The sequence below is a fragment of the Lepus europaeus genome, chromosome 22 (assembly GCF_033115175.1).
Source record: "Lepus europaeus isolate LE1 chromosome 22, mLepTim1.pri, whole genome shotgun sequence".
NCBI classification, from domain to species: domain Eukaryota; kingdom Metazoa; phylum Chordata; class Mammalia; order Lagomorpha; family Leporidae; genus Lepus; species Lepus europaeus.
The window spans coordinates 36,158,825-36,270,613 of record NC_084848.1 but is presented as its reverse complement, the minus strand read 5'-3'; the positions used below and the strand labels follow the sequence as shown (position 1 = coordinate 36,270,613).

The 111,789-nt window shown below is 51.6% G+C and overlaps 1 protein-coding gene across 1 annotated transcript; it reads left to right on the top strand.

The window, feature by feature from the left end:
• Positions 1 to 9,482: 9,482 nt before the first annotated feature.
• FNTB (farnesyltransferase, CAAX box, beta) lies at positions 9,483 to 101,850 on the top strand. Its single transcript, XM_062181381.1, has 12 exons — positions 9,483 to 9,741; positions 40,287 to 40,351; positions 53,728 to 53,800; positions 57,664 to 57,755; positions 69,002 to 69,148; positions 69,251 to 69,334; positions 71,800 to 71,886; positions 76,357 to 76,486; positions 79,403 to 79,535; positions 94,539 to 94,650; positions 95,245 to 95,359; positions 100,591 to 101,850. The coding sequence occupies exons 1-12, from the start codon at positions 9,598 to 9,600 to the stop codon at positions 100,726 to 100,728; spliced, it is 1,320 nt and encodes a 439-aa protein (XP_062037365.1). The 5' UTR covers positions 9,483 to 9,597; the 3' UTR covers positions 100,729 to 101,850.
• The last annotated feature ends 9,939 nt before the right edge of the window (positions 101,851 to 111,789 follow it).

Below are 111,789 nucleotides of genomic sequence, written 5' to 3'. Positions count from 1 at the left end.
CCACATAGGTGCAGGGGCCCAAGGACTTGGACCATCTTCCGCTGCTTTTCCAGGCACATTAGCAGAGAGCTGGGTCGGATTGGAGCAGCTGGGACTTGAACTGGTGCCCACATGGGCTCAGTGCTGCAGGTGGTGGTTTAATCTGCTGCACCACAGCAGCAGCCCATTTTACACTTTGGCAAACCTCCGTCATGTCTGGTTTAACACAGACAGCTAGAGTCTCCCATGCGCTGCTGTAGTCACTTGATCTCCATCAGGTAGCCTCTAGAGAACCTCCCTGTACACTCAGGAGAATGCAAGTGAAAAGCAAATGCTTTCTTTCTTTCTTAGATTTATTTGTTTGAAAGTCAGAATTAGAGAGAGAGAAGGAGAGGCAGAGAGAGAGAAAGAGAGATCTTTCATTTGCTGGTTCACTCCCCAAATGGCCACAATGGCCAGGGCTGGGCCAGGTGGAAGCCAGGAGCCAGGAGCTTCATCTGAGTCTCCCTTTTGGGTGCAGGGGCCCAAGGACTTGAGCCATCTTCCACTGCTTTCCTAGGCCATAACAGGGAACTGGGTTGGAAGTGGAGCAACCAGGACTCAAACTGGTACCAATGCGGGATGCCGGTGTTGTGGCTGGCACCTTTACCTCCTAAGACATAACTCCCACCAATGTCTTAGTTTTCTTATGAGCATAGTTTTGACCTTGGGGATGCATAGAAATGACTTTGGAGACCCCCATGGATCCAAAGAGCACACTTTGAGAACAAGCATCCTAGTTGAACAGAACTTTTTATAATCCTTTTTTTTTTTTTTTTTTTTTTGGACATGCAGAGTTAGACAGTGAGAGAGAGACAGAGAGAAAGGTCTTCATTCCCTTGGTTCACCCCCCAAATGGCCGCCACGGCCAGCGTGCTGCGCTGATCCGAAGCCAGGAGCCAGGTGCTTCCTCCTGGTCTCCCATGCGGGTGCAGGGCCCAAGCACTTGGGCCACAGCAGAGAGCTGGACTGGAAGAGGAGGAACTGGGACAGAATCCGGCACCCCAACTGGAACAAGAAGCTGGGGTGCCAGCGCTTTATAAGCCTCTTTTAAAATTCCCCTCTGAGAGCTAAGAGAGAAAACTTACCCAGCAAGCAACTCAGCCCATTCAGCCTCCTAAGTAGCACATTTGCAACCCATAACTGAAGGTGTCACTCACCTGCACGGTGCTCCCTGTGAACACGGAGCCAGTCGCACTGCTTTTGAAGGCTCTGGTTTGGTTCAGTCCTAGAAGTCCTTTATGATACTGCAGAGCAATCCGGGCTGTCACTCCAGAGCCAGTAGGGCTTCTGTCAACCTGCGCCAGAAGAAGCAAGCACATTCCAGGTCCCCATTACTTACCTCTTGTTCCTAACATCACAGTTTTAATACCTGTTCATCTGCAAACACACAGATGTTGGTGGTTGGGTCCTCGGTGTAAGCATCTTTTCCATCTGTTAATATAGTTCCATACAGGAAGGCAAGGTCTTCGCTATCGGGGTGATGAATTTTAAACTGAAAACAATCAAAAGAAACTATCAGCCACACATGAAACTGATTTTTTTTTAATTGAGAGACAGGAAGAAAGCGAGAGATCACCCTTCCTAAATGCCTGCTGCAGTGGGCTAGGATGGGATGGACCCAGGAGCTGGGAGCCTAATCCAGGTCTCCTGTGTGTGGCGGGGACTCAGTGACTTGAGCCATCACTTGCTGCTTCGTGGGGTCTGCATTAGCAGGTGGAGTCAGGATACAAACCTTGGCACTCTGATACGGGGTGCAGGGGTCTCAATCGGCATCTTAACCGCTAGGCCTAGTGCCCAATCCCAAACCAATACTTCGACTCAGAGGCTTGGAGCCCCTCCACGGAGCCGCCCTGTTCACAGGCTTCACTGAAGGAACCGCGCTATTTTACACACATCTCCAAAACACACGCTCTTAGGAGCACTGGCCCCGATGCCCAGGCCACAGGCTGCGGAGCGGAGGCCACTGTACTCTATCCTGCAGAGCCTGAAGGGGAGAACGTGGAGAATCAGGCGGGAGTGGCCAGAGCTGAAGGTGATACCAGCGATGGAGACAGGCGGTGAGAGGCCGTGAGCCGGAAGCTTACAAGAAAGCAGCAGCAGTCTGCAGCCGCAATCGGCCAAGTGGTTCTGCTGCCTGACCCATCCGTGATGCCTTTCCATCAAAGTCCACCGCCTTGGCCTTACCAGCTGTATGAGAAGTTCACGCTTTAATGAGAAGCTCAAAAGTGCTCCTTCGGCCGGCGCCGCGGCTCACTAGGCTAATCCTCCGCCTTGCGGCGCTGGCACCCCAGGTTCTAGTCCCGGTCGGGGCGCCAGATTCTGTCCCGGTTGCCCCTCTTCCAGGCCAGCTCTCTGCTGTGGCCCGGGAGGGCAGTGGAGGATGGCCCAAGTGCTTGGGCCCTGCACCCGCATGGGAGACCAGGATAAGCACCTGGCTCCTGGCTTCAGATCAGCGCGGTGCGCCGGCCGCAGCGCGCTACCGCGGCGGCCATTGGAGGGTGAACCAACGGCAAAAGGAAGACCTTTCTCTCTGTCTCTCTCTCACTATCCACTCTGCCTGTCAAAAGTAAAAAAAAAAAAAAAAAAAAAAAAAAAAAAAAAAAGTGCTCCTTCAATGAACAAAGCGATGTCTTTTCTCTTGATTGCACTAAAAATCAGGTGAAATTATTTTGTGCCACATGGTTAAATTATTAGGAATCGCCTTGGTGGAGCAGAAGATTGCTGTGTATTCAGAAGATGCTATGGTAAAGTACTTCCGCATGTTGGTACTGACACCCCCAGGAAAGGTGTGATTTAGAACAGTAATTGTACTATATATTTTCATTTTGTTATTTAAGTTATACATTGTGTTAGGTTAAACCCTCAAAAATGTTAAATTGTCCCTTAATAATTATTAGTGCGGTAATTAGCACAGTACAGTAATTGTTACCACTAATTTTCATGGTTTTTTTTTTTTTTTTGCTACTAACAGTAAAATTTTTATATGCCAAGGCACTCAAATACTGTGTGTGTTTTCTTTACAGGTCCTGATTCCAAACATCTTTTAATTCCAGTTTCCCTTTTGAAATACCGTCCTTAGTGGACATTGCTCTCACTGTCTCATCAGATAATCTTTTTTTTTTTTAAGATTTATTTATTTAGTTGAAAGAGTTACACAGAGAGAGGAGAGGCAGAGAGAGAGAGAGAGAGAGAGAGAGAGAGAGGTCTTCCATCTGATGGGTTACTCCCCAGTTGGCTACAACAGCTGGAGCTGCGCCGATCTGAAGCCAGGAGCCAGGAGCTTCTTCCAGGTCTCCCATGCGGTCTCTACTGCTTTCCCAGGATAGCAGAGAGCTAGATCAGAAGTGGAGCAGCTGGGTCTCGAACCGGTGCCTATGTGGGATGCTGGTACTGCAGGCGATGGCTTTACCCGCTATACCACAGCGCTGGCCCTAGATAATCTTTATGTACACATCTGTCTCTGGGCCAAATGTCCCCTTTCTAGAATGACACCGACCATACTGGAATAGAGCCTACCCTGATGAGCGCACATGACCTTTACTGCGTGAAGGACATATTTTGAAATAGTGTCAAACCCTAAGACCCCGAGGTTAGGACTTTAACAGGGGAACTTGGGGAGCGGTGGGGGTGGAGCAGGATACAACTCAACACATGCCGCTCAGTGAACCCAAGCAAAAGACAGCTTGTTCTCTTGATCTCAGCACCAGTGCCTTGCTTGTGCTGGTCACACAGAAGCTAGGACAGTTGGACATCTATCTGATTGGGAAATAAAGATAGGATCTAAAACTGAACATAGCGGCCTGAAACTTTTCAAGAATGGCAGGAACAGGAGATGTACAGGGCCTCCTCCTGAACTGTGTGGGAGCCCTGATGCTGCTTGTCTGGGGCTTGGAAGGCTGAAGTCTTGAAGTCTTGCCTGCAGGTGCACAGTCCTGTGTCCATCAGGGACTCTCAGATACAGACTCTACTGACCTTCTATTGGCAAAAACTCCTTGGCCATACATGTTAGACCAACCATCCCAAGGTAGTTTTCAAAATATTCCCTACTGAGAGTATTTCATTTTCTTTTTCTCTTTAAATGTTTAATCTCGGCACAGGCTCTGTAACCCTAAAGTGAGCAGCCCGTGTGTGGCAAAACCTTGTGTGCAAGTAAAAGGCAGGGTGAGTGTTCAGTGGAGAGAACGAATTCTGTTTACTCTTTTGGTTTTTGTAACTTTGTTTGCTGGGAATTATCCCGGCAGAGGTATTCATTCCCTCTATGGGTAAACACAGCAGCGTGCGGGATTTCTGGAAGAGCCTTGTTTCACAGCAGGCACTGGACCTGAAGATTAGGGAGCACTTTAGTCCCGTATGACATGAGAACCTTGTGATGTGCAATTTCTCACGAAAGCCACACTTCAACACAATATGTCACAGCATGTTATCTTGGTGAGAGGATTTTCTCTTTGCCAAACTGTGATTGTAACCTTTTCTCTCAGGTTGACTGAGCCCTCTCCCTTGTCTCAAGCTCCTAAAATAATATGTTGGATTGTTAACCAGACCAGCTGGCTGCCCAGTTAAGGGGGTAGGAGAGACATTGGAATGCTTTATTCTGGCTTTGCTTTCCTGCAAGTGACACATTTATCTTCTCTGGGATTTATGTTATCATTTTAGAAAATTACACGTATTCACACCTAAACATAGTTAAAGCAAGAAAAATGTATCCCTGTCACTTTTTTTTTTTTTCAACAGGCAGAGTGGACAGTGAGAGAGAGAGAGAGACAGAGAGAAAGGTCTTCCTTTACCATTGGTTCACCCTCCAATGGCCACTGCGGCCGGTGCACCGCGCTGATCCGATGGCAGGAGCCAGGTGCTTCTCCTGGTCTCCCATGGGGTGCAGGGCCCAAGCACTTGGGCCATCCTCCACTGCACTCCCGGGCCACAGCAGAGAGCTGGCCTGGAAGAGGGGCAACCGGGACAGAATCCAGAGCCCCAACCGGGACTAGAACCTGGGGTGCCGGCGCCGCAAGGCGGAGGATTAGCCTATTGAGCCTTGGCGCCCGCCTCCCTGTCACTTTTCACACATGTGTAACAGTGGTTCCAAATGACAGGATCACCCCTCTCCTGACTCACGCACGGAAGTTAGCTCTGCTGGAAGCCTCACCTTGTCAGGTTATAAACCCAGGCGAATTTGCAAGTGGAGTTTTCACAGTGCGTATCCCTGCTTAATGTGCAGGTAATTGTCCCCTGCTCGGGGCAGACCAACACTAGTGGTATTAGGGGACCGTGGCGCTGCCACACAAAACCCCATTGTCAAGTTTCAGGAATTCTGGGAACCAGTTACTAAATACAGACAGTGTTAATGACTAATGTATATTCCAGGGGCTGGTGTTGTGGTGCAGAGGGTTAGGCTGCCTCCTGCAATGCTGGCATCCATACAAGCTCTGGTTTAGTTCTGACTGCTCCACTTATGATCCATCTGCCCATGCACCCGGGAAAGCAGTGGAGGATGGCCCAGGTGCTAGGGCCCTGCCACCTACATGGGAGACCTGGACACAGTTCCAGGCTTGTGGCTTCAGTCTGGCCCAGTCCTGGCCGCCACAGCCATTTAGGGAGTGAATCAGTGGATGGAAAATCCCTTTCTCTGTCTCTTTCTCTCTCTGTAACTCTGCCTTTCAAATAAATAAATAGACTTAAAAATTAAAGCGAATTCCATATATTGAAAAGAAAGGTGATAAACAAATCACCACCTGTTAATTGTTGCTACATTTCACCATCATCTGTGTTTTTGAGGCTCCATCTGAATGGCAGGTGTTGTGCGTATCTCTTCCCAACTCCACATTCAAGGACATCGTGTTAGTCCTCCAAAATCCACCGTGGTGGGGTGTCTGTGTCCCAGCCCTTGCTGGCCTCTCATCCCCTTATGTTTGTGGTTAAATAGTCCCCTACCTGGTATGCAAGGCTCTGTATTTTTCTCCTGTGACTGCATTTTGCTGTTTGACTGTAGAAATAGAGCTCCACGGTATGCAACATTGTCTCAACTTGGCCAGAAGGAAAGGTGGCCACTAGATCATGGGCTGAGAAGAACCCAGATCCTTACTGGGTTTGGAAGCTGAGCATTTTCTCTCCAACAGGAAAGAAAAGCTTGGTGGTAGGTTTAGCGGGAGGTAGTGACTTTGAACCTGGACGAGAAGGAAGTCAGCCTGTGGCTGCTGTAGGTATCACCTGAGGCCTTTCTGCCATTCCAGTCTTGTCTTTGGAACCTTCCTGAGTGCTTCTCCCTGCTATCGGAGACGGAGAAACCAGAGTGGCAGCTGACTGTGAGATCCCATCAGCCTATGTCTTCAGCATTTCAGACATGTGACTTGGAATGGAGTGGGAGCAGAGGAAAATGAAAGGCCACACCAAACACCGGAGTAAGGAAAAGGTTTCTTGTCGGGTTGGGGGAAGCCGACAGGCTGTCTCCCTGCAAGAGAGAACAGCAGCAGCCTGTACCAGAACAGGTCTTACAGAGCTTTGCAGAGGGAAGGAAGTGGGAGCAGCAAATCCCGTTAGGGTGGGGTGACGCTGACGCTTGTGATTGGGCCATTTGGTCACCTGACTTCTAGTGAGCCAGGCTGGGCTTAGGAAGACGGTACTGTTTTACTAAGATGCTCTGATGTGTCTCCAGGTATACCCAGAATGTCTGTTACTATCTTATCTTCTCCAACCCCCACCCTCAACAAATTAACCTCAAGGCATTATAATCTTGGTGTAGTCATTTTGATGTCAACCTTGAGAATCAAAAGTCACTTCTACTACTTCCAAAGGTAATGGTGTTTGCCTACAACCACGACTTTAACACGGGTCCTATGGAGGTTTCTGTGATGAGTAAGCACACCCAGTAAGAACGCCTTTTCTTCTGAACTCCTTCAGATCCAGGGTCAGAATTAAGACAAGCACACACAGGCGTATGTGTGGCAGGTTCTTTCCAACTTGCTGCTCCCTCACCTCGGGGGCTTCACCCATGTCATTCACCTGGATGACTCCTCACGTACTCGGAGGGTGGGCCTGGCCAAGCAGTTAATTCGTCCCTCTCATAGACTGTTACTTTCCATCCTAGCATTCATTGCAAGTCTTCATATAGCAGGATATCTTAGAATGTTCTTTGAAAAATAGAATTTGAAAGTTTTTTTGATGCAAAAAAATTGAAGTGCATGCATATACTATAAGGCTGCCACAAAACACACCAAACACTGGAGTAAGGGAAAGGGTTTATTGGTGGGGAAACCCGTCAGACCAGAGGGAAGGGGCGAAGAAGGAAAAGAGGGAGAAGAATGGGGCTGGCTCTGTGGTGCAGTAGGTTAACCCTCCACCTGCAGTGCCACCGGCATCCCATGTGGGCACCAGTTCTAGTCCCAGCAGCTCCTCTTCCGATCCAGCTCTCTGCTATGGCCTGGGAAAGCAGTAGAAGATGGCCCAAGTCCTTGGGACCCTGCACCCGACCCGGAAGAAGCTCCTGGCTCCTGGTTTCGGATCAGCTCAGCTCTGGCCGTTGCAGTCAATTGGGGAGTGAACCGGTGGACGGAAGACCTTTCTCTCGGTCTCTTTCACTGTCTGTAATTTTACCTCTCAAATAAATAAATAAAATCTTAAAAAAAAAAAAAAGGAGAAGGAGAGTGAAAGAGAGAGATCAAGAGACAGAGTGAGAGAGAGCCACGTGTTCAGGAACAGGTCCCCTTAAAACTTTGCCAGGGGTGGGGACAGGCAGGGAAGTAGGAGCAGCGAATCCCATTAGGATGGGGTTGGAGCTGCCACCAGTGGTTGGGCCATGGGGTCACCTGGCTTTCAGCAATTGCGGCGGGGGTTAGAGCCTAGGATGGTGTCTGGGGGGGTGTAGATCGTGCCACAAATAAGACTGCCATTTTACTAACATATACAGTCTTCAAAAAGGCCATGGAAAAAGTCTATCATGAAAAATCTATAGGAATGGATTTCAACTTTTTTTAATCCAAATCTGCATTTTAATCCCATTTCCTTGAGCTTTTTGAAGTGCCCTCATCTGTATCATGATGTTCATTTCCTCAGTCCTGTCATCCCACTGAGATGTCAGTTTCCCAAAGGCAGGGATCTTGTTAGCTCTTCTCTAGGGTCTGGCACAATGCCTGGTATGCAGTAGGTGCTCAATGTCTGCTGACTGATCATTTCTTTGGTTGCTTCACTCACACTTGTTTCTTCTATTGCATTTTGGTTTCTGGTACTGCACAGAAACCACCAACGAGTAGGAGGAAATTATAACGCCCCTGCCCCCATCCCTGAACACTAAGATGGCAATTCGTTGAAAAGCTGCTGGCTTCTGGATGGAGCCAAGTGCCCAAATGATTCTATTAGCATTACGGGAAAACGGCGGCGGAGGACACATTATTACCTCGGTTCTTTGTCTCCTATGGAAGAAGAATTTCCAAGCGGACGAGCAGAGAGATTTAAAAAGCAAGATTTATTAGAGTCAAAGCCCTCCAGCCAGAGCAGAACGGAGGGAGGCTTCCAAAAGAGGGGAAAACCCCAAAGTGGTTTTTTGATTGACATTCAGTTACAAGACCCACCAAAAGACCTGATTTATAATTCTTTATCCTAGCTGGCTTGCTCATGGTAAAACAAAAAAATACATCCAGAAGGGTGGGATAGGTAACTGGTTTTCACAATAAACTGTGAGCCTGTAATGACCACTCCCTTGCTATTCTCATGGAAAATTTGGAGGCTCCCAAGTTGCGGGCAGGCAAGCACTTCTGACCTGGCTATGGATAATTTCTGGGGGGAAGCAAGCACTCTACACCCCAAATTCCCACTGGGATCACCCTGCCTGCCTATTAACCCATCTGACGCCTCACAGGGTCCAGGGTTGTGACGCAGTGGGTAAAGCTGCCACCTGCAATGCTGGCATCCCATACGGGTGCTGCTTCAAGTCCCAGCTGCTCCACTTCCGGTCCTGCTCCACTGCCTGGGAAAGCAGCAGAATGTGGCCCAAGTGCTTGGGCTCCTGCACCCACGTGGGAGACCCGGAAGAAGCTCCTGGCTCCTGGCTTCAGCCTGGCCAGCTGGGGAGTGAACCAGTGCGCCAGTGGATGGAAGACCTCTTTGTCTCTCTTTCTCTCTCTCCATGGCTCTAACTTTCAAACAACAAATAAATAAATATATAATTTTTAAAAATTCTGGTAGTAAAAAAATTTTTTTTTCAAAGCATGACTGAAGGCAATCAGGGGAGCTGTCAGAAACACTTTAAAAGTTACACTCATCGGGTTCTTGGGTTCCAGAAACTGCAAACCACTGCTTTGCAATTAAGTGAGAATTCGCAGAATGTTTAATTTGCATCCAGGACTGTCTCCTCTCTCCAGGCCTCTGGGAAGCTGAGCTCTTGCAGCAGCTCGGCTGCCCAAGGGGGGGGCGGCAGTATCCCAGTAACTCACTCCCAGGCGGTGTGTAGGTGGGAGGAGAGCCATTCGCGTTCAAAACCTTTTTGACTCTCCCCGCTCCCCGTAGCGCCTTAGCCCGCTCGAGTTTCAATGCGCGTTGTTGCCTGCCGAAGCGGAGTCCTATACACCGCCCGCCGCTCTTCTGACCATGGCTTCTCCGAGTTCCTTCACCTACTACTGCCCTCCATCTTCCAACCCTGCTTGGTCAGAGCCGCTGTACAGCCTGAGGCCGGAGCACGCGCGGGAGCGGTTGCAGGACGACTCGGTGGCAACAGTCACGTCCATAGAACAGGTGAGGTGGCAGGGCTGGGCGAGGCGGCCGCGCGGGGGCCTCTGGGAGCGGGAGTCCCGTCCGTCGGGCCGCCTGCGTGCGGAGCTCCCCGGGGAACTACGACTCCCACAGTGCACCGCGGCGCCTCCCCCCCTCCCCCGGTGGGGCGCTCCTGGCGCCGGGGCTCCGGAGTGGAGCGTTTGTGGGGCCGCGTTGGGGAGGGGTCGTGGTCCAGGAGGGCTTCGTGGAGAGGACGGTCCCCGGGTCTCCGGGGGCCTGGAGAGCGGAGGCGCTCTTGTCCGTGCCGGGGCCGGGGAAGCAGGCACTGCGGGTCAGCCAGCCCACTGCGCGCTGCCGGGCGGTCCTGCGGGGCGCGGCGCGCTTTCCCCGCCGGCTCGCGGGGCGGAGAGCAGGGCCAGGCCGCGGCCGAGCGGGGCCGCAGTGTCAGTCCGAGTGCGAGCTCCAGGGGCCGGGGTCGGGGCCCGCCGCGTGGGTGTGCGTGGTCGTCGTCCAGCCCTCTGAGCGGCCGCTGTGTGTGTGGGACGCGGAGCCGACGTTAACAACACAGAAATAAGGCGGACCCAGACCTCAGCACTGGCTGGGGAAGGCAGATGGGAAAGTGCCGTAATCAAAGTGTGAATGTCGCTGTCTTGTCCTCCTCCAAGGCCTAGGAGTGGGATCCGACCTGTCACTGGAAATGTCGGGGAGCTGAGCAGTGAACCGTGTGCTGTGCCTGTCTTGCCCAGTTGGCGTTGTTCCCGAGTTGTAGAACTCTTTACCCACCTGTCACTGGGAGTGGTCAGGGTGATTCTGTTTATCTCTGGCAAAGAAGCTGCTGGCCGCTTCCCAAAACAAGATCTCGTCCGTCAGTCTCCAGGCTTAACTTTGGAGGGACCTGCGGTGTCCACCATACATGAAATTGGAAGCCTCTGGGCAAAAGTAACTATATTGTAGAAGTATGCCACAAATATAATTATAGGTGTTATCCATTTATAACAAAAATCAGAGCTTGGATACATGGTTATACACACAGTAGCAAAGAAAAATATGTATATGTATATATACACAAATTGTATATATATAAAATTTGATAGAACATCCATCTGCTGGTCACTCTCCAAATGACCACAACAAAGCCAGGTTCCCTCCCCTCCCCCTGACTCTGGCTAGGAGCTGGAAACTCAGTCCGGGTCTCCCACTTGGGTGGCAGGAGCTCAATCACTTGAGCCATCATCTGTTGCCTCCCAGGGTGTCACTGGCCAGAAATTGGAATCTGGAGGCAGAACCAGGAATTGAACCTATGTACGCCATTGTGGGAGGCAGGCATCTCAGTTGCCAGGCTGAATGCCTGTTCCCAGAGAGTGTTTTAATTGGGGATTTATACTTTGTGGACTTTAGGGTAGCAAAGGAAACCCTTATCCTTTGAATCTGCCTCCCCAGTGTAGTCACCCACTGTGTGTCCTACAAGAAGCCTTTTGCAGAAGATCACAGAGAAATCCATCAAGGAGAACCCACAGGATCTTTGCAGATTCCTGAGTGGCGGATTGTTGCGGTGACTCAGGCCAAGCGTTTTTATCTGACTTTGGACATGGGGTTGTCTTTTCTTGTAGTAAACTGAATTGACTCAGCAGATCAGGGGTATAGGTATTGGAAGTTCTTCTTTGAATTTTGAAACTGGTACACAGACTGCCAAAGTTTGAAGCAAATCAAAAGCAGGAATATTACCAGGAGCTTTTCTGGTCTACTTCCTCTATATACTGCTTGCTTTCAGGGGAGTGTTGGAGCTTCTACCTGCTTAGCTCCTACTAGGAAAACATCAACGCTTATGTTCTGATTAGCTGGGCATAACGAGTGATGGGGATATAGTAGAGATACCACAGGTTCTTGTCTGAAAAATGGTAGACTATGGCCAGGGTTGGGAGTGGATACTAGGTTCTGATGTGGAACATTGATATTACAGAGAATCTTTCCAGTCGAAGCCCAAAAAGTAGGATAGATAGTAGAGTATCTTACATTTCTTTTCTGTGTTGTTATTCCAGCTCACACCAAAAATATATTTATTTGAAAGGCAGAGAGATGGGTCTGTGTGCCCTCTGCTGGCTCACTCCCCAAATCCCTGTAATAGCCAGGGCTGGGCCAGGCCAAAGCCCGGAGCCTGGAGCTTAACGTGGGTCTCAGGCAGGTGGCAGACGTCCAGCCATCCACTGCCTCCCAAGGTAACATTAGCAGGAAGCTGGAATTGGGAGCAGAGCCAGACTTAAACTCGGGCCCTTTGATATGAGATGTGGGTGTCCCAAGTGGTGTCTTAATTGCTACACAAAACACCCGCCCCCAACTCACATTTTAATTTTTTTTTTAAGATTTATTTATTTAAGTCAGAGATAGATCTACCATCCTCTAATTTACTCTCCAAGTGGTCACAACAGCCAGGGCTGGGCCAGGTTGAAGGCAGGAGCCTGGAACTCCACTTGGGTCTACCACGTGGGTGCCAGGGGCCCAAGCACTTGGGCCGTCTTCCACTGCCTTCCCAGGTGCATTAGCAGGGAGCTGGATGGGAAGCAGAGCAGCCGGGACTCAGAATGGTGCTCTCAGGGGATGCCGGTGTCACTGGTGGCAGCTTTACCTGCTGTGCCACATTTCATCATTCAGTCCTTGCGTAGTTCCCAGGGGAGACGATGGAGGCGTAGAGAAATACCAGGTTGGTAGGTTAGTGCTGGAACACTCGTTGGAAATAATAACCTTGCCAGGTGTTGTGTACGAGGATGCTGATGTTATTCTTTTGGTTTAGACTGAAACTTCTGTTTATGCCCAGGGTCTTGCTGACAACTCTTTTTTTTTTTTTTTTTTTTAAGATTTATTTATTTATTTGGAAGAATTACAGAAAGGGAGAGACAGAGACAGAGAGGTCTTCCATCCGCTGGTTCATTCCCTAAATAGCCACAACAGCCAGAGCTGTGCCGATCCAAAGCCAGAAGCCAGGAGCTTCTTCCAGGTCTTGGACGCAGGTGCAGGGGCCCAAGCAGTTGGGCCATCCTCTACTGCTTTCCCAGGTCACAGCAGAGAGCTGGATTGGAGATGGGACAGCCAGGCCTGGACCGGGATGCCGGCACTGCAGGCAGCTTTACCCGCTATGCCACAGCGCCGGCCCCAACAACTCACTTTTGTGTCGTTACCGATCAACACAAGTGCTTGTTACCTGTTTTTATCTGATTATCAGGAGACTTTTTTATTTGTTCAACAATACTTTGATGATAGGAGTTAAACCTAGAAACATTGGAAAGAACCGTTAAGTCCTGGGTCTTTCACTGACAATGTCAAAGACGTGTTAAGTCCTGGTCTTTCACTGACAATGTCAAAGACAGTGTTAAGTCCTGGTCTTTCATTGACAATGTCAAAGACAGTGTTAAGTCCTGGTCTTTCCTTGGTTCCACAAATGCGTGCGTACCTTCTTTGTGCCAGGCAGAGGTCAGTGAGCAAAGGAAGCCAGCTGGTGCCTTTGGGGACCTTTCGTTCCAGGTCAGGGAGGCGATCTGAAAAAAGAGAAGTATCACCATCTATCCCCAGCGTGCTAGAGAGCAGTGCTGTGGAGAAAAACAAAGCAGGAGGAGTGGGATTGGGTATGCCAGCAATGGGTGCGGGACGGGAGATTTCCTCTGCTGAACCTCTGATGAAGTGACGTTTGACCGGAGACCCGAAATAAATGAGGGAGCAAGCCATGCTTGGATTAACAGAAGAGCATTTGGGGCAGAGCAAGCAGCATGTACAAAGGGCCTGAAGCACGAGTGTGTCTGGTGAGTAGGGAGGTTAACAGGAGACTAGGAGGTGTGGTCAGGTTGTGGAGGGCCCTCCATAAGGACGTTGTAAGTACTTTAGAATGCCCCGAAAGAGCTGGGCAGCTTCAGTGGACCCCCCCCAGATTCCCTGGGCCCTCTTCCGCCCTGGTCTGTGGATGTGCCCCAGGGGGTGCACCTGCACTGATGGGCTCCCTCGCCTGCCTGGTGGCTGCTGGCTGTATTTGGCCATGGGAAATATTGTGAGGAGGTGAGAGAAGGAGAAGAATGAGGTTGGCTATCCTCTTCTCCCTGTGGGGGGCGGGGTTGTGTGTGGGTGGAGTTCCCCTAGGAGCAGGGTCACACCTTGCTCCCATCAGGCACCTTCTCCACAGAGCTCTGGTCTCCCCCTCCACTGCTCACCCCACTTTCAGGCCTGGGAGGGATCAGGGGCCCCTGGGTTAGCAGCCCCAGATGCGCATCTCCCTCGGGGTTTCCCACACTCGCCCCACACCTCTGTTCGGAGTGCCCTTTGGATCACACACTGGTACCATCTGTCTCCTGCCAAGACTCAGGCTGCTACATAGATCAGAGGGCCCTGAGCAGGGGCGTGGCATTAACAGCTCCTGTGCAGGCTGGGTGCAGGGAGACCAGGTAGGAGGCTGCTGTAGTAGCCTGGGTGGGAGGTGATCGTGGTGCCCATAATGAGGACGGCCAGCTTCTGGATAGTTTTTTTTTTTTTTTTTAAAGATTTATTTATTTACTTTGAAAGTCAGAGTTACACACACACACACACGGTGAGTTGGGGGGGGTTGTCTTCCATCTCTGGGTTCACTCCACAATTGGCCTCGACGGCCAGAGCTCTACCACTCTAAAGCCCCAGCCAGGAGCTTCTTCTAGGTCTCCCATTTGGCTGCAGGGGCCCCAAGACTTGGGCCATCCTCTACTGCTTTCCCAGGCCATAGCAGAGAGCTGGATCGGAAGTAGAGCAGCTGGATCTCAAACTGGTGCCCATATGGGATGCTGGCACTGGAGGCGGTGGCTTTACCCACTACGCCACAGCGCCAGCCCCCAGATAGTTTTTTTTTTTTTTTTTTTTTGACAGGCAGAGTGGACAGTGAGAGAGAGAGACAGAGAGAAAGGTCTTCCTTTTGCCGTTGGTTCACCCTCCAATGGCCGCCGCGGTAGCGCGCTGCGGCCGGCGCACCGCGCTGTTCCAATGGCAGGAGCCAGGTGCTTCTCCTGGTCTCCCATGGGGTGCAGGACCCAAGGACTTGGGCCATCCTCCACTGCACTCCCTAGCCACAGCAGAGAGCTGGCCTGGAAGAGGGGCAACCGGGACAGGATCGGTGCCCCGACCGGGACTAGAACCCGGTGTGCCTGCGCCGCAAGGCAGAGGATTAGCCTAGTGAGCCGCGGCGCCGGCCTTTTTTTTTTTTTTTTTAAATTAATTAACGTTGAAAGCTTGAGAGAGAGACAGACAGACACAGATCTCCTATTCACTGGTTCATTCCTCAGATGGCCTCAACAGCCAGGAGCTGGAACTCAATCCAGATGTCCCACATGGGTGGCAGGGACCCAACTACTTGAGCCAGTACCGCTGCCTCCCAGGGTGCCCACTAGCAGGAAGCCGGAGTGAGGAGCAGAGCTGGGACTCGAACCCTGGGCACTCCCGTATTGGCTGCCGGAGTCCCAAGCGGTGCCTTAACCACTGTGCCAAATGCCTGCCCCAGCTGGCGGGTAGTTTTTGACGGTCTCGAAGCTTATTGGCCACTGGCTGTGAGGCAGGGAGGGCCCCTCCTGACTGTAGAAAGCAGGGTCCGGTGGCAGCATACCTTCTGCTGCCGGAGCCACCACATCGCACGCACTCTGTGATTCAGGCCGGTAGGCTGATGGTGACAGTCTCAGAGGGAGTAGCCTCGCGAGAAACAGCGGTTTACAATGGGTTTTTCAGTCACCACCAATGGCTATGTCCCCCACATGGTCATCATTACTCTCAAAAGTTGTTGAGTTAACATGTCTGCCTTAAAGTGTAGCGATCTTGATGTGAAGAAAGCAAAAGCTTTACTTATCTTTTTGCTTTTTGAAGAGGTATTTCAGGTCTTTGATCAGCTCACAGGAATTGGCTGACTTCTCTTTCAAGTGCACCTGTGAAGACAGTCATCTCCAGGGGTTGTCAGTAATCTTCAGCAGAAAACTCAGGAGAGAGTGCGTGCACAGAGAGCGGGGCGGGCAAGAGAGAGCACTGCACAAGGGTTCTTTTTTTTTTTTTTTTAAGATTTATTTATTTATTTGAAAGTCAGAGTTACAGAGAGAGAGAGAGAGAGAGAGAGAGAGAGGTCTTCCATCCACTGGTTCACTCCCCAGATGGCCACAATGGCTGGAGCTATGCAAATCCAAAGCCAGGAGCAAGGAGCTTCTTCTGGGTCTCCCACATGGGTGCAGGGGCCCAAGGACTTGAGCCATCTTCTACTACCTTCCCAGGCTGCAGCAGAGAGCTGGATCAGAAGTGGAGCAGCCAGGACTCAAACTGGCGCACATATGGGATGCTGGCACTGCAGGCAGCGACTTTACCCACTACACCTGCATGAGTATTCTACTGCGTGAAAGAGGTAGCCAAGGGTCAAGTCGGGGCAGTTTCTTGGAGGACTTGGAACTGTATTGGACAATGAAGGGTAGAGTCGGAGAGCAGCCTTCCCAGTAGAAGGAGCTGCTAGGAGAGAATACCCAGGTGCCAAGTGACCTGTGGCAGTGGGGAAGACGCTTGCTGGGGTGGAGGTACAGTTGGAGGTGCAGAACCAGGGGACCATGCAAGGGGCTGGGGCACTGGGGTGTTGAGAGCCAGGCTGAGGGGCTGGCATCAAATGTTGGGCACAGGCCAGCCCACATCACCCAGGAGGGGCCAGCAGGATTCCCAGAGAGAGGGCTGGCTTGCCGCTGGTGACTCCTTTCTAGCTGTGGTCTCTGACAGCCTAGCAGGTGGAGGTGGAACAAGTCTTTCAGGATGACCACACTTCCTTGCTTTTTGTGCACTGGGTTATGTGGGGAGTGGCCTACCCATGTGAATTGATTTTATTTTATTGAAATTCAGCATATTCCATATTGCTCGACCATACGGCAACCCCAAATACTTCATTTTTCCTGTTAAAAAGCCCAAAAACTTTTTTTTGCCAAATTGGAAGTACGAGAGTACTTCAGAAAAGTTCATGGAAAAATGGAATTAAAAGAGAAGTTTATTTTGGTGCAAAAAAAGTTTGCAGGGGTGGATGTTGTAGCCAGTGGGTTGAGCTCCTACCTGGGATGCCCAAGTGGGTGTCGGGGGCCCCAGCACTGGAACCATCACTGCGGCTCACTTGGCTAATCCTCTACCTGCGGTGCTGGCACCCCTGGTTCTAGTCCCAGTTGGGGCGCCGGATTCTGTCCCGGTTGCTCCTCTTCCAGTCCAACTCTCTGCTGTGGCCCGGGAGTGCAGTGGAGGATGGCCCAAGTGCTTGGGCCCTGCATCCACATGGGAGACCAGGAGAAGCACCTGGCTCCTGGCTTCAGATTGGTGCAGCACGCCAGCCGCAGCGTGCCAGCCGTAGCGGCCATTTTGGGGGTGAACCAACGGAAAAGGAAAACCTTTCTCTCTCTCTCTCTCTCTCTCACTGTCTAACTCTGCCTGTCAAAAATTAAAAAAAAAAAAAAATCCATTAACAGGAAAGTGGGTCTGAGAAGCAGAGTAGCTGTTGTGGCCAGGGCTAGCTCACGACAAAGCCAGGAGCTCAGAACTCCATCTGGGTCTCCCATGTGGGTGGCAGGGACCCAAGATTCTGAACCATCATCTGCTGCCTCCTAGAATGTGCGTTAGCAGGAAGCTGGATTAGAAATGGGAACTTGGGGCTGGCACCTGCAGTGCCAGCATCCCATATGGGCACCGGTTCGAGTCCCGGCTATACCACTTCCGATCCAGCTCTCTCCTATGGCCTGGGAGAGCAGCAGAAGATGGCCCAAGTCCTTGGGCCTCTGCACCCATGTGGGGGACCTGGAAGAATCTCCTGGCTCCTGGCTTTGGATTGGGAGAGCTCTGGCCGTCAAGGCCAATTGGAGAATGAACCAGCAGATAGAAGACCCTCCCCCCTCTCTTTCTCTGCCTCTCCTCTGTGTAACTCTGACTTTCAACTAGATAAATAAATCTTAAAAAAAAAAAAGTAGAAGTGGGAACTTGAGCCAGGCACTTTGATATGGTATGCAGGTATCCCAAGTAGCATCTTAATCGCTTCACCAAAAGCCTCACCCTTAAAAAGATCTTTAAAAGGCTAATTTAAATGACAGTTTACACATGGAAGGGTGAGTTCCTATCCTTAGAAATAATTACTAATCTGTGTGTGTCATCTTATGCTGATACCACTGGATAAAACTGAACTCCGAGGTTGTTTTAGGCTACAATGTCAACCCAAATGGTACTTTGTATCCAAAACAGTTAACCCCCCCACATGAAGAGGAGTAGAACTGTAAGTATTTGGTTATGAAGTGACTTGTTCTTTCTGAGGGATAATTTTTTTTAAAGGAAGAATGTTGCCTTTTATTTACCATATTGATTCCTTTACTGCAGTTTCAGCCATAACCTGATTCTGAGCAGTAAACCTGCTTTCCTGGACGGTCGTCCTCTGGGAGAGGAGAGGAGAGGAGGAGAGAGGTGGGCAGAGGGAAGTGATACCCGGGATGTGAAGGGTGGCTGGGGCAGTGTTTGGCACAGTGGCTTAAGTCATTGTCAGCAGAGTGCCTGGTTCCAGTCCCAACCGCTCCGCTTTCGATCCAGCTTCCTGCCAGTGCCCATCTTGGCAGGCAGCAGATAATGGCTCAAGTACTTGGGTGTGCTACCCATGTGCTAGAAGAGCCCGATGGAGTTCCAGACTCCTGACCCAGTCCTAGCTGTTGTAGGCATTTGGGGAGTGAACCAGCGAATGGAAGATCTCTGTCTCTCGGTTTCTGTCTTTCAAATAAAGTAAAACAAGTAAATAAATTAGAAAATAATAGATAATTAAAAATAATAAAAATTTTTTTAAAGTTGGTGGATGCATAATGAGTTTGACTTTTGAAATTGAAAGCAAGGACCAAATCCATCAGTCTTTACCACTCACTGGTGAATGGAAAATACAGTACTGACTCCTTATTCAATTTCATTCTTTGCAGGTTCAGCCAACCACAGTCTGAAAATATTAAGTCAAAAACTTCAGAAGTAAGCACTTCATAAGTATTTTGTGCAGTGTTCTGAGTGGCGTGATGAGTCTCATGCTTTCCTGCCCTGTCCCTCCCAGGATGTGAATCATCTCTTTGTCCAGTGTATCCACTCTGTGTGTGCTACCCGCCCAGCAGTCATTTGGTACCGGGCAGCATGGCAGTGTTTACACTTAGGGTTCAGCACTATCTGCTTTGTCAGCTGCCCACTGGGAGTCTTGGGATGTTTCCCCAGTAGATAAAAGGAGACCCTTGTATTCTGTGTTTGTGTTGATTGGGTTTCTAGAAAACCCCATGAGATCTCTTGAAAGCAGAGAGCTGTTGAGAATGCAGGCAGATAGATTAAAGATTGATTGATTTTTTGATTGATTTGAAAGGCAGAGTTACAGAAAGGCAGAGAGAGAGAGAGAGGTCTTCCATCTGCTGGTTCACTTCCCAATTGGCTGCAACCGCCGGATCTGCACTGATCTGAAGCAAGGAGCTTCTTCTGGGTCTCCCACGCTGGTGCAGGGGCGCAAGGACTTGGGCCATCTTCTGCTGCTTTCCCAGGCCATAGTAGAGAGCTGGATTGGAAGTGGAGTAGCCAGGACTTGAACCAGTGCCAATATGGGTTGCTGGCACTGCAGGCAGTGGCTTTGCCTGCTATGCCACAGCACTGGCCCCTTGTGTCCCCTTTTTGCTGTATCCTAGGTTACCAGGTGTCTGGTGCCTGGAGAAAGGGAGAGAGGTACTGTCAAGACTTAACATTGGTTACCTTTTCCTCTTAGTAGGATTGGGAAGGCTGGCTTGGAACCTAACAGCTGTAGCGTTGTTTTGATGGGAAGGTGGATTAGGATCTAAACAACTGACTTTACCAGGCATCATTGAGATCAGGGCTTCTTTGTAGCTGGCGACCTGTGTAGGAGTGAGCACACAATTGAGCACCGTGGAATCCTTTTTCTCCCCACTAAGAACTTTGTAACTAACAAAAAATATAAACAGTGACATGATTAACAGCCATTTTCCTATGGCCTAGAATTAACAGTTGCCAACATCTTGTTTTTTTACTTCTGGCTATTTGTTTAGAGGAAAGAAAGGAATTAGGAAGCTAGCCAGAGTTTCCCTTAACCCCGCCTCCATTTCGGTCTGCCTGCCACCGCTGGAGAAGCTACCTTTGTCAGGAGGTGGGTGTGCCTCCTCTCAGCGTCCACTTTTAATCCATTTATGCCTCCATCAACAACTTTGTGTGTTTTTTTCTACAATGCACATAAGTTGTCACACTCTGTCATCTTGCCCTCTTTGGCACTGTATTTGATCTCTAATCAAAATGATCAATGTATAAATGCTGGTAAAGGTCATTTTCAGAAAAAAGGTAAAAATCATGACTCACACAGATAAAAATGAACATGTGTTAAAAATTTCATTCTACTGACATATGAGGGGCCCAGGCGGATGGTAGGGCCAGTTCAAAGGAAAAGTCAGCACAGGTTTGTGTGGAGCAAAGAAACTGCATTGCGAGTAGAGGCAGAAGTGGTTTCCCACTGTGGGAGGGGAAGTCAGTGGATTCAGAGCTCAGTGGGACAAGACAGAGTTAGCATACTGCAGGCAAGTTCAGACTTGCCCTCTGGAGGTCCAGTCACTGGGCCTCCTGGAATAAACTGGCAATAGGTTAACTAGGGAAAAGGCAAGCACATTTCCCAACGTGCCATCCAGAGGACCAGACTGTGAGGCCTCAGTACCCCTTTCCCTGCAGTGGAGTAGGGTGGGCAGATTTGGAGGGGTAGGAAATGATTTTTAGTGGGACTGAACTGGGCCCAAAGGACGGACACGGATGATTGTTCTCGGGGCGAGTGGGACTGAGGACAGACAATAGCTTGTGACAGCGTTCGCGTGGGTGTGGTGCCGTTTCTCAATATTCCTTCTTTGGACGTGAGTTTGATCTCTGGTTAGTAAAACTGCAAGCAGAGCGGAAGGCAATGGTGTTCCCTTTTGGCAGAAGTGCCTCTTAGGTAGATAAGAGAATTTCAGAGAAAAGCCTGCTCCAGCCTCTGCTGATTCCCAAGAGCCTTTCATTTAAAACACCGACATACCAGGGTGTCCTGTTTTGGGGTGACACTCCCCGGAATCCTTCAGTATCTGTCAGTAACCTACAGTGCACAACAAGGTGCAGAATTGTTTTAGACAAGAAATGGGGCCAGGATCAGACAGATGGAAGGGTGTGCTATGGGTGGTGCTGTTTTTTTTTATGTTTCTTTATGCTTTTGGCATGCCTAGTACATAGCAGGTGGACAGGACAATGTACGTGTCACACAGTGTAGTGCATTTTATCCCGTCTCTCCCTGGTGATGGGCATGTGGGTTGTGTGTTTTTTTTTTTTTTTTTTTTTTTTTAAACAGGCAGAGTGGATAGTGAGAGAGAGACAGAGAGAAAGGGCTTCCTTTTGCCGTTGGTTCACCCTCCAATGGCCGCTGCGGCCAGCGCATCTCGCTGATCCGAAGCCAGGAGCCAGGCGCTTCTCCTGGTCTCCCATGCGGGTGCAGGGCCCAAGCACTTGGGCCATCCTCCACTGCCTTCCCGGGCCATAGCAGAGAGCTGGCCTGGAAGAGGGGCAACCGGGATAGAATCCGGCGCCCCAACCGGGACTAGAACCCGCTGTGCCGGCGCCGCAAGGCGGAGGATTAGCCTGTTAAGCCACGGCGCCGGGCCTGTGGTTGTTTTTAACTAGTAGTTACAATACCGTGAAGGTGGACAAAAAAATAGCTCTTCCTTCTACCCTTCGCCCTGCCCCCCTTTTTAAAAGATTTTATTTATTTATTTGAGAGGTAGAGTTATAGATAGTGAGAGGGAGAGACAGAAAGGTCTTCCATCTGCTGGTTTACTCCCCAAATGGCTGCAATGACCAGAGCTGTGCTGATCCGAAGCCAGGAGCCAGGTGCCCCCTCCTGGTCTCCCACGTGGGTATAGGGTCCCAAGGACTTGGGCCATCTTCTGCTTTCCCAGGCCATAGCAGAGAGCTGGATCAGAAGAGGAGCAGCAGGGACTAGAACCGGCACCCATATGGGATGCTGGCACTGCAGGTGAAGGATTAACCTACTGCGCCATGGCACCGGCCCCCTTTGTCCCTTCTGCGATCTTGCCTGGGGCCCTTGGGACAAAAGGCGGTTTCACAAGAGAGAAGCCTACAGTTTTATTTAATGTAACTTTTCTGTGAGATGGGAGCCTTCACACAGAAGAAGGGGCTGGCAGTGGCGTTGAGACATGAGGCCAAGTCTGCCTGGCTGAATTGGAGCTGGGGAGCTGTGGCGAAGCGTGACGGGGCCTTCCCAGGGCCTGCTGGCCACATTCCACCCTGTGTCCCTTCCTCACCGAAGGGCCAGGTGCTCCTTTTCTGCGGACACAGAACAGGCACCTCTCCTGTGAGGGTTTTGGGACGGGCTTCAGGGGAAGGTCAGAAGGTCCCTCCTATACCCATTTCTCAGATTCCTTCCACTGAAGGGGCCTGTTTGGGGTTGGTGTGTGCGGATCCCCATCAGCTGCAGTGAGCGTCTTTGTACACCCCTCCTTGCGCACATGCGCACGAGCTTCTCCACGCGTATCCTGCGAGGTAGCATTGCCAGCCTGCAGGGTCCCTGCCCCTGCATTGTCCTTTAGAGTGGCTGCAGCAGCTGAAACGCCAAGCTGCAGCATATTCGAGTCGTTCTACCACGCTCTCTCCAAGATTTAATTTTCTCAGAAGTCTGAATTTGAGGAAAACATTTAGCTTTTACATCTGTTTCAGATAGCTTCTCCTAGGCTCCTGTTTGCCTTTAGCCTTGCTCACCTCTATGTTCTGATCTTTTCCCTTATGGTTTTGGCTTTTTCAAGAAAACTTTCCTATCCTAAAGATATTCTCCTATCTTTTTTTTTTTTTTTTTTTTTGAAAGGCAGAGCTACAGAGACAGGTCTTCCATCCACTGATTCACTCCCCAAATGACTGCAATGGCTGGAGCTGGGCCACTCTGAAGCCAGGTGGTTCTTCCGGGTCTCTCACATGGCTGACAAACACTTGGGTCGTCCTCCACTGCTTTTCCCAGGCACATTAGCAGGGAGCCGGATAGGAAGTGCAGCAGCTGGGTCTTGAACAGGAGCCCATATGAGATGCCAGTGTCACGGATAGCAGGTTTGTACCCACTGTGCCACAACACCGCCCTGATATAGATTTTATATTTACCAAGTTTGCATATATGCATAAGCCTTAGAAGCTTTCATGAGAAGTGCTTCTAGAAGATTCCTGAAACATAATAATGAGAAGCACCTGGCTTTTGAGTGAGGTGGGGTTAACATAAATTGTGGCTATATAGGCCATTTGGGAAACTCAGTATTCATTTTGGCTTATGATACAAACTTAGTTTCCTTTGAACAATAATTTTTAAGTATTTACTTTTATTTATTTGAAAGAGAGGAGACCATCTGTGGGTTCACAGCCCAAATGCCTGCAACAGCCAGGCCAAGCCAGGAGCCAAGAACTCCAGCCAGGTCTCCCATGTGGGTGGCAGGGACCCAAATACTTGATCTTTTACCTGCTTCGTCCCAGAGTGCACACCAGCAGTAAGCTGGAATGAGACACAGGGCCGGGACTCAAAACCAGGCGCTCTGAAATGGGATGCATGTGTGTTAACCACTGCGCACAACACCTGCCCCTAACCTTAGTTTTCTTTATTGCTTCTAGAAGCACCTGATGTTAGACAGTTGTTTTTAAAAAGGAACCTGGCAGTAAGGGCAGTGCTTTTCAAATCTGGCCACACACCTGGAGGGCTTTAAAAAAATACACCCCCAGGCTCCTGCTTTAACTGGCCTGGGGTGGGTAGGTTGGGTGTGTAGGTAGGCAGGCAGGCAGGCAGGCAGGCAGGCAGGCAGGGAGGCAGGGAGGCAGGGGCTGGGAGTGCTAAAGCTTCCCAGGTGAGTTTGTTTTGCAGCCAAGGTTAAGAGCTCCCGGGAACCTTCACTCCGGGTTTCAGCTGTAGCAGAGAGGATCATGGGCTGGGTAAGGAGAATGGGTTGGCTCCCGTTGAATCTTGGAATTGTAAGGGAGAGAGGCACATGGCTTAACAAGAGAAAAACAGGTTTGTCGACATGTGCTTGCCCACTTCACGTACAGGAGAGATAGCCTGAGGACTGAGTGGATCCCAGAGAGGTGGCTTGGTGTTCAGGCCTGACCACCACCTTCCCCCCCCCCCCCCGGAAGCCAGAAGCAGGTTGGAGAGGCCAGTCTTGGGGAGGTGGCCTGCAGGAGCCCACTGAGCAAGCGTGCAGTGTGTCACACAGACCTACCTCCTGCCTTCTCCACCGTCTCAGTGGTTTTAAGCTCTCTTTCTCTTCCCTGTGCAGAAAAAGACAAATGGGGACTTCCTTTCTAGATGTAATGTCCCCGACAAGAGGGCAGTTTCCACTCTGTTTCCGCAGAGACTCCAGTGTCTGGTGTTGCTTGGAATAATCAGCTCAGAATCCTTATGCCAAAGAGGCTTATTTTGGGGTGGCGTACCCTGGTGTCCTACAGTCCTATTTTTGGGGTGGCGTGTGCTGATCTCCCCCACACACCCAAAATGTTAGGCGATTTGTTCAGAGGAGTGTGTTGTCTGTTAAAACATTGAAAAAATGGTTGTTACCGTCGTTTACCCTGTGCTGGTCGAGGTGAAGGACAGGGTGGCGAGCAGTTGGGAATGGAGAAAGCTCTCTGCCGAGCTGCAGTTCAGTGGCTGTTCCCACTACCGGAGCCTTCCTTGATCTGTCAGATGGTAGCAGGCATGGGAATCCTCGGGGGGGGGGGGGGTGCTTTCTGAAAGACGTTGGGGGCGCCCGCCCCGGTGGTTTGTGTGTCTTTGTGTCTAAGCCCGAGCTCACCAGAGAATTCTAACAAGCATGGCTTGGTTTCTGGGGAACCTGCTTCCCGGCTACTGGTTTTCCAGCTGTGGTCGTGGGGGAGGAGTCTTCGCCTGCCTGCTCTTTAACAAGCTGTCTGTTTAAGGGCCATGGGTGAGCATGGAGCAGGCTTCTCCAGGAATCTTTGGCTCTTGTGTTTTGCAATGTATTCTAGACTCTAGAACACAGAAAAGATGAGGAAGTGCTAACCAAGAAACATTCCTTAAGCTCTCATGTGATAATAGTGTATTTGGGTTTTTGTTTTTTTTCCTAGTAGCTTTCAAACACAGCGAAATTGAATGACTTTTGTCATACCATTACACTCACCTTCTGGATTTTGTTTGACATTTTGTATACTTAAATCACACATTGGTTTATCTATTCATCTATTTTTTTTCACGAATATTCAAAATGCAGCTATCAATACACTTCTGCCTACATACTTCGATAGGCATGTCAACTAGAGTTCTTTGATTTTTTTTCAGGTTTAAAATTTGCACACAATAAAGTCTGTGTATCATAAGCAGGTGTTAACATTCACTGAGTTTTGGCAAGCGCACATACCTGCATAACCAAACCTCTACTGAGATACAGGACAATGTGGGTGGGTGTTTGGTACGGCAGTTGAGATGCCACTTGGGATGCCTGTGTACCACATCAGAGGGCCTGGTTAGAGTCCTCGCTCCACTTCCCAGGCTAGCTTCCTGCTAATGTGTGGCCTGGGAGGCAGGGCACAGTGGCTCGTCTGTGCCACTCCGGTGGGAACCTGGATTGAGTTCCTGCCTCTTGGCTTCAGCCTGGCTCAGCCCTGTCTATTGGACTTTTAGGGAGTGAACCCATGGGTGGGAGATCTGCCTCTCTCTCCTTTTCAAAGGAAGAGGGAAGGTGGGAGAGGAAGAAGTTTCTTCATGTTTCTTTCCAATCAGTCCCCATGCCTCTCCCCTTCCCCAAAGCAACCAATGTCTGATATTTTAACTTTTTTCAGATTTATTTTTATTTATTTGAAAGGCAGAGTTACAGAGAAGGAGAAAGAAATCAATTGATCTTTAATCCACTGGCTCATTCCCCAAATGGCCACCAATGGCTGGGGCTGGGCCAGGCCAAAGCCAGGAGCCAGAAGCTCCCTCCGGGTCTCCCACGCGGGTGCACATGAATTAAGAACTGTTAAGTTCTTAATTTCCTCCAACTTGTTATTAGAAAAAGATTTAAATTTACAGGAAAATTGACAGTATCTGTCTACCCTCCACCTAATCTACCCCAAATCAACTGTTAAAGGATACATTTCATTTGTGTTATCATTTTTATTTGAAAGGCAGGAAGATTGAGACAGACCTTCTATCAGCTGGTTAGCTCCTCAAATGCTCACAACAGCTGGGCCCAGGAGCCCCATACCTAATGCAGGTGGTCTCCCAAGTGGGTGGTAGTCACTCAGACACTTGGGCCATCACCTGCTGCCTCCCAGGATTTGTATTAGCAGGAAGCTGGAGTCAGAAGCAGGGCTGGGCCTCGGATTTAGAATGCAGGCTTCCTAACCAGTGTCTGTGCTGTGCCAAACACCCACTCTAGTGACACCTTGTAAAAGAGAATAACATCTTGACTCCTATGATATAAGATGAGCAGTGGCAAAGATTTTATTTAAATCATTAACTAATGAAGAGACCAGCAATATCCTACACTGAGTTCAAGAAAAGAACTCTAGAGTCTGTGTTAGTGGTGCAGTGGGTTAAGCTGCCACTTCAAACACCGGCATCCCATATGGGAGCTCTGGTTCAAGTCCTGGCTGCCCCGCTTCTAATCCAGCTCTCTGCTAATGTGCCTGGGAAGCAGCAAAAGATGATCCAAGGGCCGGCGCCATGGCTCACTAGGCTAATCCTGTGCCTGCGGCGCCGGCACCCTGGGTTCTATTCCCAGTTGGGGCTCCAGATTCTGTCCCGGTTGCTCCTCTTCCAGTCCAGCTCTCTGCTGTGGCCCAGGAGTGCAGTGTAGGATGGCCCAGGTGCTTGGGCCCTGCACCCACTTGGGAGACCAGGGGGAAGCACCTGGCTCCTGGCTTCGGATCGGTGCAGCACGCCGGCCGTAGCAGCCACTTAGGGGGTGAACCAAGGGAAAAAGGAAGACCTTTCTCTCTCTCTAACTAACTCTGACTGTCAAAAAACAAACAAACAAAAACAACAACAAAAAAACCAGAAGATGATCCAAGTACTTAGGTCCCTGCCACCCGTAAGGGAGACTGGAATGAGTTCTGGACTCCTGGTTTTGGCCTGTTGTGTCCATTTGGAGAGTGTTAACCAGCAAATGGAAGATCTCCCCCCTCCCCTGTTGCTCTACCTTTCAAATAAATGTTTTTTAAAAAAAAACAACTCAGATTCAAATACTTAGATAAGTAATGATGAGGTGAATTTATAAATGGATGCAAAACTGGCCATTTTTCTAAAGGATGATAATTAAGTGTATTTCACCAGGTAGCAGGTGCATTTCTGTGGACAGAAAGGATCTGTGTCACTGTCAGTTGTTTTTTGTTTTTGTTTTTGACAGGCAGAGTGGATAGTGAGAGAGAGACAGAGAGAAAGGTCTTCCTTTTTGCCGTTGGTTCACCCTCCAATGGCCGCTGCGGCCGGTGCATCTTGCTGATCCAAAGCCAGGAGCCAGGTGCTTCTCCTGGTCTCCCATGTGGGTGCAGGGCCCAAGCACTTGGGCCATCCTCCACTGCACTCCCGGGCCATAGCAGAGAGCTGGCCTGGAAGAGGGGCAACCGGGATAGAATCTGGCACCCCGACCGGGACTAGAACCTGGTGTGCTGGTGCCGCAAGGCGGAGGATTAGCCTGTTAAGCCACGGCGCCGGCCCACTGTCAGTTTTTTACAAGTTAACTTCTCCATCTACCTAGTTCTGAAATAGCCTGGTGAAGTGTAGAGATGGAAAACATCCAAAACGTGATCTAGCGAAGAGAGTTTTTTCTTTGATTTGTATGTGTGTTGCATGTATACAAATAAGTAATACACCAACGTATGTGTGATAATGAAAGCACTTCAGCCGGCACGTGGCTCAACAGGCTAATCCTCCGCCTTGTGGCGCCGGCACACCGGGTTCTAGTCCCGGTCGGGGCACCGGATTCTATCCTGGTTGCCCCTCTTCCAGGCCAGCTCTCTGCTGTGGCCAGGGAGTGCAGTGGAGATGGCCCAAGTGCTTGGGCCCTGCACCCCATGGGAGACCAGGAGAAGCACCTGGCTCCTGCCATCGGATCAGTGCGCTGCGTGGGTCGCAGTGCGCCAGCCACGGTGGCCATTGGAGGATGAACCAACGGCAAAAAAGGAAGACCTTTCTTTCTGTTTCTCTCTCTTTCTCTCTGTCCACTCTGCCTGTCAAAAATTAAAAAAAAAAAAAAAAGCACTTCAGACAGTTTATGAAAAATGGGATTAAAAGATAAGTTTATTTTGGTGCCAAGAAAATTTGAAATCTATGCATAGTTTTTGCTTAAGCATTTTCATAAAATGTTTGAAGGTTCCTTATAAACATGGATTCAAATTTTTTTTTTGCACCAAAGCTTATTTTTTGTTTCCTGTGAACTTTTTGTATGTGTGTCTATATGAAAATATTTGAATAACTTTCCTGAGTCTTTGAAAGGTGAAGATGTCATAATACTTAACCCCTACATAATAAAGCACACAACTCCCAAGGATCACTTTTTTTTTTTTTTTAAGATTTATTTATTTATTTGAAAGGCAGAGTTACACAGAGAGAGGAGAGGCAGAGAGAGAGAGAGTCTTCCATCCGCTAGTTCACTCCCTGATTGGCTGCAATGGTTGGACCTGTGCTGATCCGAAGCCAGGAGCTTCTTTCAAGTTTCCCACGCAGGTGCAGGGGCCCAAGGACTTGGGCCATCTTCTACTGCTTTCCCAGGCCATAGCAGAGAGCCGGATCAGAAGTGGAGCAGCCAGGACTGGAACTGGCGCCCATATGGGATGCCAGCACTACAGGCGATGGCTTTACCCACTATGCCACAGTGCCGGCCCCAAGAATGACATTCTATGTTAGTACAATAATATCACACCTAGGAAAATAGAAATGATTCCATAATACCATCTAATATGCAGTTTATTTTTAAATCTCCCCAGTTATCCAAAAATTTTAAAAATTGTGTATCTTTTGACAGGCATTGGGGGGAGGGAAGAGGAAAGGGAGGGAATGAGAAAGGGAGAAACTCACATCTGAGGGTTCACTTTTCATCTGGCCTTCTTGCCATGCCATGAACCAGGAACTCAATCTAGATCTCCCATGTAGGTGGCAAAGACCAAATACTTGAGCCATTACCTGCTGCCTCCCAAGATCTGCGTTAGCAGGAAGCTGAATTAGAAACCATGAGTCAAACCCAAGCACTTGATAAGGGATGCAGGCATCTTAACTGGTATCCTAACTGCTAGCCCTCTACCCTGTGATTTTTTTTTAAAGATTTACCTATTTATTTGAAAGTCAGAGTTACGCAGAGAGAGGGAGAGAGGTCTTCCATCTGCTGGTTCACTCCCCAGATGGCTGCAATGGCTGGAGCTGTGCCGACCCAAAGCCAGGAGTCAGGAGCTTCCTCTGTATCTCCCACGTGCGTGCAGGGGACCAAGCACTTGGGCCATCTTCCACTGCTTTCCCAGGCCACAGCAGAGAGCTGGATCAGAAGTGGAGCAGCCAGGACCTGAACCGGTGCCCATATGGGATGCTGGCATTGCAGGTGGCGGCCTTATCCAGTACGCCACAGCGCCAGCCTCTGTTTTTTAAGACTTACTTATTTACTTGAAACGCAGTTACAGAGAAAGATCTTCAGTCTTCTGCTTCACTCCCCAAACGGCCAAAATGGCTGGGGGTGGGCCAAGCTGAAGCCAGGAGCCAGGAACTTCTTCTGAGTCTCTCATATGAGTGGCAGGGGTCTGAGGACTTGGGCCATCTTCTGCTGCTTTCCCAGGCACATTAGCAGGGAGCTGGATTGGAAGTGGAGAAGCTGAGACTTGAACCAGCAGCCATATGGGATGCTAGTACTGCAGGCCGTGGCTTAACCCACTATACCACAATGCTAGGCCTCCCAAGTTTCTGTGTAAGTGTTGGATTGTTTGTTTTGGTGTGTGTGTTTAACCAGATCCAATCGAAGTTCCTTTCACTCAGGCCATATTTAAATTTTCAAGAGCAAATCTCTTGGGACTGCCTTGTGACTGTTGCTGGTGGCCCTTCTCATAACTTCATGCAGCAGCCTTTCTGAAACCCAGCAGGTGCTCGAGGCTGTCATTCCTTCTCCCAGGAGAATCCTATCCCTTCCATTAACATGGTTACGAACTGTGTGCCTTGGTCCCAAGGGAAAGGAACCTATGGGCCTTTGCTGTTTTATGCAAAAGAAAATTATCTGTTGCTATGGGACTGTTAAACAGCCTCTGAATTGTATGGGTAGGCAGCTGCCTTGCCCGAGGGGGCTCTTATGCAGACAGGAGAAATGAGATAGAACAGCCACTTCCTTTGGGATGGGAAGGAAGCTGGAGAGCCTAGGGAACGTGGAGGACCAGGGCCAGTGAACATGCTTTACATCTCCATGTTGAAGCTTGAGAGCCAGAGCGTGTTCAGAGATCTTCGTACTTACGCAAGTGAAAAAAAATTGTTAACCTTCGTTCCCCTGTATTTATTTAGTTATTGAAAAGCAGAGAGAGAGAGAGAGATCTTTTGTCCTCTGTTTGCCCACAGTAGCCAGGGCTAGGCTAAGCTGAAGCCAGGAGCCCAGAACCCAATTCACATCTCCCATGTGGGTGGCAGGGACCTAACTGCTTGAGCCATCACCACTGCCTCCCAAGGTGTGCATTAGCAGGAAGCCGGAGTTGGAGCCGACCTGGGACCGGAACCCAGGCCCTCCAATATGCTATGTGGTGTGTTACATAGAGATGTTGGGGGGCCTGGAGGTCCAGGTTCTTGCTGCTGATGCTGAGAAGACCTTAAGGATGGGGCACCAAGGTTTATGGACAGAGCATAATGACACACCCCGCAGGCAGGCTGGGAGGGGAGCAGCTGCCCCGCCCAGGGCTGCAGGTGGATTGGAGGCACCCTATACTGGCAGGAAGGTCCTTTGGGAGTTCTCAGTGGGGTCTTTGTTGGCTCAGGTGCTGTAACAGACATTGTATGTTTCGTTAGCATCTCAAGTCTCCTCCCAGGAGGGTGGTGTTTTACTATTAGGTTGGTCCGAGGTCAAGGTAGCTGCTGGATTTGGAAAAACCAGTTTTTGCTCATCTGCCCAGTGCAAGGAGGTGGCTGGGGTCCGGCTGCATATTGGTGAAAAGGGCCTGTTTCTTGTTTATAAATGTTTGCCGTGTGCCAGGTCGCCAGCCTAGGCCAAGTACTTGCCTGTCCTGTCTTCACCAAGGAAGCTCTCGATCCATCCTGCCTCAGGTATCCTAGCCGCTGTGCCAACCCACCTCCCTGCGTCCACATGTACAGTGAAGATTTTAAAAATTTTTAGGAAGGAATTTAAATATAGGCCTTGCAGTTGTTATGACTGCTCCCCCTAACTCTGTCCGAAGGCTAAATTTCCCTTTCTTTACCAGTGTTTTAGAGGCCCTAAGACCACCTGTAGGCTCAGTGACTCTCTACAAGAACTGTGGTTCTAAGATGTATTACAGTGAAAGGTTATAAAGCAGAACCAGCAGAGGGCAAAGGGGCGTGGGTAGAGCTGGAAAGGAGCGCAGAATCAAGCTGCCCGAGTCCACTCTCGGTGGGCTGTAGGGGAGGAGAGAGTCCCCTGACCCCCGCCTACCTGAGGTTCTCTGGGTGGGGCTGTGTCAGGTGGACTGGTCAGACTGGAGAAAGACAGGTGAGCGAGGGAAAGAGATGTGTTAGCGTGTGCACACAGGTACACCCGGGAGCCCCCAGGGGTGAGTAACCCAAAGGAATGGCTCCATCGCATCACAGCCTACATGGAGAAGAGGGTTTGGGACTTCTGAGCAGGGGAGCAAGTTATGGGGAGATAACCAAGAGAGGTGCTGTAATGGAGAGTCAGGGAGTGCGGTGTGGGAAGCAGTTACGTCGGCCCCTTCTCCATGGCTGAGAACAGTCGCCCTCTTCCTGGTTCACAGGAAAAAGGCACTTTTTATACACAGGGTTTTCCTTTGCAAATATAAATTTCCTTTACAAAATGAAAACCTTGTGCCTGGTTTTCCTGCATCTCCTGGTTCTCCATGGCGTTTAGCTTAAAATCCTCTGTATGACAAGTGGCGTATTCCGGAGTGGCCTATTGGGGCACCCTGCATTCCTCCGGCGTGGTACCGTGGTGGCGTGTGCACAGTGGTGTACTCGAGGGCAGCTCCTTGGAGACTTGGAGTCTGCAGTTTCACTGGGAGCTGGTCACACGGGCACCCTCTGCCTCACACATCTCAGAAGGGAGGCAGCTGGTTCAGCATGTTCCAGAACACCCCCAAAACTGATTGGAGGATTTGCTCAAGAACCCCCCAAAACTGAGTCCGCTTGTCCAGTGTGCAGCAGGCGGATCAGTAGGTATTTGTTGCAGAGTGGGGAGCCAGCTGTTGCTTAATTCCTGGGCTCCCCAAGGCGTCAGGGGTAAAGGTTCTTAGAGATTGACACTGGGGAGGAGAGGTGTGTGGTTCAGCTCAAGTCCGAGTTCCTGGTTGGTCTAGTGCTTGTGGCCCCTCCCTCAGTGAGACGTTGCTTGTGGGAATTTTGATGTTGGCAAGCTGGGCTCCAGTCAGTCTGGGGGCTACGCACAGGCTGTGGTTACTTTTTTGCTTGGGGCCAGAGGTTCCTGGGAAAGCAGCCCCTCCCGACAGGACCAAACATTGAGATGTTATCTGTCCGGGAGATAAATGACCTCAGGAATCTGGCGATTAGGGACTGGGTAAGACCTGGGGTACTACTCCCTGAATTCAAAATGTGGGCTAATTTTAGTAAGAGGTTGATTTGTGATCACAAAAGCAGGGAAGCTAGGGGCGGGAGACTGGGAGACCATGGGAGACCAGGGCCTGGTGGTGTCCCACCCGAGGCTCTGTGTGGGGGCTTGGTTTCTGGCGTAACCCACATGGTTTAGGCACAGTGAACCTTTCTTGTCAAGTAGGTGAGACCCTTTCTGGAGGCTTGCCAGTGGCCAGCTTGGGATCAGGCTTTTTGGCAAGGCTTTCTGTCTTTCTTTTTTTTTTTTTTTTTTTGATGGCAGAGTTAGAAAGAGAAATGTCTTCCTTCCGTTGGTTCACCCCCCAAATGGCTGCTATAGCCGGCGCACCGCGCTGATCCGAAGCCAGGAGCCAGGTGCTTCTCCTGGTCTCCCATGGGGTGCAGGGCCCAAGCACTTAGGCCATCCTCCACTGCCTTCCTGGGCCACAGCAGAGAGCTGGACTGGAAGAGGAGCAACCGGGACAGAATCCGGTGCCCCAACCGGGACTAGAACCTGGGGTGCCGGCGCCGCAGGCAGAGGATTAGCCAAGTGGGCCACGGTGCCGGCCCTAAGCAAGGCTTTCTAAGGACAGTGGCCAGTTAATTTGTTCTCTACGTGACTGCTGTTTTCTTCTCTTTGAGCCCTGCGAATCGGAACAGACTGTTTGCATCTTCCCAGCAGCACATTCGCTCAGATTTTATGCGGCATCAGCAAGCTTTGTGGGGCAGAGGGGACACAAAAGAGGATGTTGCCTATTTTGGGGATTGCTTTGGTCTCCTCATCCCCAGATGAATACTTTTTTAACTTCTTTATTAATCCGCAACTATTTGTTTAAAAAAATTGCAGGTGTATTACTAATTTTTTTAAGTTGTACTCTTAAAAAGTATACTATTCTGAGATGACCTTCTTCTATTTTTTTTTTTTTAATTTATTTGGGAGAGTTTACAGAGAGAGGTGGGGGGAGAGAGAGAGATCTTCTATCTGCTGGTTTACTCCCCAAATGGCTGTAATGGCTGGAGCTGGGCTAGTCTGAAGCCAGGATCCAGTAGCCTCTTCTGGGTCTCCTACATGGGTTCAGGGGCACAAGCACTTCAGCCATCTTCCACTGTTTTCCCATGCAAATCAGTGGGGAGCTGGATTGGAAGAGGAGCAGCCAGGACTTGAACCGGCTCCCACATGGGATGCCAGCATCGCAAGTGACAGCTTTACCTGCTGTGCCACAACGCTGCCCCCTTTCTCTGTTAAGCATACCAGTTCCGAAATTTTTGCAAATTGTTTATCTGATAAGGAACTTGTATCTAGACTATATAAATTACTATTACAATTCAGTAATTTTTAAAAATGAGCAAAGAATTTAACTAGCCATTGCTCCAAAAAAGTGAGCAAGTGTCCAATAAGCCCATGAAAAAGATGTCCAACATCGTTAGCTATGAGAGAGATGCAGATCAGAACCACAAGGAGTTACTGCTTCACACCCACCAGGATGACTGTCCTCAAAATCACAGATAATGACAGCTGTTGATGAAGAAAGTGGGACCCTTATACACCTGCTGGTGAGGTTATAAGTGGTACCACTGTCCGACCGTTCTTTGGAGTTAAACATTGTGGGGAAATTAGTTACATGAAGCAATTCAAAGATGGTGCCCAAAGGAAGTAAGGTGGGCGGAATCCAATGTTGTTTACCACTAAAACTAATTGGCTATGCAACATCAGGGGAGGTAACAAAACTAGTAACAAGTGTATAGACATATGGCTAGTCCTATAGAAATCACCCCGTAAAATGACCGTTTAAGTGATTGGTTGGTCTTTAGTCCTGCCCCAATGACTCTGCAGTTTTGTGCTCTGTTACGCACGAAGTAAACGAGTTCTTGCTAGACTTGGCTCCCTGCTGCGTCTGATTGTCTCCGGGAACAGGCGAGCGGCGCACTTACCTTTCCTCGGACCCAGTCCATCCTTGTACAGGTGGACTAAGACCCTGCAAAACATGGAATCAGCAAAGGATTGGCAGTGCCATTCCTAGAGATGGGGGTGGGGGGCATGTCCACCCCAAAACTTGTACCGGAGTAGTCTGTAGGTGGTATCTTTACTCACAAATCATAAGAGTTGTGGCTGACACTCCTGAAGCAAAATATAGGTGAACAAGAGAAAAACATACCACGTCTGTTTAATCAAAGTTTTATGTCGCATGGGAGCCCTGGGAAATAAAGACCCATGGCAGGTGTTTGGTGCCGTGGTTAAGATGCCATATTGGAGTATTTTGGTTCAAATCTCAGCCCCATTCCTGATTTCAACCTTCTGCTGATACTGCACCCACGGAGGAAGTGGTGGCTCAAGTAGTTGAGTGTCTGCCCTCCACGTGGGAGACCTGCATTGAGCTCCAGGATCTCCTGGCCTTGGCCGACCCAGCCCTGGCAATTGTGGGCATTTGGGAAATGAACCAAAAATAAAAGCTCTCTCTGTGTGGCTCGCTGTCTCTCGATAAATAAATAAATACAAATTTAAAAAAGGAAGTGACCCAGAGGAAATTGTCTATTCTTGTGCTCCGGGTCGATAAAGAATGGACAGCCTTGTAAAAATATGATTGGATTTTATGCATAATCTAATGGTTTAGACTGACGGGAACCCAGCAGGGCCTGTCTGTTCAGTCTTCTTGGCCTCCCTCTGTAGTGCCTTTCCTCCCAAGAATGGCACAGGATCCTTCTAGAATGAGAACGTAAAAGGAGAAGGGAGAGGTTTTATAGCTTACTTCAGGGGAGAAGAGTTCAAGTTTCTGTGACCTGCCTTGGTGAGAATAATTCTGATTTCTGTGACTCACTTTGGGAGAAACAGAAAGATGGGAGATGGTCAGAGACCTTGCTTTTGAAGCCCTTCCACTGTCCTTTAGTTTTGTTTTTTTCTTTTCTTTTCTTTTTTTTTTTTTTAGATTTATTTATTTGAAGGGCAAAGTTAGAGAAGCAGAGGCAGAAAGAGAGATGGGGAGAGAGAGGGAGGGAGGGAGAGAGGGAGGGAGGGAGAGAGAGAGGAAGGGAGAGAGAGAGGGAGGGAGAGAGAGAGAGAGAGAGAGGTTTTCCATCCCGATGGTTCACTCCCCAGATGGCCACAACCACTGGAGCTATGCCGATCTAAAGCCAGGAGCTTCCTCTGGGTCTCCCGTGTGGGTGCAGGGTCCCAAGGACTTGGACCATCTCCCACTGCTTTCCCAGGCCACAGCAGAGAGCTGGATCAGAAGTGGAGCAGCCGGAATGCGAACTGGTGCCCATATGGGATGCTGGCACTGCAGGCAGTGGCTTTACCCACTATGCCCGAGTGCTGGCCACTTTAAAATACTCAGCGGGGACAGGCATGTGATGCTGGGTTAAGGCACCACATGAACACCAAATCCCATATCAGAGTGACTGGGTTTGAGTCCTGGCTCTGCTTCTGATTCCGGCTTCCTGCTAACGAGTACCCTGGGAGGCAGGAGATAATGTTGGGAGAAGTGTTGGATACTTAGGAGTCGTGAGAGACCTGGATGGAGTTCCAGGCTCCTGGCTGCAGCCTGGCCCTGCTCTGGCTGTTGCAGACATCTGGGGAGTAACCCAGTGGATGGAAGATCTCTCAGTCGATCACTCTCACTCGCACTCTCACTTTTTGCTGCCTCTCTCTTGTTCTGAAAATAATAGAAAAATAATAAAAAGTAGTAGCCACGCCAAAGTGCCCTCCTGGGAGTTTCATGTTCATTTATAACAGAATGTATAACAGCCAAAAAATGGAACCTGCCTACCTGTCCATCAACTGATAATTTGATAGACAAAATGTGATGTGACTGTGCAATGGAATGTTGTTCAGCAAAGTCCTATATTAATATTAACAATATAGTATTAATAATATAGTAGAGTGTGGGTGCCTTGTGCAACATCGATGAGTCTGGAAGATGTCACACCAAGTGAACGACTCCAGGCATGAAGATCCACATGTTTGGCTCCATCTATGGGAAGTTCTACAATAGGCAGATCTGCAAGTGGTAGAAGGTGGATGAGTGGTTAACGGGAACTGGGGAGGAGGGGCGATTGGATTGATGGCCCAGAGGTGTGGGATTCCCTTTGGGGTGTTGAGAATGTTATGAATTGAGGTGGTGATGGATGCACCACTCTGTGAGTGGCTAAAAGACATCGGCCCAGACCTTTAAAGCACATCTGAATGTTTAAAAAAATTATTTCAATGGCAGAGGGGCAGCTCTCGGCTGCTGGTTCACTTCCCAGTTGCTTGCAAGGGCTGGGATTGGACGGAGGCCAGAGCAAGGAACCAGGAGCTTGATCCAGGTCTCCCCTGAGGGTGGTGGGAACCCAGCTACTTAAGCCATCACCACTGCCTCCCAGAGTGAGTGCTGGCAGGAAGCTGGAGTCAGAAACTAAAGCCAGGGGTCAAACCCAGTATTCTGATGTGAGATGTGGGCATCTTAACTGGTAGCCTAAACACTCGCTCCCCCGTGCATTTTAATGAATGAATTGAATGGTGTATGACTTGTGTCTCAGTAAAGCTGTTAACAGATACACCAGTTCTTTGGAGAAAATTATTTGGCCATTATGAACAGCTGTTGTACTTGGGTATTTTTTTTTTTTTTTTTAGAATTCAGACATGTCAGTTACTAAATATCTGTATGAACCTTGTTACTAACTGCATTGAAATAGACCCTGCTTTGGGGTTGACACTGTGGGGTAGCTGGTTAAGCTGCCACCTGCAACATTGGAACCCAATACAGGTGCCTGTTCGATTCCAAGCTGCTCTACTTCTGATCCAGTTCCTTGCTGATACACCTGAGAAAGTAGCAGAAAATGGCCCAAGTGCTTGGGCCCCTGCACCCAGGTGGGAGACCCAAGAGAAGCTCAGGGCTCCTGACTTTGGCCCGGTACAGCTCCAGCTGTTGTGGCCATTTGGGGAATGAACCAGTGAATGGAAAATCTCTCTCTCTGCCTCTCTCTGTAACTCTGCCTTTCACATAAAATAAATGAATATTCAGAATGAAAAGTTTTTTATTTTTATTTTTTTTAAGAATAGGGATGACTAAATCCAAAGGAAAGGAGATTGTATAGAGAATACTTTAAGCAGCTTCCCCCCCCCCTTTTTTTTTTTGACAGAGTGGACAGTGAGAGAGAGAGAGACAGAGAGAAAGGTCTTCCTTTGAGTTGGTTCACCCTCCAATGGCCACCGCGGCTGGCGCATCGCGCTGATCCGAAGCCAGGAGCCAGGTGTTTCTCCTGGTCTCCCATGTGGGTGCAGGGCCCAAGGACCTGGGCCATCCTCCACTGCCTTCCCGGGCCATAGCAGAGAGCTGGCCTGGAAGAGGAGCAACTGGGACAGAATCCGGTGCCCCAACCGGGACTAGAACCCGGTGTGCCAGCGCCGCTAGGCGGAGGATTAGCCTGTTAAGCCACGGCAGCTTCCCTTTTCAGTGTAACGTGTTTCTGTGTTGCTGTCAGGTATCTTGTTTAGAAGTTAACATCCACGTTTGGTCCTCGACCGTTTCTGTACCCAGGTGGGAGCTGGAGATGAGACGTTCCGGACCGAAGGTTTTCTCCTTAGGTGTCTGGCTCAGGATGCTAACGAGAAGGCAGGCTCCCTTCACCCTAACGGGTTAGGTCCTGAGGATTGGAAGAGGCTCGTACTGGGGCACAGGAAGCGAGTCTTCCTCCCACTTGGTTTTGTTAGGTTGGGAATGCATCTGCTTGCTCAGCTCTTACTGGTCTGCCTAGGCAGAGCTCCCTTGGAGCATGTTCCTGGGGTGTGCCGCTTCCATGTTGCTCTGTCCTTTCTAGTTTACAGCCAGGAAGGCCTGACACACAAGTGCAGTCTGTGTTCTGTGTATGAGTGTCTGGAACGGAACAGGAATTAGGAGGAACCTGGGGCAGCTTTCTTACTTCCCCAAACACACGCAGGTCTGTTTTTTGAAGCATTTAAAATTCTTAAGCCAAACTCATGTTCAAAGATAAACATCAAAGCATCTCCTAAAACCAAATATAAATGAGAAGTTTTTTGCCATTTTATTTTATTTTAAATTTCTATTTATTTCTACTTTATTTGAAAGAGAGAGATCAGTCTTCCATCTGCTGGTTCGCTCCCCAAATGCCCATAACAACTGAGGCTGGGCCAGGTTGAAGCCAGGAGCCAGGAACTCAGTGTGGGTTTCCCACATGGGTGTCAGGAACCCAAGTACTCTAGCCATCACCGGCTGCTTCCCAGGTGCACTAGCAGGAAGCTGGATCAGAAGCAGAGGCAGGACTTGAGCCCATGTTTTGTGATATGAAATGTAGATGTTCTTTTTATTTTTTTTTAAGATTTATTTATTTGAAAGAGTTACACAGAGAGGAGAGGCAGAGAGAGAGAGAGCGCGCGCGAGCAAGCGAGCTTCCATCCACTGGATGAGCCAATCCGAAGCTAGGAGCCTGGACATTCTTCTGGGTCTCCCATGCAGGTGCGGGAGTGGGCCATCTTCCACTGCTTTCCCAGGCCATAGCAGAGAGCTGGATGGGAAGTGGAGCAGCCAGGACTTGAACCGGCACCCATATGGGGTGCTGGTACTGCAGGCCGCAGCCTTACCCGCTACGCCACAGTGCTGGCCCTGAAATGCAGGTGTTTACGTGACATCTTAACTGCTGCACCAAATGCCCCTCTGTGGTTGCAACTTTGGGTGATTCCCGGCGTGGCTCCCCTCCTCATCACAAGGAATTCTTGCACACTCGCCAAAAGGACCAGAAGCTGTGACTCAGTGTAACTCAACACTTAGAAATAAGTGACACATTTCTGAAATTTCCCGGGGAGAGACTACTGTGTCTTGAAATCTCAAGGAGGTCGCGCGTTACTCCGTGGACCAGGTGTGCTGGTGCTGGGACCTGACGGCTTTTGAGAGTCTTTGCTTTGTGGGGCCGGGGAGTCTCGTGTGTGATGTCCGACCTGGTGCGCCGTTTCCTGGGTGTGCTGACGGTCGGCGTTCTTCTCATTCCCGTAGACAGCTCTCATGCTTTTGCTTAGACCGTTCAGTCTGACGGTAAGTATGAGCCTGAGGAGAAGTGAACCGTGTGCTTGAGGGAGGCCACACGGCCTCAGAGGACAGGCAAGAAATGAAGCTTTTAAGTGTGGCGATTGGGGGGAAAATCCATTTTCCTGCTCCCTTTCTAAATTCTTGGAAGCTCTTTAAGAAAAGACAGATTGACCAAAGAAAAAAGTTTGGTAGCAGGTCTGCCTCACTGCCAGCTTATGTTAGCGTCTTCAGCTAAAGACGGAGGAAGGAGGTTGCAGGCAAGGCGATGGGTTAGGAAACGCACAGTGAACTCGAAGATCTGTTGCCGGTTGATGTCACTGCCTTCCCCTGTGGTTCAGGGTCCTGATTCTCTCCCAGGTAAAGAGGGAGACCTCCCTTCAGGGGAGGTCCTCTTTCGGAACGTCAGCTCGGCTTACAGAAGGCTAGCTTCTAGCCTGGTTTCAAAGCTGCTCCTGTGTCTGCAGTTTCTGATGTCACGGAGGCATATTTGGGGGTGGCATTTCCTGGTTTCCCACACACGGGAAAGGGATCTGTCTTTACCTCCTCCCTGAGTGGCTGGTGCCAGGGACCCAAGCACCAGCACTGACGGGGAGCCTCCCTCTCCTGCCCCTGTGCTGAGGCTGCCAGCACACAGAGCCTGCAAACCCAGTCTCACCCTATGAAGTACAGCACCATGGCAGCGCGTCCAGCCAGCGGGCATCGTGGCAACGGGAAGGCAAGGTTGTCGGAAGTCTCACCTGTCTCTATTTTCTCTCTCCCATGTCCTGCGTCCTTACCAGGCAAAAGTAGAAGAGAAGATCCAAGAAGTCTTCAGCTCTTACAAGCTCAACCACCTTGTACCAAGGTAAGCCCTGGGTTGGAGTTGGAGGAGGACTTGGGGGGACACCAGCCCCACCCTGTGGGTGGAGCCTCTCCTTCTTTGATCCTTGCCTTGTCTGAGCACAGGGGAGCCTCCGACTGGTGTTGCCTGACCTGTGGCCATCTGGGCGTGGCGCTTGTGACCCCAGCTTTTCACCTGTTAGAATCCTGGGCGGCAGAGGTGCTCCACTTGAGCATCTTGTGAGGCCCGGATCCTGAGGCCTGAAGGCACAGAGGGCTTTCAGGCTTTTGTGCTCTCCCGGCCCGCTGCTCTGGGGTTCCGACAAGAACTCCCAAGTTCCCCTGTCTCGGTTTGCACTTTGACGCAGAAAGGAGAGCCCAGGGCACGGCACAGGAAGGAGTCCTTTGATGGAAATTATTATTTGTCTGGAAAAAATGTCAGAAATGTGAGCTTCTCCCAGCCTCGTCTTTGTTCGTAGCTGTGCAGCAGATCCTAAGGGTGAGATTTCCAGTGAGAAATAGAACGCCTTTTGTGTGCCTCTGAGCATAGCAAGTTGAACTTTTCTGGGCCCTGGGAGGTCAGGAATTCCAAAAAGAAACCATAAGAACTTCATTATTTAACTTGAGCCTTTGTTTTCTCATTTCCCTGATGTTTTATTATGTATCACCTTGTAATTTCTTAAGGTTGTTTCACTCCTTTATTAGTATTTCTCTTTAATCACCAGTTATTTCTCTGAGACCATCCATTTCAGCCATGATTCATTCAAAACCGTGTGTGGTCATCTTTTTTTTTTTTTTTTTTTTTTTGATTTATTCATTCATTTGAAAGGCAGAATTAGAGACAGAGAGAGAGATCTTCCATCTGCTGGCTCACTTCCCAAATGGCTGCACGGCCGGAGCAGGGCTGCTCTGAGGCCAGGAGCATCTTCTTGGTCTCCCCCATGGGTTGCAGGAGCCCAAACACTTGGGCCATCTGCTGCTGCTTTCCCATTAGCAGGGGCTGGATTGGAGGGGGAGCCACCAGGACTCAAACAGGGGCCCATGTGGGATGCCAGCACTGCAGGTTGAGGCTTTACCTGCTGTGGCACAGCGCTGACCCTGTGTGGTCATCAAAAAAAAAAAAAAAAAAATCATTTATTTGAAAGGCAGTGTGACAGAGAGAGGGAGAGACAGAGAAAGTTCTTCCATCCGCTGGTTCACTCTCCAAATGGCCACGACGGTTGCGGCTGGGCCAGACTGAAGCCAGGAGCCAGGAACTCGTCCATCGAGGTCTCCCACACATGCTTTCCCATGCTCATTAGCGGGGAGCTAGATTGGAAGCAGAGCAGCAGGGAGTTAAACCAGCGCTCTGATATGAGATGCTGGTGTCACAGGCAGTGGCGGAGCCTGGTGCACCGTAACACCGTTTGGTCTTCGTGCTAGAGCACTTTTCTTGAAGAGTCTGTGTTCAAAGGTGTGGCCAGGCTGCTGGCTGAGTGATTCACTCTGGTTGGGCTGTAGGGCCTGCAGGCTGGCCTAACGCGCTGGCACTGTCTCATCACTTCTCCAGGTCTCTTACCAGACTAAGTCCTGGCCGGCCAGCCTCTGATTCGTCTTCTCCCAGGGGCGTTACAGATGTTGCAGCCTTGCTTGCTTCCGTATCTTTTTTTTTTTTTTCTTTTGCCATCATTCTATTTTGCTACCATTTCCTTTAAAAAAAATTTTTTTTTTCCTATTAGCCAAAGCACAAAATGGTTGGAAGAGATGTTTGCTTGTAGAGAAAGACGAGTGGGAAGGTTGACTTGATCTTCCTTCCCTGGCAGAGGAAAGGCAGCAAACACCAGCTAAGCAGAGGGGCCTTCCCCCAAACTGCTCACCTCACTCTGCATCAACCCAAGGCTCAGAACTTAGTCAAGTGAGTTACTCCTGTTGTCACAAGCCACAGCTGGAAGCTAGGAAACAAAGCCATTTGTCCCAACAGCTCGGGAGAAAGGAGCTCCCTGACACATGATGGCATCCAAGGCGCTACCCCTGCCACCACCCACAGTGTGTACAAGCTTGGCTCCCCCAGAGGTGTGGCACATGGTGATGGGCAGGGTTGCTCTAGGGCGGGGCTTTGTGTCAGGTGACTGACAGGAGTTGGCTCAGCTCTGTCTACTGTTGGGGGCTCTGTGGATCCCTGTCCTCCGTGTCTCCCACAGGAGGGACCACTGATTATTTCATGTTCCCTTTTCATGCAAAAATTTACTTATTTATTGTTGAAACAGAGCAACGGAGAGAGGGAGAGACTGAGAGAAGCAGGTATCTTCTGTCTCTTGGTTCACTCCCAGATGGCTGCATCAGCCAGAGCTGGGCCAGGCCAAAGTCAGGGCCAGGAACTCCATCGTGGTCTCCCACATGAGTGGCAGAGAACCAAGCACTCGGGCCATCTCTCACTGCCTTCCCAGGTGCATTTGCAGGGAGCTGGGTTGGAAGGGGAGCAGCCAGGAATTGAACTGGTGCTTTGGTATGGATGCTGGCATTGCTAGTGACCATTTAACCCCCTGTGCCACAGTGCCATGCCCTTGGCCGCCTCCCACTGAGACAGGAAGGGAGGATGGGCAGAAGAAGTTGTCTTGGGGTGTGGGGGTAGAAGACAACACAGGAGTGAAAACCCTGATTCATGGGGTCTCGCATCAGGTATGGGTGGGAGACAAAAGTGCTCCTCTAGGGCTTGGACCCCTGTGAAATAGAAAATCTCAAGGCCCTGAGCCTGTTTCGGGAGCCTGACCTTTCCCCACTCTGTCAGTATTACCTGGGAAAACGAGAGCTTCAGAGGCTGCCAGTGGGCGGTGTTACATGTTTTGGCCAAATGGCTGAGAATAGAAATCCGCCTATCAGTGGAAGGTTGACCAAGCATTGCCATCCCATAGTTAATTCTTGGGTATAAGAATAAACCTGCCAATAGATCAGAACTGTAAGTCATTATTCCGGTTTTAATGCCGAGCACCTTAGCAGTCAACATTTAAAACGTCTGACCGTACACGCAGGAGCAGACCTTCCCTTGGCTAAAGTGCTTGTTCAGGCGCCAGCAGGGAGTCTGGGCCACGGGGCTGGTTTGTGTTTCTGAGGCCGTGATGCTGATCAGATGTGACAGAACCACACGGGTCCAGGGACGCCCGCCGTGAGGCCGGAGCAGGCGTCCTGTTCACAGCCTTCTAGAGCCAAAGCTGGATAGCAGGTTTGGCTCAGATTCAAGGCTGGGAACGAATGTTGGCACACTCTACAATTAATCCCTGTCCCAGAAATGATTTTCCTTTTTTCTAAGGCTCTGAAATGTGCATGGCGTGTGGTATCCTGGAGTGAACTTGCTGGTACCAAGGAACATCTTTAAAAATTTATTTTATTGACTTGAAAGGCAGAGGGCCCCTCCCTCCCTCCCTCTCTCTCTCTCTCTCTCTCTCTTTCTCTCTCTCTCTCTCTCTCTTTCTCTCTCTTTCTCTCTTTCTCTCTCTCTTTCTCTTTCTCTCTTTCTCTCTCTTTCTCTCTTTCTCTCGCTCTCTCTCGCTCTCTCTTTCTCTCGCTCTCTCTCTCTCTCTTTCTCTCTCTCTTTCTCTCTCTCTCTCTCTCTCTCTCTCTCTCTCTCTCTCACACACACACACACACACACACACAAAAACACACACAGACAGAGGGACAGAGAAGAGAGATCTCCCATTTGCTGATTCACTCCCTAAATGCCCACAACATTGAGGCCTGGTCAAACTGAAGCCAGGAGCTGGGAATTCAGTCCAGGGTGTGCACTTACAGGACGCTGGACTCGGGAGATGTGGGCTTCCCAAGTGTTGTCTTAACCGCTGCCCTGAACACCGGCCCCCCCCCCCCCCCCCGCCCTGCCCCAGGAACATCTGGATCCTGCTTTGACCAGTTCAGTGTATCAGTGCCCTGCTTTCCTATGAAAATGATTCTTGCCTTCCTCATGGGTTTTCTTGCTATTTCACACCCTTATGAATTTACACATTAGCTTTAATAAGAAACCTGAAATAACCAAACTACGCACCCATACGCTTTCACATCAGATTTATAAATTGTTCTCGCTGGGGCAAAAGCGAGCAAGTGACACGAATGATGGTCCCTAGAGGTTGTGTTGACAGTGATTCTGAGCCAGACTGTTGCACGTGGAAGCTCTCACAGCAGCTCCCACTTAGCCCCTGCTGGGTGCCCATCTCTTCTCTTCCTATAGGCAGTGCCGTTCCAGAATTGCCCAAATCCTGAGCAGGTGGAAGATGCCTGGATCCCAATTGTTCTTTCCCCGGTGCTTACACTCTACCATCACTTTCCCTCCTGCCTTTCTTCACATGGCTTACTGCTGATCGCCTTATGCTCTTTTTTTTTTTTTTTTTAAGATTTATTTATTTATTTGAAAGAGTTAAAGGGAGGAGAGGAAGAGAGATCTTCCATCCGCTGTTTCACTCCCCAGTTGGCTGCAATGGCCGGAGCTGCACCAATCTGAAGCCAGGAGCCAGGAGCTTCTTCTGGGTCTCCCACGTGGGTGCAGGGGCCCAAGGACTTGGGCCATCTTCTACTGCCTTCCCAGGCCACAGCAGAGAGTTGGATTGGAAGAGGAGCAGGCGGGACTAGAACCGGCGTCCATATGGGATGCCCGCACTGAGGCGGCGGCTTTACCCACTACGCCACAGCACTGGCCCCCTCATGCTCATTTTTTGATGAGAGGCTCCTGGCTTTCAAGGGTTTAGAAAGTTCCCAGGGGCCGGCTGGCACCGTGGCTTAACGGGCTAATCCTCCACCTTGCGGCGCCAGCACACCAGGTTCTAGTCCCGGCCGGGGCACCGGATTCTATCCCGGTTGCCCCTTTTCCAGGCCAGCTCTCTGCTATGGCCCAGGGAGGCAGTGGAGGATGGCCCAAGTCCCTGGGCCCTGCACCCGCATGGGAGACCAGGAGAAGCACCTGGCTCCTGGCTTCGGATCAGCGAGATGCGCCGGCTGCAGCGGCCATTGGAGGGTGAACCAATGGCAAAAAGGAAGACCTTTCTCTCTGTCTCTCTCTCACTATCCACTCTGCCTGTCCAAAAAAAAAAAAAGTTCCCAGGGGCCAATGAGACGGAACACCCTGCCCCTTCACCTGTCACTGTCAGAGGCGTAGCTGTCAGGGAGGTCCCGGTCTAGGGGAGGAGGCATGTTTGACGTGTTTATTTGAAGTCGTCCCCTTTTTCACACATTTGGTAACCATGCGTGGAGGATCTACACGGGGCCAGGCAGTCTGCTGGGTCCTGGGAAACAGGAGCGAGACTGGCCTGGCACTGCCCCTGCTCGGCACTCAGTGTCAGGGGCAAGTGGGCGTTAAACAAATGAGCACAACACGGTGATTCTCGGGCTTCTTGAGAGAGTTGCAGGGTGGACCTGAGTTAGACTGGGAAGTCAGGGAGGGCTTCTCGGGGGAAGTGGCATCGAAGCTGAGACCTGTGCGGTAAGTGGGGTTGGCCGGAGTGTGCCAGGCAGAGGGAACAGCATGCAACAGAAAACAGCAGAGCTCAGAGAAGGCATGAGATGAGGTTGGAGGGAACTGGCTAGAGGCATGCTGCAAAGGGACTTCAGCCCCAGTGGGCTCACCCATAGAAATACAGTTTCTGTTGCTGCCCAGTACGTGCATATGAGGGTGTGAGAGGGGCCGGCGCTGTGGTGCAGCAGGCTAAGCCCCTGCCTCAATGCCAGCGTCCCACATGGGCACTGGTTCAAGTCCCAGCTGCTCCACTTCTGATCCAACTCTCTGCTAATGTGCCTGGGAAAGCAACAGAAGATGGTCCAAGTGCTTGGGCCCCTGCACCCACGTGGGAGACCTGGATGATGCTCCTGGCTCCTAGACCAGCCCCAGCCTTTGCAGCTATTGCGGAAGTGAACCAGCACATGGAAGATCTCTGTCTCTGTCTCTGTCTGTCTGTCTGTCTCTCTCTCTGTATCTCTCCATAACTCTGCCTTTCAAATAAGTCTTAAAAAAAAAGAATAGTTTGTAAGGGAATGGGGCACATGTGGTGCAGTGGGTTAAGCCACTGCTTGGGATGCCCATGTCCCATATTGGAGCGCTGGTTCCAGTGCCAGGTGTTCTGCTTCCAATTCAGTTTCCTGCTAATGCACTCTGGGAGGCAGCAGGTGATAGCTCAAGTATTTGGCCCCTGGTACCCACCTGGGAGACCCAGATGGAGTTCCAGGCTCCTGGCCTTGGCCCAGCTCAGCCCTGACCTGTTGCAGCCATTTGGGAAGTGAATCAGCAATTGGAAAACCTGACTTTCCTCTTTCTGTCACTTGGCTGTTCAAGCAGATGAAAGTAAATATATTTGTTTAAAGTTTGTGGGAAATGGAATTAAAAGATAAGTTTATTTTGGTACAAAAAAAGTTTTGAAGTCTATGCATACAAAGGTCCTTGAGGAAGTTTGTGGAAATTTATTATGAAAAGACTACACATGGACTTCCCATTCCTCTCTGCAGAGATGTGTCCTCGCCCCCGTGAACTGACACCCTTGTACCCCGTCCCTGCCCTGCACAGAGCTGGCCTCGGTGAACCCATGACCTTGGGGCTGAGCTGTTGAGGAAAGAAAGCAGGAGGAGCTGGAGCTTTTCTTCTATGACTGCCCGCATTGAAACGACTTCCCTGGAGGTGAACTGAGAGTATAGGACCGGCAGGGGGTGAGCCAGCCTGGGCTGCTGCAGCAAAACACCACAGCCTCCGTGACTCGAACAATAGAAATTTGCTTTCTCACAGCCCAGGGGCCCGGAAATCCAAGATCCGGTGGTGCCGGCAAGCCGGGTCTGTCCTGAGGCCATGTCTTGTCTCGGCGCAGACAGCGTGTTCTTGCGGCTGTGGGCTCTCTCATTCCTGGTGTCTGCTCCTCTTCCTGTAGGGGCACCAGTCCCTGCAGGTTGGAGACCCAGCCTATGGTTGACCTTGGCTGCCTCTTTCGAGGCCTTGGTTTCAAACACAGCCGTGGTGTTGGGGGTTAGGGCTTCACCGGATGGGTTTTAGGGCAGCACAGTTGAGCACAGGATGGTGAGCCTCCCGGTGCAGTTCCTGCCTCACCAGAAGAAGCTAGATCTGCAGGGGACTTCAGAAAGTTTGTGGAAAATGGAATTTAAGTTTTATTTTGGTGTGAAACATTTAGAAATCTATGCATAGTTTTTTTCAGAATACACACTTCCGCGAACTTTTTGAAGACCCCATTGTATGTCCCTTTGATGTAAAAGGATCATGATCCTCTGAGAAGTTAGAGTTCAGTCAGTAGGCAGTGCGGTCCTTGAAGCTCAAAAACACTCAGACTTTTTCCAAGATGTTAGAGTGACACACGTGTGTTAGCATTAGGGTGTGTGCATGTGTGTGCGTGTGTGTATATGATTACATGGCTGAGAATGGACGCCAAGTGTCCAGGTGGACGCGGTCACGGCGGGACTCCTTTTCCCTGACTGTGGCTCTAGTTTGTCTTCAGGTGAAGCTGCAGGAACTCAGTCCTTTCAGCAGGAGCCCGGAGGTCTGGCCCCCTGGGACTGAGGTCGGGGTGGGGTGGGGAGGGGGGCTCACCGTTGTGTCGGTGCAGTTCGCGTCCCTAGGGATCCCGCAGGAGCTGAAGGGACAGGGCACTGATGCTTCCTGTCCTGCACTGTTCCCCGGGCACAGAGTTCCAGGGCTCCAGGTGGTTTCTTTCTTTTTTTTTTTTTTTTTTTGACAGGCAGAGTGGACAGTAGAGAGAGACAGAGAGAAAGGTCTTCCTTGGCCGTTGGTTCACCCTCCAATGGCCGCCGCGGTAGCGCGCTGCGGCTGGCGCACCGCGCTGATCCGATGGCAGGAGCCAGGTACTTCTCCTGGTCTCCCATGGGGTGCAGGGCCCAAGCACTTGGGCCATCCTCCACTGCACTCCCAGGCCACAGCAGAGAGCTGGCCTGGAAGAGGGGCAACCGGGACAGGATCGGTGCCCCGACCGGGACTAGAACCCGGTGTGCCGGCACCGCAAGGCGGAGGATTAGCCTGTTGAGCCGCGGCGCCGGCTCCAGGTGGTTTCTTGTCACATCAGGATCCCGATCGGCAAAGTCTCCCAGTCTCTGGTGGCAGAGAGCATCTGTCTCCAAGGTCTTTGAATTCCTGGTGACTGGAAACTGGTGAGAATGTGTCAAAAGACAAGGGGCAGGAATTCTTTAATTCAGCTCTAAACTTGGCGAGGGCAGTGGGGCAGGTGAGCCCTTGGCTGATGGGAATTCTGCACCAGAAGGTCTGTGACACCCAAGGGGACTGAAGGAACCCTCCCCCACACCGGAGCCCATCCTGTACCCTTCACTCTGCTCGCCCCTCTCCTTAGCCTCTCTCTGATTGGACTTCAGCTTCTCCTTTGACAGCCATTCCTTCAAAGGGACATGTGTCCAGTGAGAGCAGTCTCCTCTCGTCAGTCCCAAACTGACCTTACTCCTGCCTTTTCTTTTTCTTTAAGATTTACTTTATTTATTTGAATGGCAGAGTTACAGAGAGGCAGGGGGAGAGGCAGGTCTTTCATCCACTAGTTCAATCCCCAGCTGCCCGCAATGGCTGGAGATGCCCCTATATGAAGCCAGGAGCTTCTTCTGAGTCTCCCATGCAGGTGCAGGGGCCCAAGGACTTGGGCCATCTTCTGCTGCTTTCCCAGGTCATAGCAGGGAGCTGGACTGGAAGTGGAGCAGCCGGACTTGAATTGGCACCCATATGGGATGCTGGCACTGCAGGCGGCGGCTTTACCCACTACACCACAGTGCCAGCCCTCCGCCCTTATTCTTCGGATAGCAGGACAAGGGAGCTCGATCTTCCTGCCTGACTCGTCTCCATGCCGCGGCTGGTGTCCTCCGCGGGTGTAGAGTGTTCTCCAGTGTGTTAGCATCCCAGAGTGTCGGGCACAGTGGAATTCTTTTGACTGGTTTTCAGATAGAAAGGCGTTTGCCCATAGAAAACCGCACTGTGAGCGGGTCCACTGGGAGTTAGAGACCAGGCGTCTCAGCCCCAAATCCTGTGCTGGTCCTCACCCCTTGAGTGGGTTCTCCTTTGCCCTCACTGCTGCTGTCCCGGCCCCTGCTGCTCCTCCCCGCCCGTCACGGACGTCCTGGCCGTGGTTCTCCGCTGGGCCGGCACGCGGACCAGGAGCTCTCCCCGCAATCCACTCCTCTTCCGTTTCTGCGCCTCCTCCTCCTTCCTGCCCTTCCCATCGCGCGTTGTTCCTGCAGCAGCTCCACTCGCCGCTTCTGCCAAAGCGAAATCGTGGAGGAAAGTTAAAGAATCCCCTAGCGGCGCCCGCTGACCGTCCACACTGCTTGTTTCCACCAGGTCTCACGCCTCTCGTGCAGGCTAACGCATGTTCACCTCCACAGCCTACGCCCTGGTTCCCGGGAAGAGCGAGGCCACCCCTATGCACTCCCAGTCTCCTCTTCCTGCCTCCCAGCCCTCGGTCTGGCTGGCCTCACACTCCTGCCTGTCTCCTCTCCCGTGACCCCAGGCCTCCCCTTCCTCCTGGGGACTCTCCTGGGTGGATTTTCTCTGAGCGCTTGCGTTCTAGGTGTCTCCCTTTTGCCGTCAAACCTGCTCACCTTGCCTCCACCTGAGAGATCTGCCTTCAGCCCCAGTGCCACCCCCGACCCCAGGCCCCCCTCCCAGGTGCCACTTGATGCACACTTAGATTTCGGTTGTGGTCTCCTGCCTCTACTCTCATCCCCATCGCAGTCTGCTGAGTGCAGCCCTGGAGGGGGATCTAGAAAATGCAGATCTGACCTTGTCTTTCCCCTGCCTGAATATATAAAATTTAAAGACTTTGTCATTCTACCTTTCAAATAACTAAGAAGGAGAGACAGATCTTCCATCCACTGGTTCACTCCTCATATACCTACAACAGGGGCCGGCATCGTGGCATAGAGATAAAGCTGCTGCCCACAGTGCCGGCATCCCCATATGGGCGCTGTTTGAGTCCCAGCTGCTCTTCTACCAATCCAGCTCTCTCTGCTTATGGCCTGGGAAAAGCAGCAGAAGATGGCCCAAGCGTTTAGGCCCCTGAACCCATGTGGGAGATCTGGAGGAAGCTCTTGGCTTCCACCTGACCTAGCCCCAGCTGTTGCAGCCATTTGGGGACTGAACCAGCAGGTGGAAGATCTCTGTCTGTCTCTTTCCCCCTCCCTCTCTCTGTAACTCTGCCTTTCAAATAAAATCTTAGAAGTGTTTTTGCTTTTTATTTTTTTTTTATCACCCCAGAAAGAAATTCTGTAGCTGTCAGCCCACATCCTCCCACCTGCCCCTACCCCAGGTGACTCCCAGTCCCTGGCAACCACTCAGTCTACCCTGTGCCTGTTCTGGACATTCCACGCAAATGGCATCGCACAGTAAGCGGTGTTCAGTGGCTGGCAGTTTGTGCTCAGCATACGGTTTTCAAGGGCCGCCCCGGCTGTGGCAGATGACTGTGGTTTTCCCTTGGCGCTAAGCCCACGCTCCCGAGTGCACCTGCAAGCCCCGGGTGACTCATTCCTCTGCACCTCTGCAGTCCGACTCAAATCCACTTGCAGGTGCCGTGGCACCCTCTTCGTGTTTTTTTTTTTTTTTTAAAGATTGATTTATTTATTTGAAAGAGTTACACAGAGAGAGAAAGAGGTCCTCCATTTGATGGTTCACTCCCCACATGGCTATAACGGCTGGAGCTGTGCCGATCTGGAGCCAGGAGTTTCTTCCAGGTCTCCCACAGGGGTGCAGGGGCCCAAGAATTTGGGCCATCTTCTGCTTTCCCAGGCCATGACGGAGAGCTGGACAGGAAGCGGAGCAACTGGGTCTCGAACCGGTGCCCATATGGGATGCCTGTGCTTCAGGCCAGGGTGTTAACCCTCTGCGCCACAGCTCTGGTCCCAGCCCTCTCCGTTTTGCTTGGTCACTCGCGTCCTCCCAGTCTTAGCCTCTGGGAAGGCTTTTCTGCTCCTCCGTGCCTTCCTGTGTGCTGCCAGCAGCCTTCATGCTGCCCTGGGCACAGCCTTGTCGGACAGGGCCCTGTGTGCCACTCCCTGACTGTGTCCACCTCTGGACTGTGCTCTAGGGAGAGTCGGCACGCGCCCCTGTGCTGCACCTCCTGGCCACCGAGCCTCTCGGAGAATCCGAGTCTGCCCTTGCCACTCCCCGAGCGCAATGTGCTCTGCTGCCTTTTCCCTCAGCCCTGCCGCTGCACCTGCCGCTGCTGAGTACCTGTGAGATTCTCTCCTTTACCACCTGTGCTTGGCCCTGCCTCTGACCCTCCCCTGCGTGTCTTGGCTTCACCGGCACTCCTCGTCCTTCTGTGAGCCCTTCGGGTTGGGTCTTCCCATTTCTGTCCAGACTTTTCCTCCCCACGGTCGCCTTCTACAGCTCCACTTGTCACTCGCGTGCAGAGGAGTCTTTGTGCCTGTGGGTGTAACCTGGATCCCTCCCGAGTCTCCCATGTTGTCTGGTGCTATAGCTGCTGGCGTACACCAGAATACCCGAGACTGGGTAGTTTATAAAGAGAAGGTTTGTTGTATCTCAGGGAGTGGAGGCAGGAAGTCCAACAGCGTGTGTGGCACCTGCAGCTGCTCTACTTCTCTAAGCGCCTGTGCTGCTGGGGTGCATGGGCAGAGTCAGAGCAAGGGGAACTCCCGGCTACCAGAAGCTGGGCACCAGTCCCTTGTGACCTCATCCATGCTTCGAGGCCCTGTCACCTCGGGCATCAGATTCCAGCGTGCCTTTCTGGAGGGTACAAACCACAGCACAGGTGTCCCCAGCAGCCTGATTGCATCCTCATCCCAGTACACCTCCAGCGCCTTCAGATCTTCATGTCCTAAAGTCGACACACTTACCCTGAGGACCTCCCACTTGCTTGGTTCTTCAGGGCTCCTTGCCTCCCCCCTCTTTTTATTTTATAGATTTATTTATTTGAGAGGTAGAGTTACAGAGAGAGGTCGTCCATCCATCTGCTGGTTTACTCCCCAAATGCCTGCAACGGCTGGAGCTGGGCCAATCCAAAGCCAGGAGCCAGGAGCTTCTTCCGAGTCTCCCATGCGGGTGCAGGGTCCCAAGCACTTGGGCCATCTTCTGCTTTTCCAGGCCATAGCAGAGAGCTGGATCGGAAGTGGAGCAGCCGGGACTATAACTGGTGCCCATATGGGATGCCGGCACTGCAGGAGGAGGCTCAACCCCTATGCCACAGCACCGGCCCCTCGCCCCATCTTTCTGCCCCATCTCTGCCCAGTGTAGTGCATTTGCCGAGTTCAGCCGTAAACGCATACTGAGCACCTGCTGCTCTCAGGCACTTGTTGGGAGGCGCAGCCGTGGTCACCTTGCACTAAATGGAGTAAAGATTCATCATGTCCCCGCCCCGTGCAGTAGGCCTCCCCCGCCTTCTCTGCGGTGCCCTTTCGTTGTTTAGGCCAGGATCCCCCACCGTCAGCCGTCTTGCACACACTACCCCTGTAATGCGCAAGCTTTTTAAGCTTGAACTGAGTTGTTCTCCCTCTGCCAGGGCCCCCCACCTCTCATTCTGCCTTCCTCCCAAACGTCCCCGGTCACCTCTGTTCAGGAGGTGCCTCATTAAATGTACCCATTGTGCCTTTTTGTAGCATAGCCATGCATGTGCTTTCCCCGTCCCCGTACTGGGTTGGTTGGAAGACGTTTTGGGGGGATGAAGGCTTCGTTAATGATCCTATTCTGAGCACAGTGCGGTAGGAGGGAGTTCAGCAGATAATTGTCTGCGTGGCTCCCTTGGGAAGGGGCCGCTCTTTGCTTTCTGTAATCAGTAAGCACAGCGAATGTCTTGATATTCCATGCTTTTCCCTTCCTTCCGTAACCACGCAGGCCCCTCTGCGTGGCTGTGCAGGTGGCCATGGGCAGCACATTCCCAGCATTGCTGATGTCAGTGCACGGGGCACCACGGGCCACAGAGTCCAGACACAGTTCTGTGGCCAGGCCCACGGGCAGCACGTGGGAGGTGGCATTGCAGGGAGGGAATTAGATGGATAACCCAGGGGGCGGGCAGGGTCCCACCTCCGGACCCCGAAGAAGTTATCACAGAAGAAAGCCTGAGGTGACAGCGGCTAGCCAAGGCGGGGAAGTGGCGAGGTGCAGGTGCTACGTGTCTGCAGCGTGGGGAGCCATGGTTACCTGTCCTCTGTTGGATCGTGGGGGCACTTGGTGAGTGGGTTGTCACTGCCTGGCCACGTGGGCCCAAGCCGGCACCTGTAGGAGACGGTCTCACTGGAAGCTTCACCGGCCTGATTTGTGGACACTTCAGAGATGCCTGTGGCTAGTGGCTCTCCGGAGCTGAAGGACCTGCGGGTTGCCGGCTTGGCGACTGTCGGGGCCCGCCCTCAGCTGAGCGTGTCCACGCGTGGGGTGGGCACCTCCGCTGGCAGCGTAGACTGACACGCGCTCTGTCTTTCCAGGCTCATCCTGCAGAGGGAGAAGCATTTCCACTATCTGAAAAGAGGCCTCCGACAGCTGACAGACGCCTATGAGGTAAACACAGTGCCCCGGAGCCCCCGGCTGGCGGTCACTGAGCTGGGACTCCCTCTTCTGAAAGGGACAGCACTGGGCGCTTCCAGTCTTGTCGTCCTCCCAGAGCAAGTGGGACACCCCTGGTGGCTGGGGCTTGAGGGTCTGCACACTAAGACCCCTTTGACAGCAGCTGTAAGCCAGTGGCCTGCTTGTCCTAACCCGTTGCCCTGTAACCTAGGTGGGGAACATCAGCCTGAGGGCCACAAAATCATTGGCTCTGTCCCTGCCAGGGCAACCACAGGTGGGAGTTGAAATGCAATCAAGGCCGGCGCCATGGCTTAACAGGCTAATCCTCCGCCTGTGGCACCGGCACACCGGGTTCTGGTCCTGGTCGGGGCGCCGGATTCTGTCCCGGTTGCTCCTCTTCCTGTCTAGCTCTCTGCTGTGGCCCTGGGGGTGCAGTGGAGGATGGCCCAAGTGCTTGGGCCCTGCACCCGCATGGGAGACCAGGAGAATCACCTGGCTCCTGGCTTCGGATCAGCAAGATGCGCCGGCCACAGCGGCCATTGGAGGGTGAACCAACGGCAAAAAGGAAGACCTTTCTCTCTGTCTCTCTCTCACTATCCACTCTGCCTGTCAAAAATTAAATTAAATTAAATTAAATTAAAAAATGCAATCAAGCTACACAGCAGGCTGAGTTTTAAGTTGAATTGTACCTGGCCCTTGAATGGTGTGATAGATATCCAAAGGGCCCTGGGCAGAAAAGAGGTTCCCCACCCCTGCCCTATAAACTGGTCCCCTTTTCACGTGGGCCACAGAGCAGCGCCAGGGGCCTTCAAGAGTTCATGGAAAATGCACATGTATGAAAAATTACACATGGATTGCAAACTTTTTTTTTTGCGCACCAAAACAGACTTACCTTCTCATTCCATTTTCCACGGACTTTTTTGAAGGACCCTTGTCTGTGAAACCCAGAGAGCGCTGGAGGTTCACGTGGAGGCCCAAAGCCAGAGCAGCTCTTCAAACACACTCTGCAGAGCTGTGGCTTCGCAGCCTCAGTGCTGTGATGGTGGTGGGTGGTGGGCGGGGTTGAGTGGCAGGCAAGGAAAGGGAGAACAGGAGCAGGTGGGCTCTCATCTTCCAGCTGCGCCCTCTCTACACAGAGCAGCTCTGCTTGTAATCTGCTTTTCATTTGAAGTTCTGCATTTGATCATGGATGGCAGGGCGTTGCCAGCTCAGCTGCCTGGAGGACCTAAGCCAGCCATGTGAGAGGGGGGAGGGGGCAAAGTAGAAACCGAGACCTGCCCTGTGGCCCCCTGTGCTGACCCTGCACCTGCCAGCTGCTGCCCTCCTGGGGCTGCAGATCCAGGGCTGCCAGGTCTTAAATTTATTTTTTTTTCCAAATGAAGCTGGAAATCCAAACTTCTAGCGACCCCTGTTCACAATGAAACATTTCAACCATTAAACATCTCCATGGGCGAGTTTGTCCTGTGGGCTGTTGGTTTTCAATTCTTGATTCAAGTCCCAGCAGTTAGGGCCCCATCCACCGTGATCAGTTCATACGACAGCAGCTAACGGTTTATTGAACAGTGTGCTGAAAACTTACCATGATCCCTCCCATGTACTTCTAACTGCTCCATGAGGGAGGTCAGTCTTTTTTTTTTGCAGCTAAGGGAATAGGTGTAGCAAGGTCAAGTTGTTTGCCCAAAGCCAGTAAGCTTGCAAGAACAAGAGCAGGTCAAACCCACACAGCATCACCACACCAGGCCGCCTCCAGGTGGTGGGTTAGCCACAGCATGGGCTGTCAGCAGAGTTTTGTTGAGAGCAGCTTAGGTCAAAGGAAAGAGCACTGGATTGAGAGTCCAGAAATCTAGGTTTTTTGTCTCAGCTCGGACACTATTTTAGTAATCTGCAAAAGGATAATTTCTCTGGATCTCATTTACATATTTTTTTTTTTTTTGACAGGCAGAGTGGACAGTGAGAGAGAGAGAGACAGAGAGAAAGGTCTTCCTTTGCCGTTGGTTCACCCTCCAATGGCCGCCGCGGTTGGCGCGCTGCGGCCAGCGCACCGCGCTGATCCGATGGCAGGAGCCAGGTGCTTCTCCTGGTCTCCCATGGGGTGCAGGGCCCAAGCTCTTGGGACATCCTCCACTGCACTCCCTGGCCACAGCAGAGAGCTGGCCTGGAAGAGGGGCAACCGGGACAGAATCCGGTGCCCCGACCGGGACTAGAACCCGGTGTGCCGGCGCCGCAAGGCGGAGGATTAGCCTAGTGAGCCGTGGCGCCGGCCATCATTTACATAGTTTTAATCTGTAAAGCCGGAACAGTACTGCTGCCTGCCCTGTCTGGCCTCGGATGTTTAGTCACCACTGATGGCTTGCATTAGCTTTCAGCTCTGTTCGCCTGTCACCTTTGGAAACCTGTCCTAGCTCCCCAAGGCAGAATTAGTGATGTTTCCTCAAGATTCTGTTTCCGGCTGGTGCTGTGGCTCACTAGGCTAATCCTCCGCCTGTGGTGCCGGCACCCTGGGTTCTAGTCCCGGTTGGGGCACCGGATTCTGTCCCTGTTGCTCCTCTTCCAGTCCAGCTCTCTGCTGTGGCCCGGGAGTGCAGTGGAGGATGGCCCAAGTGCTTGGGCCCTGCACCCGCATGGGAGACCAAGGGGAAGCAAGCACCTGGCTCCTGGCTTTGGATCAGCGCAGCGCGCCAGCCGTAGCTGTCATTTGGGGGGTGAACCAATGGAGGGAAGACCTTTCGACCTTTCTGTCTCTCTCTCACTGTCTAACTCTGCCTGTCCAAAAAAAAAAAAAAAAAAAAAGATTCCATTTCCGCCCATAGTAGGATTTATTTATCCAGGTATATGCAGGGTCTTCAAAAAGTTCATGGAAAATGCATACTATGAAACAGCTTGTGTTGATTTAAAATTTTTTGCACGAGAATAAACTTATTTTTTAAATTCCATTTTCCACGACCTTTTCGAAATACCCTTGTATGCAGTGCGTATTTTATGTTCTGGCTTGTTTCAGAAAGACGTGAGATAACTCATGTTTGGGTGTCTGTCTGATGCCTGCTTCTCCTACAGATAACCACATGCTTTTCTGTGTCCCAGGCACCTCAACAAGGGAGCCACGTTTCATTCATGGTCATGTCCACGGAGCTTGGCACAAGGAGATACTTAGTAGATATTGAGTTAATCCAGGAAATCCCTTCCTGAGATTATCTACCCCCTTGAGATACATAATAGAAAACAGAAAGCAGCAGCCCTTAACTTCCTGGTGTGGAAGAAGTCCTCGCCTGCGAAGGACCCACGGGGTTCAAGGTCAAGGTTTTCTTTTTTTTGAAGATTTGTTGATTCATTTGAAAGTCTGAGTTACACAGAGTGAGGAGAGGCAGAGAGAGGTCTTCCATCTGCTGGTTCACTCCCCAATTGGCCGCAACAGCGGGAGCTATGCCGATCCAAAGCCAGGAGCCAGGAGCTTCTTCTGGGTCTTCCATGCGGGTGCAGGGGCCCAAGACTTGGGCCATCTTCTACTGCTTTCCCAGGCCATAGCAGAGAGCTGGATCAGAAGTGGAGCAGCCGGGACTTGAACCGGCATCCATATGGGATGCCGGCACTGCAGATGGCGGCTTTACCTACTACACCACAGCACCAGCCCCAATAGCAGGGGTTTTTATCCCATGGTCCTTTTCTCATACATGGTCATTTCAGCCCCTGGCTAGGGCCACAGGGCGAAGTCCTTCCTGCACTGATGGACGTTGAAGCAAGGGTGCTGTCCCCCACCCCCCCTTGCCGGGCTGCCAGGAGTGAGACGGATGTGGCCTTGTCCGCGGTGTCTGGGAATGGTTCTGAATAAGGGGTGTGTGTTCTCCATCCCTCTCTCACAGTGTCTGGATGCCAGCCGCCCTTGGCTCTGCTATTGGATCCTGCACAGCTTGGAGCTACTGGATGAACCCATCCCCCAGATAGTGGCTACAGAGTGAGTGTGGCTTTGGGGGTAGGGGGGGACCTGGGGGTGTTCTCTGAACTTGCATTTAGGACTTGGGGTTCTCCTGTTTCTGTTATTTGTGCTGAATGAGTGCTCCCAAGCAACCCTTGCCCTTTGCTTGACCTCCAACAACTTCCTGAAACTCCTCCAGTTAGAAGCCCTGTTGTGGGCGGGTGTGTAGAACAAGACTTTGAACTCCCGAGAGGGTTCTGGTTCCTTCTGTGGCCTTTTCTTTCTGCTCTTGGCTGTCTGTCTTCATCCACGACTTTGCCAGAAAGCACACCGTGTATTTGGATAGCTTCTCGGGGCAAGTGGGTGCCAGCCCAGGGAGCAGACCTGTCTCCGCCTTCCATAAACACCTCCCAAGATGTGCCCGGAGGAGCCGCATGGTCCTGGAGGGGCCTGGCTGCGTGGACAAACGCCGTGACTGGCAGCGTGCTCAGGCCTCTGGTTTATGATCAGAGAGACCCAAGCAGCTGAGCCTGCTCCCGAGCTGCCTGTGCGGATGGTTTCCTAGGCCCACATGGTTTCTGTCTCGGAGAAGAAGGACCGAACCCTAGTCCCGTCCTGGGAGTGGGAAAGGGCAGCTAGGAACTGGATCCCAGAGACCACCCCCCGAGAGCGAGCGAGCTCAAGTTCCTCACTGCCGGGGGGCGAGGGCTCTGGCACAGGAGGGTCCTGAGCCAGGTTGGTTTTTCTGCACGCAGTACAAGGAGGAGGCTGTGCCAGGATGCGTGGGCACGAGGCAGTGCCCCTCCCTGGCCACAGTGCCCCTGCCTCAGTCACATTGTCAGGTCAGAAGACAGACCCGCACATTGTCTCATTCATTCTGTCTTAACAATAACCTCTCATTCTTGCCTTCCTGGGCAGGGTGTCTTGTGATGAATGCGATGGGAAAGATAATGAAGAATTAGACCATTGACCCTTGTGATCCAGGGGTCCTTCAGAAAGTTCGTGGAAAATGGAATCAAAAGCTGTGTTGGTGTTGGTGCAAAAAAATGTGAAACCCATGCAGAGTTTTTTTTTTTTTTTTTTTTTTTTTTTTTTTTGCAAAGAGAGGGTAAATCCTGCAGTGTTTTCATCCTTGCGGTGCTGCTGCCCGCCCAGTTGCTTCCAGCACTGGAAGTAGAGTTGGACACAGTTTCTGCAGGAACAGGAATTTAATTGTCAACATAAAGGCCCATGTGTTTTTGAAATACCAGTCAGAGGTTGGGGGTTGTCTGGGGAGCCTCCTCCCACCACACTCAGGATGTACGCTAGGAAAATGGGGACGTTGGATGTGAGAGAGGAGAGAGGAGATGGAGGACTCTGTAAAGTCCAGGCGCCCAGCAGGGGAGACCGTGGGTCCTGACTCTGCTTCTGATTCCAGCTAACGTGCACCCTAGGAGGCTCAGGTACTAGTCCCCACCACCCCTGCAGGAGGACCAGAACGTGCACCCTAGGAGGCCCAGGTACTAGTCCCCACCACCCCTGCAGGAGGACCAGACCGTGCACCCTAGGAGGCCCAGGTACTAGTCCCCACCACCCCTGCAGGAGGACCAGACCGTGCACCCTAGGAGGCCCAGGTACCAGTCCCCACCACCCCTACAGGAGGACCAGACCGTGCACCCTAGGAGGCCCAGGTACCAGTCCCCACCACCCCTGCAGGAGGACCAGAACGTGCACCCTAGGAGGCCCAGGTACCAGTCCCCACCACCCCTGCAGGAGGACCAGACCGTGCACCCTAGGAGGCCCAGGTACCAGTCCCCACCACCCCTGCAGGAGGACCAGACCGTGCACCCTAGGAGGCCCAGGTACCAGTCCCCACCACCCCTGCAGGAGGACCAGACCGTGCACCCTAGGAAGCCCAGGTACCAGTCCCCACCACCCCTGCAGGAGAACCAGACCGTGCACCCTAGGAGGCCCAGGTACCAGTCCCCACCACCCCTGCAGGAGGACCAGACCGTGCACCCTAGGAGGCCCAGGTACCAGTCCCCACCACCCCTGCAGGAGGACCAGACCGTGCACCCTAGGAGGCCCAGGTACTAGTCCCCAGCACCCCTGCAGGAGAACCAGACCGAGCTCCTGGCTCCTGGTTTCAGCCTGATCCAGCCCTGGCTGTTGGAGTCATTTGGAAGAATAATCCAGCAGATGGAATATATCTGTGTTTTTTTCCTGTCTCTCTGCCTTCCAAATACCTAAATTAGTAAAAAAATTTATTTAAAGCCTATGTAAGTACATACAGTGAAATACTTTGCAGTCAGTAAAAAATTTTGAAATGTAATTTTGCATGTAAATGTGCATATTTGTATATAAATATATGTATTATTGAAAATAGTTTAAGAGATCTAACTTTTATAGATTAAAATTATAGATGATTCTATGTGAAGAAAAAGCCAGGAGAATACATATATACATGGTAGTAATTATATCTAAATGGTGAGTTTAAAGATAATTTTTAAAATTTTTATTTTTTATTTATTTTTGAAAGTCAGAGTTACACAGAGAGAGAGAGAGAGAGAGGTCTTCCATTTGCTGGTTCACTCCCCAAATGGCTGTACCGGCCGGAGCTGGGCCAATCCAAAGCCAGGAGCCAGGAGCTTCTTCCTGGTCTGCCACGCGGGTGCAGGGGCCCAAGGACTTGGGCCATCTTCTACTGCTTTCCCAGGCCATAGCAGAGAGCTGGATCAGAAGTGAAGCAGCTGGGACTCAAACCCGCGCCCATATGGGATGCTGGCACCGCAGGGGGCGGCTTTATCCACGGTGCCACAGCGTCAGCCCATAAAGAGGATTTTTAAATTTTTATTTTTTTAAGCTTACTTGCACCTTCTAAAATTTCTACTAACAGCTGCCTTCAAAGCTTTCCCTGTGGTTCTTCTGAGCCTTGACTTAATGAGCCTTTAAAGAGTTACTTAGACTTTCCAGTATTGTACTCTGTTTTGTTTTGCGATTTGTCATGAACAGAGCCTAGTAGCTCTGACCTACAAGGAAGTAAAATATTTTTAAAATATTTTTAGTGAGATACAGAGCAAGGTTAATGACTTCTGTAAAGATCTGGTGGGTTTTTTTTGTTTGTTTGTTTGTTTTGAGTACCTGAAATAGGATACTGCCTTTTATTTTGCATAGGGAAGAGAAATGCTTTGAAATGTGGTCACTGGGTTTCCCTTCATGCAGACATTCAGGTGACCTAGAGGCAGAACGTGTAGCCCTGGGGTTTATTTCCCTGTCCTGTTCTTTCCCCCCTTGCCCCAGTTAGCGTGCGCCACCCACACCGCCTCTTTCCTGTTCTGTTCACGGTTGTGCTATTTGTTTAGGGAAAAGTGTGATAGGCTGGGTTCCCTCTAGTGGACAGAATCACTTTTGTCAGCCTCTGTGACTGCTGACCAAAGCTGGATTTTTACTGCCGGTAACAGACCTTTCTCCAAGAATAATTTATGCATAGGTAGGGATTTAGCTCGCCTTGCTTATAGGATCATAAAAGCAAATTTATGTGTGCATATGCATAGAGTAAATTAATATCTTGGAACCAGACTAAATACCTTTGCTTTGCTTAATGACTTTTAGCACCCTCGGGAAGTATCCTCTAGTGAGAATAGCACTGAAAGCTGCTCTAATGAAACAGAACAAAACGAAAATCACAGGGAGACCGGTGCTTTTAAATTCGCTAAGAGTTACTTTCACTTGAAAACTGTTTTAGGACTTTTCAGCCTATAGAATTTTTCCAAATATCAATTCAAATTTTGGTATTTCAAAGTTTCTTTTTTTTTTAAATTTCCCTTTCCAAGGGTTGTTAGTAGGGGCAGAGGGGTCGTGCAGTAGGAACGATGCTGCTTGGGATACCTGCACCCCACATCATAGTGCCTGGGTTTGAGGCCCCTCTTTGCTTCCTACTCCAGCTTCCTGAGAGGCAGCAGCGATGGCCCGAGTCCCTGCCACCCATGTGGGACGCCTGGATTGAGATCTGGCTCCTGCTTCGGCCTGGCCCAGCCCCAGCTGTTGAGCATTTGGGAAGTGAACCAGTGCTTGGAAGATCTCTCTCTGTCTCTTTCCCTGTTTCTCTCTCTCTTTCTCTCTCTCTCTCTCTCTCTCTCTCCCCTTCAGATAACAATAATAAAATATTCTTAGTAGCTTGTCTTTTGCATAAGCCTTTAAGTGGTTTTTCCTTTTAATTTTTAAATAAAATAGAATTTCTGTGTCTCCTTTTAATGAGGACACCGTATGTAGTTATTGGTCTTTTGGGTGTCTTGGTTTTGTTTTGCTTGCATCTCTGGCCTAGTGGGTATAGCCAGGGATGCTGCTCCATGTCCCCTGCAGGGCAGTCCCTGCCGTCGACTGATCCAGCCCAAAGTGTCGGTAGCGCTGCAGCGAGAAACCGGGCTCTAAAAGTCAGTGTTTCCCTCAGCTGCCTTTCCCCAAGAGCAGGTGGGCAGAGGATTGCCCGTGTTGGAGGAGGAGTTGGCCACGTTAGCCTGACGAACCTCCTGGCCTCCTGGAGTCCATCAACCAAAGACCCCGCCTGTCCTTGACCTGTTCACTCCAGCTGGGCAGGTGTTGCCTGTCTGTGGTGTCAGCTGGAGTGGTTTCACAGCCTGCGGCGGGAAGCAGTCCTGGGCCCTGACCCCGGCCGGCTGGCTGGCGCGCCTCGGATGTGCTCTCCTAAGCTGTTCTGCACAGGGAGACCTGTCACTGTTTCCAGAGCTCTGAGCTTTCTGACTCATCCTAGGCCTTCAGTCTGTCTGTGGGAACCTGTCCGTCCGTCTGTTACATTCTTCTTGTGTAACTAATTTCCCTTGGTATACTTGAAGTAGTTTGCTGGGTAGCTTCCTCCCTGTCCTTGTCTATAACAGTAAGCCTGTGAGTACATTTTTCTATTTAGCCATTTTTACACCTCTGATCTGAAATCACTTTGAGTTCGGAAATGGAGGCTACAGCCAGATGCTGTTCTGACTGATGCTGAGTGGAGGGTGCTCTTAACAAGCACTTTAAAAATATTTATGTATTTATTGTCCTTGTTTATTTGAAAGGCAGAGAGAGAGGGAGAGGGAGAGAGATCTATCTTCCATCCACCAGTTCATTCCACAATTACCAGCAACAGCTGGGGCTGGGCCAGGCCAAAGCCAGAAACCAGGAACTCAACTCTGGGTCTCCATGTAGAAGGCAGGGACCCAACTACTTGAGCCATCGCCTGCTGCCTCCCAAGGTGTGCGTTAGCGGGAAGCGGGAATCAGGAGTGGAGCCGGGACTTGAACCCCAGCACTCTGATATGTGGCGCTGGTGTCCCGAGTGACAATTGCTATACCGAATACCTGTCCCAAAAAACTTTATTTTTTTGTCTTCATTGTTCACAACGGGTGGGCCCTATTTCTGGTTCATTTTCTGCTGTGTTCTTAGTCTTTTCCCATCTTGTATTTATATGGAGGTGCTTCAAAATATTGATGGAAAATGAAATTAAAAGATTGAGTTTGTTTTGCTACACACACACAAACAAGGGTTGAAATCCATATGTGAGGATTCTAACAAAAGTTCTTGGGAGATGCATGTTATGAAAAAACTATGTATGGATTTCAGATTTGTTTTTTTTTTGCACCAAAGTCCGCTTACCTCTAAATTCCATTTTCCCATTAACCTTCTGTAGTACCTTTGTATGCTTTACCCCGTCCCCAGCTCTTGCCATCCCTAAATGTATTACTTGCCACCTGCACCTGTTTCATGTGTTCTGTTCGTACTGGCTTCCAACTGACTGGCCCGCTCATCTTGTACTGGGAGCTTATTTACTGTATGTGCTTTTGAGTGCTCTATCTGGGTTGTGGACAGTGGTGTGCAGCGTGAACCACATTAGCTCCGTCCACCACCACCTGGACGTCCAGCTCACCTGCCCCCACGGCTGGCAATACGTTGCTTACGCTCTTGCTTTGAACGTCCCTCTCACAAGTATGAGGTACTCCTTCAGTAGTTAAATGACGGCGTCGTGCTGTCCAGTAGAGCTTCCTGTGATAATGGAAATGTTCCGTATTCGTTCGCTCCAGTATGAGAGCCACTAGGCCTGTGTGTCTGTTGAGCCCTGGGAATGTAACTTTTGTGACTGGGGAACTGGCTTCTAAATTTTAATTCATTTAAATTATAAAACTGAAGCAGCCTCACGTGGCTGGCGGCTACCTGTTGGACGGTGCGGCTCTATCTCGTTCCTGCCCGAAGTGTGGCCCTCAGATCGGCAGCATTGTGGTCCACCTGCAGAATCGTGGGCCCATCTCTGCTGAGTTGCAGCCGCAGTTTCACAAGGCCCCCTGGTAATTTCCATGCGTGTCTAAATTGGAGAAGCACTGATACGTGGCTGAACATTGGGCTCATAACAAGGAGTTTAAAAAAATACGTCCCTCAGGGCCAGCGCTGTGGCACAGTGGGTTAAAGCCCCAGCTGGCAGCGCCGGCATCCCATATGGGCGCCAGTTCTAGTCCCAGCTGCTCCTCTTCTGACCCAGCTCTCTGCTATGGCCTGGGAAAGCAGTAGAAGATGGCCCAAGTCTTTGGGTCCCTGCACCCACGTGGGAGACCTGGAGGAAGCTCCTGGCTCCTGGCTTTGGATCAGCTCAGCTCTGGCCGTTGGGGAGTGAGCCTGCGGAACAGAAGACCTCTCTCCCTCTGACTCTACCTCTCTCTATATCTCTGTCTTTTGAATAAAGTTCTTAAAAAAAAAAACCAAACACCTCCCTCTGGGTCCCACCCTCAGTGATTCTGATTTCATTGGCGTTAGGTGTGGCCTGGCTGTTGGTTTTTTTACTCAGACTTTCCCCCATGCGATTCTAACTATACAACAAAGACTGATGACTGTCAACCTTTGTACGTGTCCACATCACCCAGGAATTTGGTAAAGACACAGAGGGTGGGCTCGCTGCCTCTGCAGGCCTGGGTCTCTGTTCTTCTTCCCCTCTCCAGTGATTGCGACACACACGCTGTGAGTTTGATGGTCCCTGATCTAGAACATGTTTGGCCACTTTGTCAGTAATTGTCACCTAACCTAGAATAGAATGCCTTGCTGACCTTAAAATTGACGTACTGCATCTTGTAGTCATAGTCTGTCTAAACGGATGGTTTTGTGGGTACAGGTTTTTCCACCTAGTGCATGACCTGTGTCAGGGTTTACATGTTTCCTGCTTGTCAGTTTTCATTCCCTGGTGAGTTTCTGGTCTCAAAGACAAGTGTCTCCCCCCCCCCCCCCCTTTGATAAGTAGAAGTGCCGTTAACTTTCTGGTCTTTGGATTTGTTATGAAGTCTGCTAATGACAGCTGACAGTTTCACGGTCAATTTGCCAGTTCCTGAGGGCACAAGTTGGAAAGCCCTGGGACCAGAATGTTCTGTAAGTTGGAAGTATGTGAGGTCCAGGGGACGCCCCACCCCCTGGTCCTCCAAAGACAGACACAGCATGTCAGCTGCAGGAGGTTGGCGTGGGGCATGGTAGCAAGGTGTCTGGTACATTCAGATCTCGTTCACTCCAGACTTCAGGCTGCAGGGTCAAGAGTGTTGGGTTCGGCACAGTTCTGTCTTAGGAGCTGGGGAAGGGAATGGATAAGTAGGTACCTCTCTTCTTGTTAGAATGTGCCCTTGAGTTTCATATCAGCTAAAACCTTCTGCTTGTGTGGAACAGAAAGTTTATGTGCTAGAACAGCCAGCCTGTGTCAGGACATGAGTTTATTAGCTGTTTGTTTCTGAGAAATGGCACAAGAATCGATGCTGATTTGGAAAATATGCTAGGAACAAAATCGCTCTGGGAAAATTAATTGCTGTTAAAAGTGCGCTACGGGATTAGACATTTGATGCAGCAGTTAAAATGTCTTTGGAGTGCCCATGTCCCATATCAGAGAGCCTGGGTTCAAGTGACAGCTCTGCTTCCAGTCCAGTTCCTACCATCACGCACCCCAGCAGGCAGCAGGTGATGGCTCAGGTAGTTGCAAACCGGCCACCCCGAGGGAGACCTGCGCCGAGTTCCAGGTTCCTAACGTTGGCCCAACTCAGCGCTGATGGTTGCAGGCATTTGGAAAGTGAACCAGTGGATGGAAGACCTCTCTCTCTCTCTCTCTCTCTCTCTCTCTCTCAAATAACATGGAAATAAATAAAGAAAATTTTTTTGAATAAAAAGTTTTTTTTTAATGTGCCACAGAGTTCTCTTCCTTCTCTGATCAGGTTTGATTTCAATCCTGGTGATTCACATAAATTTGATGTGTCAATGCAAGTGAGTGTATCATTTTTTTAAAAAAGATTTATTTATTTGAGAGGTAGAGTTACAGACAGTGAGAGGGAGGGACAGAGAGAGAAGTCTTCCATCTGCTGGTTCACTCCCCAATTGGCCCCAACAGCCGGAGCTGCGCCGATCTGAAACCAGGAGCCAGGAGCTTCTTCCAGGTCTCCCACGCAGGTGAAGGGGCCATAGGACCTGGGCCATCTTCTACTGCTTTCCCAGGCCATAGCAGAGAGTGGGATGGGAAGAGGAGCAGCCAGGACTAGAACCAGCACCCATATGGTATGCTGGCGCTGCAGGCGAAGGATTAACCTATTGCACCACAGTGCCGGCCCCAAGTGTGTATCATTTATAACTTGCGAAGGTTTCAGGACTCAAAGCAGCAAGTGAGCCACATTGTCTGTGGAGCCCCTGCCCACACAGGGAAGGTCTGAAATCAGAAGTCATCAAATAAGGAAGGGGGGGGGGGCAGTAATGAACTTGTGCCTTCATGGAGATTAACAGGGACTCTGTGGTCCCTCTGGTAGCTTAGATAAGAAGTGAGACGAAGGAGGCCAGGGAAGGAGGTCCCCTGAGCAGACCTGCAGCTCGGCTCGTTCCAGTCCATGGCACTGGGGCTGTGTCCCGCTGGGGCCCCGCCAGGCTGGGGTGGCCACCTGGTGCCGGCTCCCCGGACCACGCCGTTCTGCCGAATGTCAGGAGGTACACAAGGGGGCTTTTCAAAGTCAGAATTAAGAAATGGAAGCAAAAGATAAGTTTATTTTGGTGCAGAAAAATGTTGAAATCCATGCAGGGTGTTTTTGTGATATCTATTTCCCACAATTTTTTTTAAAGACACCCTGTGTGCCTAGATTTCAACATTTTGTTGTTCCAAAACGAACTTATCTTTAAGTTGCATCTTCCAAGAACATTTCTGAAGGACCTCATCTAGCTTTCGGGTAACCTGATGCCATGCTTAGAGGTGATCCCTCAATAAAGAGATTCCTGGGCCCAGCGTTGTGGCACAGTGGGTTAAACTGCTGCTTGCAACGCCTGCATCCCAGATCGAAGTGCCAGTTTGTGCCCCGGCAGCTCCACTTCCAACCCAGCTTCCTGCCAGTGTGCCCCAAAAGGTGGCGAAAGGTGACCCAAGTCTCTGAGCCCCTGCCACTCACATTGGAGACCCAGATGGAGCTTCTAGCTCCAGTCTGGCCCAGACCTGGCTATTGCAGCCATCTAGGGAGTGAACTAGTGGATGGAAGACCTCTCTGTCTCTCCCTCTCTCTGTGGCACTCTGCCATTTAAATAAGTGAATCAAAAAAAAAACAAAGTACCAGTTTTCCTCTTGAAGGGAACTTTAGTGTCCTGTGGTTAGTGTGAGAAATTCTCCAGGGACCCGTAGCCTGGGTGCCTCCTCGTGTTGCGACTCAGCCGTGCCCCGTGCAAGCGTGCTGCTCCTCGTGGTGGAAGCCCACCTCTCCTTCATCCTCCTAACCATGGACACAGCCTAGGTCAGGAGCTCGTGTCTCACTGGGCCGAGGGGTACTCGTGGTAGGCCTCGGTGGTCAGTGTGGGAAGCAGCAGGAGGTCCCCAGAGGCAAGGAGGAGGCTGATGGCGCAGGTGCAGGGTCGCAGGGGAGTGAGAACAGGAAGGGTTTGGCCAAGCAGCCCACGAGGCTCTTATGTCACATCTGTGGAAGCTTTGTTTCTTCCCAACCATGTGAGGAAAACAAAACTTCCTACAAAAACTTCATGAAGAATGGGTGTTAAAAAATATCTATACATGGATTTCAAAAAAATTTTTTTTCATCAAAATAAACCTAACTTTTAATTCCCTCTTCCTGAGGACTTTCTGAGACACCGCTGTGTGCCCCTAGTTTTGATTACAAGACTTGGGGGTGCGTGTTGGACCCAGGGGCTAAGATGCTCACCTCCCATATCCATACCTGGGTCCCATCTCCAACTCTGGCTCCTGACTCCGGCTTCCTCCTAACGTTACCCAGGAGGCAGAAGAGGTAGCTCAAGTGGTTGGTTCCTGCCCAACGACTGGGGTGAGACCTGGATCGAATTTGTGGCTCCCCGCTCTGGCCCCCAGTCATTGTAAGCCCACTGAATAGGAGCTCTGTCTGTCTGTCTGCCTCTCAAATAAATTAATAATTTTATTTATTTATTTTTTAAATTAGGTATTTCTTTGTTTTTGTTGTTGTTTTTTGTTTTTAGATTTATTTTATTTATTTGAAAGAGTTACAGAGGGGGGGGGTGGTCTTCTATCCGCTAGTTCACTCCCCAGATGGCTGCAACAGCCAGAGCTGCGCTGATCCAAAGCCAGGAGCCAGGAGCTTCTTCCAGGTCTCCCAGATGGGTGCAGGGGCCCAAGGACTTGGGCCATCTTCCACTGCTTTCCCAGCAGAGTGCTGGGTCAGAAGAGGAGCAGCCGGGACTAGAACCAGCGCCCATATGGGATGCCGGCGCTTCAGGCCAGGGCTTTAACCCACTGCACCACAAAGCCGGCCCCAATTAATAATTTTAAAACTCAGATTGGGGCGGGGGAAGCTGGCACTGTGGCACAGTAGGTTAAGTCTGTGCCTGTGGCACCAGCATCCCATATGGGCACTGGTTTAAGCCCTGGCTGCTCCACTTCTGATCCAGCTCCCTGCTAATGCACCTAGGAAGGTAGTGGAAGATGGCCCAAGGGTTTGGGTTCCTGCACCCACATGGGAGACCTGGAAGAAACTCCAGGCTCCTGGCTTCAGATCGGCCCACCTCTGGCCGTAGATGGAAGCAGCAGATGGAAGACCCCTCTCCCTCTCCCTCTCCCTCCTCCCAGTCTGTAACTCTGCTTCTCAAATTAATAATCTTTAAAAACTCAGATCGAGGGCGTATAGAACTGATGATAGCTGGGTAGGGAGTTAAGCCCCCTGTGGGGGGGTTCTATGCAGCACGTGGGAGGAGAGGGCTTTTCCTTTGGAGGGAGAGAGGGTCACTGGCAAGCTTGTTTTGAGACGAATGCTGTCTGACTTTGTTTCCCCTTCTGGCTGTCCCTGTAGCGTGTGTCGGTTCCTGGAGCTGTGTCAGAGCCCAGAGGGCGGCTTTGGAGGGGGCCCTGGGCAGTACCCACACCTGGCCCCCACGTACGCAGCCGTCAACGCACTCTGCATCATTGGCACCGAGGAGGCCTACGACGTCATCAACAGGTACAGCCAGAGGCAGCGCTCACGGAAACCAGGAGGGCGCCCCACCTGCTGCCCCCACACTGACCGCAGCCTCCTCCCACCTGTCTCCCCTTTGCTCCGCAGAGAGAAGCTGCTGCAGTATCTGTACTCCCTGAAACAGCCCGACGGCTCCTTCCTGATGCACGTGGGAGGGGAAGTGGACGTGAGGTGAGTGGGGTTTTCTCAGGCTGCCGCACCCATCGGGTCTAGCGCTCACCTGCTGCTTTGTCTCACAGAGTGACAGCTTGGGTGACGTGCCAGCTACCCAGTGTCACAGCCACAGTGGATGCGATACAGCTGTCCGCAGGGTCATCGTCCCTTGACTTCTTACACGTCATCAAGATATGACACCAGAATCGTATGCTTTTGTTTTCAAACATTTGTTGGGTATACAGTGACATTCTGTATAACATGATCACCGTGTGATGTGATGGAATCCTCCCTCTGGGATAGGAAAGAAGAGAGAAGCGCAGTAAGGACTCGGTAAATACACGTGCTGTTAAAAACGTTCATAGAAAGTGGAATTAACAGATAAGTTTATTTTGGTAGGGGGAACAAGGAGACCACATACTGGGAACCACATAGCTGGGGAGGCCCCGTGACCTGAAGGGTTTTTAGAAGAGAGAGAGGGTTGTGATCTGCATTTTGTCAGGCGCTCTCTGGTTGCAGTGAGTGGATCGTCATGTTCTAGAGAATGCCCTCTGGCTTCAGAGACGGAGGCAGGGAGATCGGTTAGCAGGTGGATCCAGGGAGCTGTGGAATGGTTTGGATTTGGGTGACGGCAGTGAGGGTGGACAGCGGGGGACAGAGTTGAGAAGGGCGATGGTTGGAGGGAAACCGCATGACAAAGCTACATTCTGTTCCCTCCCCACCTCAGCCTGAGACCCGGGACCATTGGTGCTGTGCCACCTCTCTTCCAACTATGAGACGCAAACTACGTTGCAGGCCACTTTCCCGCCTCCAGGTTTGCATTAGGATTCAAGAGCACACAGGCTTGAGACTGGTTGGAAGTCTCATGGGCTGAAAGAAATTAGATCAGACGTTTGCAGTCAGTTCACGGTACACAGTGACATTTGGCATTGGCACAGGTGGCTCTCCCACATCCCTGATGCCTGCTGTGTGGCCGAGCCTCCGCTGTGCCTTTGGCTGGTGTGAGCAGGGCTGATAAAAACACGGGTAGGACAGTAATGCTTGCAGCTTCCACAGATTTCTTTGGGGGACCTCTGTGTTATGTCCATACTGAATATGGTAGAAACCAGACCCATGTTCCTTAGGAGCCCTTAGAAAAAGGATTTGTGCACAGAATTGGAGGCAGTAGTGTTTGACTCTCCCATGCTGGGTATTTGAAAAGATCGCCGGGGGTCCGGGGCGGGGGTGGGGTGAGTGTGGTGGGGGAGAAAAGGCAGGCCGTGGGCATGTTCGTGACAGCAGGAGACCTGCAGCAAAGTCCGTCCCAGATGAGTCAGGGCTGGAAGGGTGGGATGGCAAGCATTACCCCAAATCACATAGGATAATACTCAAAAAAAAAGTCATGCTCCTTTTTTAGGAAAAAATTATTTTTTAATGATTTATGTATAAAAGGAAAGTAAATTTCATGATAGAATTAGAGACTCCATACAGAGTCTCACTCACATACGATGTAAGTGGTTTTTGCTTCACAGACTTTCTACTCACTCGTACGAATTCGTAAACAGCAGGCGTCTGAGAACGGGAAGCAGAGCAGGGTGCACGTAGAGTTATGGCTAAGTCATTGCATCTGGTGGAGGAGGGGTTGCACAGATGTGAAGGGCGCGTGAGCGCCCTCTCCAGGAACGGGCTTCGTGATCCGACTTAAATCATTTCCAAAGAAAAGTTTTGTACATTCGAGCACCCTTGAAGTCTTCCCCGTGTGGTTTTTCCTAAGCTAGGTGTAAGGCCAGCACATCCAGGGGCAAGACCCCTGTCCAAAGGGGGACCCCAGAGGAGCTCCAAGCAGCTCTGTGGGGCAGAGTGTTGACGACAGTGAGCACCTGTGCCACCACCTCCTCTTTGCTTTGAAGGGGTGTGTGTGTGTGTGTGTACACATACTCATGGGGAGCTTAAAATCAAAGCTCCTCTCCCGCGAAAGGTTTAGGGAATGTATCTGAGTGGGCTCCCTTACATCTAAGGTTCTGGTTTGGTCTAAGCGGCCAGTTAGAGTTCAGTGGAATACTTTGCACTGTGTCCCTTGCAGAAAAAGTAAAGTTAGCCTTGAATGCCTCAGGAATTGAAGGGCCTAAAGTCGGGAACCCTGGGCCTGAGACAGCCCTGGCGTCTGAATGAGCGAGCACAGCCAAAGTAGCTGAGTGACAGCGTGGAATTGTGGGAGCCACGGCAGGCGTGTCGGAGAGGAGCCAGTGAGTTGACGTGGCTGTCATTTCCTGTGCTGTAGATGTGGCCCTGTGGGTGTGGGGAGAATAGAGTGCCGTGTTCTTTCTGTGCAGCCGTGCCGTGAGCAGCTCTATCCAGCTGGAGACCCAGGAGACCTCTGACCGTGTCCCAGGAGAGAGGACGGGAGGGGAGTCCGGCTCACAAGGCAGAGCGAGGTTCCTGGAGCCTCATGTCGCCGCCTCCCCCAGGGGTGACACCTTTTCCTGTTTCTTTTTTTTTTGCAGGAGCGCGTACTGTGCCGCCTCGGTGGCCTCGCTCACCAACATCATCACCCCAGACCTGTTCGAGGGCACAGCTGAGTGGATAGCAAGGTGAGCAAAGCTGGGCATTTTCCCAGCCTCTTGGAGAGCTGGACGCCAGGATGTTCCTTGGGGAAAAAAAATGAAAAAGGACTGGAAGAGAATATAAAGTTATAAGAGATGTGTTGAGATGGTATGATTGTGCATTTGAAAAATACTTACATATTTTCCCCAGACGGTAATGTCCTATAGTAGTTTTTGTTTAAAGTTTATTCATTTGTTTATTTTCATCTACTTGAAAGGTATAGCAAGAGAGAGAGAAAGAGAGAGAGAGAATTCATCCATCTGCTTGTTTACTTCCCAAACCCCCCCCAACAGCCAGGGCTGGGCCAGGCTGAAGCCAGGAATTCCATCTGGGTCACCCACTTGGGTGCAGGGGTCCAAGCACTTGGGCCATCCTCCACTACCTTCCCAGACCATTAGGCTTGAACTGGCACCCATATGGGATGCCAGCGCTGCAGGTGGCAGCTTAACCCGCTAAGCCACGGTGCCAGCCCCTGTGTAACTATTTTCCTGGCGTTAATGTATATATCATGAATTCATTCCCAAATTCTCCACCAGAGCTTTAATATTGCACTTCATGCAAACACTTCAGGTAATCTCTGCTAGTGTGTGTGTGTGTGTGCGTGTGTGTGCGTGTGTGCTCGTGTGTGTTGAGTCACCCCTCCCAGACTCCTCTTCTCTCCTGCTCAGCCTTGGACGGACTGTGCTGTCTCCTGTCAGCATGAGGTTCACTGCGTTTCTCTGCTTTGCGGAAGCTCCTGAATGTTTTTGTTTTGTTTCACTTGATCATTCCCATGCTGTGACTTGTATCTTTGTTCCGATATCATGCCCGGTTGATAGTTTATTTTGTTAGGGGTTTCTGAGTTGGAGATGGTCATAAACTATATTCCTCATGAATTTTGCAAGCATTGCTCTGTTACCTCCTGGTGCTGGTGTGAACAAGGCTGATAATCATAATAGCCAACATTCATCGAGGACCACGTAGCACTCAATGGCAAGGTCACTGTCATTTAGAACTCAAGAGTAAGCACTGCTGAAGTTTGGTTCTTTATATATATATATATATAAATTTTTTTTTCTGTTTTTAAGCTGAGATTTCCCATCTTTTTATTCACTCATTATATTTGTCTTCTATAATATGCAATTATAGAATCTGCTTAAAATCCTTGGCTGGTCATTCCAACACCCGAGTGCCGTGGCGTTGGCCTGGCACGCTGTCCCGAGTCTTCGCGCACTGAGTGAGTTCTGGGTTGCGTCCCAGCCGTGGCAGCGCGAGGCTGTGCAGACTGGGTTCTGTTAGGTTGCCGGGCAGGGCGTTGACAGTTTAGTGTCAGCAGGCAGTCAGCCCGGGGAGCTCTCAGACTGCGCCCCGTGCGCCCTGCGGTGGACGGTGGCTCAGCTCTCTCAGATCAGCTTTGGGTAAAAGCTGTTTTCCGTTTGCCCAGCGTGTGAGTGGTTCAGGCAGAAACTTGAACTGAATTTAAACACGGAGACGTCTCTGTTTTCCTTTTCCCCTTTGCTGTGTCCGGATTCCTCCCTAAGTCCGGCAGCCTGACTGTTCCTACCAGAAGCATGCTTGACCTTTTGCTAACGTATGAGCTGCCCTTCCCCGAACCCCGACTCGCTGCATCAACTCTGGGTGAACCAGAAAGAAAAAAAAAAAAAAGCCAGGGAGTCTGCTGAGGCCTCGGGAAGCTGTTTTCTGTATTTTGTACGGTGTGCATAGCTGCTCTTTGCAGGGGGATTTTTAAATTTTTTTTTTAAGGCACTTGACGTGAAAATCTGCATGTTTGGGTTTGAATCCCGGTTTTCCTATGTACTGCTAGCATCGTGCCTCGGGCAGGTTATTTAACTTCTCCCTGTCATAGTTTCCTTAAATGTCAAATGATGCGATAGTTGGTTTTACATGAAGCTGAAGTTCATGGAAATCAAGTGGACGTGCCTGTGGCTGTAACCACTGGGCCATGCTGCCCGCTGGTGCCGTGTGTGTGTGCGTGCCCGCATGCTGGTGCCGCTTTTCTCTCTCGTTCCGACCCACACCCCCCTGCAGAGGCACTGGGAATCTTTATCCCTGCTCTTTGGAAGCTTGGCGACAACACGGGTGCATCCATTCACTGTGCCGTGTGCTCCGTGGCCACCTCTGATGGGGGGGGAGTACTTTAGTACTTAGAACCTTTATACCTTTATTATAGCGTTCTTTGGTCAGTTCTTCCCCTCCATTTTCTTTCTTTTTTTTTTTTTTTTAAATATTTATTTATTTGAAAGTCAGAGTTACAGAGAGGCAGAGAGAGAGGTCTTCCATCTGCTGGTTCACTCCGCAGATGGCCACAACGGCCGGAGCTGTGCTGATCCGAAGCCAGGAGCTCACGTGTCGGTATCTGCAGGGTTTCTGTCTTGGGCTCATCAGTTTCCTTAGAGAGGAATCTTGCAGACTCTTGCTTGGGGTGTGAAGCTGGCAGCAGCTTTGGGAAATGCTAGTAGGGGCGTAGAGTTGGGTGTTGGTGTTCAAACTGTAGGCTCCCCCTTACTGCCTGTGCAGTACGGTGCCCCTGCCTGTTCTTAGCTCTGTCGGATGTCCAGGGGTTCGGATCCCTGCAGCCTCTCCTCTTCGGCTTCCTTTGAAAAGGGGACCTGGCGGTCTCCCCAGTTCTCTTGTGAATTTGCAACCAGTCGATTTGGTTCAGAGCCACTCCACTGGCCGGCGTCACGGCTCAATAGGCTAATCCTCAGCCTGCGGCGCCGGCACACCGGGTTCTAGTCCCGGTTGGGGCACCGATCCTGTCCCGGTTGCCCCTCTTCCAGGCCAGCTCTCTGCTGTGGCCAGGGAGTGCAGTGGAGGATGGCCCAAGTGCTTGGGCCCTGCACCCCATGGGAGACCAGGAGAAGCACCTGGCTCCTGCCTTCGGATCAGCACGGTGTGCCGGCCGCAGCGCACTGGCCGCGGTGGCCATTGGGGGGTGAACCAATGGTAAAGGAAGACCTTTCTGTCTCTCTCTCTCACTGTCCACTCTGCCTGTCAAAAAAAAAAAAAAAAAAAAAAAAAAACTCCACTTTTACAAGGCGGAATGGGACCTGCCAGCCGTTCACGGAGCCAGTCACCTCACTTTTTGTTGTCCTGTCCCCTATTCCTTGAGGGGAGGTTTCTCCTGCCAAGTCGGCCACTTCTTCCTCTTTCGGAGCATTCAGAACTGTGTGACTTCCTGTCTGCTCATACCCCGTCCCATTCTCTGCCCCTTGTCGGCATGCCTTTTTCAATTCCTTTACTTCTCATTTTCCTGGGCTCTGGTGCTCAGTCCTCTTGTGTTCAGTTAGAAGACAACTCCCACAGAATTCACTGAGTGAAGAAGGCCAGGTGCAGGACAGTGTGTCACATGCGCTCCCACCTCTGTAAAGACAAAGGGAGGGAAATGGAGTTTGTGTTTGTGTGTGTGTGTGTGTGTGTAGACTGACGCACAGAAATAGCGTGATCGTGTCCGGTAAGAGGGCACTAGGGGGCCAGAGAGGGCAGCAGACTTGCTTTTCATTGTTTATTCTTCCGTACATTTTTTATTTAATGCTTGTGTTGATTTTTTAAATTTTTTTAATTTGAAAGGCATATAGATTGATTGATCTTCCATTCACTAGTTCACTCTCTTTCTGTCTCTACCTCACTCTGTGACTCTTTCAAATAAATAAAATAAATCTTTAAAAAATAATAATAAATTTATACTTTGTATAGAAGATTATATTTTTTAAAAATAAAATTTATTTTTGAGCAGTTATAAAAGTATTTATGTTCAACATGGAAACTTTTTGAAAACAAAAAATTCCACCCATAAGACTTGTACTTAAAACCAATGAGAATTGGGAGTAATTTTCCATTTTAATTTTAATCTGTTATCATGCAAAAGTAGTAATTTGTAAGTTTCTTACATAAACAGATTGTTTCTAAATAAATAGGGTTTTTCTCTTTTTTTTTTTAAAGACCTATTATTTATTTGAAAGTCAGAGTTACACAGAGAGAAGGAGAGGCAGAGAGAGAGAGAGAGAGACCCCGCTTCCACCTGCTGGTTCACTCCCCATTTGGCCGCAACAGCCAGAGCTGCGCCGGTCAGGAGCTTCTTCCAGATCTGCCATGTGGGTGCAGGGGCCCAAGGACGTGGGCCATCTTCTACTGCTTTCCCAGGCCACAGCAGAGAGCTGGATCAGAAGTGGAGCAGCTGGGTCTCGAACCGCACCCACATGGGATGCCGGCACCACAGGCGGTGGCTTTTCCTGCTACGCCACAGCGCCAGCCTCTGTCTGTCTGTCTGTCTGTCTCTCTCTCTCTCTCTCTTGTTTTTTAGGAAAAGGGCAATCCCAGAGTTAACAGTGGGTCAGCATTGTTCCCTTCACTGTTGTGGCAGTCGACGTCTTAACCCCTCTGCCACCTGGGATGGTCCTGCACCATGTGCGTCTGCTCACTGCCCACAGCCTCTGCATTTCCCTGTCTCTTCTCAGGTGTCAGAACTGGGAAGGCGGGATCGGTGGGGTGCCAGGAATGGAAGCCCACGGCGGCTACACTTTCTGTGGCCTGGCTGCGCTGATGATCCTCAAGAGAGAACGCTCCTTGAACTTGAAGAGCCTGTTGGTGAGTCCTTGTTGAGCTGTCCCCCGCCCTAGGCCGCAGGTCTCCGGTGTGCGACTGCACTGAGACGTCGGGCAGGCCGCAGCCCTCGGAAGGGCTCATTGCCAGCCTTGAACCCCTCAGCCGCACCTGTTGGAGCTCTCAGCGCTGTTCTGAGACTGCGGAAGGAGGAGCAGCTGCCCTCAGTCTCACTGTATCTTCTGGCTTAGCACTTTCCACATGGCATGTTCAGCCAGCCCCAGGGTCGTCTTGAGTCCCTCAGACATCTGGAATGATCTGGAGAACCCTCCACATGCTGTCACTCACTCACTGCCGTCTCAGAGTTGGAAGTTATCAAGCATCTTAGAAATGATCTCCTGCAAGAAAAAGTTAGAGGAAGAGACTTGGAGCATTTTGAAGCCAAGCTTTTATCCCCCACCACGCTCTGTGAACATTCAGTACCTATGCTTAATGAGTTCTCTAGACAGAGCTGGGGAATTGCATTGAGAAGGTGGCCCGAGCATTTATGTCTGGCCAGGAACCAGAATGAACTTGGGAAGCAGTCAGCTGCAGGGAGTCTGAGTTATGGCTGAGTGATCCATGGAGGTCTAGTGTGCGAATGCACACACAGCCACCCAGGAGAAAGCATTCCCCGTTGGGTCTTCTGGGGAGCATGTACCCCCCCAGACCACGGCCCCCAGGCAAGTCAACTGCAGCTGGCGTTCACCTCCTCCTCCTGACTTCACATGTCCGCCTGCCACTGTGGGATGCTGCGTGAGCGCCTGTTATCACCTGTGGGAGTATCACCAGCAGTGTTTTGCTCTCACCGTCATCTTGAAGGTTCTGGAAGGCTTGGCGTTGCACACCAAAATCCCCAGCTTTGTGCACTGGACTTAAAACTTTTTTTTTCTATTTGAAAGTAAAAGTTACACTACAAAAAACTGCTACAAAAAACTAAATATATATATAAAAAAAGAATAAAACGTATGATAAAGTCTTAAGTCCACGGGCCGGTGCTGTGGCATAGCAGGTAAAGCTGCTGCCTGCAGTGCAGGCATCCCATATGGGTGCCGGTTCAAGACCCAGCTGCTGCACTTCCAATCCAGCTCTCTGCTATGGCCTGGGAAAGCAGTGGAAGATGGCCCAAGTGCTTGGGCCCCTGCAACCACGTGGGAGACCCGGAGGAAGCTCCTGGCTCCTGGCTTCAGATCGGCACAGCTCCAGCCATTGCAGCCAACTGGGGAGTGAACCATTGGATGGAAGACCTCTCTCTGTGCCTCTGCCTCTCTGTAACTTTGCCTTTCAAATAAATAAATAAATCTTAAAAAAAAAAAAAAACTTTTTTTATTTGAAAGGCTGAGAGAGATCTTCCATTCACTGGCTACTCCCCAAATGGCCACCGCAGCCAGGGTAGATGAGGCTGAATCCAGGAGGCAGGAACTCTGTCTCCGTGTGGGGAGGAGGGACGTAGCTACTTGAGCCATCCGTCACCTGCTGCCTCCCAGGAAAGGAGTCAGAGGCAGAGCCAGGACTCCGATCTAGGCACAGTGCAGGATGTGGCCATGCCTGGGGGTCTTTACCACGGTGCTGGATGCCCGCCCTTCTCAGACATTGAAAAATCTGATCCAAATGAGATGAAACCTAAAAATCCAATCCCCCAGGCAGAATTAAGGACTTTAGTCACAATGACAATATTCTAGATGTGTGAACCCTGCCCCGACCTGAGGAGGAGGGGGTGAGACGTCCTGTCTGCTCAGCCAGCCACTGCTGTCGTTGCTAGGAGCCAAACCCATGATGTTAGCAGTAGAGAGTGTTTAGAAGCTAGGAGACGAGCGAAGAATGGCGGTATCACATGTGACCACTGACTGACACCCAGAGCCATTTTGCAACTTCAAAGCAAAAAAAAATTTTTGCTTGGATCAGCCAACCAGGTCCCCCTGGGAGAAGCAGGGCCAGTGTGGGCAGTGGTCACCTAGTGATCAGGACAAGTGGCTTCTTTTGCAGTCCAGCTAGCGACTTGCAGAGAGGCCTGGAGTGAATTTCCTTAGGTGCCAGATCTTCCCAGAATTCCATTATCTGCTTTTAATGAACGTCTCCAAGTAGAGAGTGATGAGAAATGAGCTACTGGTAGCCGTGCCTTACATTTCCTATTTAAGGTGTTTAAATTTGTTTTTATTTTCATTTTATTTTGAAAGTGGGGAGTGGAGATGCGCGCATCTGCTCATTCACTCCAGGCCCAAATGCCTGCAACAGCTGGAGCTGGGCCAGGCTGAAGCCAGGAGCCTGGACCTCCATCCAGGTCTCCCATGAGTCAGGAACACAAGTATTTGTGTGGCTAAGACTGTTCCAAAAGGCGGTTTTTTGTTGTTTAAGATTTATTTATTTGAAAGGCAGAGTTAGAGAGAGAGAGAGAGAGAGAGGTCTTCCATCTGCTGGTTCACCCTCCAATTGGCCACAACAGCTCGGGCTGGGCCAGACCTAAGCCAGGAACCAGCAGCTTCTTCCAAGTCTCCTAGGTGGGTGCAGGGGCCCAAGCACTTGGGCCATCTTGCACTGCTTTCCCAGGCATATTAGGAGGGAGCTGGATCGGAAGAGGAGAAGCCAGGATTTGAACTGGCCCCCATGTGGGATGCCGGCATCACAGGCAGCAGCCTTCCAGCGCCAACCGTGTAAAACACCTGCCTCTGAGGTGTGTGTATGAAGGGACTTCTATAGGTTACATGCCAGTGTGACCTCAGTGTGCCTGCACTGAGTTGGAACCCAGCAAAGAGCAGTTGTCTGGAAAGGGTGAGCTTAATGCTGCTCCCAGGAGCTGTCGCTCAGAGGGGAGGAAAGGGAGAAGTCCCAGGGAGCTGAAGCCCTCCCTCCTTCCCCCACGCAGGCCTCTGGAGGGGCCCTCTGCTCATCCCCCACTGCCTCTCCCCTCCGTGTCGTTCTCAGCAATGGGTGACGAGCCGGCAGATGCGATTCGAAGGGGGATTCCAGGGCCGCTGCAACAAGCTGGTGGACGGCTGCTACTCCTTCTGGCAGGCGGGCCTCCTGCCCCTACTGCACCGCGCGCTGCACACTCAAGGTGAGCCTGGGGAGCCAGGAGCCGGGGCACGCGGTTTCCCTCTGTTGTAACCTAGCCAGCGGCCAGAGAGCTTCTCAAGAGAGGTTGCAGTGAGCTCGAGTCTGTCCTGGCTTGGAGCCCCTGGTCTGAAAACCCCCTGCATATGCCAAATAGGATTTGGTTCCAGGGGTTTTTGTTTTTTGCTTTTTAATTTATTTTATTTTATTTTATTTTTGACAGGCAGAGTAGACAGTGAGAGAGAGAGAGAGAGACAGAGAGAAAGGTCTTCCTTTGCCGTTGGTTCACCCTCCAATGGTCGCTGCGGCCAGCGCGCTGCGGCCGGCGCACCATGCTGATCGAAGGCAGGAGCCAGGTGCTTCTCCTGGTCTCCCATGCGGGTGCAGGGCCCAAGCACTTGGACCATCCTCCACTGCCTTCTCGGGCCATAGCAGAGAGCTGGCCTGGAAGAGGGGCAACCGGGACAGAATCCGGCGCCCCGACTGGGACTAGAACCCGGTATGCCGGTGCCGCAGGCGAAGGATTAGCCTAGTGAGCCGCGGCGCTGGCCTCCAGGGGTTTAAGGGTTGTTCGTTGCTGCTTTAGACTGGCGGTGGCTGGATGAGCTGCCTTTGAACTCTAGGAGGAGGCTGGTGCTGACTTCCTGGTATCTGGAGGGAGCAGTCTGCCCCCGTCCCAGGCCCCATGGAGACTGCCACCTCACCTGGGTGTGAAGCCACCATTTTCCAGCACTGAGCTGTGCCTGGTCACGTCAGAGCTGAAAACCCACACAGTGCATGTGGTGGTCGCCGTGGGGACGAGAAAGGCAACTGTATACAGGGGAGAAGGGACAGGACCCACCATGTCTAGCTGGCTGCATGGTTGTCACCAACAGAAACATCGTAAATTCACTGAGTAACCGAAAGGCAAGTCTGATCCACTCGCACCACTGGAGTGGAGAAAGGCACGTGGGTTTTCTCATCCCCATAGAAACAAGAGTAGACAGCAAGCACACACCCTGGGGACACTGGCTCATCAAACCTCAGGCCTGCTGCTTCCTCATTTACTCTGCGGGAGGCCGCGTTGGCCCTGAGCTGGGCTCAGTGGAGAGGGGACGTCCTGGCTGCGCTGCTGGTTGCCGGTCTGTTCTCTGCAGGGCGTCTCTTGGGAAGCCTTTCTTGGGACTCAGGGAGTTAATTGCCCATGCAAAATGTGATTTTCATTAGCTGTCTCCCCACACTGTTTCTTGTGTTGTTTGGGTTTTTTTGACCCGTGATCTCTAGTTTATTTCGTGACACCTGTCTGTGTCTGCCCTGGCTTCCCCGCTGGGGCCACTCAGGGCATTCAGCATGAAGTCCCCCCGATGCTGGAGCCTGCACAGTCAGTGGCTCAACCTTTAGTAGGAAAATCAGGAATTCCCCCAAAAGGAGCGCTTCCGAATAGAAATACCCTAGCGTTTTCGCAGTCTCCTTATTTAGAACTGGGGAGGTCAAGCACAGGGACCACGGTCAGTCTTTTACCAACCTGCCTCGGGCAGGAATGCGATGCGGTCATTCTGTAGTGCCGGGAAATCTGGGGAGCGCCGTGTCGGGAGTGCCAGCTTCCAGAGTCTTCCGGGGGGCGCTGGCGGGCACTTCCTGTCCTGCAGCACAGGTGCCGGAGACTTGGTCACCACGCTGGGCCTCAGGGTCGCCCCTCCTGAGACACAGTGAGTTCCTTGGGCCTGGAATAGATAGGGGTCTGGGAAGAAGGGAAGTGTTTTGAGTGGATAACAAACTGCTGACCCTGGGGGTCAAATGCAGCGTAGAAAAAATATTTCTGCTATAGACAGGTTACAAAGCACTTTGTGTTTGATATGATTTTTGACGAAGAGTTGGCTTCAAAGAAAAAACACACAGTACCTGGGATATGAAATTACAGGTGATGTTTATTTTCTTTTTTTGCATTTTCTAAAGTTGATGTGCATTTCTTGCATAAGGAAAAAGTTATTTTGCTAAAGAAATTAACTCTAAAAACAAGATGGGAAAAATACTGTCAGAACAGATGAAGGGCTATTTAATTCGGGGAAAAAAAATACGAATCAATAAGAAATGGAAGTACAACCCAACTGAAAAACAAGCAAAGGATGTGAACATTCCCAGAAAAAGAGCTGTGGTGTCAGCACCTTTTCCAGGACCACTGCTGCCCCACTGGCAGCTGGGACTTGCAGAGTCTCTCCGAGGCTGGAGGCTGCGCCCAGTATTTCACAGATACCAGAGATTTTCAGAAAGCTCATGAAAAAATGCATATTATGAAAACAGTATTCATGAGTTTCAGAATTACTCAGCTAAAGGCAAAGTGATAAGGAGAATCAGAGAGAGAGAGAGAGATCTTCCATCCACTGGTTCACTCCCCAGATGGGCCAGGCTGAAGCCAGTACCCCGCGACTCCATCCAGGTCTCCCGCCTGAGTCACAGGGGCCCGGATACCTGAGCCATCATCCGCTGCCTTCCAAAGTACGCTGGCAGGAACCCGGCCGGGAAGCAGAGTGTCCAGGGCTCAGAGCGGCACCCTGAAGTGGGAGGCCACGTCAGAAGCGTGACTTAGCCCACTGCTCCGCAACACCAGCCCCTCAAAAATCCTTGTACCAAAAGAAACTTCCAATTTGTTTCTCCACGAACTTTTTGAAGAACCCTTGTATTTTCTCATTCGATCCTCAAAACAACCCAAGAAATGCTTTCATTATCCCCATCTAGTGGCTTCCTTTATAAGCACTGATTGTCACCTACAAGGGCTGTGTGGATCCAGACCGGCTGCCCTCAGCCCTGCTCTTAACCATGACAGGTGGCTGCTAAGTGGATGAGAAGTTGTTCAGCTCACTCATAGTTAAAGAAATGCAATACTGGGACACTGGTTCTTTACTGTCAGATTGGTAGAGACCTAACAATTGATTTTCTGTGTCTGAGACAGCAGGTGCTTTCGTAGTTGGTGGGGATGTCAATTTGCTGGGCGTCAGTTTGGAGACATCTATTTAATGATAAAGGCACTTACACTTTGAACCTGGCAAGTGCTCTGTCAGGGGTTTACCTGCAGAGCTGTTCACTGAGGCATAGTTTTCTTTTTTTTTTTTAAGATTTATTTATTTGAAAGTCACAGTTTCACAGGGCGGGGGCGGGGGGGTCCTTCCATCCACTGGTTCACTCCCCAATTGGCCACAATGGTTGGAGCTGTGCTGATCCAAAGCCAGAAGCCAGGAGCTTCTTCCAGGTCTCCCATGTGGGTGCAGGGGCCCAAGGATTTGGGCCATCTTCTACTGCTTTCCCAGGCCACAGCAGAGAGCTGGATCGGAAGTGGAGGAGCCCGGACTCGAACAGGCGCATGTATAGGATGCTGGCAGTAGCTTTACCCACTATGCCACAGCACTGGCCCCTGAGGCATCATTTTAATAGCAAATGACTTAAATGCCCATCAGAAGGTTAGGGGTTAAACTGATTCTGGTCTCTTCAAACAGCAGCTATATGCAGTGGCTGATAAGAAAAACTATCCAGGACACAACGTGAAGGGTGAAAGGTCAGGCCCAGAGCATTGTGTGTGCACATGCACAAGGCTCCTGTGACACCAGGTGCCTTTGGGAGGGGGTAGAAGACAGGCAGAGATTCCTCTTCCAGTTTTCTATATCCTCTGTACTGTATTTTTTCCTTATGCATTATTTTATTGTTAATGAACAAATACGTTGCTAAAAGCCAATGACAATGTTCCCAACTCAAAATACAAAAAGGCCCAGTGCAGCGCAGCACAGGAGTCCAGGCGACCAGCTGTCTCTCTGTCCCTACCTGCTTTCCACTTTAGGTAGTATCTGAGTGGAAAAAAAAAAAAAAAGGATTATTATTAATGGCTTAGAAATATCAAATGCTGACCGGATCAGTGGTGTTTTGGTTTTGTGGAGCTGTGAGTCTCTGCTGGGACTGATGGTTACGAGTGCTTGTGTGTGATGTCTGGGAAGTACCAGGCCTTTTCCTGTCTACCTTTGAAACTGAGCCGTGTGTGGCTGCACCTGTCAGCTATGGTTTGGAAAGACTTTGGATTTCTTAGATGAAAGGAACCTTTGAAATGCAAGATGACATCGTAATGGGGATCCATCCTTGAAGGCAGAGGTGGAAGGGATTTAAAAGGCTGGTTCCAGTGCGCCGTTATCACCCTGTAATCATAGCTCCCTTCATCTTGCTGTGACGGCATGCGCTGGCATTCAAATTCAGGATCTCTGGCAGCCCCTTGTAGAGTTTGTGAACTTTAAGTTTTCAAACTTGTAAAAAGTAACTAAACGCTGTGTAATCCTTTTAAATAAGAGACATAGCATTTTTCTTAGCAGATTCTAGCTTTAGCTTTAGGTTATCATTTACCTTAAATAGGCTTTTATTTGTAGTCAGATATGAATTAACGGTCTATTTTATGTGAAATGTATAATACAGCTATCCTAAAGTTTAATAAATGTGCTTCATTATTGAGATATAATTCTTGTATTATACAATTCACCTGTTGAAAGTGTGCGACTCAGTGGTTTTGATCTATCCCCAGGGTGGTGCAACCATCACTCCATTTTAGACCATTTTCATCACCATTCCCACAAGACCCCAGATCCATTATCTCTGCTCTTTGAAGAGGAAATCAAAGGAAAAGTGAATGGTATGATCATGGTCTAAGCGTAGACTCTGAGAGCATGTGTGTGTGTACTTCTAGGCCCACATTACCAAAAGCTGAAAATGGAGGAAGTGGCCGGCGCCGCGGCTCACTAGGCTAATCCTCCGCCAGCAGCGCCGGCACACCGGGTTCTAGTCCCAGTCAGGGCGCCGGATTCTGTCCCGGTTGCCCCTCTTCTAGGCCAGCTCTCTGCTGTGGCCCGGGAGTACAGTGGAGGATGGCCCACGTGCTTGGGCCCTGCACCCCATGGGAGACCAGGAGAAGCACCTGGCTCCTGCCATCGAACCAGCGCAGTGCGCTGGCTGCTGCGGCCATTGGAGGGTGAACCAATGGTAAAGGAAGACCTTTCTCTCTGTCTCTCTCTCACTGTCCACTCTGCCTGTCAAAAAAAAAAAAAAAAAGAAAAGAAAAGAAAATGGAGGAAGTACGGCATGTGATGCGGACAAATGGCAAACACAGTAAGAAGCTGGGTTAATAGAATTGGCTATGGGGTCTCAGAAGACAAAGGACAAACAGGCACTCGGAAGGAAACACAGCTATAACTGAGAACGATGGAACGTCTTCACCCCAAATTAATGATCTTAAGGCATGCAAATCAAAGTCGGCGGTCAGGGAGCGTGAGCACCATGGTAGCTGACTTAAGATGCCCCGGCGATCGACTGTCCTGGGGACCCCAGTCTGAACAGCCATTCGTATGTCAAGCGCTCAGGAAGCTGTGTGGGGAGACCGCGGTGCCTGGTTTGAGTGTGATCATCAGGGAAGAGATGGCTGTGTCACCTGTTCCCCCCACCCCCACCCCCACCCCAAGCTCCAAGGAGCTCAATGTAGAGAGAGAGATGCCTTGTCTCCCACCTGGGAGAGGGGCTGCGAATGAAGTCCAGACCTTAGACTAGAAGCACTGTGCCGAGTCTGCCGTGAGATAAGCCCGTTCTGGAAGGGGCCCCACATCCCTGCCCCCGAGGCCAGTACCTACTTGACTGAGTTTTTGAACCCCCTTAACCAGGGACTATTTCTGCCACACTCTTCCAACCACTAGAAGACAACGGAGCAAGACTCCAGCCACCGGGGAGTAGGGAGAGATGGGAGCTTAGGACTCCCGTCTGGGTGGAAGCCCAGAGCTGGGCCTACCATGGTGAGACACAGTAGCAGATAAAGCCCGGTTCTTTTCCTTTAGGCCAGCGCTGACAGACCCTTTAGCCCTTCTCAGCATCAGGTAGAGAGCTGCGTCCCAGTGATGTGGACTCACTGCAGGCCTCATGTAGGGAGACCCAGGTGTGACCCACCTTGGCACCAACCTGGGCAGATAGCAAGGAACCACAGGAACTGTGTCTTGGGACTCAGTGTCAGACAGGTAGAACCCAACACAGGGCAGATCCTGACAGTGCCTACAGACAGAACTTGTCAACCTGCTCTGGTACCACGTTGGAGTCTTGTGGCCACAGTTGGCTGGGCCTCTATACTACCAGCCAGCATCATCTGCTGGTTATGGTGGCCTCAGGCTGCGAGTTTATCTCAGCAGTAGACACCGCACAGCAGTGTAGGCCTTGGTCTCGCCTCTGTGCTGTGCTGGTCTCTGTGGGCTCTGGGGTCCAGGTGTAATCTAGCATCGCAGTGTTGGGGGCCACAGGACTCAATGTCTGGGCCTACTCCAGTCCCAGCAGACAGAATACATTTTAGACACTTCCTCAGTTGACTCTGAACAACATACCAATAGCAGATTAGGGGCAAATCTAGGTTCAGGGTATCCTGTGAAACGGCAACAACACATCCACAGTGGACGTGTGGCAAACCTTGATTTAGGGCACCACCCGGACTGAAATAGCGGAAGTATCTACAGGCCCGGAGGAAATAGGTAGACTGCTCAGAATTTCTGGAAGGTCAGCCACAAACAAAGCCAGATTTCAAAGACTGGGAAAAATACCTACATCATCAGTGCACAGATGATGTCAACCCTGTAAGACTCAAGAACTTTCTGGGAACCCAGTGAGTGAAGTAAGTGCCACAGGCCAACCGGATAGCAGCGGCCACTCGCACATTCTTGGATGAGCATTCACGAGACCTCAGAGAAACGCCCTGCTACTTTAACACAGACTGGACAGAGATGGAAGTCATTCTGAAAATCCAGAAGAAATCCTTCCGCTGGAAAGCACACTAAGCAAAATTTAAAATGCACTGGGGCCGGCACCGTGGCCCAGTGGGGTAAGGCCTAGACCTGTGGTGCCAGCATCCCACATGGGTGCCAGTTCAAGTCCCGGCTGCTCCACTTCTGCTGATGTGCCTGAGAAAGAAACCGAGGATGGCCCAAGTCCTTGGGGCCCCTGCACTCACGTGGGAGACCCAGAGGAAGATTCTGGCTTTGGATTGGCTCAGCTCCGGCTGTTGCAGCCATTTGGGAAGTGAACCAGCAGATGAGAGACATTCCTACCCCTCTTCCTCTCTCTCTCTACCTCTCCCAGTAACTGTCTTTCAAATAAATAAAATAAATCTTAAAAAAAAATAAAATGCATTAAAAGGCATCAATAGGGGCTGGCACTGTGGTGTAGCGGGGTAAGGCCGCTGCCTGCAGTGCCAGCATCTCATATGGGCACTGGTTTGAGTCCCAGCTGCTCCACTTCCGATCCAGCTCTCTGCTATGGCCTGGGAAAGCAGTGGCAGATGGCCCAAGTCCTTGGGCCCCTGCACCCGTGTGGGAGACCTGGAAGAAACTCCTGGCTTCGGATCGGCCCAGCTCTGGCCGATGCAACCAGCAGATGGATGAAGATTTCTCTGTCTCCCTCTCTGTAACTAACTCTGACTTTTGAGTAAATAAATTATCTTTTTTTTTTTTTTTTAAAGATTGATTTATTTGAAAGAGTTACACAGAGGAGGAAAGGCAGAGAGGGAAGGAGAGAGGTCTTCCATCCGCTGGTTCACTTTCCAATTGGCTGCAATGGCTGGAGCTGAGCCAGTCCGAAGCCAGGAGCTTCTTCTGGGTCTCCCACATGGGTGCAGGGGCCCAAGGACCTGGGCCATCTTCTACTGCTTTCCCAGGCCACAGCAGAGAGCTGGATGGGAAGTGGAGCAGCCAGGATACAAAATGGCACCCAAATGGGATGCAGGTGGCGGCTTTACCTGCTATGCCACAGTGCTGGCCCCCAAGAAATGTATCTTTAGAAAAAATTCAGAATGCTCTAAACATGGTATGTAAACCATTCATATCTTTAGTATGAAGTCTAGAGAAAAATGATATCTTAATATGTTAAGAGACAATAGGGCCAACATTGTGGCATAGCAGGTGTAAAGCCGCCACCTGCAGTGCCGGTATCCGTATGGGCACTGGTTCGAGTCCTGGCTGCTCCACTTCTGATCCAGCTCTCTGCTATGGCCTGGGAAAGCAATGGAAGATGGCCCAAGTCCTTGGGCCCCTGCACCCACGTGGGAGACCCAGAGGAAGCTTCAAGCTCCCAGCTTCAGATCAGCGTAGCCCCAGCCATCACAGCCACCAAATAAAAAAATCTTAAAAAAAAAAAAAGATCCACCACATCAACAGGATAAAGGGAAAAAAAATCATATGATCATCTTGGTTTTTGCATTTTTTGACCTTCTGAGCTTTCTGTTATGTAAAAGGTCACATCAAAAGAATTTGTAAAATGTCATGAAAAATAAAAATTTAAATAGCAAATTAAACACCTAGAGAAAAATTCATATGCTTATCTCAATAGATGTAGAAAGTCCAACGGAAAACGCTAAGCAAGTTGTGTATAGCGGGGATGTACGTCAGCATAATAGAGACCATGGTCCGTAAGCCGACAGGTAAAATGTTGAATGGAGAAAAACGGAAAAGCTTTCTAGGATCTAGAACAAGGTAGTTAGGCAAGAGAGAGAGAGGGCATTCAAATTGGAAGGCAGAAGACAACTTGTTATTGTTTGCAGATGACGTGACCTTATACAAAGAAACCCCAACAGAGCTACCAAAACTGCTACAGCCAATCAATGAATTCAGAGAAGGTGCAGCAGTCAACGCATACAACTCAGTAGCAAAGTGGAGAATTGTTTGAAAGGAAATCAAGAAAGCAATTCTAATAGCTACAGAAAAATAAAGCAAATTAGGAATAAATTTAACCAAAGAGGTGAAAAATCTCTGCGGCACAGCCAGTTACCTCCTATATCAGAGTGCTGGTTTGAGAGCAGCTTCCTCACTTCCAACCCAGCTTCCTGCTAATGTGCCTGAGTGGGCAGATCATGATGGCCCAGCTAATTGGGCCACTGCCACCCATGTGGGAACGCTGGATAGACTGCCTTGCTTTGGCCTGGCCCAACCCTGGCTGTTTCAGGCATCTAGGGAGTAACCAGTCGATGGAAGATCTCTCTGCTGCTCTGCTCTTCAGGTAAATAAATGCATTTTTTTTTTTTTTTTTTGACAGGCAGAGTGGACAATGAGAGAGAGAGATAGAGAAAGGTCTTCTTTTGTCGTTGGTTCACCCTCCAACGGCTGCCGCGGCTGGCACACTGCAGCCGGCGCACCGTGCTGATCTGATGGTAGGAGCCAGGTGCTTCTCCTGGTCTCCCATGGGGTGCAGGGCCCAAGCACTTGGACCATCCTCCACTGCCCTCCCTGGCCACAGCAGAGAGCTGGCCTGGAAGAGGGGCAACCGGGACAGAATCCGGCACCCCGACTGGAACTAGAACCCGATGTGCCGGCGCCGCAAGGCGGAGGATTAGCCTGTTGAGCCGCGGCGCCGGTCAATAAATGCATTTTTAAAAACACAATGAAAACTGGGGCTGGCGTTGTGGCATCCTGGGTTAAGCTATTGCCGGTGATGCCAGCATCCCATGTGAGTGTCAGTTCATGTCCCAGCTGCTCCACTTCGGATCCTGCTCCCTGCTGATGTGCCCGGGAAAGCAGAAGGAGATGGCCCAGGTCCCTGGGGCCCTACACCAACATGGGACACCTGGAAGAGGTGCAGGCCTCCTGGCTTCTGTTGGCCATGCCCTGGCTATTGTGGCCATTTAGGGAGTGAACCAACAGATGGAAGACATCTCTGGCTGCCCCTCTTCCCATCCAGCTCTCTGCTATGGCCTGGGAAAGCAGTAGACCCGTGTACCCATGTAGGAGACCTGGAAGCAGCTCCTGGCTCCGGATCAGCCCAGCTCCAGCCGTTGCTGCCATTTAGGGAGTGAATCAGCAGATAGATGATCTTTGTCTCTCCCTCTCCCTGTCTGTAACTCCACCTCTTAAATAAATAAAATACAACGAAAGCTATAAAACATTGATGAAAGAAATTGCAACAGACACAGGGAAGTGAAAGTCATTCTGTGTTCATGGATTACAAGAATCCCCATTCAACTGTCCACAGTACCCAAAGCGATGTATGGATTCAATGTAATCCCTACTGGGGAGGAAAAAAAAAAAAAAAACTATGACTTTTTTTTCAAAACTAGAAAAAGAAACTAGCACAATTTATACAAAGCAGGCAGGCGTGTGGCCTGGTGGATGCCTGCATCCCAGAGTGGAGTGCCTCGGTTTGTATCTCAACTCCACCCCGGTTCCAGCTTCCTTCCAGTGGCACACCCTGGGAGACAGCAGTGGCGGCTCCAGCACGCGGGTCCCTGCCACTCACGGGGGAGACTCGCATTGAGTTCCTGGCTCCTGTCTTTTGCTTTGACCCAGCCTGGCTGTTTGCAGGCACTGGGGGAGTGAACCAGCAGATAGGGGAGTGCCCGATCTCCCTTTTTAAATGTGATGTAGCCACAAAAAACCTGGAACAGCCAAAGCAGTCTTGAACCAAAATGAACAAAGCAGAATATACTCCCTGACTTTAAAATGTATTACAAAGCTATAGCATTGAAATAGCATGCTCCTGGCATAAAAACGGACACATGGACCAGTGGAATAAAGAACATAGAAGTAAACTTACATGTCTGCAGCCAACAGATGTTTGACCAAGGTGCTAAGAACACACACTGGGGTGCTGACCTGCCACAGTGGGGATGCTGGCATCCCATACTGGAGTGCTGGTTTGGGCACCAGCTACTCTTCTGATGCAGCTCCTACTAATGAGTGTGGGAAGTCAGTGGATAATGGCCCAAGTACTTGGGGCCCCTGCCGCCCCCATGGAAGACCTGAGTGGAGCTTCTAGCTTCTGGCTCTGGTTTTCAGCCATTGTGGCCATTTAGGGAATGAACCAGCAGGTGGAAGACTGATCTCTCTCTCTCTCTCACTCTGTAACTCAGCCTTTCAAGTAAAGAAATCTCAAAAGTCTGTTTAAGTCTGCCCATTTTTAAAAGGATTTTAAGAGGTAGAGTTACAGAGGAGAGACAGAGAGAAAGGTCTTCCATCTTCTGGTTCACTCCCCAAATGGCTGCAACAGCTGGAGCTGGGCCAATCCGAAGCCAGGAGCTTCTTCCGGGTCACCCACGCAGGTGCAGGGACCCTAACACTTGGGCCATCTTCTTCTATCCCCTGCCATCAGCAGAGAGTTGGATTGGAAGAGGAGCAGCCGGGACACGAACCAGCTCCCATATGGGATGTTGGTGCCACAGAGGCAGAGGCTTAGCCTTCTATGCCACAGTGCCAACCCCAAATCAGCCCATTTTTTAAGTTCGGTTATTTGGTTTTTGCTATGGTGTTGCATTTCCTATGTATTCTGATTATTAACACCTTATCAAATGTAGAGCTTGCAAATATTTTCTTCCATTCTTTAGGCTGTCTGCTCACTCTTGACTGTTTCCCTCTCTTTGCATAAGCTCTTTAATTTGATTATGTACCATTTGTCTATTTTTGCTTTTGTTTTCTATGTTTTTTTTTTTTTTAACCTGTTCCAAAAAGTGCTGGCTGAAGCCAGGAGTTAGGAACTCTGTCCAGGTCTCCCATGTGGGTGCAGGGGCCCAAGCTCTTGGGCCACCACCTGTTGCTTTCTCAGGCACATTAGCAGGGAGCTGGATTGGTAGTGCAGCAGCTGGGACTCCAACCAGCACTCTCATGGAATGCCAGCATTGCAGGCAGCAGCTTAACCTGCTGCTCTACAATGACATTTTTCAAAGAATATACAGTTGGCCAACAGAGGTACGTGAGAAAACACTCAGTATCACTAATCTTCAGAGGAGTGCATGTCCAAACTCCAATGAGGTATCACCTCTCTCCAGTTAGATTTGCTATCAGAAAGACAAAAGATGACAAGCACTGGCAAGGATGAGAAAAGGGAGCCATGGCACACTGCTGGAAGGAATGGACATTAATTCAGTCGTTGTGGAAAACACTAGGGGGCTCCTCAAACAAAATAAAACCAGCTGGTGTTGGGTGAAGCAGGTGGGTCACCTGCATCCCGTTGGGAGTGCCTGGTCGAAGTCCGGGCTCTGCTTCCAGTTCTAGCTTCCTGTTAGTCGTCACCCTGTGAGGCGCAACTGATGGCTCAAATACTCGGTCCCTGCCACCCGTGTTGGAGAGCTGGGTGGAGAGTCTCACTCTTGGCTCTGGCCTAGCACTAGCTATTGTGGGTGTTTAGGACTCCCTCAAATCAAGTGAAAAAAAGAAATAATTTCTTTAAAAAGAAACCCATTTTTAAAAATCTATCACTTGGGCCGGCACCGTGGCTCACTAGGCTAATCCTCCGCCTTGTGGCGCCGGTACACCGGGTTCTAGTCCCGGTCGGGGCGCCAGATTCTGTCCCAGTTGCCCCTCTTCCAGGCCAGCTCTCTGCTATGGCCCAGGAGTGCAGTGGAGGATGGCCCAGGTCCTTGGGCCCTGTACCCATGGGAGACCAGGAGAAGCACCTGGCTCCTGCCTTTGGATCAGCGTGGTGCGCCGGCTGCGGCGCGCCGGCCGCAGCGGCCATTGGAGGGTGAACCAACGGCAAAGGAAGACCTTTCTCTCTGTCTCTCTGTCCACTCTGCCTGTTAAAAAAAAAAAAAAAATCCATCACATGATCTGGCAACTCCATTACTTAAGAGAATCAGTCTACAGAAGAGACGTCCGTGCTCCCACAGTTATCATAGCGCTGTACACGACAGCCAAGGAAGTGAAAACCATCCACATGTCCATCACTGATAAAGAGAACACACTGGATTCATACTCCGTCAGCTCCAGGACGCAAGCTTGTGATCTGCAGCCACACAGAGAGAGCTGCAGGTCGTTACACTGAATGGAATGAGCCAAGCAGAGAAAGACAAGGAGCCTGTGATCTCATGTGAAATCTCAAAACATTCAGAGGAGAGTGGGGAGCAGAGAGAGAGAGATGGAGAAAGGTCCATTCCTGGGTGCTGGGTTCCAGTTAGATGGGAGTAGGGAGTTCTGGTGATCTACCTCCCAGTGCCGTCACTGTAGAGAATGCACTTACATTTTTCTAAAAAGGCAAAAGAAGATTTTAGATGCTAACAGGCTGAAGGTGTGTTTCTCCTGGTTGGATAATGCGTAGGTGGATCAGAACATCACATGTGGGCACCCCATTCTATGCACAGTGTCTGTGTTAATTGAAATTATTTGATTAAATCAGTGATCAGGTACTATTTTACCATTTTTAGCTGCTGAGGACTTTTTAAAAAGTGACCAGTGCTGGACGTAGTACAGGGTTCTAGTCCCGGTTGGACCGCCGGATTCTATCCCGGTTGCCCCTCTTCCAGGCCAGCTCTCTGCTGTGGCCCGGGAATGCAGTGGAGGATGGCCCAAGTGCTTGGGCCCTGAACCCGCATGGGAGACCAGGATAAGCACGTGGCTCCTGGCTTCAGATCAGCGCAATGCGCTGGCTGCAGCGGCCATTGGAGGGTGAACCAATGGCAAAAAAAAGGAAGACCCTTTCTCTCTGTCTCTCTCTCTCTCTCACTATCCACTCTGCCTGTCAAAAAAAAAAAATTATATTGGCAGCTATATAAATTCTTTAAGCAAGTTATTACTTAGAATCTTTTAAAACGCTTATTCCCTTTAACTGACTAATGCCACTCTAGTCAGTTTACTTGAAGAAAATAATCCCAGCTGTAGAGAGTGTTCGCACCATTGTTAGTGCATCATTTCTTACAAGTGCAAGGAACAGCCCTGGAAGTGAGTAACGGCAGATAGAATGAAATCCCCATCAGATCCTGGGAGAGTTCAAAAAGTTCATGGAAAATGGGGGGAAAAAACTTATTTTGGTGCCAAGAAAAGTTGAAGTTCATGCATAGTTCTTAATAATAGGCAGTTCAACAGACCTTTTGAGACCCTTTGAGGGCAAGGGTGAGTGGTTCGGTACAAGGCCTCCAGTGTCGGCCGCTATCACTTGCCCAGTGCTCAACCCAGGAAACTGGCACGGCTTCCAGCTCTCCCCCAGCTCTCTAATAAAAAATTGTTGTTTTCTGTTTCAGGTATTCCACAATTAGCTATTTTGCTTGCCTACTTGTCTTTCTATACAGTATTTACGGTAAATTCTTAGGGTTTTACCATAGAAGCTTATGTACTTGCATAGTTAAGGTTTTTGGCTGCTGACTTTTATGGTACAGTTACCTTGTGCATCCACTGACAAGCAAGAAGCTACTTAGAAGGATGAATATGAAGATTATGATGCGAGTACAAGGGTTACGATGATTATGTAGCAGAATAGAAAGTTTATGCCTACAGCAAAACGTAAGATATAATGACTATGTAGAAAAAGTCAGAAACAAAAAGACTGGAAGAAAGAAACAGTAGCTCGCAATTGCCACCTGTAGCCCAGGGATCAAAGTACAAAACCGACCAAGGAATTAATGCACAGCCTCCGTGGACTGTCTGCAGTCAGCTTCTGTCCACAGGAAATAGCTCTGCCCAGCTCTGTTGGTTGGCAAGTTTGCCCTTGGAACATTCTCTAAGCATGGAACCCATTGTATGTACTTTAAGTGTTACCACGCACATAGCTGAGTGTTGCTTGGGCCATCATGTTGCACGGTGCAGGGGGCGCTATTCCTAGTAATGTTTGTTGGGAAAGCTTTCTGTGCCGAGAATTGCCCACTGCCTTTGGGCACTGGAGTAAATGCAGGCTTCATTGCTCCTGGAGAGACCTCCCCTGGCTACCTGGAGTCTGACTAACAAGAGCTATGCTGGGGGAAAGTCTTTGGAGCCGCCTGCAAAGCTTAGCCCAGCAGCTGCTCCACTGCCTGCCCGTGAGGTGGCCTCGGGCCCATCTAAGGTGACCTGGGGGCGCCCCCCAAGGAAGGCGGAAGAGCTGCTCAGGCCGGCTGCTCCGTGACACAAGTCAAGGTTCAGAAGGGACGTGTGGAACGTGCGTGGAGACAGCAGGTGTACCAAGAGTGCATGGAGCATCGAGGGAAACCCCAACTTGTTATCCCCGCGAGATAAGAGGCAAAGGACACCCGAGGCTTTGGCTGGGCTGCAGCCAGGCCCTTTCTGACCCTTGGCCTTTCCCGCAGGTGACACAGCCCTCAGCATGAGCCACTGGATGTTCCATCAGCAGGCCCTGCAGGAGTACATCCTGATGTGCTGCCAGTGCCCCGCGGGGGGCCTGCTGGACAAGCCCGGCAAGTGAGTGCCTCCCCCGGGGAGCAGGGCACAGCCCTGCCGCACCCCAGGCAAGCGGACAGATGGCTGGACTGGCAGCTCGCCGCCTTTTAAAAAAGCAAAACTGATTGCAATAGAACGGGATACAGGATGTTTAAAACCTCTGCGTGTGATAAGCAGAGATTGTAATCACGACAACCCCTACAGGGCAGAGTAAGTGACTCACTCAAACGGGAGCTGCCTTGTGTGCCCTGTCCCCTTACCCTCCATCCTCCCCCCGGGCGCACAGCCCGCTGCCGTGGGCGTCCAGGGGCACAGCCAGCCCAGCAGTTTCTTGGGGAGAACTTGGCTGATTTCTACCGCAGCGTATTATTTAGCACCACCACGGCCCCCCACCCCCAAGAGCCCTTTGGAGAAGACAGGTGGAGAATCTGACTCTGGCATGGCAGTTCCCATCGGTGGGGTGGGGTGGGGGCTGGAGGATGGGGCTCTCAGAACCACTGCAGGGAAGGCCACCCTCCCCGTAGCCACACAGCGGATACAGGTGGGCTGTGGGATCGCATCCCACTGTGTACAGCCGACTGGGAAGTGTGGCTCGGAGCTGCCCTGTCCTTGCAGGTCGCGGGACTTCTACCACACCTGCTACTGCCTCAGTGGTTTGTCCATAGCCCAGCACTTCGGCAGCGGAGCCATGTTGCACGACGTGATCCTCGGTGTGCCGGAAAACGCGCTGGTAAGGGGGTGCGGGGGCACGGCATGCCTGCTCGCCAGTCATGCTCGCAGCTTGGTGGTCACTGCAGGGGTGACCATGGAGGAAATGCCCCCTCCAGGCAGGCCCAGCGCCCCCACTGGGGACATTATCTGGGACACAGGTCCCGTGCCTCTCCCCCAGGGTCAAGGAACTGGGCCAGTCGGCTGTTACACAGGGGCTGTGAGTCTCGGCAGGCCCCACCCCTGCACCGAACGGCGGCTCTAGCTGTCCCGGGCACTGCACTCTGCAGCCGTGGTCGCGAGCTGCGCCACCACGCCTCCTTCCCAACACTCCTCACGATTGGTGCTGCTTCCTTTGCAAACATCCCCCTTCCCCGCCTGTGACAGTTCCCCACCGCAGCCAGACCCACAGCCGCCTGGCCGAGGGGGCGTGTCCGCAGGGACCACGTCCCAGCACCTCCCACCTAGGGATCTGGCTGTGGGTGGCGCTGCCGTGGCCCCTGGTTTCGCACCTGTGTCCTCCACCTTCCCTGTGTGTGGCTTGGTTGGAACTGGGAGATGTTTCAGTCAAGGAGAAGGTACACAGACGGCCCAGCAGTGAGACGCGCAGCCTCATCCTTACTCCGAGAAAATCGGAGTAGCGACCGCTCAGCTTCAAGTCTTAACAGTCCCCCCACTGGCCTCTCAGGTCGTCCTCCTCCCGTCTTGCCTCTCCTTCCCCAGAGGGCACTCTGTCCTAACTTCGCCAGGCGTCACACCTCTGCGCGTCCCTCATTCTTGCCCATTTCTGACTGTCAGCGTACCAGCTAGTCTGTGTGGCTCTCTCTCCCTGGCCATTGCATTTCTGAGGTTTATCCCTGTGGGTGTGTGTTGCTTATTCCTCTTAACCACTGTATACTGCTCCTTTGTATAAAGGCGCCACGTTCAGTTCTCTGTGCTCCTGTGCTCGACTTTTAGATTGCCTCCAGGTTTTTGCTACCACAGCATTGCCGTGAACATTCTTGTCGGGCTCATGAGTGCGTCCGTGTGTCCCGCTGGGCTGGAGCAGGACATCGTCCCTCCCCCTCAGGCCTGTGTGCCTTTATGCTCACGGCAGCGCTAACATGCGCTCTGTCGTCAGACCCTTTCCTTTTTGCCAGTGTGGTGGCTATGGAACGGCGTCTCCATCTGATTTTTTTTTTTTTTTTTTTTTTTGACAGAGTGCATAGTGAGAGAGAAAGAGAGAAAGGTCTTCCTTTTTGCCGTTGGTTCACCCTCCAATGGCCACTGCGGATGGCGCATCTCGCTGATCCGAAGCCAGGAGCCAGGTGCTTCTCCTGGTCTCCCATGTGGGTGCAGGGCCCAAGCACTTGAGCCATCCTCCACTGCCTTCCCGGGCCATAGCAGAGAGCTGGCCTGGAAGAGGGGCAACCAGGATAGAATCCGGCGCCCCAACCGGGACTAGAACCCGGTGTGCCGGCGCCGCAAGGTGGAGGATTAGCCTGTTAAGCCACGGTACTGGCCTCCATCTGATTTTTTTTTTTTTTTTTGATACAGGCAGAGTGGATAGTGAGAGAGAGAGACACAGAGAAAAAGGTCTTCCTTTTTGCCGTTGGTTCACCCCCCAATGGCCGCTGCGGCTGGCGCATCTTGCCGATCCGAAGCCAGGAGCCAGGTGCTTCTGGTCTCCCATGTGGGTGCAGGGCCCAAGGACTTGGGCCATCCTCCACTGCCTTCCCGGGCCATAGCAGAGAGCTGGCCTGGAAGAGGGGCAACTGGGATAGAATCTGGCACCCCCTCCATCTGATCTTGATCTTGGTCCTGATTACTAGCTAGACTGGGCATCTTTCCGACACTTGCCGTGTTCGATTCTCTGCGAATTGCCTGCCAGTTCGTACCCTTTGCTCATCTTCATGCTGGTTTGTCATTTCACTTGGTTTTCCTTTTCTTATTTATAGGAGTTCTCCACGCATTTTTTTTAAAGATTGATTTATTTGAAAGTCAAAGTTACACACAGAGAGAGAGAGAGGTCTTCCATCCACTGGTTCACTCCCCAATTGGCCACAACAGCCAGAGCGGCACTGATCCAAAGCCAGGAGATTCTTCCAGGTCTCCCACGTGGGTATGGTGGCCCAAGGACTTGGGCCATCCTCTGCTGCTTTCCCAGGGCATAGCAGAGAGCTGGATTAGAAATGGAGCAGCCGGGACTCAAATTGGCACCCGTATGGGATGCCGGCATTGCAGGCGGTGACTTTACCCACTGTGCCACAGTGCTAACCCCTCCGTGTATTCTCGATACCAGTCTGTTGCCACTTATGTCTGGGTGGTGAATGTCTTCCAGTTTGTGAAACAGTTTTCATCTTTAGTATTTTTTCATTGTTATTGTTTAGCAGAAAATTTTAAAGTGCTCATAACTTTTTTTTTTTTTTTTTTTTTTTTTTGTGGTGGGGGGATGGAGGTTTGCTTAAGAACTCTTCTGGGGCCGGCACTGTGGTGTAGCGAGTAAAGCCACTGCCTGAGGGCTGGCATCCCATATGGGCGCCGGTTCGAGTCCTGGCTGCTCCACTTCTGATCCAGCTCTCTGCTGTGGTCTAGGAAAGCAGTAGAAGATGGCCCAAGTGCTTTGGCCCCTGCACCCCTGTGGGAGACCTGGAAGAAGCTCCTGGCTCCTGGCTTCGGATCAACACGGCTCTGGCCATGCGGCCAATTGGGCGATGAACCAGCAGATAGAAGACCCCCCCCCCCCGCCCCGTGTGTGTGTGTGTGTGTGCGTGCATGTGTGTAACTGACTTTCAAATAAATAAATCTTTTTAAAAAAAGAACTCTTCTTATCTCAAGATCATAAATCTGTTTTCTTCTAAGTAGTTTGAGGTTTTGCTTTTTTTCTCTAGACTTTAAATTCTCTGGGATTTCTCGCCAGTGAGGGTTGGGTGGAAGTGCGTCTTCTTTCCCCAGCGCCATTTGTTGAAGCTTTAGCCTTTGCTGCCGAAGGGTCCCCAGCACGTGCCGCACACTTGTTCAAGTTTCTGTCCATCAGGGCTCTGCTTCTACACTCCGTTCCCATCCCTTGCCCCGTTTGCCTATCTGCAGTGTCCCAAGCAAATCTGAACACAGGTAGGCAAATCCTGTCCACCTCTTTCTTCTCCCTCACAATTGCCCGGGAAGGGAGCGGTGGTGTGGCGGCACAGCGTGGGTTTGCTACACCTGCAGCCCAGCTCCCTGCCAATACGCCTGGAATGCAGCGGAAGATGGCCCAAGATGGATGGGGTGCTAGGCTCCTGGCTTCAGCCTGGCCCAGCCCCAGCCATGGTGGGCATTTAGGGGAGTGGACCAGCCCACAGAAGGTCTGTCACTCTGCCTTTAAAATCTTAAAAACAAGCCTGTGTGAATTTTTATGGCAATTGCACTAAACTTTAGGTCGATAGAGACAACTAACATCTTTTCAATATTAAGGCTTCTTGAATATGTGTCTTTCTGATTTTCCTGTCTTGCCCTTCAGCGATCTGCTGTGACATTTTCTGTAAAGGACTGGCACGCTCCCTGTGTCATTACCACACTAGGTGATTTAGAGTTTTTGTGTCCATGTGATGGAACCTTTTCTCTCTCCCTTATATAACAGCTTGTACTAGTATATAGAAACGCTAATGCTATTTGTATATTAACTTTGTATCTGGGTTCCTTGCTGGACTCGCTTAATCATTTACAGAATCTCTTGTACTTTCCTAATTGGAAAGTAACCTCATTTTCAGGTAAGGACTTGCCTCTCCCGACTCCAGCATTTTATTCATGGTCCTTGCCTTGTGATGTCAGCTAAGGCCCCACAGCGTGGTGACACAGTGGGTATGGGAGGGGGGTCCTCTCTAGCCCCAGCTACAACGGGAAGGTCTCTGTAATGTCACCGTTAACCGTGACAGTTCCCGTGGGCAGGGTCATGACAGTCGCCATTCCTGCGTGGCGAGGTTTGTGCCGTTTGTGTTACGTTCTGTTGAATGCTTCTTCTGCATCTGCTTTTTCTCCTTTAATGTTAAAATCCAACATTCTGGCGTTACACCTTCATGCCTGGGATAAACTCTTTTTGGTCATAGCAGGGTTTTCATGGATTCAGCATGCAGCTGGGTTCAGGTTGCTAGTATTTTTACTTAGGAGTTTCCGGCATGTGTGTTCATAAGAAAGACTGGTCTAAGATTTCAACGTATTGCTCATTCCCATTCTGTGTTTCAGGATAATATAGCCTTATCAAATCAGATGGGCTCCTTCCTCTCATACTTACTTTTCTGTCTTGGAAAAAGTTTGTGTATCAGTTTTTTTTTTTTTTCCTTAAAGTATTTATTTATTTACTTGAAAAACAGAGAGAGAGAGAAAGAGAGCGCAGCACGTGCCTCTTCCATCCACTGGTTCATTCTCCAAATGGCTGTAATAGCCAAGGCTAGGCCAGGCCAGGCCAGGCCAAAGCTAGGAGCCAGGAGCTCCATACTGGTCTCCCACATTAGGTGCAGGGGCCTAAGGGCTTGGGCCATCTTCTACTGCTTTCCCAGGCCATAGCAGAGAGCTGGATCGGAAGTGGAGCAGCCGGGACTTGAACCAGTGCCCGTATGGGATGCTGGCACTTCAGGCAGCAGCTTTACCTGCTATGCCACAACACCGGCCCCCACAAACGCATTTTTAAAAGTGATTGAGAGGGACAGGCATTGTGGGACACTAGGTCAGGCAGCCTGCATCTCGTTATCAGGGCGCTGGTTCGAGTCCTGGCTGCTCTGTGCTTGTGATCCTGCTTCCTGCCGGTGTCCCTGGGAGGTGGCAGATGATGGCTCAAGTACTTGGGTTCTCACCACCCATGTGGGACACCCGGATGGAGTTCCTGACTCCGGGCTTCGGCCTGGCCTAGCCTGGCCCTGGCTATTGTGGGCAGTTGGGGAGTAAACCAGTGGATGGAAAAATCTCTCTTCTCTCTCTCCCTCTCCTTCTGTGTCATTCTGCCTTTCAAATTAATACATCAGTTTTTAAAAATGAAAAGTCAGAGATAGCATTGTGCACTACCGTTTTCCCTCAGTGTCATAAGCACTTGCGAACGTTCTAGAACTTCTGACAGCCTTGTCTTGGGCTGTGTGGCGCTCCCTGTGTCTTCTGTACTGGATGTGTTTGGCCCATCCCCCGGATTTGAACGGCGACTGATGCATCTCTGTGTGCCTCGGAGGCCTGGGGGGGTGGGGGGACCGAGGATGTGTGCGTCGCTGGGGTGCCCCAGGCTCGCTAACTGGCGTCTGCTCTCTACAGCAGCCCACACACCCGGTGTACAACATCGGCCCGGACAAGGTGATCCAGGCCAGCACGCACTTTCTGCAGAAGCCCGTCCCCGGCTTCGAGGAGCTCCAGGACGACGTGTCTGTGTCGCCAGAGCCTGCCAGCGACTAGGCCACCTGCGGCCCCCGCCTCCCCGCCCAGACCCATAGTGCGCTGTGTGCCGCACAAGCCTTAGCCACTATGGAGCTCTGCCTCTCTCTGTCCTTTCGCGCCAAACCAAACCAAGCCGGTGGCTCTGGGGGACGAGAACGCGGTGGTGTGGTTTTCACAAATTCTTTCCAAAAGTTATCAAACCAAAAACCTCTTAGCTGGGCGGAAGCGGTGCCCGCCCACAGCTCCAGCTTGGACAGTGCTTGGAAGTGAACGGCCGCACCCACGGCCCCGGCCGGGACGGCGCCTGCCTTGCCTTGCCAGACACTCCCATGGTACACAGCGTGCCCTAGGCCGTGGGGGACCGTAGGGGTGCCCAGGCCCCACAGCAGGAGCACACGGGGCTGCGCTGGGAGCCGCCTCCGCCTCGCGCCTCCCACCCTGGTCATTTGCAGGGGCAGGAGCTGGGGTGGGGGGAAGGAGGGTCTCCTGGGGCCGGTTGTCCGACCCCTCCACGCTGGAGAACGGAGTCACCATGCACCCCTGCAAGGCCGCGCTTGCTGCATGGATGACACCTGCTTCTGCCCCAAGGGTGAGGACTTCGGCCCCGGAAACCAATAATGAGTGGAAGTGAACCCCAAGTTCCACTCCCAGCCAGGGGAAGCAGCCCCCGGGCTCCCACCCTCTCCCTGCGCATCATGTACCTGAGAATCCCCCAAAGTGCTCAGGGTGGCGCCCACAGCCTGGGGCCACTCACCGCGTCCCCCCTTGCTCCACACTCCCAGTGCTGTCTTCTCTCTCCCCAAGTATTAACACGACTAGATCTCTCACCCAGACTGATGACTTGGGCCTGGCCCCCGCCCTGCCTGCTCTGGGCTCCCAGGAATAAGGTTAAGTGCTGGGCAGGGCCATCAGCTGCTGTGGGGGACAGGGGGCCCGGGCGCCTCCACATCGAGCCCTTCGCTGGCAGTGGGGTGCCGAGCGGGGTCACCTGCCCATGACCTGGCCGTCACAGACGGGGCTCGGAGATGCAGCGGGAGGCTCTTCTCAACCCACTGGCCGCTGGCTGCCTCTCACTCCCATGGCTGTGGCAGGTTGGGCCCCCTGTTACCTCCTTGGAATAATAAAAGAATAACATTTTCTATGCTGTCTGACTTGTGATCTGAACTTGTCTCCTCCTGTGTGCTGGGGACGCCAGGCCACTGGTGCCTGCGACCCCAGAGAGGTGGGGAAGCCCCGGGCCTGGCCGGACATAGCAGGAGCTGGTATCCCCAAACCTGGAGCAGCTCACTCCTCGGGGCCCAGCACACCACACAGTCCGTGAGTGGGGACTTGCTCCAGGGCCCCGGAGCAGGTGTTTGGCAGCGGTGGGGGCGGGGCTGTCATGGGTCGGCCTGGATGCAGCAGGAGTTAGCACGTAGACAAGCATCCTCCTCATTGCTACAACCAAAGGCCAGGCCCTCTTAGCACGAGAAGCCTGGAGGGATTGTGTGGTCCACTGCAGTGCTGATGGGCATGGTAAGAGAGAAGGGATCACTTTCGTCTGGGCTGGTGTAACACCAGGGAGTGGGGACCGGAGCCAGGCCCTAGGGTAGGTACCGTTTGACTACTAGAAAGGAGAGGGGAAAGCCTGGGCCTATCATCTCAGGGGGAAGACATATCCATGAGCCTCTGGAGCCTTTCCCGAGGTGAATCCATCCCGGGTGCTCAGGCTGGTCCCTGGGTAGCTGACACTTCCGTGGCATTAAGTTGGGTTCTCCCAGTTAAATACCACCCTGCACCCCCACCCCCACCAGAGAGTACAGCTCCAGATCTCTGCCTGGAGGGGCCCCAGCTTCCCCCTTAGACCCGCCCTCCGCCCTGGATAAGCCTGCGTGAACCCCTCTGGGGTGACAGCACCTGGACGCTGTATCCCTAAACCACACTGAATTAGTGGGATCATTTGCGAAGCCACTAGTCGGACTGCAGCCACGCCGCACCACGTGGCACAGGACACAGAGTCAACCTGGAAGCCCAGTCTCGCTGCCGTTTTCCATCTCGAGGGTGCTTGCCTGACCGCCTTCACACGCGGGGTCTCTGGACTCGGCTCCCCTACCACTGACAGATGGACACTCAGTGCCATTACTGCTCTGGCTCCTCCCAGATCCCACACTGTTCTGGTCAGAGGCTGGCCTCCGCCTCCATCTGTTTCTTCGCTCCAGTATGCATAGCGCCAGCCCCAACTTCCACCTGGCCGTCACACACCTGCTCCATCCCAGCACCTCCAAGCAAAGCTTCCCAGTTGTGCTTAGGAGGAGGACGTATAGGAAAGGCACCGACCTAAGTCAGGAATTTCTCCAGGTGTGGCCTTGGCTTGGGCCTCCGCCCTCATTCCTAGCGATCCTCAGCCAGCTCTCCTAGAACAAAGGCTTTCTAGGGCTGGGTTTTGTTATTCCTTTGAAGCACAAAGCAGTACTGTCTCCTTCCCTGTGCCAACTTGCTCCATAAAGGAGGCAGCACTGCCGAAGGGAGTTACTGATCAGAAACCCTAGAGCGGGGTGGTGTGTGGTACAGAGGTTGAGACACCGCCTGGGGCACCTACCGTCCACGTCAGGGTGCCTGGGAGTCAGCCCTGGCTCCGCTCTGCTCTCCATTCTAGCTCCCGGCGGCGGCCAGCCGTGGGCACCCTAGGAGGCAGCAGGCAATGGCTCAAGTACTTGTGCCCCTGCCACCCACAGGGGAGACCCGGATTGAGTTCCCAGCCCCAGATGTTGCAGGCATTTGGAAAATAGTGAAGGGAAGATCTCTCTTTCAAATAGAAATAAAACAAGAGACCACAAGATAAGGGGCTATGGTGACCCAAGAACTCAGAGGACGGGCAGGGGAGCGGGGGGGGGGGGGGCCCTTGCCACAGAGCTTTATTTAACCAGAGCTTCCTGCAATCAAGACAAAGGACTACAATGAATCCTTCTAGAGCCCGCTTCCAGGAGAGACCACCTTTCTCCCGGCGAGATGCTCCGTGACGGAGACACTGAGAACGCAAGGACAGTCCTCCCGGAAGCAGCCTTGTGGTCCCCACAGTAGCGTCCTCTGCGAAGCCCCTTTTCATGAAGGCCTCGAAGGCCAGAGGCCAGAGCATCCCGCCAGGTAACACGGACAGGCTCTCCAGGGAGTGGGGGCCCGTCTTAGGTCTTTTTACTTATTTTCATCAACTTGAAAGGCAGAGCAGGGTTGGAGGGGGAGACAGGGGGGGGCGGGGAAGAGATCTTCCATCTACTGGTTGATTGCCCAGATACTTGGAACAGCTAGGGCTGGGCCAGGCTGCAACCAGAAGCCCATACCCCATCTGGATCTCTCACGTGGGTGGCAGGGGCCCAAGCCTTTCAAGCAAAGAGAGATCTCTCATCTGCTGGTTCTCTCCCCAAAGGCCTGTAACAGCCACAGCTGGGCCGAGCCGATGCAAGGAGCCAGGAAGCCATCTGGGTCTCCCACGTGGGTGGCAGGGGCCCAGCTCTTTGTCCATCACCTGCTGCCTCCCAGGGTGCACGTTACAGGAAGCTGGGGTCAAGAGTGGAACTAGGACAGGAACGCAGGCCCTCCGATGTGGGCCGGGGCACCTGGAGTGGTGTCTCAGACAATGCCCGTCCCACCAATCATTTTTACCTCTCTTTTCTTTAGTCATGTGTTGAGGTCTGGTAGTCCCCCAGGCCTAAGCCAGCCAGCATGTTCCCTGTGGCCTCAATGAGTGCCTCTGAGTCAGGCAGGTGACCTGTGACAGTCCAAACAGAACACCGGGCACTCGACAGGGGAAACATGGCTCCCTCCTACCAGAAAAGGCAGAAGGTATGGCCTGGGCCTCCTGCCCCCATCCTCCTGTCTAGACAGAAGCCAGCACACGGAGACACCCTGAGGCCCGCCGCCAGAACCCTGATCACACAACACCTGAAGCCCTCCTGCCCCCGCATTCTCAGTTATGTGAGCCAGCTGGAGTTGACTGTCACAAACAGTCCCCCACGAAGGATCATTAGTTCACAATTCTTCAACTTCACAGTGTGGCAAAATTATTGCATATTTGGACTACGACATTTGGTAGGTTAGGTGAATTAAATGCAGTTAAAAAAAAAAAAAAAGATTTAGTTTTAATTGAAAGGCAGAGCAACAGATCTTCCACCTGCTGGTTCAGTCCCCAGATGGCTGCGACAGCCAGGGCTGGGCCAGGCCAATGCCAGGAGCCAGGAGCTCCATCTCGGTCTCCCACGTAAGGTGACAGGGCCCCAAGTACTTGAGCTGTCCTTGACCTGACACTCTGATACGGTTTGCGGGTGTGGCAAGCGGTGGTATTAACCTGCTGTACCCCAATGCCAGCGCCTACATGCAGTCTGGACTTGCGATATTTTCCCTGGAAGGTGAGATCACGGGGCCATAACCCCACTGTAAGTAGAGGAGCATCGTCTGTACTTGCAACCCCGAGTGCCCTGACACATACAAAGCTCTACCCCAGATGAACCCCAGGGCCACGCAGGTCCTCACCGAGTGCCTGGAAAATGCTAACCTCCTTCACCACATCCACCCAGACAGCAACCCGAAGCCAATCCGCCTGGTCCAGACCTCCCCTCTTTAGATCCTTGACTCAGCCTCAGGAGGTGGGCGAGGCAGGTGCACTCTGGAGAAACCGGTCAGAGCTGAGCGGCTCCCTCGGGGCTTCCTAGCTATCGAGTGGCAGAGTTCGCACCTGTGTCCAGCCCTGCTGCCTCCCCAGGCTCTCCCCACAGCCCAAGCTGCCAAAGGTCTGGCGTGGGGAGCAGCAGTCCATGCTTGGTTCACCTCTAGGGCCGGACGACCCAGGTACTGAATGCCTGCCTTGCTTTTTTCCGGGTTGGGGACAAGGGCCACAAACGACGGGGACAGCCCGCCCCTCCCCCGTGCCAAGAGTCCCACACTCTGCCAAGTCTGTGGTGTAGTTACGTGCGCTGCACCCAGTGCGTGCCCGCCCAGTGCACAGTGGGACGCCCGCCGTGTGACTCACAGCAGGGCCCTGGTGAGTCAGACTCTCCGGGAGCCGACCACTGCCCCTGCGGCAGCCAAGCCTTCTCCAGCCTGACCCCAGCGTGGCTCAGCGCCCCCTGGACGTGCTCTCTCGCTTTCCCGCAATAACCCGCTTTGCCCTCTGCTTCCCACCAGCCGGCGCCGGCAGCCTCACGCGCCTCCCTCCTGCTTCTCTGGCACATCCGGGAACAGAAGCAGACAGGACAGGCACAGAGCGTGCTGCACCAGCCCAACTCAATGGCAACTCTCCCTTGCCCCTTGCACCCCTGCAGGAACACAGCTTGTTACAAAATAACCAGCAAGGGAGCGCATTTTTTAAAGTTAGCACTTTAGAAGATTTTGATGGACAGAAAAATTGCAAGGATAGCACAGTTTCCATGCACCCAATCGACAGCTTCCCCTGCAAACATCTTGCTTTTTTTTCTTTTCTTTTTTTAAGATTTATTTGAGAGACAGAATTACAGAGAGAGGTCGAGCCACACAGAGAGAGGTCTTCCATCTGCTGGTTTACTCTCTCATTGGCTGCAATGGCTGGAGCTGCGCCATTCCGAAGCCAGGAGCTTCTTCCTGGTCTCCCACACGGGTGCAGGGGCCAAAGCACTTGGACCATCTTCCACTGCTTTCCCAGGCCACAGCAGAGAGCTGGATTGGAAGTGGAGCAGCTGGGACTTGAACCAGCACCCATATGGGATGTTGGCACCGAAGGCTGGGGCTTTAACCCACTGTGCCACAGCCCTGGCCCCCAAACATCTTGTTTTAATATGAGGCATTTGTCACAACCAACGAGCCAATATTGCTACAGTATTAACTCTGTGAGTTTTCTCTCCCAGGCTCACAATTCAGGACACCCCTTTGCTGTGGGCTGACATCCCCCCCACCCCGCCCCGGCTCCCCTGGGCTGTTCCTCAGACTCTCCTTGCTTCTGATGGCCTCGAGCCGGGAGCTCTGTGCAGCTGTTTCTGTAGAATGCTCCTCAGTTGGGATCTGTGTGCCGCCTTCTCAGGAGTAGGTGGGGACATTTCCGAACATTTCCCACTAGCCTCGCAGTAGGCAATCACTGTGCCGGCTGGCCCAGAGCCGTGGGCCACACTGCTCTTGGCCTACTCTGCCTTTGCAGATGGCGCCAGGAGGTGGGGGACAGTGAGGCTCCCAAGCACCGTACACAGGAGCCACACTGCCAGCCGAACTCCGCCGGGCCGGGCACGAGGGAACGCGCACCATATGCTCATTTATGGGAGCAGACGCCTCAGGAGAGGCCACGCCCCTCTCCAGCAGCCTGCACTGTCAGGTTTGCTTCGTCTTGGGAAGAGGCTGAATTCACCACACTCAGCAAGGGAGTGGAAGGTTCTAGCACAGCGTTCTTAACCTTGGCTCTTGATCACTTTTCCCCTGGCTTTTATTTTATTGGAGAAGGTTAACAGTAGAGGGGCCGGCGCTGTGGCCTAGCGAGCAGGTCAAGCTTCCCCCTGTGATGCCGGCATCCTGTATGGGCGCTGGTTCGAGACCCAGCTGCTCCACTTCTGATCCAGCTCCCTGCCAATGCACCTGGGGAAGCAGTGGGAGGTGGCCCAAGTGCTTGGGGTCCCTGCTTCGGCCAGGACCGTCCCTGGCCATTGTGGAGATTTGGGGAGTGAACCAGCAAATGGAAGATCTCTCCCTCTCTCATATCCTTCTCTCTGCCTAAAAAAAAAAAAAAAAAAAAAAAAAGAGCCAACAGTAGAGATGGCGCTGGGTGACTGCCCAGGGAAGGCCCCACCCCTGCAGCAGAGGTCACAGGAAAGTGATCCTCACCGGGACCTGCTGGGGGCGCCAGCACACAGCACAGGTGCTCCGGGGAATGGTCCAGGGTCTCCAGCTGGGGCGCTGAGACATGCCCATCCCGCAGGGTGTGTGTGTGTGTGTGCAACATATGCCCCCGGGGGTCCAATCGGTGGGCTTGTCCATCCCCACCCCACCCCACCCCACCAGGCAGTGCTTAAGGGACCCTGTGAGGGAAAAAACAGGATGGCCCCACCACTACCCTAATCAGATATATATTATATATATAATGTATATACAATCAGATTATATATATATATAAAAGATACACTGGGCAGGCCCAGGATGTGCTGGCCAATAGGCACTACAGAAAGACAGTCTGACACGGGAATGCGGAATGGGGACCAAGTCACCAGCAGGCTAGCGGTTCGTGGCTCTGACCCAGCCCCCGAGGGTGTAGTTCCCGTCCAAAGAGGTGCCAGGCCTGCGATCCTGCTCGAGCCCCTTCAGCGAACAGGCCAGGCATTTTTGTTCCTGTCCTTTGCCACGCTACATGAATTCACCTCCCTTTTCATGTACGGACTTCAATGCATCAAACCCTGGGACATCGGAGGACAGCATCTGTTCACTCCGTATTTCACCAGAACCCCGGCCCAGGCCCTGGCATGGCAGGCAGACCCACAAGCAGCTAGGACTGATCTAGTACTCACTCAGCGCCAGGTACAAGTTCAAGGCTTTTCACACGCACACCTGCAAGCGTCACCGTGCCACGTGGTGCTGCGATGGTTCTCACGTGACCACAAAACCAGAGCAGCATCGCCAGGGAGAGAAGGGTTGTGGCCGACACGCCAACCAGACAAGCGGGCGGGCTTGGAGCCCCTGGCCAGCGCCCCTGCACCAGCTCCGCTGCCCCGTGCTCCCCTCCCCCACAGCGGCCACAAAGAAGCCCGGAGCAACACCACCTACCAGCTGGGCGATGGCCGTCAGCCATGGGCGTGTGCCTGCCTGGTGTGGCCACTCCAGTCCTCCCGGCGGTGAGCCCAGCTCTCAGGGACAGGCATTCGGTCCGCGTGATCTTCTACCGGAGGAATCCACCAGAAAATGTTTTCCCCTTTCCGGGGGCTGACTGGGGGTGGGTTTGATTAACCCCTGCCCCAGGATCAAGGAAGTTCTCTCTCATCAGCAAACTCCTTTTCCCTCCCTGGGTCTAGATTCCTAGACCCAGGGGGCTGCTGAGACCAGTGTCTGGCGATCGGGCCGGAGACAGGCTCGCTGTGGCGGGGTTATAATCCTGCCTGGGGACCAGAGCCAGCAGCGCGAGGCGTTAAAAGCAGGCACGCTGCTCGGGCTTCTAAAGGGGGTGGCGGGCAACCCGGGGCTCTCAGCCCCGAAGTGAGGGCCCCACCGTGAGCGGGGCAGCGCCTGCCCAGCGGCTTGCTCCCCTACCACCTGCCTCCACGAACAGCCTTAGGAGACTGATCTCAGATCCACCAGGCCTGATCAGCTCAGCTGTGCCTCTTCCCGCCATGGCCTCCTTTTATTGCTAACTTTACTTTTGCCGAGTCAAACCTGAGTGGGGTTGAGGGCCGTCGGGGGGGTAACTTGTTAGCCTCGCTCCGGCTGTGCCAGAGTGCTTCAGGTGGCAGGAGCTGGAGCCAGAAATGCTTTTAACAACACCTCCAGCGTGGCCCAGAGATCCCCCCTGAGCAGTTCTGCCTGGGCCTCCAGTGGTGACCAAAGCCCAGAGACAGCACCACAATGTGGGAACCAGGCAGAGCTACACCAGAGGCGACGGCTGCACCCGCAGGGCCCTGGGGTCTCGCGTCTCCTTGCTGGGACAGGGCAGGGGTGGGAAATGTTTCCCTCCCTGCAGGAAGGTGTCCAGGGGCTGGGCTTCCTGCCTGGTCACAGGTATTTACAGGTAACAGGCGGCACTTGGGTGCTCACTGGGTCCCGAGGTCAAGCCTTTGTCAACACTAGCGCACTGAATCCTCATCACTTCACGAGAGCAGGAATTTTAGAGGGCACTGAGGCTAGACAGGGCGGGCACACACACTGGCTGTGTACTTGGCCTTGTTTGGCAGACCCACCCGAGCTAAGATGAGCGCTCTGTGAGCACAGCTGATTTTCTTACTGACGTTGTAGCTGTCTTACAATGGGACTGGCCCATGAAGGACCTCAAAACCGGGGCCATGGTGAATACCCTCGCGCCGGGTCCGGCTGGAAAGGGAGAGGGCCTGCTGAGCTCACCCCGGCCAAGGAGAAAGCAGCTGCTTTTAACAGGCCCCTCAGCGAAGCCACCTGCTGCAGGGACTAAGCAGCCCAGCCGGTTATCTGGCTTTGAACAGCTGACTGCGTGCAGAGTGATGATGAAAACAAACCGTACTGGGCCGGCGCTGCGGCTCACTAGGCTAATCCTCCACCTGCGGCGCCGGCACCCCGGGTTCTAGTCCCGGTTGGGGCGCCGGTTCTATCCCAGTTGCTTCTCTTCCAGGCCAGCTCTCTGCTGTGGCCAGGGAGTGCAGTGGAGGATGGCCCAGGTGCTTGGGCTCTGCACCCGCATGGGAGACCAGGAGGAAGCACCTGGCTCCTGTTTTCGGCTCGGTGCAGCACGCCGGCTGTGGCAGCCATTTGGGGGGTGAACCAACGGAAAAGGAAGACCTTTCTGTCTCTGTCAAAAAAAAAAAAAAAAAAAAAAAAAAAGAAAAAGAAAAAAGAAAAAAGAAAGAAAACCAATCGTACTGACTGCCCCTAGGCAGAGAAGCCAAGCGCCGGTCTTGCGGGGGGTGGGGAGTGTGGTGCTTACACTGGGCAGACTCACTCCTGGGGGGCCCATGCAGTCCCAGAGCTCTCACCTTTTGTTCCCGTCCCGGCAGCACCAGCCTCCTCACCCAGGACTTCGGCTTCGCCAGGTGAACCAAGTAGCCATTGTGCCCCTTTTGCTTCTGTTCATTCGCGTCTACAGAAGCCTAAATTCAACCTCTTGTCCTGTCACTATCCTGGAGCCAGGGTCTGGTTCTCGGGGATGTCACCCTGCTGGCTCTGCCACCTGCTTACTGGGCGTCTGGTTCTACTGGAATCTCAGTCCCCATGCCCGTCCTGACCAAACCAGCTGTGGGCAATGACACGGCTGGTCTCAGGCTGGGGACACCGAGATCGTGAAGGGGGTGAAAGAGGCAGGCGGCACTGCTGTCCTGGGGGGGCCCAGGCAATCACCTGACTTCTCATACTGCTAACTCCCGTCTCTTTCCTCTGCCTTGAGAAGGAGCCCCCTTAGTTTGTTTCCCTTAATATAATCACGGCTTTGGAGTTTGAGCGGGTTTCAAACTTGGGAGAAACACCTGCCAACGCTCAGCGTCCAAGGAGATAGCACAGATGTGCCATTCAGATGATGTGCCCCAGTACTCCCTACCACTCTAGCCAAAGAACTGACTCGGCTCCACTGCCTCCCTCGGCCCGGGAACGGCAACACTTGCCGTCGGGCAGACAGGACCATCAAAGCTGCAGTGTGTCCTAGCCATAACTGCTTCTTACTCCCCAAATCAAGCAAGTGTACAGGCTGGTGTTGGATCCTGGGCCCAAGCAGAGATAACCTGATACTGCTGTAACCTTGACTTCCAGCACTGCCTCCTCTTAATATAGATGGGAACGCTTTAGAACATCCAGTGCACACAGCCACCTCTACACCGAGCCCCCATCCCCAGGAGGACGCAAACCACAGCTCAGGGCCACCGGTTCTCCCAAAGGGTACATACTTAGCAGGAACTGGATCTCGAAGGGTCGCTCTGATAACCCTACCTGCAGCACAGAAGCGTAGAAAGCCCGTGGTCAATGAACAGAGCCCCCGCCAGCCGCTGTCCACTGTCCAGCTCTCAGGCTGAGCCGAGACCTCCCAGCAAAAGGGGAGCAGCTCTGGTTCCACAAGCCCAGGGAAGAGAGCTCTGTTCGCCTTCTCAGGCTTCCACACAGGCCCAGGAGCTTCCAGAAGGCTCTTTCCTCTGGGCCTTTGCAGGGGCAAGAAGACACCACCACCAAGAAGGATAAAATAAGTTTTTATTTATAGTCGTATAGTAAAGGGGGAAGCCTTATCTTGCAGGACAACTCTCGGGCAGTATGTACAACATACTTTTATTTCCATGGAATGGAATCAAACACAGACTGAGACTACAGAGTATGCGCTAGAAATCAGCAAATGCCGGGAACAGCGTAGGAAAAAGACAAAGGAATGAGCCCTCCACACACAACGCCCTCACTGGGGTCTGCTGACCGCAGCCAGAACCAGGGCTGGGTCACACAGAG

Coding starts and splice junctions, on each gene's coding strand:
- FNTB (XM_062181381.1), top strand. CDS start 9,598: ATGGCTTCTCCGAGTTCCTTCACCTACTACTGCCCTCCATCTTCCAAC. Junction 9,742..40,286: donor CAGTCACGTCCATAGAACAG/GTGAGGTGGCAG, acceptor CGTCCTTACCAG/GCAAAAGTAGAAGAGAAGAT. Junction 94,651..95,244: donor CTGCTGGACAAGCCCGGCAA/GTGAGTGCCTCC, acceptor CTGTCCTTGCAG/GTCGCGGGACTTCTACCACA.